The following is a 143,575-nucleotide window of genomic DNA, read 5'->3' on the forward strand; positions in this document are numbered from 1 at the left end:
ATCATTTATCACCATTGATGAACCACAAAGATTATTAAATCATTTTTAAACAGAAGCCTAGTTAGAATAGACCCGTGAGGAACCGTGACATGCACGTAATTGTCAGCAGACATGCACAACTCAGCACAAGACTGGTGAATGGCAGGTGAGCAGAGAGAAAATGGTTAAAAATAATCCTCAGTTCAGCTGTAAATGTACAGTGTACAGTGACAAGTGAATAGAGACTGCAGCTCTGCAGCTTCTCAAGATTATACACACACACGATTCGATGATCAATCGAGTATAGGCCAGATTTGACAATTCTGATTCGACTATGTAAACCTTTTGCACTAGTAAATACAATTGTGCAGAAAATTTCAACTCATACATACATACATACATGTACACATTTACTTACTTCACTCTGCTGGAATAAGGCAGGCCATCTGTTTACGAAATCTTCTATCAGGGGCCTCTGCTCCACAATTTCTAGTCGTCTGTGGGAGAAGGTTTTATCACCACTTCATTGTCACGCTTTTTCAGCTCTGACAATAAAGCAATTCTCTCATTCTCCAAGCTTTCTGTGGTCTCGCCTTTTGGGTGCAGAGGAATATAGTTAACTTCAGCCTTTCTAGGCTTCTTGATGTTGGCTGCAGCTTTGCCTTGACCCTCTCGTTTGTGTTTCAAAGAGTTCAAACGGATTTCGGGATGTCCAAGTCGGCCAAGTTTTGTACGAAATTTTTGCATTTTATACTTAAGCGACTGTTTCCATCCCCAAAATCCTGTCTTGGATCCCAGCTGCCCCAGACATGGATGGGCCCTTGTCAAAGCTGCTGCTACCTTTTCACACTGGTAGTCTTTTGATACTTAGTGTATTTCATCATTTCTTGCGCAAGGCCATCAAGGATGACCCCTTTTAGCTTTGGGCCAGGGTTGAAGTATGTTCCATTTGTCTCAAACTCTGTGTTTTTCTGTTGTAGTTCAAATTCAGCTTCATAGGTGAATTTAGGGATCGTGAAAATCGTGAGGGCCGAGTTTCTGGGGATGAATGTGGTGTTGATGTGTACAGCGTATCGTCACTGCATGATGAGGCTATTGACGAAACAGGGGTTTCAGGCTCTGAGCAAGTGGTAGCCAAGGTCTCACCAAAAGAGTCTATTGTGTACAAAGTGACGCAGGGCTCCACAGGTGACAAGATAGGATTACAGATTATTTTCAGTGTGCTTTTGTTTTGAATGTCAGACACTGAAGTTAGATTCATGAACTCATTAAAATCAGAATCCATGAATTGAATCCGGAAATCCTCTTTCAATTGAAAGAATGTCTTTATTAGCACATGTAGTTCTTCCACTGATGCCGGAATTCCATAAGGTAGGTGCAGTTTTCTAGAGTCAGACGCGTCACCAAAAATGATCCGAAGGACAGCCGGATTTGCCATTTTGGAACACCTTTAATCTAGAGCAGAAAAAAGGGAAGAGGACAAGAAACAATAAATTAGTTATATTTGTGATTTAAAAAAATAAAAAACAGTTTGAGATTATAAGTCTGGCATCAAGAGCTCATACTATTTTTGTTTAACAATGACACTAACCTTTAACGATGATGAATCTTTTCAACATTACCATACGCAAACCCTGAACCATATATTCCACAAGGGGAATATGTCTATGTCTGTGATCATAGATTCTGGCTTCAAGATATGCAAGAGTTTCCTCTGTATGAACAGGAGCCACAACCAACTCAACTATGTCCTTAAGATCTATAATTACCTGCCATGCTGGCTCACCTTCTGGCAAAATGTGTCCAATCAATAAGGGAAGAAATCTGAGCAAGGCCCAATTTTCATGTGCATTGCCACCTATAGTGTTGCTAGTTTTGAATAAGCGTGATATTGGATGGGGCGATTGGTTTTGTCCCCCCATTTGTACAGAAATGTCTGGATCAATTTGTTAAGACCATCAAGAGTAAAGTATTTTTTGGAAATCAACAAACTGATACAGCGTGCTAGTTCAACGGGAACAACACCCTCAAAGAGGTCGTGCACAATATCAGGAGGATAGCCAGTGCTTACATGAAAATGAGAAAGGTGGTCTGTTAAAACACACTGTTTTTTGACACCACAGCAAATAGTTGCATTTTCCTGAGCAGACTGGACATGAACATCATGGAGGTCTCTGGTTCTGAGTGTGAAAGCACCTGATTTGACATCTTTAGTCTGAAACTCTGATTTGTCTCCAGAACAAAACCTGCATATGGACCCACCAGAAAAACTCTCAACAAATCCACCTATTCCGTGGGCTCCAAGATTGTCAGCGCTTAAACACTGAACAGTACCTTTAACAAACTGACCAAGCTGAGAAACAAAGACACCATGCTGTTCTAATGTAACCAAATCTTGCAAGAGAGGCTCTAAAACTTTTTTATAGCCATAGGCCTTCACATCATCCGATTTGCATAAAACAGCCAAATAGATTGAGTTTAGTTTTGAATGGGAACCTGGTGGCAAATTACCTAAAACCCAGTAGACACCACAGAGTTTGTGTTTCTTTCGAGATGTCCCAAGAGGGTTACAAATCTCAAAATCATCCACATAAAGATTTACTGCTATTCTCAAACCTTCATCAGACAGAAAAGGATTTTGTTTATAGTACTCACCATCTCTTATGGTTCTGTACTCTTTTGACCAGATAATAGCTGGTTTTGTTGAGTTTTAAAGTGTTCAAGGACAGCTTGATGAGAGAGCAAATTTTGCAAAGATTGTAATATAGGGATGTATTGAAATGTCCTATTCCTCTGGGCATCTAATATATACTCAATTGGCTCTAAAACCCCAAAATGAGAGGTATAGTACTGTGCACGTTTATACGCTAGTAGCAAGAGGGCCATCCTTTGCAATAGCTATTCCCAAAGGATTGGATTTGCATAGAGCAGTTGAAACCTCATCCACTACTGACTCTTCAACTTGTAATTTATGACTCTGGAATACATCCGAAACAACAGATTTTATGACAGGCAAAGATGCTGTACTTAAAATGTAGTGCAGTTCAGAAAGGACCTCATCAATAACCACCTTTGGAACGTGAACAATATTTTCTAATTTTAATAAAATGCAACCAATTTTCTCGTCAATAAAATTTGGCTGGAACAATTCTGCAGCATCATCACAACTTAATGTTTCATTTTCATTATCTGCATCCACAGACTCTGTAGGCTCATCTGCACAATTGATTGATTGACGAAACTGACTTGTACTGATGACATTGGCTTTAAAATCTTTCAATGAATGTTGGTTATGTTTCCTGTTTTTGTGTGTGTTGAATGTACTATAAACATTACTTTTAAATGTGCATCCTACAAACATACAAGGAACCGTTTCATCATGCCTGAGATGTCCATTTATGTGTTGGAAAAAAGCTCTTTCAAGTTGCTAGTTCTCTGCATGAGCACACGTGACACTGGAACGTAGACCCTTCTACTGGGTTTGGACCTTGTAGGCGGTGGGCCGAGTCCGTCTATCTCGTTAAGTTTTTGATTTGATAGTTAACCAGCAGCTGTCTGGCTCATTTTTTTTATTTGTCTGTATGAATAATTCACAAAAAGATTACCGATTGTTTCCAACGCCAATTGTTGCACATTAAAGTATAAAAATAGATTTAATTTCGCTAGCTGATCACAAACGTTGGCCGGAGTGAGATCCAATCAACGCTTGTGTTGTTACCTTGTTGAATTGATTTGGCCAATCACGTTATTCGTTGAACCGGCGTCGCGTGACTCGCGTCAGTCTGAAGCCAAATGAGTCTAAACAACCCAACCTGGAGAGACCGGTGTGTCTCGGCAAGACAACGTCAAGGTAAGATTTGTTTTACAATGATTATACACCCCTATATCTTAATGCTTTTCATATAAGTTGTATTTAAGACTGCAAGCTATACTTCGTCGTGAATATATGCTTTGTCGTTGATGAGAACAGTAGCCACGAAAGAATGTTGGTAGTGGAGCAGTAAAGCTAGGTCTAACGGTATGTTGCTTAGGCTAATCCAAATCATTCGGTACATACACAATGAACTAAGCAAAGAGTATTCAAATACGGGATAATTACGGGTAAATATTTAAACGGGAAGACAGTAGGAAATAATTGGACAGGTATGTCCAGGTTGGATTGGTTTATAGCAAGCTACCTAGGCTACAAGCAAGCTAGACTAATTATCAGCTAAAAAGAGTGCAAAGCAAAACAAAGATACAACTTTATAGTGGTAGTCATGGAGTTATACAAGCCATTTATGGTTGATTGTCACATTTTATACAATGAGGCAGTGGTTCAGCTACATCTGTCAGTGGTTGGGCTTCACCTACATAACAGAACAGGTATAAGATGGAATATGGTGGAAAAATATTTTATTTAAAGATGGCTGTTTTTGAGCTATTTAACAAAATTATTTGTGGTCAGAATTGCAGTAGTCTTGTCAAGCTCGTTTAAGATGGTTAGCATCTTAATACAAATGTCAAGATGAAAAATGTGATTTAAAATTATCTAGTAATGTGTGCTTTCTGTGTTTATTTATCTGAATATAATTCAGTTGTTTATCTAACACACAGACACGGACAGGACAACATAATATCTCTCCACACCCAAATGACTACAGAGGTGATCGTTGACAATCATCACATCAACAGCACCATGAATGGAGCAGGTCAAGATCACGGAGTCGCTTAGTATCCACATCACAGATGACCCATCTTGACCTATCGACCCCACCAACAGAACCTGGCCAAGAAAGTCCAAAAACCTCTGCACTTCCTCCCACAGTTGAGGAAGGCTCATCTCCCACAAATCCATCCTCTTAACTTTCTATAGGGGAATCATAGAGAGCCTCTTCCTTCCACCCCCACCCTCCAATAACCTAAGGGCAGCTGATTGACTCTTGCACAAATACACTGGTAGTTTACACTATGATGCTGCTACATTGGTTTATTTTTTTTATTTTTAAATTTGCTATGAATATTTGACCCCACTTACACACATATTGCACTGCCTTTTGCTACTTGTCATGTCATCCACTTGCACTGAAATACTATATTAATTAGGGATGAGTCACGATTTTCAAATATTCGATAAGTTTATTTTATTATAGAATATTGAATAGGATGTGCGGGATGATTGTCTGTAAAAAATCCCCATGTTTTAGTTGTGGTTATAAGTTGCAATCCTAAATTCACATAATATTTTTATACATTTTATTAATATATTCTTAATATTTGTTGTTTTTGTTTCTATGTTTGAGCTTACATATCTCAATATTAATAACAGTCTGGTTAATTTTGAGTCTTGAAATGTAAACTCTCAAGGGTTGGCTTTCTAATATGTTGGTTATGTGTATATTCAGAATGACTTCTGAGCAGCAACCTTTTTATTTTGGGGATGTCATGAATGCATCACTTGCCAAAATTGGGGCTGACTAGTAAGGGGTTAAATGTATATAAATGAAACGTTTTATATAAAAATTATACATTTGATACAAACCTTCACTGTTGTTAGCTGCATTTTCTATCTTCTTACGTGCTCTTCTTATGTGTTCTTTGTTGGTGAAGAGCATGTAGCATTCTCTGTGAAATCCAACATTAGCCGGCACATCTTGGAAGTCTTCGGAATTTCAGTTAAATGCCAATACGGCTTTTTCAGCTACTGTACTCTCTGTGGTTTGCAGGTTCACCCATAAATTTGTACATTGAACAATCTTTGCCCAACTTGTCTGGGAAAGGGGGGTTACAGGGCTTTTTACATTTGAGGCTAAATGGATAAAACACCTCAGTATTACTGAACTACAGAACTAAATTTAAATTTTTAATGATTTACATCAAAATTGTAATTTCAAGAACGCAGCTTCCTGCGATCTGTGTTCATTATTTACATTGGTTGTCAAGGAAACGGGAGGTTTTCTAACGTTATGATTAGTACTCCTGCTTATTTGCCGGTTTAAAAAAGTAAGAGTTTGTAAGGACATTTTGCGTCAAATGTGCAAACAACAAAGTTGGAAACAATGTCTGTAGTACTTATACGATTTTATTACATGACCTCAGCAAAAAAAGACTTACACAGCTGTGAGGTAAGTATTAAATTCATAATTTCGAGGTCCGGCCCACCGCCTATTGATGTTTTCCATTACTTTTGTATGTGTGACTTAATAGCTTACTCCATGTATTAAAGGTACAGGGGCAATCGGTGTATGTACATGGATAGCGATAACTGCCCCTTAAGTGCCCATGAACCTGCCTAAAATGTTGCAACAACAAACACCTGCTAGCTAATTGCAAACTGCATTCTTTGCACTGCCACATTCATAATCCTAAAAAGGAGAATAAAGACAATTAGCACATATCACATGACAATGATGCAAATCAGTTTGTGCTAGAACTGAGCAAGTAATGTTAGTCTTATACCTACCATTAATAGGAGGTTGCCGCAAACTGCTTTTCAACTTAAACTGCAAAAGATGAGATGCATATATTAGAGGTGTGAGCAATGGAGGAAATACTCAGGCAATGTAACCAAATAAAAGTAATTATTAATTATAGTCAAACACGTTAATACATTGGTTAATATTGTAGGTTGAATTAGAGCACCTATTAATATGAATGATTTTTAAGTTTTAACATGCAATACAGATACAGATTTAACTACTGTGACTTTAAAAAAATCTTAAAATTAAATAATTAAATAAATTAACCAAAGCAGTCAACGTGACTAACGTTAAAGTACAAAAGTAGCACTAGCTAACCACCATAAGTTAACGTTATCCAGCAACTCCCTTCAACTTTGAAGAGTGAAATTAGGCTCGCTTAACTGTTGTACACATTTCGGTCAATATTACTGTATTAACGATAATTGACAGCAAGATACTTTCTAATCAAGTAAAACAAATGAATACTTACCAAGTAGTGGATATTCGCCTTTTATGTAGTCTCGTCCACCAAACGTTGCCTTGGCGTTGCACAAAGAGGATGGACAGATGGGCGAAAAGAGCGAGCTGTCCCGCACATGCGCAAAGGGCGGTCCCGTATGACACTTTTTTTTTTTTTGGCGATCCAACGTAAATCAATCTCCTAGGTGGAACTATTAATACATTTTCAGTTAAACCACTTAAATATATATACATATGATCTTAAATAGATATATTTAAATAAAGCAAATTATATTTAAATGTGTCACCTCTAAGAAGGGCTTGAATCATTTTTTTGAGTGTAGAAATAGCTTAATAATAAATTTCAAAATCAAAAGAATGCGGCTGTCAACCAAATTTAAATGCAATATAAAAGAAAAAGATTGCAAAACATTTTTTTTATAATATAAGATCTAACCATCTGCCAACTTCTTGGAATATTTGTGTAAATATCTAAATAGTTTAGAATAATGTAATGTAATATTATATAATATAGTGTAAAAAAAATTACAATATAAAATAACATTATATAATTGGATATTTCTCAATGATAAAGTGTTTTTTCTCTAATAAACATGTCAAAAGCTTATAAATGATCAAGCTAAAAAGAGAAAAGTATGACGAGATTACAGGCTTTACATGTTTGACTTTGACAATTGTGAAATCTGAATTGCATAATCTGGATGTTGCACAACCTATAAAGGCAAGTGAATGTCAGTTTATATGTGGTATCCAGGGCAGGACTTTTAGAGTATTGAGCAAATGTTGCCTTTGTATAAATAAACTGAACAGTAAGCCTTTTTCAAACATATTTATTTTAGATATGAGAAAATTCCAGTGCCTCATTTCATTTTTAACTGGCATAGCAGTGAGTGTCATTCTCTCAGTAACTTTTTGTAGCATCCAAAGGAACCTGACTCCATTCGCTGTGACTCCCTGTAATATATCTATTGTACGACTTGGTGTTACTGGTAAGGCAAAGTCTATTTCTCTACTCTTACATTACTCCTTCGTTTAATCAGGCACAACCACAGTAAAAATAAGAACTGGAAAAAAGTTCAAGATGATCAGTTTACCCATATGTAAACGTAATTTACTCCTTCGTAACTTGTGTTGATTTAGAATATGTCATATTGGACATGCTTTAAAAAGTTTTACTTCAAACTGATTCCTCAAACATACAGTATCTAAAGTTGAAGATCTGCTGATTCTACTGTATGCATACATACAATCCACATACTTCTTACAATTACATACAAAAGAAATAGTATAAGTGTAGTATGCTATCACGAACATAGCCATTGATTGACAGTCCTTATTTCAGCACTACACTTTGTGGTTAATCTAAACCTGTTTGCCATGTGATGTAAAAATGAAGATAAAATGATATACTGTATTCTAATGTCCCTAAAGTTGAAAACAGAAGTGTTGCTCTGGAGCTGAGGCATAGGGTAAGAGTGTTATGCTGGGTAATGACACTGCCCCTACACCTGCAATCAAGAACTCAACATGTTCGTGCCACATGGGCCAAACGCTGCAACAAAATTCTCTTCATGAGCTCAAAGGAGACACCCTTCCCAACAGTAGGGCTAAATGTTTCGGAAGGACGGAGTCAGCTCTACTGGAAGACCATACGGGCCTTTCAGTACATTCACAGACACCATCTGGATGATGCTGACTGGTTCCTTAAAGCTGACGATGACACGTTTGTTGTCATTGAGAATTTGCGCTATGGTCTGTCAAAACACAACACTGAGGAGCCACTGTATTTTGGACGGAGGTTCAAGCCATTTGTAGAACAGGGCTACATGAGTGGAGGGGCTGGCTATGTTCTCAGTAAGGAAGCTTTGAGGAGATTCGTGAAGGGTTTTGCTGATGGACTTTGCAAACACAGCACTGAAATTGAGGATATTGGACTAGGACATTGCATGGAGACAATGAAAGTGAGTACTGGTGATTCCAGGGATGTGATGGGGAGACAAACCTTTCACCCGTACCCTCCGGACTATTACCTGCTCAGACAGCTAACCAGACCACTACCTTGGCACCTCATATATGATCATTATAAACCAGTTGAGGTAAGAATGACACATTTGAAGTGCTGTGCATACAGTAGTTACTGTGTTGGGTGAGTCATTAGTGATACCTCAGCAACTAATTTCAAATGACAACAACAGAAATAAATCTGGCAAGGAAATTGATTCCGAATTGAGGTGCTTATAGAGAAACATTTCCTTGGCCAGGTGTCTTCAACCTTTTTCAGGCTAAGGACCCCTTAGTGGATAGACACAAGGAGAAGGGGCCCCTTGTTTCATATTATATAAAACTTGGAGTTGCATTTTAAATCTTGTCTAAAATAAAATACTTATTAATGTAAAGTATAGTAATTTATATAGTATTTACTGAATTGAAGCCACTTGTGTTTACTTAATGTTTTGTGCATCATGTAGAAATGCATGTATCAAATATGAGGCCTTTGAGGTTTAAATTAACTCAATATTAAAGGAATAGATCCCAAATATTCTCTCATTATTTACTCACCCTCATGACATTCCAGGTGTGTATGACTTTCTTCACCAGAACACATTTGCAGAAAAATAGAAATATATCTCAGCTCAGTAGGTCCTAAAAATGCAAGTGAATAGAGATTTCTCTTTTGAAGCTCCAAAAATCACAGACAGTCAACATAAGCGTTATCGATATGACTCCAGCGGTTAAATTAATGTCTAAAGTTTTTTTTAATGGTAAATCATGCTTCTGTTCAGCAGCGGTATGCACATGTGACATAATTGCATCGGCACGTGAGACACGAAAGAACAGCAGTGCTGTTTCCAAGTGAGAAGGAGGAACACTGTACAGTAGCTTGATTGATTTTGGTTTAGATCTGTATTTATCTGTTTCTTTACTCACAATGGTGCATTTGTGTGCTTATTCTGTATGTCTCAACAGAGTGGAGAAAGTGAGATTACGTGTGTATCATGGTAATGCGAATATGTCACACGAGAGACCGCTTGGATTCTACCCACTGGTGAAGCTTACTGGAAGTGTTGAATTATAGCTAAGAAGCTTCAATATTTATATTTTTTTGCACCAAAAGCAATCGTGTCACTTTAGAAGACATTATTTTACCAGCTGGAGTCATATATGAATGACATTTATGCTGACTGTCTGTGATTGAAATGTCTGATCACCATTCACTTGCATTTTAAGGACCTACTGAGCTGAGATGCTTTTCTATAATCTTCTTCAAATGTGTTCTGGTGAATAAAGTCATACACACATGGGATATCATGAGGGTGAGTAAATAATGAGAGAATTAAAATTTTTGTGTGTGCTATCCCTTTAACTAGACAGACAATGTCAAAAGTAGAAGTAGGGATTGTTGTAAAAAAAAGAAAACATCTTAATTCTTGATTTGTTGATATCACATGTTTTAACATGACTGCAAATGACAAAGGTTGTTTGGATGAAACTGTGTACTGTATGCCAGAGACGTTATCCTCTTTATGTTGAACACATTGTTCTGTTCTTATCTTTTTAGGGCCCTGAATGCTGTTCAGATTTAGCTATCTCTTTCCACTACATACATGCAGTGGAAATGTACACATTGGAATACTACACCTATCACTTGCGCCCCTATGGTTATAAATACAGAATTAACCTAGACAAACTGTTAAATAAAATAAATTAGATCATATTTTGGGATACATGACCTTACATGTCATAAATTGAATAGAAGAAAACATTCAAAATGTTATCTTTTTATGTGAAATTTCTTAATACAATGAATACATCACCTCACTTTATAGAACAATACATATATCATGGTCTTAATGCATATTACAAAGATACAGACTAACAACTTTCCCCCCCAAAACATTACTAGCCTTTGAAATTACAGTTTTGCTTCATTACAGACCATACTTAGAGATAATCAGTTGAGAATCTTTGTTAAATTCTGTTTAAATTTAAGCAAGTGACGATGTGGTTAATGCAGACCAACAGTAGTATCTCCTTCAGTATAAATCATCTATAGAAGAAAGGACTTCAACAGGCAGAAAACTGACAAGTTGTCAACGTTTGATTGTCACGTACAGCATTTAAGACATGATGGCAGTCTTTTAAATGAGCAAATCTGAGATCATGGCCACTGCAAAAGCTATATGGTGGTATGTAACATTGACAAACATAAATAAGACTGTAGATGAAAATGCTAATAATCACAAAATCTAAAATAAGACAATTTTAACATACTATAGTTTTAACAGATGTAGTCATAAGAGATTTGGGGGGAATTCACAAAATGCTGTGTTTTTGAAACCTACAATGCCTTTGTTGATAACGGGTTGTATAATGTGTACGATGGTGATTAGAAACTTTGCAGATTCTTTATCTCAGGCTTTTGTATGATAAATACACAACCCTTCTCATGAACTCTGAAAGAGCTGTGACTCTTATGGCCAGTCATGTGAATGTTTTACTATTGTAATGATGGCACAGGTATTCATACAATTTAACAAATATATATTTACAATGTTTTTCATGAAATTTATTTTTAGGGTTGTAACATACAAAACAAATGCACTATTTATGGAAGGAATACAAAATAAAGAAAGCACAAAAACATTTCAGTGCAACTAGTAAAAACAAAACTTGGCACTAAGTACTGTATTTCAATGTTATTTTTAGAAAATAGTGCAGCTAAATCTAGTATATCTAAACTATATATACTGTGTGTGTGTGTGTGTGTGTGTGTGTGTGTATATATATATATATATATATATATATATATATATATATATATTATGTGTTGACTATTATATAAATTGGAAAATCTGATCTCCAGTCAGTGTGGGATCCCTCATTATTCTCACATGAGCAATGTACTAAAATGAAAATGCATCTGTTTAGTGCATGATTGCAATGTCGAACCAACTTGATAAAAAAAAAGCTAATACAATACATGCAACTTTTTTAATCTGACGAGTGAAGTACTGTGTTTCATTTTGAGGGTATGTTATGTCTGCACACAAGTGTTTATACACATCTCTTCCATCTCAAAGCGGTTGCTGTTGCCTTGGCAACCACCGTACCAGAACTGTGCACAGGCGTTGGCCTCCGGGTCATAATACCACCTCACAATGTATGCCCTACATGGTCCAGGGTCCAATTCCTGCAAGCAGCCAACATCTGAAAAACATCAACATCAGCATATACTGTAGGAACATCATATTTGATTTGGTGGTTTGAAATTGTATACATTCTTCAATGATAAAATAAAAACCTACATTTTAATGTAAAAAGTGTAACCTTTTGTAAGTGCAATCAAAACATCACTTATTTTATACATATTATGCATTAAAACATCAATGCACAATTGCATTACTCATAGTAAGTGTTTAAAAGCAGTTTACAAGGTAACATTTTGTACTATAGCACTTAAATCAATTTCAAATGGCACAATTGGGGTGCAAGCCAGTGTGTTTACCTCTCACAGTGATGTCGGGCTGTGGGGGAGGTGGAGGTAGTGTTTGTGGAGGTGGGCTGATATCTGGAAAATTACGCCAGTTTGTGGGGGTCTGGGGTCCAACCACAGAGATCGAGGAACGAGATTTTAGCCTCTCTCCATATGGGGCAGCTGTTACCCTAGGGAGCTCATTGACAGACCCATCAAAAAAGACTCTCCTACTGGTGTCAATGTTGTCTTCATAATCATCTGGTTGAGGTGGAGAAGGGGTCTCAAACTCTGTCGGACGTGCAACCTGTGATAAAGAGAGACATTCAGAACGTGTCAGGCTTTTTTAAGGTTTGCCTATAGGAACATTAAGTACATTTATAGATTTGTCCTTTGTGGGTTATTATTTGGGTCGTTTGAATGCAACTGCATAAATTGGAATTTTCGTATGTTGCAAATTAAAGGTGTGTAACGCAGTTCAATGGAAAGGAGGAGGCGAAAACAGGCTTGGCAATGTAATTAATATTTTAATGAGTAACTTAAACAAAAGACAAACACACACACATGACGGACATGCCCGTAAATGATCTCTCTCTCCCGCACCATCCCCCGCAGTCAACCTTTATCCCTCTCAGACGCTTGATTAGCCTGATAAGGGACCGGGTGTGTAGAATCACGACCCGGCCCCGGCCCTGCCCTCCACCCTGCCACAAGGTGTTTTTGTACTAACCTTATTAATGTTACAAAATAATGAAAATAAATGGTATGCTCTGGTTTAGATTATGCAGAGCAACTGAAGAGTAAATTAATAGTTACTTTTGGTAATTCAAGACAAATTTAAATATATGAATTGTATAACATTTCTTTATCTTGCTTGGTCTTGCATTGTTTCCTAACCAGATGTGATACGATAAAGCAACAAGGCATGTTTTTAGTTGCCTTGTTTTATTTCTTTGACATTACCTCGCTCACATTGATGTGTCAATGGTCCAAAATCCTGCTCCACATGTGTGTATATTGTACATCAAATACTTTATATTCTGATTGGCTGCTATTGTGCCACCTTGTACAGTATTTTTACTTCTTTACAGCATTAGGACATGGTGTTATGCTTTTTTCCCTTCCAAAACCACTGAAAAGTATCTTGAAATCCATATTTTCCTTTTGAATAACATATTTTTGCTCATGAAGATTTTTCTTTTTCTTTTGCTGTTCATTGTGTTATTTTTATCAAACTTTATGCAGTGTATTGTGAGTTGTTCTTGCTGTGTCCAAATGTTTAAGTTTAAAAAAGTACCTCTTTCCCCGCTGTGCTTAAATCATTACTGAAGGGGCTCTCAGTTCTCTCTGGTATGGTTACAGGCACAAATGAGGGGAAGGGATTTCCATTTGGGTTGAATGGCGTTCCATCATCATGCTCGCAGATCTGACTCAGTACTTTACTCTCCAATGCTGAAAAAAAATATAAAGCATAAGAATTCTAGTAAACCACAATTAGGAAACAATGGAAAATAAGCATCTAGCATGGTGTTGAGATTTACAGTAGATGAAGATATAGAATATCTGCTTAAAAGACCAAATCCAGACCATTAATGCAAGATTTAAACTGTTGCAGTATGAATGGATTCAATGGAGTATATTCTGCATAACATCAGAATTACAGTATTACATTAATGTAATATTCCTGATTATTGTTTAAAATGTAATTTAGAGAAAGGAACCTGATATAGATAGTTTATTTTCTGCATAATTGGCTCAATATTCTCCTCATAGATGACATAGAAATAGAATCCAGCATATTTATGAATGTATACGTTTATGCATATAAAACCTTTATATTGAGAAATTTGTTTAACTTATTTTTCTGTTCCCTTTTAATATGATTTTTGTCCTTTTATCATACTTTGTTGTAATTTCAAAATTAAAAATCAATAAAAATATTGCAAAAAATTTATTACATTTGTAAACCATAAATTAAGGAATAGTTCACCCCAAAAATTCTGCCATTATATACTCACCCTCATGTTGTTCCAAACCCGTATGCTGTTATTTAGTTTTTTCATGGAACTGAGAAACACAGCTGTTTTTGCAAACAATGACAGTTCATAGAGTCTACCAAGCTCCAAAAAGGACAAAAAACACCATACAAGTCCATATATTCCTAGTCTTCTGAAGAAGCCATACGTTTGCTTTGTGCGCATTATTTGGCAATTCATTCAGCACTTTTCATTCCTCTGCTGCAGCTCTCAATTCTCCTTGTGTTGCATAGGGAAAACAAATCGTAATAAAAGCAAGCAGGTTTGAAACAACATGAGGGTGAGTAAATAACAACAGAATTTAAATTTTGGGGTGAATTATTCCTTTTAAAGTAGCAAACGATAACAAAGGTTAGCATTTTGTTTTCTCAGTCGGCATTACGTACTAGGCAGTGTCATGATGTCATTGATCAAGTAGACATATTCTGCATCAGGATCAGAGGCTAAAATGTTCATCTCATTCTTAAACTCTGTGTACTGTGAGTCACTGCTGTTCAAGATGCCAATCACAAAGATTTCAATCCCAGCATCATGAGCTTCCTTTGCAGCCTCCTCCAGCTTCACTGCATCCCGTTTGTCTGCTTGTCCATCCGTCAACACGACTGCGACCTTCCTCACACCCGGCCGGGCTGCCTGGAACAGCTGAGTGGCTCGGCGGATAGCACTACCCGTGAAGGTACCCTCGCCCAGGTATGGCATCCTGCGCACAGCAGCTTTGATGTCGGCCTGGTTGGACAGCTGTTGTAGGCTGGCCACCACCAATTCCACATGACTGTAAAGAACCACCCCAACACGAGTGGCCTCTCGGCTCACAGATACACGATCGATCAGGGCATTCACAAAATCCTTTATCACCTCAAAGTTCTCAGGACCAACACTCTCTGAGCTGTCAATGATGAATATCAGCTCCAGAGGACTCGTACGGCATGTGATACCACATCCTGAGACAAGACACAGAGTACAACACAGCCGTCTCCACACATAATTCAGCTTAAATATAAAGTTTTGCACTAGAGTGACAAGGATGGTTACTTACCGCATATTTCCCGTATTATTCTGATCACCTCTTCTCTCTGTTGGGTAAAGTTAAATATGTATTATTTATACAATATTTTTTAAATGTTCTGATGAAGGACAAAAATTGCTGATGTTTAGACTCACCAATAGGCCGGGCTCGCCCTTCTCTCCAGGTTTTCCCTACAATATAAGTTTATATTAGTATAGTAGTGATTGTGATTTGTTGAGATAAAATTTAAAAAATGACCATATGTTCATGGAATAGGTGCTGTGTATTGCAGCTGTTGTCCAGCAGTGGCTTAGCCACAGGTGTGCCAGGGTGTGCAAATGCCACCCAAAATGTAAGCCTGCACACCTAAATGAAATGGCAGTTGTTGTTTTTTTTAATCCTTTACTGTTTGCATCATGTCAGACATGGTGTTATCCTTTATTTACACTGAATTAATAATTAACGTAACAACAGTATTATTTTTCTTTTTTATTATGAACCAAATTATTTAGAGTCCTACAGACACACTAAATTAACCCCTACCCCTAAACCTATCCTTTACCTTACCTTAGAAATAATAACCTTGGTTTTACTACAGTAAAGCCAATACTTTGATCATTTTGTAAATTTACAGTAACCATGGTTACTATATTAGCACCATATTACTATACTAACAACACCATTGTTAATTGCATTAAAACTGATTTCTGCCCCAAAAAACATGGTTACACAATCGATGCCGAGCCACGGGAACGAACGCGATCGACACACCACACCTCCAGATCAAACCCAAATCACTGTGATGAAATCAACATTTATATTAATTTGTATCTATTATTTTTAGTATTAAAGGAAATATAAAGAGTGGAAACAGGAAAACGGATGGGAAAACGAGCGGGACAAAACATTGATTAGAACTGAGGTCACTAGGACAACAGTACACATTCACACACCGTCTTTACACCCCACGCCACTGCAGCGACACCTGTTGTATGGTTTGTTGTATTTCGGTTGTTCCACCAGACTATTCGGGTGCAAATAGCTGCACTGTGTGGCAGATGCTATTTACAGATGCTTTTTTACTTTTTAATATTGCGTTCAGAAGAGAAAGGGCAATAGCGCACAACAGTTGGGTTCTGGAAGTACAAATACCATTTATTTGTTCTCATTGGCAAATAGAATTTTAACAATAACTTACATACAGCAGACAAACCTACTGTGTACTCCGAGGATATTAATCAATAGTATATGCCTCTACTGAAGCCATCAAACTGCTTTATTGCTAGGGATTGTAAATCGGCAGTTTCATTACGACACACTCTTATATCAATTTAATTAATCAGTGATTTGATGTTTGCCAATACCTGAAAATCTGCTGCAATACTATTTCGATTCGATTCAGAGGCCTGCGATCAATATGAAATTATATTATGTGCCTAATTTACACAATCAATTACTTTTATCTCACAAATGCAACCACAACGTAATTTGACCATTGTGGCAGGGCGGAGGGCTGGGCCGGGTCGTGATTCCGCACATCCGGCCCCTAATCAAGCTAATCAAGACTCTGAGAGGGATAAAGGCCAACCGGAGACGGCAGTGCGTCAGAGAGAGAGATTTACCGGCCTGACACCTGTGTTTGTTTGTCTTTTGGTTATGTTTTAGATTAAACTATTATTTATATTATCAAGCCAGTTCTCGACTCCTCCTTTCCCTTTAATCCCTTTACAACCTTTTTATTGATCTCTCGGAAAAGTGCAAATCCAGTATCTACATAGGGAAATCCACAACAATATAAGACACTTATATATACAGAACATTAAGTAATATCAAAAATAAAGTCACACACGTGATCATTGAAGATCACCAATGTTTAAATCTAATAACAGCCAGTTTCGATTGAAGTTATTTTAGAAGCATTACATGACTTTTATTTACATATCCTTTCACAAACAGTACCTATTGCAGTGGTAGAGATGAGGTCTCGCTCTTCCCTTTATCTTCCATGTTCATATTAGATCATACTTGGCCTCATATCTGTCACAGCGACTGCACTTTGGAAATTATTAACAGCTGTTTGCAATCAGAGTTTGAGTGATTCCTTAGTGAAAAGTTCAAATCTACCAACAGCAGTTGCGGGGTGAATGAGCCTAAATAGAGCAGATGTGATAAATTATGTCAAACCTTGATTTAATCCTGATCCACCTATCCTGATGGGGATTTAAAGAAACCCAAACTTCCAATAATCTTTCAGAAACAGGGTGTTTCAACCCCACAAACAACTTCAGTGAAGCGCCCATATACAGCGTGTCCTACAGAAGTCCTTTTCTGCGCTGTCAATAGAACCCAGGAGTGCTGTAGCATTCATTTGTAAAAACTAACTTCATCTATAGGTTTTCCGTGCTTTTTTCTTGGCTGACACTGACAGCTAGGTTGCTGCTTTGCCTGGCACTTGCTTCATAATTTTATAGAAATGCGTACGGATGTGGCTGACATGAGAGTGTCAAAATAAAGGTGTATCTTTAAAAAATACATTGATGTTTATGTGTTACATCGATTAAATTGTATAGTTGGTTATTTGATCAATTCATTGACCCAGATTGATCACTATATCCATATATTGAACCAATTTTTAAAAAAGCGAGAACCACGAATCATGTCCACGTGGAGGTTACCCCATGTGACTCTACCCTCCCTAGCAACCGGGCCAATTTGGTTGCTTAGGAGACCTGGCTGGAGTCATTCAGCGCACCCTGGATTCGAACTCGTGACACCAGGGGTGGTAGTCAGCGCCAATACTCACTGAGCTACCCAGGCCCCTCGCTACACTCTTAAGCTACTTATATATTTGGATTATATATTGTTTCAAAGTTTTGAATTCGAGTACATCATTCGCAATACTTTGTGGGATTGTAGTTTGTGCCCTTGTTGAAGACACTAAGTACACAGTCTTGTACCCTTGTGTTTCTGTCTGATTTTCACAGATTGTTTGCTTCAAATCAAGTTTGCAATGTTGTGATTCACCTTGGAGCTAGTTGGATTGGTTCATGGATTAGAACTCTATTATGAAGGCTTTTATAAAATCCCTATGGAAGAAATGAGTGGGAAAAATACTTTCGGAAGCCAGATGGCTGAAAAAGTGGGCGGCACTGTTGCACTCTATTAGTGGCTCATTTCTGTCAAAAATTCTGATGAATTAAAAGTCTTTTGATCATTACATTTTTCACCTGTTGCCACTTTTATTTAGAGGAGAGTTAAAAGAGCAAGTGGGGGAAATATTGTGAGCTGTAGAACTTACATTGCCTAGTGGATAAGCACTCAGTGTTATTGAGCTTTTCAAAGACTTGATGCTACGAACCATACAAACTCCAGTTGCTGTATTGGTGTTGATAGTGAGTTGACAGTGGAGTGAAGTTCAGAAGCATGTACCATGCAAACCGTACCTTGGGTCCTGTTTGTCCAGGAGCTCCATGTTCTCCTCTATCTCCTTTTCTCCCACGCTCACCCACTGGGCCTCTGCCACCCTGAAAACATCAGACCATCAGTTTATGTCCTTGCATTAAAAAAAGTTATATATTATTATCTATATTAAAATATAATACATTCAGGCAGTATTTGAATGCCTTGTACCTTCTCTCCTGGCTGGCCATCTCCAGGAAGCCCTCGAGGTCCCGGTGCCCCTTGAAACCCAGTCTCTCCCTGTATTGAGAACATGTTTGTTTAGAAATTAAAGCAATGCAAGGTCTAAGATTCAGTTATGTGGTAGTGTTGAATTTTCCTTGCCAGCCAAGTCAGGTTACTAGAGCAATTAATGTCTGCGCCATTCTATGTACAGTTTGATTATTAGGTGTTTTTACCTTGGGACCCTGGATACCCTCTCCAGGAAGGCCTGGAAGACCAGTGGCACCAGGTTGGCCAACCGCACCCTGACAAAATCTCAAATGTATTAATCAATATTGAAAATATTCAGAGCCAATAAACATGTTCTTCTAATTAGATGTGTTTTTAAACCTTTGGTCCCAGCAGTCCGATTCCTGGAGGCCCTGAAGGGCCAGGAACTCCTGGGGAGCCCCTGTCTCCCTGAGAACAACAGTATTCTATTAGTTTAAAATAAAGAATTCCCAGGATTTATGAAAGGTGAAAGGGTGAATCTCAAAAAAACACACCCAAGTCAAATTTCACTCCAAAATTAATGCACAGGTATATGTACTGTACAGTATCTCACCCTGTCACCCTGAATCATGGTACTATAGGTTTTATTTAGTTATAAACACTCCTATTAAACTGTATGCAAGTATGTTTTATGGCTCATATATATATAAATATATACAGTGGACATAAAAAGTCTACAAACTCCTGTTAAAACAGCAGGTTTTTGTGATGTAAGAAATCAAACAAAGATCAATAATATCAGAATTGTGTACCTTTAATGTACAGCCTATGCAATGCTACTGAAAACCAAAGTGACACATATCAGAGAAAATAAATAAATAATGTAAAAAACTTAACTGCATAAGTGTGCACATCATTTTATAATTGGGTATGTGGCTGTGTTCAGAATCAAGCAGTCATCAAGCTCATGTAAAATAGTGCACACACGTCTACACCTGAAGTGACTCTGATTAACTCCAAATACATCTCAGATACATTTACATTTATGCATTTGGCAGACGCTTTTATCCAAGGCGACTTACAGTGCACTTATTACAGGGACAATCCCCCCCCGGAGCAACCTGGAGTTAAGTGCCTTGCTCAAGGGCCCAACAGTGGTATCTTGGTGGTGTTGGGGCTTGAACCCCCCACCTTCTGGTCAGTAACCCTGAGCCTCAACCACTGAGCCACCACTGCCCAGATGCCCTTGTAGTATTTTTCTGACATCTTTGTTGCATGCTACTACTACAAGAGCCATTGGCCACACAGAGCTTACAAAGCATCAACGGGATCTCATTGTTGAATGGTGTCGCTACAAAAGCATTTCCAAGGAATTAGATATACCATGGAACACAGTGAAGACAGTCATCAACAAGTAGAGAAAGTATGACACAACAGTGACATTATCAAGAATAGGACGTCCCTCCTGTTTGATGAAATTGATGAGAAGACAAAGAGAAAACAGGTCAGGGAGGCTGTCAAGAGGCCTACAGCAACATTAAAGGAGCAGCAGCTCTTTCTGGCAAGTACTGGGCTATGGGGCAGGGTGGCAAGACCAAGCCTTTTCTGGGAAAAAAACAAAAAAACACCAAGCCCGGCAAAAACCTATATCCAGTCTCCCAAAAGACTAAAAATTAAACATTTTCCATGTGGAAAATGTGTTATGGTCTGATAAGACCAAGATTGAACTTTTTGCCCAAAATTGAAAAAGGTACGTTTGGCGCAAAAACAACACAGCACATCAGCAAAAGAACACCATTCCCGCGGTGAAGCATGGTGATGGCAGCATCATGCTTTGGGGCTGCTTTTCTTCAGCTGGACTGTGGCTTTAGTGAAGGTTGAGTGAAGCATGAATAGCTCTAAGTACCAATCAATTTTGGCACAGAACCTTCTGACATCTGCTAGAGAGCTGTAAATGAAGCGCTATTTCACCATCAGCATGACAATGATCCAAAGCACACATCTAAATCAACAAAAAAATGGCTTAAGCAAAAAAAGGTTAATGTTTTGGAATGGCCCAGCCAGAGCCCAGACCTGAATCCTATAGAAACTCTGTGGGGGGACCTGAAGAGGGCCGTATACAGGAGATGCCCTCGCAATCTGACAGATCTGGAACGTTTTTGCAAAGAAGAGTGGGCAAATATTCCCAAGTCAAGAAGTGCCAAGCTAATAGACTCTTATCCAAACAGACTGGGTGCTGTAATAAAATCAAAGGGTGCTTCAACAAAGTATTAGTTCAGGGATGTGCACACTTATGCAGTTTGAAATGTTGTTTATTCCCAATATTCATATTTTATTTGTTTTTATAATGTATTACGGGTCAATTTATAATATATATTTTTATTAAATCAGCAGAAATTGAAAGCAGTACATTAAGTATTATTACCATGATGTATAAATACATAATTTAAATTAAACTTAATTTTTATTTATTTTTGACATTTCATATTTGAGAAATCTTAATTGTCCTTAAATTGGCCAATTTTCTTAATATTATTTCTTTCTTTTGACTTTTCGAGTGTAATGTGACCAGAGAATTTCTTAAGCGCATTTATTTATTTAATTTATTTGCGAGTTTCGTCTCAAATTAATATTTTTTTTGATAATTAATGAAGAAATAGACTGTTATGCTTTAATACCTTTGGTCCAGGAACTCCTTGTCCTTCAGGTCCAACTTCACCTGGTGGCCCAGTTAACCCTGGAAGTCCCTGAAACAATATTACATGTGAAGTTTGTTTTTGTTTTTTTTCAAGATCAGATCAAGATTTTGTCTCCATCACACACCTGTGGCCCAGGATAACCCTCGCCCTTCAATCCCTGTGGCCCCATTGGTCCCTGAGTTCCTCTGTCACCCTGAGAACAACAGTATTCTTTTAGTTTAAAATAAAGAATTCCTGGGATTTATGAAAGGTGAAAGGGTGAATCTAAAAAAAACACACCGAAGTCAAATTTCACTCCAAAATTAATGCACAGGTATATGTACTGTACAGTATCTCACCCTGTCACCCTGAATCATGGCAACACAGGCTTTATTTGGTTCTAAACACTCCTATTAAACTGTATGAAAGTATGTTTTATGGCTCATGTTTGTGAGAGTATTACCTTTGGCCCTGCACTCCCGACCCCTGGCTCTCCAACAGGACCTAGGGGACCTGCAGGTCCTGGCTCACCCTAATAACAAACATATAAACGCATACAATGGTAAAGAGAATGTGTGCGGAACATCAAGTGCTTTGTTATGCAGTAGCTTTAAAAGACATCAGTGAAAGAATAGCTTCCTCATAATTGGTTTGAAATGTGAGTCACACGCACCTTTGAACCAGGTAATCCTCGGCCCGGAGGTCCAGGTAACCCCATCATACCTAAACTTCCTGGCTCTCCCTATACATGAAAGAAAATTATCTTATTACTGTACTATAATTAAATCTATTACAACAGACCCATGTGTGTGTTTTATGTTGTATCATGAATTGCAGTGTAATATAGAAGCAGCATTTCTTTTTAAAGGTCACAATGTTTATATACAGTGCCCAGAGGAAATGTTACAGCTCAGAGTTGCTCATTTATAGTTTAGGAGAATTTATGAGTTTTATTTCTCTAATAATTCCCAGAAATCAAAATAGACACAAATGAGACAATTGTTGACATAAAGTAAGCTTATAGAGCAATAAAATGAATGTGGATAGCACAGATCATTTGTTCCAGGAAGTATTTAATGAGAAATGTTGCCATGAACATGTAAAAGAAGAGACCGTGTGATCTCCACCCTCTCCTGAAGCTTAACGGAAGCATGATTTAGAGTTAAAAAGTACTTAAATATTGAAGTGATCGTATCACTTTAGAAGGCATTAATTTAACCACTGGAGTCATATCGATGATGTTTATGCTGCCTGTCTGAGATTTATGGAGCTTTAGACAAGAGATCTCCATTCACTTGCATTTTAAGGACCTGCTGAGATATTTTTCTGTTTTTCTTCAAATGTGTTGGTGAAGAGAAAAAATTTGTACACACCTGGGATATCATGAGGGTAAATAAGAGAGTAAATAATGAGAGAATTTTTATTTTTGGGTGAACTATCCCTTGAAGGGATGCCTCTGTCCCACCCACCTTGGACCCTGGGGGCCCCAATGCTCCAGAGCTTCCCGGTACACCCCGAGGTCCTCTGTCACCACGGTCCCCCTTTGGAGAGATTAAAAAACACAACCTATAGTGACATTTTCCACTTAATACATTTCATAATTGACAGTATTTCATATATTATTCAACTTTTTGTTCATAGACACAATACTTTTATTTTTATTTTTAAATGCAAGCCTAAAGGGTAAGGGTAAATCTCACAAAAACATTTTGTGCATCCAGAAGTTTTCCTTTTGAGGTTTTTCCTATTTTTAATCTAAGTTTTATAGTAATTCCACTTATCATAATAATCAGTATTATATATATATAGAGAGAGAGAGAGAGAGAGAGAGAGAGAGAGAGAGACAGACAGAGACAGACACAGACAGACAGACCGACCGACCGACAGACAGATGGATAGATAGATATTTTTATTATTTATTATTATTTGGTTTGATTTCACCCAGACACACAGGTTTCATACTATTCGCCTGTAAATGAAACATCTAGAACATCTGACTTCAGACACATTTTTAACATCTAAGACTGTTCTGTCCTGTGTTATACATAGTCTTGCATTGTACTAAGAGCATGTTTGTTTGTTGCTGATGTAAAGCTGAATTAAGTGTCCGGAAATCTATTAATCTCATTACAACACAAGTGGGCAAATAATGATTCCTGGAAATTCATATGCGTTATTCAATGTCAGCTAATGTATTAATCACTATTTGACTAAAAGCACTGTATACACATATTTAACTTATAACTAGATCCATCTAATGTGTGACAGATTGTTAGTATATAGAGAGAATGAAACACGATTTCATGGAATGTCATTGTACCTTCTCGCCGGACATTCCTTTCCCTGGCGCACCCTCTGGACCTGGAAAACCAGGTAAACCACTCTCACCCTAAAGTTATGAATAAAATAGGTAAGCCAGTATCAATAAACAGAGGAATATAATGCAGACACAGATGAAACTATGCAGCCTTATTTATATTTAACTTGAATCCTAAGACTTGGGTCCTAAAAAAAAGATTGTTATAAATATAATAGCCACAAAAAGTATTCAGACACTTAAGCCACACTTAAAAATGTAGAGTCATTTCTGTGACAGGGCGGAGGGCAGGGCCGGGTTGTGATTATACACCCGGTCCCTTATCAGGCTAATTAAGCCTCCGAGAGGGATAAAGGCTGATGGCAGACGGTGGTGAGACGAGAGAGAGATAGTTTACGGACATGTCCGTCATGTGTGTTTGTCTTTTGTTTCAGTAAATCATTAAAATATTGTTTATATTGCCAGGCCGGTTCTAGGAGTGTAAAGCAGTTCAATGGAAAGGAGGAGGCGAGAACCGGCCTGGCAATATAAACAATATTTTAATGATTAACTGAAACAAAAGACAAACACACACACACACACACACATGACGGACATGTCCGTAAACGATCTCTCTCTCGTCACAGGGCCCCGCCCTCCGCCCTGTAACAATTTCTTTATGTAACAAAATATCAAACCAAATGGCATTCATTTTAAAGAAAGATAGCACAAGCACACAAAATCAAATCAAATGATTTCACAAAAAAATAAGTTAATATTGTGACACTTTCGGGTTCTCAAATGTTAGCTGAACATGTGCGTAGTAAATGTGATGAATTACATGTTTACTCTGCTAGGACACCTGTGTAAACTTTAGGGGGACTGACTTCATACATATACTAAAATGGACTTATGTTGGGTAAATGTAATTGTAGAAATGGTTTAGTAAAATGAATTTAGCTCTGAGGAAAGCTCTAGTAACATTTGTTTGCACTTACCAGTTGGTTTAATTACTTTATTGTCTATTGAAATGACATTTGGATATTTTAGCTTTGACAAAGACTTTTTGGGGCCACTGTAGAATCAGGATCATGCCTCTTAGTTTCAAAGTGACCAACCTTTTTAAAAGAAAATGTATTACATGGTAATCTGATTTAAATGCACCTGGGATTTATAACCTGTTCTCCTACCTTTTGACCCACAGAGCCATCTTCTCCTGGAATGCCTGGAATACCAGGCGCTCCGTCTAGTCCAGGCTCCCCCTAAAATCACAAAACCAATTAACCGCTACTTCATAAAACATTCTGATACCATATTGGACTTATGTGTATTGAAAATGTCGTAACAGTTGTATGGTACTATTTTGTGTGGACATTTAAAGAAATTTCCGGGTTAAAGTTAAATCTAACCAAAAGCAACTTTGGCATGATGTCAATTAATAAAATGCCAAAATATATGTACAGAAATGCACTTACAATGGAAGTTTATGGTGCAAATGTTGAACACTTGCTGGCCCCATAGACATCCATTGTATGTATACATTTTTGCAAGTTGTTTACAAATTGAGGTACGAGTGAAGGTTGTTCTGTGGTAATCAACAGCTGGCCACCGAGTTTAAAGGAATACTTCACTCAAAAATGAAAATGCTCTCATCATTTACTCACCCTCATGCCATCCCAGATGTGTTTGAATTTGTTTCTTCTGCAAAACCCAAACGAAAATTTTTAGAAGAATATTTCAGCTGTTTTGGTCCATGTAATGCAAGTGAATGGGTGCCAAATTTGTGAAGCTCAAATTACATTAGTCAGTATAAAAGTAAACCATATGACTCCAATGGCTAAATCAATGTCTTCAGAAGCTAAATAAACAGTTAAGTTGAGAACCAGATCACTTTCACATACCTCTTGTTGTGTTTATTGTTATTTAAATTCTTCATGCACAGGGATAAGCATTTAAAGCAAATATTTACTTAAATTTTGATCTGTTTCTCATTCACACCTATCATATCACTTCTGAAGGTGTGGATTTAACCACTCATATGGATTACTTTTATGCTGGCTTTATGTGATTTTTGGAGCTTCAAAGTCTTGGTCACCATTCACTTGAATTGTATGGACCAAAAGAGCTAATATATTTTTCTAAAAATCTTCATTTGTGTTCTGCAGGAGAAAGAAATTCAAACACATCTGAGATAGCATGATCATTTTTGGGTGAACTATCCCTTTAAGTTGCATTTAACACAGAATAATATTGTTCCTACCTTTGGTCCTGGTTCTCCAATCCCTCTCTCACCCTGCTGTCCAGGTTCTCCTGGAAAGCCCTGGTCTCCCTGGGAACAAATGCAGCACCTTATAAGCCCCTTGACATTACTTACTATAATAATCATTGAACACTTGCTAATGATATTTTGAAGTCCAACACAAACCAACTAAATTCATACAACAAAATTTAAATCACACAGTGTACCTTAGGGCCAACCATGCCCACTCCAGGGGGACCTCTTGGACCAGATGGTCCTATAGGCCCCTGGTGTCCCTGTAGTGAGATATGACATAACAAATAGTATTTTCACAATGCATGTGCTGTGATTTTCTTTGAAAATAATACAAGTCTTTGAGTTCAGCCCATGGCTTGTCAAGAACATTGCTTTGCCTTTTCTCCCTGGATCCCGAGTCCTGGAAACCCAGTCAATCCAGGTAAACCGAGTTCCCCTGTGTTACCCTACAGAAAAGAAGAATGAACATTTAGAGCAGTCTGCTTTATCAATGATTTGGATTATATTCAAGAGCAACATGTGTTTTTGGAAAGGTGCCATACCTTGTCACCCTTGATACCTAAGCCTGGAGGACCACGTACACCCTTAGGACCCTCAAAACCTCTGTCACCCTGAAACCATAGCATAATGAACAAATGAGCTGATCATTAAAGGATAAAGGTGACTGTACAACCAATCACATATCAGGAGATGTGGATGGAGGCATCTATTTTCAACTCTTGCCTTTGGTCCTGGTATGCCCTCCCCTGGAAACCCTTGGTTGCCTTGAACTCCTGGAGGTCCCGGTGGGCCCTAACAAACAGATACTAAACATTAGTATATTATACTATTCAAACTCACTGGATAAGATAGCTCCTTTTTGCCTGATTAAGACTTGATTGAGGATGTATAGCTCACTCTAGTGGCGTTAGTGAAGTATCGGTTCAGTTCAATGTAAACAGAAATGACAAACCGTATAAACTTACAGGTGTTCCTGGTTCTCCAAATCCAATGGGTCCAGTAGGTCCAGGTCTGCCTTGGCCTCCTTTCTCGCCCTTAAAATACACAAAGAGTTTTCTTGAACTGACCACTTTTTTTTTTTTTTTTAGGTTTTTCCACCATATTGAGTGTACATTAGATTTACAATAAATATACCATCTTAGCAAGTAAGCAGCATATCCGCCGTCAGAACTTAATTTATTTGTTTGCGTATGTAAACTGTACCTGCAAGGATGAACGTTGGAAGCCTGAAATTTCCCGCCAATTTGAACCAGACAACCCTGACAAATCATTACTGTATGCTTACCATAGTGAATCAGGGTAGAAACGTGGTTTTGAAGACACATAATTTTTAATGTATTGGTTATATCAAAAGAAAAACTAAACAATAAATCTTCCGTAGTGTGGATTTAATCGCATTTTAGCTTTTTTGAAGTTCACTTATATAGTCCTGTAATTTACAAATACGGCATGTGGTATCTTAATGAATATGAGGCAGGCCCTAATAGATAAATATATGATAACAATATGTGGTTTTAGATTAATTATATCATGTCATACAAACAAAACTGCTGTCACGGCTTAAAAATGTCAAAAAATATCTTTGAAATTATATGGAAATCATACTAACTAAAGATTTGTAAAACCTATTTTTTTTTACCTTCACACCAGGAAACCCAACCCCTGGATCCCCTGCAGGTCCTGTAGGTCCACTAGGTCCTCGTTCACCCTGGGAAGGTGGTAAGAATATGGCTTTCATGTTTACCATTCATAATAGCATGTCACATTTCCAAGGCGTCATGTAATGTTCTTACTTTGGGTCCGACAGGGCCTTCAGGCCCAGAGTCACCAGGGCTGCCACTTGGTCCCTAAAACAGACAGATAATAAGGTATTATTCCATATCATATCCTTCAGTTGTCATAGTGATGTATAACTTAGTTTTACTGATGGAATATGTACTTATATCAACTGAATGCAACTGTTAATATTTCAACCAGTTGAATTGAACACTTGAAGGGATAGTTCATCCAAAAATACAAATTCTCTCATCATTTACTCACCCTCATGCCATCTTAGATGTGTATGAGTTTTTTTCTTCTGCAAAATGCAAACACAGATTTTTGGAAGAACATCTCTGCTCTGTTGGTCCTTGCAATACAAGTGAATGGTGACCAGTACTCAGAAGATCCAAAAAGGATATAAAGGCAGCCTAAAAGTAATCATAAGACTCCAGTGGTAAAATTAATATCTTTTGAAGTGATATGATCAGGGCTGGACTGGTAATCTGGCATATCAGGCATTTTCCAAGTGGGCGGACGCACTTTGGAGCCATTCGGGGGCAGAATGGCCTCCGGGAGAACCAAGTGGGCCGGTGGGTCGGCCCCGAAACGTGCTAAATGGGGCACGCAATAAGCTAAAATGAGCCGTCGTGTTATGCAGAACACAAAATGGTGCCGCAATATGCAGAAAAGGACAAGCGAACACCTCCCCCCCTTTCAACAACTTTTGGCTGACCCACCCCCAACTCATGGGCCAGTTGCAATGTAAAATCCCAGGCCGATTTATCTTCCCAGTCCAGCCCTGGATAGGTGTGGGTGAGAAACAGATCAATAATCAAGCCGTCTTTACTAAAAATCTACACTTTCACTTTCACATTGAGCCACCTGGCAGTAAAAAATTACTTATATATTGATCTGTTTCTCACACACACTCATCATATCACTACTGAGATTATAGATTTAACCACTGGAGTTGTGTAGATTAATTTATGCTGCCTTTATTGGACCTTCTGAGTTCTGGTCACCATTTATTTGCATTGTGAGGACCAACAGAGCTGAAAAATAATTTTAAAAATCTTTGTTTTCTGCAGAAGATAAAATCTGGGATGGCATGAGGGTGAGAAAATGATGAAAGAATTTTTATTTTTGGTTGAACTATCCCTTTAAGTTTAATTATTACAAAAGGTGCAACCCGCAACTTGTACAGTGGCCGAGAGGTGCAAAACACAATCAAATTAGCAAAACAAATGAAAGCTAATAACACAATGGAAATAAGCCACAACATAAAGAAATAAAGCAACAACAAAATGAAATGAAGACACAGCACAATGGAAATAAGCCACAGTACAGCAAAATTAAGGTACAACACATTGAAATTTACAGAAAATACAAAAATTTTAAGGACTGTATTTTAAGTCATGTTGACCGGTAAACTGAGCCTTCCCCCTGAACGCTTTGTTGTCTGAGCGGGAAGTACAGCCTGCGTATAGGCCATTTCCGCGGAAACTGTACACATTCTAAGAGTTGAATGTACGCAAGAACAGCTGCAGATACTGTGACGTCATTTTAACATAATAATTTTCACAGCAAGGTGCAGATTCGCGCAAATGTTGATGAAGTTATGTGCATTAGAATTCGAGTAGAGACCGAGAGACAGCACTTAAGAATACATTTCCAAAGAAAAAATAGTACTTTTTACTCCTTACAATTTTATTTAAACTTGAAAAGTACTCAAGACATTTTTGCTGAACGTTTTCTTTCGCCTTTTCACTGCATCCAACAAACGCAAGAAGACAGACCAGAGGTCAGTCATTTCAAATGGAGAGTCGCATGGCGGCTGTGTGGAGTTCTGACCATCTGCAGAGGCAGCTTCGGATATGTTGGAATATTATATTTGTGCCACTAGACCGTATCTGACTGCCTGACTGAATGTGATGTATTCATTCAAATGAAAAGAAAAATGAAAGAGGATGAAAGTCATTGTTGTTTTAGCGCCTCTAGTGTTCATTCCAACAGGAAATCGCCACGTTACGTAAAACAGGCCACAAAAAATGATTTAGCAAAAATGTAGCTATTGTTACATGATTCTTTGACCAGGTTGCGAATGCCACTAGGGGAAGAAATATGACAGTCAGAGACAGTAAAAAGGCGACTTAACAAACCAATTGAATTTAACAACATCCTTTCTCACACAATCTCGCTAAGGAAAAAAGTAACTTTTTACTTTTTTAATGCTTAAGTAGTTTAGTGTGAATACTTTTTGACTTTCACTCAAGTTTTTGGCTAGATACTTGGAGTAAAATGTTCACTTAAGTATAATTTCTGAGTACTTTTTACACCCCTGATTGTAATTTAGACTTAACAGCGCAAATAACTTGAAGGATGATAATATAATAAGTGCTTTAACACATCTTTATACCCATTGTAAGTGTATTAAACACAAGTGTTAACAAACTGAGGGAGGGAGTCCAAATTATTTTCTCAGGCAATCGATAAAGCTGAAATCTTGAAAGCTTTAACACTGACAATGTTAGGGTCAAACGTAAAAAGCAGAGCTGCTTCACAGAAATGTACCCAAGCAAGGATATTAACGCAAGTCATGGCATCAATTAGACAGTGTTTTCACAGGCCACACGACAGACAGACAGATTCCCCGTTACCAGAGTCTAGACTGTGTGGGAAATGGATTCAGGGTCCAGCCTCTCTAAATCTGAATGTGGTCAAAAACGTAGGCTGCTGTCATCACACCAAAACCGCATGGACAGAAATTCAAGGTTGAGGGCTGGCTATAGTAACCCCTGTCCTTAAACTAATCCAGGCAGACAAAGCAAGCCTTCAGAGAGGAACAATGCATTTTAGGGCTGGATTCACTGCTGTAGCTATGCTGTTTTAGTGTAAGGACAGCACTTAATCCCTGAATCACATTCCATAGGTGCAAGGACACGAGAAGCGATCAGACTCTTTGAGCACATCTTTGTGTATACATGATTGTTTCCTCACTGTGATGGGGGTATGGATACTCTCTCATTCATAACAAGGTAGCACTATTGTTTGGAATGTATTGTATATACAGTATGTACTGTACAGTGGCTCCCAAAAGTGTATGGAGACTTAATTCACACTTACAAATGTCTATATGTCATTACATTTTTGAAACAAGTACTAAAAAACTAAAAAATTCAAAAGTTGGTTCTGAGAAAGTCTAGCATAATTGATCTGTTTTTTTGTTGTTGTTTTCTTTTGTCTAAAAATTATATACTTTTTACTTGGATGCTTTTAATGTAGCTATTGTTACACGATTCTTTGACCAGGTTGCGAATGCCACTAGGGGAAGAAATATGACAGTCAGAGACAGTAAAAAGGCGACTTAACAAACCAATTGAATTTAACAACATCCTTTCTCACACAATCTCGCTAAGGAAAAAAGTAACTTTTACTTTTTTAATACTTAAGTAGTTTAGTGTGAATACTTTTTGACTTTCACTCAAGTTTTTGGCTAGATACTTGGAGTAAAATGTTCACTTAAGTATAATTTCTGAGTACTTTTTACACCCCTGATTGTAATTTAGACATAACAGCGCAAATAACTTGAAGGATGATAATATAATAAGTGCTTTAACACATCTTTATTCCCATTGTAAGTGTATTAAACACAAGTGTTAACAAACTGAGGGAGGGAGTCCAAATAATTTTCTCTGGCAATCGATAAAGCTGAAATCCACATATTTTTGAAGCCACCGTATAGTATGATATCTAAAAAACAATTTATTAAGTAAATCTACTCATATTCTATAAATTTGAATGGGCAACCTGATCTCCTCTTGGTCCTTGTGGTCCTGGAGGTCCGTCTGGGCCCTGTGGGAATACAGACGAGCATTATTATGACACACTGTAGGCCACAGACACTAGCACAGATTCAGAGAATAATTTCCTAAAACCTACTTGATCTCCTTTTATCCCTGGGACGCCACACTCTCCTTTCCGCCCCTAGAGAACAGAGAGCGAGACAGTACATTTTCAATTTCATTGGCTTCTGTCTGATATTATCTATAACATTCAACCCTCTGGTGTAATGTGAAATGCTGTACTGATGTTTTGTAAGCAAGTCAGAGGCAAAAGGTTTCCGTCATTTGCTAATGAGCTTTTCAAAAGTTATTTGTGCATAAGCATTTACTTATTTATTTCACCTAAATATTAATTTACTAAATGTAAAATGTACTAGCCTCTGATCCTTTAGATCCTGGTCTTCCCTGTGAAAAGAACAGAGAGACGTAATTGCTCAGAAAACCAATCAGCCAATAAACCTAACATATAATAAATATTTCCATAATGATTTGAGTAGAATAACAAGGAGATTAACAGGATAAAGTACCCTTATACCCTCCAATCCTGGACGTCCATTTAAACCTGGCTTTCCCTATATAAATAAAATAGGGTAAATGTAGAAAAACAAAATCCAAGCAAAATTAGGTTGGGGTTTTGAAAATATGAATAGTTTCTTTATATAGCATAGAATTAGCTCATCGTAATAAGAAGACTTACACTAGATCCTTTTAGACCAGGAGGCCCATCAAATCCTGGATCACCTGGTTTACCCTAATGTATCATCAATAATACATGTTAAAGGACAAGGATGGAGAAATTAAAACTGGTTTAACTGTGACTAGGATCAAAGAGATAAAAACAACAATATACTGTATATATACAGGTATATATACATATTTCATTTAAACATAGATATGAACAGAATAGAAAGGATTTTGAAAAATAATAAAAAGAGGACATTTAAGATTCTGCATTACTTCCAAATCATAGCCCAAATCTAAGCAAATATGTGACACTGACCATGTTAAATCCTTAGTTTGAAAGGTCAGTTTTTCTAGCTTCCATTAAAGCTCACAAGATGCTTTTAAGAACTATCTAAAATCTTGCAGGGATAATGTCATGTTTTTACGCCAGCTCGAGTGCATGGCGTCATTTAGGCAAAAGGGTTGACATACAGTAAGAAACACTAAGAAGTTCTGAAATGCATTTTTTATTTAGTTATTTGTTTATTCAAATCAGCTTTTCTCTCAACTTGTTATGCTGGTAATTGAATTGTTAATCAGAAAGAGAGCAGATAATGCAAAATAGAGGGGTTTTTGACTCCTCTCTACAGCATTTGGCCAAAGCGTATTTATATTCTAAAACACATCTGAGTGTAGGGCCCCTCTCAAATGCTTCTGCACCTGCTACACTTGCAGTGCGGGAAACACTTCCTACTCTTTCATGCACCGCCTCCTGCCCGCCTCTGAATCTACCTGCTCAACTCTGCCTTCGTTTCACAGTGTCAGATCAAACGCAGCTCTGCGAGAGGATTACTGCTGTTTAACAGTTCTTTCTCAAACACTGCACACTGTGTGAATATTTTGTAATCTGAGCGCAAATTTTTTATCATTTGTTTGTTCACGGGCTCAGATCAGGCCAGGCTCCTCTCAATCTTTGAAACAACATTTCTTTTCCCACATTACATGAAATAAAGATCAGTAAGGAGCCAATTATAGTGGCAGCAGGTGTATGTGAGGTCAACCATGGGTGGAACATTTATAGTTTTTGGGTTCTGAAACCTAATGTATATATCCTGATGAAATTTGATCAATTTTATTATTAGACATTACCAAATAATATGCTAACACTTATTGACAGGAAAAAATGTATATTATACTGTTACAGTTTCTGTACAGTGTATAACAGCACATTCATGTTGATGCTTTTGTGAGTATGAATACTGTATTATACTGTATTTACTGTACAAAAATTATATTTAATTATGTTTATTTACCCGACAATGTGTAAGGACATGTAAACACCTTAATCTGTTATAATAATAATAGTTATATTATTGGGAAAATTTTATCAGTGCCCATTACCCCAAAAAAAATTTTGCGTTGCATGTACACGCTACACATTCTGGTAGCTTATACAATTTGCTTATGTGCGTTAAACGTTTGGATGACAAATCAAGAGAAAACTTGTCTGTGTGTTTTTAGAATGAGCTGGGCTGTGATAGTTCTCAGCATACTGATTGAGACAGAGGGATATAAGTTGAATAAAGATATAAACTCACTGGTTTTCCTGGAAGGCCCCTCTCTCCTTTCTCACACAGACATGACTTGGGTTGTGGGCACTGTGACAACAATAAAAAGATAAATAAGCAACAAGATCCCAAAGGTAAAATATGACATTCTGTTTAAGAAAATGTCAAATGCGGTTTTATATACAATAAAGTTTTATGATAATGCATAATGAGTTATACTTACAGCTGTGTTAGCAATTTCACTCTGTAAAGGAGAAAAGACAACATGTAGGCTGATACACAAAGTGCAACTCTTGTATTCACTGATATTTAGCGTTCAAAATATGTGAAAAATAAAGTGGGCCCACAAATATTTACACTTAATTATGAATTTGACTGAGGTAGAATGTCACCATTCACTTTCATTGTATATCTTTCCCACAAAAAAATTAAAAATAAAGCCACACCGGTCTAAAACAACATGAGGATGAGAAGTGATGACAGAAATTGTATATTAATATGATTTTGGAGGCTTTAATTTGATTTCCAAGATGTGGCTCTGTTACGTCAAAGGTAAACACAAACGTTTAAGTATTTTCACTGCACAGGAAGAAGTATGAACAGAGAAGAATTGGTTGTGGAAAAATGGATGCTTAAATGTTTTATTTTATTAAGCTTTTTAATGAGCTACCAGCAAGACTAGCACGCTAATTTGCTGATAGCCAGGTAGCTAGCGATAACATCGATTGGAACACTTTGAATTCGAAAGTGGAGAATTTCAATGCAAGTATTCCTATCACTGACTTGTCTGGAACAAAGAAATAGAGTTGTTCAGGTTGTAGTCCAAAGACCAGGAAAGAATAAGCATTTCCATAGTCTGGATTTTCCTACAGGTTTCTACAATGGCAGTTTTGCATTTCAGTCATGACAACTCTTGGAAAAATGTAGCTTGTTAATTTGTGTATGGCATATTTATAGGATACTGGTCTTGAAGAACTTGATCTTCTATGCTGCTGCTGCAGACTTGCTACTGCCATAGCATACAAAGACATTCTGTGGACATGCTGCTGCTGCTACACAATTAGAAAAACACAAGCCATGCTGCATCAAGCATGTATGACACACGATTGGACAAATAAAATCCCCATGTAGTAGATCTAGACAATTGCAGCTGGGGAGGTGGAGGGTTTCAGAGAAATCTTGCAGGCCTGCAGCTTGCAAACCGAGCAAATTAAATGTTAGGCAAAGAGAGAGTACGCAAGTTGATTGGCTACAAGATTACACGTCAAAGGAACTTTCAGCTTACACCATTAGCCGATTGACTTGAAATCACATGTGAGTGATCTGATTGACTAACAGAACCTATCAGGTTGTGCCATTCAAGGTTGCATGCCTGAAGTTAGTCATTTCAGTCATGACAACTCTCGGAAATGTTTAGCATGTTAATAATTTGGTTAAGACATATTGATTGATCATTGGTCTTGTCGGACTAGATCAGCTACACTGCTTCTGCTGCTACCTGTACCTGCTTGGCAGAATATCTTAATGGAGTGTCTATTTGCTCTCCGGTGTAAGTAGCATCTGCCACATAGTGCATCTATTTGCAGCCCAATAGTGTGGTGGAAGCACAGAAATATACGACAAACCAAACAAAAGGTGTCACTGCAGTGGCACGTGGACTAAAGACTGTGTGTGAATGTGTACTGTTGTCCTAGTGACCGTGGTTTGAATCTGCGTTTTGTCCACTCTTTTTCCCATTTGATTTCCTGTTTCCACTCTTAATATTTTGTTGACTTTAATATTGAAATGACTCTACTAGCCCTGTCTTCTCCATTCTGCTGAAAACTGGCCTTAATCCAAACACTCACCAGTTCCCTGAAGAGCTTATCGTCCAGCTGTGGGTCAGTTAAGTTAAACAGGTGCTGCTGTGGTGGTGCACTGGCGATGGACCTCAGTCTACCATTTCCCTGCTCATAACGCATGGATCCTGACAGCCCAATGGCAAACACACGGATGTTGTGGCTTTTAGCCTCTGCGGCTGCAGTCACAGCACTGGGGCTGCGTGGATGGTCCACCCCACCCGTCAACAGTAGCATGGCTCTTAAGCTGCTGGCGGCCGTCTCACGGGTGAAGAGCTGAGTAGCATTAGAGATGGCGTAGGCCGAGTAGGTGCCTTGGCCGATGTGGGCCATACTGTCCACTCGACTTTGGAACACATCTATATCCTGCCAGTCTCTGAAGTTGTGCTCCACAGAAACAGTGCTGCTGTACTGGAGGATGGCAAGTCTCATGCGCATGTGCCAGCCCGGTACCTGCAGCTGCATCAGCCTGGTGCTGAAACGCAACACAAAGTCCCTCTGCCTCTGAAACAAAAGCATTTTGGCATTCTCTGAACTGTCCACCAAGAAAGCCACCTCCACAGGACAAAAGAGAGCTGAAATGGAAGGAGAATAGAATTTGTACATTAACTGTTTTGGAGAATATTTCTAGCAAGTTTTCTGCTTGGGTCAAAAAAGACCTGGTAGAGCACAGTAGAGAACACCTCTCTTTTGATTATAAACATGGACATTGACATAGGTTTGTTTTTCACTCTGAACATAACCTTTTATAGTAAGATTTTATATGGAAGGAGTGTCACCTATATGTCAGTGGTGGTATGTTTTTTGTTTGTTTGTTGTACAGTAAACCCTTCATTTTGAGTGGAAAATGCTGATAATTGGAATGCTTACTCATTGCATCTGGTAGAAACTAATACAGAATCATGGTTTAAGAACACAGAAGAATCAGTGTTGTATTTCAGGATATAAATGTCCACCAAACACCAAAAATTAACAAAAATCTCATAGGCTTCCCACTGAAAAGGTCCTCACACATATCTAGGGATCAGGAAATCATCGAGACTTGGGAATGGTCTGCATTGTCATTTAAAACAATTATCATAAAAATGTAAAACATTTATTAATTGCAGAGGAGAATCCAAAGTAATTTTGACCAAATGCAAGATTAAGAGAAATTATGTTTTTTGCTGTTTAACTCTTAAATCGGTCAAAAAAGACCCAAACATAACAGGAGGGTTAAAGAAATTGGGAGAAAGTTTGCATACTTTTGACTTCATTTTGGATGCCATTGTTGTCAGGTTTCTGCCTGTTTTTTCTCCTGTTCTGGCTTCTCACTCTACAGGACAGCATCAGTAACACGAGACACAGCATCACACCACACTGCATCCTTAATTATTATTCACACCACCAGCCTACAGACAAAACATGTTATGCACTGTAAAAAAACCCCCAAAAAAACAATGAGCATATACAGTATATTGACAGTTTTTATAAGTAAAAACTAAATATATTTATCATGACAGAATCAACCTGCATACAAGGTTACACCAACAAAAGTACTTTTATAAGGGTCGGTTCTCTTACGAGAGGTTGTCTCGTATTGCATAAGCTAGCTTATGCTACGGGAAAGATTCATCTTTTCTGAGATATTGAAGCCAAAAAATTATCCTTAATTTTGTATCATTTGTCAACGCAGTGCAGCAACTGCAGACCTTGAGCGGGCTAGCTAGCGAGCTCATTGGTTGCTCTGCGGCAACTGCTGCAGCCTATAGACGAACTTGCGTGAACTCGCGCCCAATGAGAGGCGCCAGCGCTCACTGTCCCAAAGCCCGCCAGAATGGGCGTGGCTAGGGTGCATATAAGCGCAGTTCAGTAGGCTGGAACCCTGATTTTCATCTCTTCAGCGAAGCTCTTCGCATCTCTGAAACTGCAAGAAGCCGCGTCGCCGTTCGAGGGGCATCAAGCAAGCTTGGACAGCGCTCGAAGAAGCCGGCCGCCGCCACCTTCAGCCATCCTGCGAGCTACGCCATCCGGCGACATATCCTTTTTAAAGCAAACTAGTTCCTCAGTGAACTTCACAAAAGAGCACAAGCGTCTTTTTAAAGATGCCTCGCACCTGCGGTTCATGCCGCACCCCTCTCAGTGCCGGAGACCGCCACATCATCTGCGCTCTCTGCCTGGGACTGGGGCATGCAGAGCTCGCCTTCGCTGACGGCGGATGCGACCTCTGCGAGGAGCTTCCGATGTCGACCCTGCGGGCTCGACCTGAAGCGCTCAGGACCGAAGCCGCCGCGCCGCCTTCTGTTTCGCCGCGCCGGAAGAAGCGCCGCTACCAAAGGCTGCCGGAACCGTGTTTAGAAGCGACTGTCTCGCCGGAGCCTCTCCCTCGAGCATCGCGTTCACCCTCCCCGCCCCCCCCGGGACGCGCAGTTGCCGCCGAGCAGCCACACTGCTGCCACCTCGGAGAGCGAGGCGGAGGACAAGGGCTGCTGTTCCATCATGGCTTCGGACAGCGAGGAGTGGTCACAAGCCTCCTCATCGGCCCAGGAATCCAGCAGGACCCTCGCCGGAGTCGAAGGGGAACTGATACGCCTCTTCACACAGGCCGTCGACCGCCTCGGGCTCGAGTGGTCACCGCCCCCTGAGCAGGCTCTCAACAGACTCGACGGCTGCTTTCTTCAAAGCCGTCACCGCGCGGCACACGCGGCCCGGGCTGCTCCCTTCCTGCCGGAACTCCACGCCGAGCTCTCTAAATCGTGGAATGCGCCTCTCTCGGCCAGGATTCGATCCCACGTCTCCACCTCTCTCGCTTCAGTGGACGGCGCCGCCGAGAAGGGCTACTCTTCCATCCCCCCGGTCGAGGATTCGGTAGCAGCACACCTTTGCCCGCCCTCCGCGAGATGGCGGTCTAAGCCAGTGCTCCCGTCTAAGGCCTGCAGAACTACTTCCGCCTGTGTTGGCCGTGCCTATTCCGCTGCCGGCCAAGCCGCATCTGCTCTGCATTCCATGGCCGCCTTGCAGATCATCCAAGCGGACCTTCTTCGGGAATGGGATGAGAAAGGCAGGCACCCAGAGTCTGTTACAGATCTAAGGAGCGCGACAGACCTCGCCCTTCGCGCCACCAAAGCTGCTGCTCAAGCCCTAGGGAAGTGCATGGCCTTGCTGACTGTAACCGAGAGACACCTGTGGCTAACGCTAGCCGACATGGGAGAAGCTGAGCGCTCCACGTTCCTCAACGCACCGCTCTCTCCGTCCGGTCTCTTCGGTTCCACGGTAAGTGGCATTGTTGACCGTTTTTCGGAAGTCCAGAAAGCCACCCAAGCCATGAATCTCTTCCTGCCTCGCCGCGCTAGCTCCTCTGCAGGCCGCCCACGTAACCAGCCTCCTGCACGAGCATCTTCACAGCGCCCAGCTCAACAAAGCCAGACTTCCCAGCGTCGACAGGGCGGCCGCCCCAGATCGGCGCTCAGACAGCGCCGCAGACCGCCGCACCCCCGCGGGCCTCGGCCTAAGATTGCGCTGAAACCTGAACAACCGAAGTCCTCCTAGCTTTGTTGAAAAAACGACGGCTCAGTCCCGCCGCGGCCGGACCACCGTCAAAGCTTCGCCCCCTGTCAGTCCCCTTCTCTCAGGCTACTACAGTGGTGAATTCAGCAGTCAACAAGCCGGTGTTACTACCCGCTTGCCTGCACTCAAACGCCATTTTCACGGCGGCACAAAAAGATCTTGTAAAGAGCAAACATGTCTTATGTGTAGAAAATGTGCCCACAATCCAGTGTTCACCCCTACACACAAGCATTACACTTCCTGTGTCCCTATCAGAGAGCAAACATGTCTTATGTGTAGAAAATGTGCCCACAATCCAGTGTTCACCCCTACACACAAGCATTACACTTCCCGTGTTCCTATCAGAGCACACTCACATAAAGCGGGCACAGCCCGCTCGAGTGTTAGTCAATAAACGCGCCCACGAGCCCGCACGCACGTCCCCTCTCTGCCCGCTCTGTCACACGGCCAGCAAACACCTCTCTATGTGTAAGTCCCGTGCCCGTGACTATGCTCGCACATCACTTAACAGATGTGACTCTTTCCCCATTCATCTCAATCGGAAGTCACTCACAGAACAGCATGTCCCTGCTGTCTGCGAGCAGTCATGCATAAGCACAATAAGCGCTCACACATTCTGTTCAGCCCGCTGTGTACGGCAATCAGGGCGACTCGGCCATTCACCCTCTAGCGTTACGCTTCAAAGCGTGGGAAGCTATCCCAGGGATATGCAAATGGGTGTTAAGCACAATAAAACAGGGCTATTTGCTACAGTTTGATTGCCGCCCTCCCGCTTCAGGGCTGGCTCGAAACTACTGTGAACACGGAAGCAGCCTGCATGCTTCGTTCAGAAATAGCAAACCTTCTGTGCAAAAGGGCCATAGAGAGAGTGCCGCCTTCACTGAGCGAGTCGGGGTTTTACAGCCGTTATTTTCTTGTCCCCAAGAAAGACGGCGGCCTCAGACCAATATTAGATCTCAGGGTTTTGAACAAGGTGCTTGCAAAAGACCGTTCAAAATGCTTACAATCAGGAAACTCCTCGCACATGTGCGCCAGGGGACTGGTTTATTTCTCTCGATCTGAAAGATGCCTATTTTCAGATTCAGATAAATCCCCGTCACAGGCCATTTTTGAGATTCGCCTTCGACGGTCAGGTTTATCAATACACCGTCCTTCCGTTCGGCCTGTCCTTAGCACCCCGTACTTTCACGAAGTGCATGGATGCGGCGCTCACACCCCTGTGGAGTCAGGGCTTGCGAATTCTGAACTATTTGGACGATTGGCTGATTTTGGCACAGTCACATACGGAGCTTCTGTCTCACAGGACAGTTCTCCTCAGTCATCTGAACAGTCTGGGTCTTGCAGTCAATTGGACCAAGAGCTCACTACAGCCCAGTCAGGCAATTTCCTTCCTTGGAATTGAACTAGACTCTGTGGCAATGAAGGCTCGCTTATCTACACGGCGCGCGCGTCTTTTCTGATGAACAGCCTCACGCCTCTGAAAAAATTTCAGAGAGTGTTAGGTTACATGGCCTCAGCAGCAGCAGTACTTCAGCTGGGTTTACTGTGCATGCGCCCGCTTCAGCATTGGCTAAACACTCGCGCGTCTCGCCGGGCGTGGGCCACAGGCCGCCAGCCGATCAGAGTGACTCAGACCTGTATATCAGCTCTGCAGCCTTGGACGGTGGCCGAATGGTATCAGCGGGGAGTGACGATGGGAGCTGTATCTCGCCGAAAAGTCATCTCGACAGATGCGTCCAACACGGGTTGGGGCGCGGTCTGCGAGGGCTCGCCGGTTTTCGGCCTATGGTCAGTTCAGGAAAAGCTCCTTCACATAAATTGTCTGGAAATGATAGCGGTCGAGTACGCGCTCGAGCGCTTCCTCCCGGTCATTCAGGGTCACCACGTCCTGGTCCGTTCGGACAACAGATCTGTGGTATCCTATCTAAACCGTCAGGGCGGTGTCAGATCCAGGAACCTCTTCCATCTGACAAAACGCATACTAAGTTGGTCCTAGGGCCACCTGCGCTCGCTGAGGGCGATGCACGTGCCAGGCCACCTGAACGACGGCCCAGACAGACTGTCCAGAGACAATGTTCCCCCAGGGGAATGGTCCCTGCATGCTCAAACAGTCCAGAAATTATGGCAAATATTCGGCAGAGCAGAGATAGACCTCTTCGCGTCAGAAGAGAACTCTCAATGCCCAGTATTTTTCTCGAAGCGAGGACGCAGCTGGCCCAGGACTGGCCCAACCGCCCGCTTTACGCCTTCCCTCCCGTCTCGCTATTGCCACAGGTAATGCAGAGGATCAGGGAAACGCGTCACTCGGTGCTCCTCGTAGCCCCGCGCTGGGAGAATCAGACATGGTTCCCGGAGCTTACGCAGCTGTGACTGACAGCCCCGTGGCCCATCCCAGTGAGATCAGATCTCCTCTCTCAAGCTCGCGGCACGATCTGGCATCCCCACCCAGAGCGCTGGGCGCTGCACGCATGGGTGATCAACGAGTACCCGTCGCTTTGCCAGAAGGAGTAATGAACACTATCATACACGCTAGAGCCCCTTCCACGAGAAGACTCTATGCGTCCAAATGGTCGGTGTTTTCAAAATGGTGCACCGACAGAGAACTGGACCCACGGACATGTGGGGTGTCGTCACTGCTCGTGTTTTTACAAGAGCTGTTGGATAAGGGCAGATCCCCATCTACGCTCAAAGTGTACGTGGCGGCCGTCGCGGTGTTCGCCGAACCCCTGCACGGCCAGTCACGGGGAAAAAACGAGCTGGTCATCCGCTTCCTCAGGGGAGCTAGAAGGATGAACCCCCCGCGCCCCCATCGGTTCCTATCTGGGATCTTTCTGTAGTTCTCGAAGCTATGAAAGCCCCCCCTTTCGAACCGCTTGAATCCGTGGATTTGAAATACCTTTCACTCAAAACCGTTTTTCTGACTGCCCTGTCATCAGTTAAGCGTGTGGGAGACCTTCACGCGCTGTCTGTCAGCCTGCGTGTATGGAGTTTGGACCAAGTGACTCCAAGGTCATTTTAAAGCCTAGACACGGCTATGTCCCCAAGGTGATCGGTACTCCTTTCAGAGCACAGATTATTACCCTATCGGCTCTGCCAGCATCCGATAGCGAACGCGACACAAATCTCCTTTGCCCAGTCAGAGCACTGAGATTGTATACTGCGCGCTCCGCCTCTTTCAGACGCAGCTGAGCAGCTTTTCGTTTCGTTCGAGGGCGCACCAAGGGTCTCGCCACCTCGAAACAGACACTGTCTAGATGGATAGTGGACGCTATTGCTGCCGCGTAGGCGTCGAAAGACCTGCCATGCCCGTTAGGCATTAGGGCTCACTCCACCAGAGGCATGGCCTCCTCGTGGGCATGGTCCAGCGGGATTTCCATTCAGGACATATGTGTGGCAGCGGGCTGGGCTTCCCCCTCCACCTTTGTCAGATTTTACAATCTGGAAGTGCCCGCTCTGCAGGCAAAACTACTAGCGGTTTAATACGCTACAGCTCCCCTGGTGAGCTGCACTAATGGGACACATTCCACACAGACCGGCACCGCCGCTCTGTTTTTCCCTTCCCACTATGTGCTTATGTATCACACACACACTGACCCGCACTCTTGCTGGCCAAATATTATTTCCCCACTCACAAGGGCTCCCCCGGGTCCCCCCACCCCCCTAGGCTCATGCAGTGGATGCTTGGCGCGCACGGCGTTGACGGGTTCCCGTAGCGTAAGCTAGCTTACGCAATACGAGAGAACCTCTCGTAAGAGAACGTCTCGGTTACCTAACGTAACCTCGGTTCTCTCTAGATGAGGGAACGAGTATTGCGTAGCTGGCCGTGTAGGCGTCGAAAGACCTGCCATGCCCGCGTAGCCCTGCTTTTCGCTTCATTCAATGAAAACCAGGGTTCCAGCCTACGAACTGCGCTTATATGCACCCTAGCCACGCCCATTCTGGCGAGCTTTGGGACAGTGAGCGCGCGGGCGCCTCTCATTGGGCGCGAGTTCACGCAAGTTCGTCTATAGGCTGCAGCAGTTGCCGCAGAGCAACCAATGAGCTCGCTAGCTAGCCCGCTCAAGGTCTGCAGTTGCTGCACTGCGTTCACAAATGATACAAAATTAAGGATAATTTTTTGGCTTCAATATCTCAGAAAAGATTAATCTTTCCTGTAGCATAAGCTAGCTTATACTCGTTCCCTCATCTAGAGAGAACCGAGGTTACGTAGGTAACCGAGACGATTGCGTGGTAGAAACTGATCATTAAGGTAACAGCTGGGCATTTACATTTTTTACAGTGTTCTTTTCATTGTTCTCCATAAAACATCTGGAAAATTTGCCAAAAATAATGCATTGGTTTTCAAGCCCTATTAGGAAGAACATGTAAGTTCATTCTGACAGACAGCTTCGCTATTATAGCATTGCAAAAACATCATAAATGCAGCTCTCGAAATAAAATCAGTACTCCTGCGCAAATCATAGATGTGTTTTCATCCACACCATCTCCACTACTGTTTGGACTATTATCCTCCACCAATTTTCTGAATATTTTGAGTCATTTAGATTTTAATTGAAGTCATTAATTATGCAGTTAGTTTTTCCATCAACCAATTATACTGATTGTTACAATTCAGTTAAAATTGGCCGAAGGTTCTACATCTAATAATCTACATCGTAACTCCAGAAATGATGAGGGACAAGTCAAGAGGGATATTTCCTGTGAGCTGCCCTGAGGCAGTTTCGTTTCAACCCTGAACCTGCTCTAGAATGATTTTACCCTTTTATTTTACAATGTTAAACTTCTTTATACTTAAATTTGATACTTTTTGTATCTTGCTGCTGCAAATTTCAATGCATCCATTTACAAAATTTTACCATGGTAACCATACAGATATACCATAAATACCATGGTTCCAACAGTTCTTGTTTCTATAATAAAACAGTGGAAAAAGTGGTATTAGCTAACACCATCAGATTCTAAAAGCTTCAAACATAGGTAAAAGGAGATCCCATATTGATTTGTAATTTCACAGCAGTAAGTATAATTGTTATTTAATAAATAATAGAAGAAGAAAAAGAAAAGTATCATTGAAACTTTATACACAGCACCATATTAGCATTAAAATATTCTAATAAAAACAGGAGGGGGTCCACATTAAATTCTATCTGACTCTGTGTCAACATTCTGAACATATTTTGGTAACACCTTAGAATGCAGATTCATACTTAATAGGTAACTATGCAGGAACTAATGCAGGACAAATGAGTAGCAGTAGTGTACTTTAACAACTGTTTTTCACTATGAGTTAAGGATGTCAACATGCTATTTACAAATCAAAGCCACAAGTCAAACATATTATCAAAAATGAACATTTTCTGGTGGTCACTTAAGCCTTACCAAATTATTCAGCTATTCTGTCTCCTCAATAATCCACTCATCAATAATCCAGACCAATCACTGCAGTCCAGTTACACCCTCATCGTGTGTGATATCTCAGTTGAGAGGGCTAGAGGCCAAATAAGCAAAGTTTCATTGAATCCAGGCATATAGTCTCTGAAAATGAAGAAATATTCTCTCTCTACTCCCTCGGTGCTCAATGTGGCAGTGTCCCTGGCAGTCCTGGGAATTATAGAGTTAAACCCCCTTTTGTCTGAAGACAGGGAGGGCAAGTATTTTGACAGGGATGATTCCTGGGTTGATTCCCATATCCCTAAAACTCACACCTCTCTTATCAACTCACAGACACAGTGGCGTATATGAACAAAATGAATAAATGTGTCTTAAATGACAGTATATTACAGATATAGTAATTGCTGTATTACTTACATTTATAAGACTTTATCAAGGGCAGATGGCAGAGGAACATCCTCAGAGAAATCTGCAGGTCGAAACTGGATTTTTCTGTGTCCTCAAGCTATAAAACGTATGCCCCTTTTACAAACAGAAGCCTTCTCTCAACTAAAAGAATTATTACTATTTTAACAGGATTACCTTATTTTTATACTGCATGTTTTGTTTCCATATTTCCATAGAGATATGTTCTTTTTTTTAAAAAAAGTCAATATTAATACATTTACAAAAACACAGAATGTTGTTTATGTTTTTGTTTCTATATGGATGAGTTGGATCGGATTTATTTACTTATTTATTTATAGATTTTGGTCACTACATACAGTAATTCCTATCCATCCATTTGTGCAATTTCATGGTTTTAATGTCTTCACTATAAAATGTAGAATATAGAAATCATAAACTTTTGACTAAGGTCACCTCACACCCTGTTTCCATCCTTCGTCCTCTTTTGAATGTATGCAAATGAACACACAATCCTTGACCCATCTGATCAAATTTAGCTCAGTTCTCAATAATAATAATAATAATAATAATAATACAAATATGGAAACCATCAAGTCCTCTTGATGGCCCAATTAGTGGTATACCTCTCTGCCTGACAACTTACAAACATTTTTTTCACCAGTTAAAGGTGAAAGTTTGACTCCAGTCATACAATTGACAATTGGTTACTAAATCAACTTAAATCATTACTCTAAACTGTCACTGGATTTGAAATCTGATCATATTGACCAATGCACTTGTTTTTCTAAATTTGGATATTAATTCTGGATAATACTGTAGAATGGAATTATAGTTCCTCAAAAGGTATATTTACTGTTTCATACACAAATTGAGTTTGACAAGTTGAAAAGTACTTGATAGTTTCTCTTTGCTGTTTAAGATTAATTCTTATTTTAATGCTCTTATCTCTGTTTTGAAGGCACCAAATGTAAGTTAATTCCAGGGCAATCTTCTGCCCAGGGCACATCAATGAGTCATGAGGAAAAACATGATGGAGAGTCTTCTTTAATTACTCTGTGCCCCTAAGCATGTTCACAAGAACCAACCGCAGAATGAGCTTCAAGCCATTAAACTTTACTCATTCAAGTGTTCAGCATATAAAAAAACATGCACAATGATATGTGACTAAAGTGCTGTGCTAAAAGACAGTTTAATGGGCCTGGGAACTTACATTCACGACAACAGTGTATGAAAAGTTTCTTGAACCCATTGTGTTTGGGTAATTTGTTAAACATGTCAGAAGGTAATATGGAGAACCCTTCCTGAGGCAATGAGTACATCCGAAGAGCTGGAATATCTGATGCTGCAGGAAAATAATTAGTGCAAACTGCTTGTAGATCAACCAGTATTGTGATAGTGTTCCTTCATCATCAGCAATAAGTTAAGTTGATGTCTTCATTGGCGCTTGGCAGCTATGCAGATTATTTGAACTCTAGAAGGTCATGAACTTCAGATGACCTTGTAATGTAAACAAGCATATATATATATATATATATATATATATATATATATATATATATATATACACACTGTATATTCATGTTCAGATTTCTCACAGAATATACATGCAACATCCATGAAAGTGCATGTCTAGTATACATCTGTATGTTTCCAGTACTGATCAAATAAATGGCAGCTGCTTGACCTTGGGCAACTCCTCACAAATATATTGTACTGAATGGAGACCACCTATTGCTCATTATATTAAATACATCTGAACACCTTACTCGAACGGCAGAAAAATACTAAAACAAAATTTGATCTCGAATACAATTGTAAAAATAAACATAATAATTGAAAAATAAACCATGAACTATATATAGTTTAACACAAATCTTATGCATTTGTTTAATAAAACAGTAATAGTGATTGTCATTGACATAATTTGATGTTCCACTATATTTTCAAAGTTTGGACTTAATTACTACCTGCTCTTTGAATCTCCAAACTGCAAATACAGGAACCGAATTTAAACTTTGTGCTGAGATAGGTGGTTTCAAAAACCGTCTTAGCACAATGACCTACAGTTTTTCTCAGGAAAACAGCACATTTCACACACCAGTTTGTGCACATACACCCACAATAGTGCAAACACTCCCACCCACGGATAGGACGTAGTGCGTAGTGAACTCATAGTGAAATAAGAGCCCTAGAACTCTAAAAATAAATGTAAATGTTGAGCTTTTTGTTTGACATTTGGTGTTGTCATTTTGTGTAACACATTAAAATGAAAAAATAAACCAGCAATCACTGCCTAAACTCCTCCCAAAAGCTATACTATTAGTCGAAGGTTCATTGCAATGTAAAAATGCGTAAATATCTCTAATATGTCTTAACAATTGATTATAAATGGTTCTCAGTTTGCTAGACATTTACTAATGTGTGGATGTCCAATGCATAATAAAGTAGTATTTAATTTGTTTGTGACAGGACTACATTTCTTGTTTTTTACAGTGGCTTCAATGAAAATAATTTCTTGTTATATAATTTTGTTTTTTTCTGCAAATCTCAGGAAACCATCAGGAGTTCCTTTATGTTTTTTTTTGTTGTTTATAACAACACTGTAGCAGACAAGATATCCTAGATGCTGTTAATGAAGCAAACTGTCTTCCACCATTTTCTTTAGTTATTCTAAACAACTTAAAGAACAAAACTGAAGAAAATCAGGTTTTCTGTTTGTTAAATAACAACAATGAAATAAAAATAGTGGGTGGGGGGAAATAAGAATCTTGTAATATAAATAATGAGAGATTTAACAAGTTTTATTTCAAGTAACAAAAACAAAATCGTTTACATATTTTACAAATAGCAAATATCTAATTATACAAGAAAAAAGGCAAATAAAAGAAAGCTGCATGGACCGTTTTAACTGCTTACAGGAACCTCGAAAGGGTAATGCTGTGGATAATCATGTAGGACTTTAAGAGCTTCATTGTACAGCTCCAAATCTGGAAAACAAGAGAAAATGTTTTAATAAAAATCGCAACATACTTGGACATAGACGGTAGCCACTTTCACACATGTAACCTAGTAAAATTGCAGAAAAATAGTTAACTTTTGCTGGTTAATGTACACACATCTGCTATTCGTACCACACGCCTTTTTCCGTTTTGTGAAAATCTTTAAAATCTTTGATGGCATCTTTAAAATGCCATTAAACTCTGAGATGTATTTCATTATTTTATCAGTCGACAAATGTCTCATCCGCTCGGATGGAGAGAAGCGCTTTTAGGCTGGATTAAACACTACACCACTTCTAGAATATAAAAATACTAGATATCACACACTTACCGACAAGGTTAAAGGCTACAGACAAAAACTGGGCATCACACACTAATCGACAGAGCATCGCTGCGTCTGTCGAGTTGATCAGACCACAAACTCAAATGGAAACACACGGCTCACTCTAGGAGATGCATGACAGACAGGGCTGGGTATTGATGCAGATTTGTCAATTAGATTCTGATTCACAAGCTCTCGATTCAATTAGACATCAATTCATCTGGGTGTCTTTCAGCTCTAACGTCCCTTTTGCTTACATATTAAATAAATCATCTCCCAAATAATGTTGTTAATTATACAGGGGAATATTTTCACTAGGTAGATTATGAAAATATTGATTTTACTAACTATATTTTATTAGTTCTTAATCATTTATCTTTTTTTTTTTTTTAAAAGAAAAAATAATACATTTGTATTCCATCAATAAATATTACATTATATTGTATATATACCATTTTATTACATTTATTGTTTAAATGCATAATTCATACTATTTTCATACTATGTGCATGAGTACTCATTCTGCACCAGCTACTTTAGTAAAAACAACTAGAATATCGCAAATTAATTTCCCTTTCCACATATCCCTGCCGTGAGCAGCAGTACGCAGTTTACCCTCAGAATCTTTAATCAAATCACAGTTACAATTGAGTCCACTGGGGGGCACTGTGGATCCATGTTGTTGAGGTGCTGGATGAGAGAAGACAACCATGGCGTCTGAGCTTCTAAGCCAAAGCTAAGCTAAATTACAAGGCAATACTTGTAATATTTTGTTTCTTAATGAAATCTACTCTGTTTTTGGTTCTTGTTAGACTCATGCAAAACTCAATATCTGATCAGACCAATATGTGTGTATGAGGGTAAATCTCTTAACACAGGCATTTTATAAAAAACAAACTTTAACCACTTTTTCCTCTTCTAAATAATAACATGCGAAATGATTAAATGTGATGGCCTTTATATAGACTCAAGAGTTTATATAAACTCACTGAGCACTTTATTAGAAACACCAGCACACATACTTATTCATGTGATTATCTAATCAGCCAATAACGTGGCAGCAGTGTAATGTATAAAATCATTCAGATACGGGTCAGGAGCTTCAGTTTATGTTCACATCAACCATCGGAACGGGGAAAAAGTGTGATCTGAGTGATTTGAACCATTATGTTGTAAAAAACTAGATTTGTTTTTCAATTGAGACATTAAACTAAAGTCAAGCCTTTCTTGTCATTAAAGGACCTTGAAAAGGTCATTTTTGCCTGTCTGGATTACTGTAACTGCCTTTATAAGTATTAGCCATGCTTTTCTATCAAGATTACAAATGGTCCAAAATGCAGCAGCAAGAATTCTGATGGGTGATCGCAAGCAAGTTAATATCACTCAGATTTTACATTCTCTTCACTGGCTCCATGTTCAATACAGAATTGTTTATAAATTACTGATTTCTGTTTTTAAAGCACCCTCATACCTTGCTGATAGGCTACATAAACATAACACTCATAGCTCGTCAGATCAGAAGCTTTTGACAGTTTCTAGACCTAGAGTAAAGACGAGAGGTGACCGCGTCTTTGCGGTAGCGGCCTCTAAACTTTGGAACAACTTAATTATATTAGAACTGCTTTAAAAATATCAGATTTTAGAACCAAGTTGAAAACATATTTGTTTACCCTGACTTTTAACCAACATTAGAGGCTGTAAAAAAGGCATTTTGTATTTTTGTGCGTTTCTGAATGGGTATGTATAGGTTTCCAATTTGGAATGCCCAATTCCCACAACTTAGTAGGTCCTTGTGGTGGCACGGTTACTCTCCTCAATCCGGGTGGCAGAGGACAAGTCTCAGTTGCCTCCATTTCTGAGATTGTCAATCCACGCATCTTATCACGTGGCTTGTTGTGCATGATGCCGCGGAGAATCACAGCATGTGGAGGCTTATGCTAATCTCCGTGATCCACGCAAACTTACCACAAACCCCATTGAGAGCTAGAACCACTAATCGCAGACACAAGGAGGTTACCCCATGCTACTCTACACTCCCTAGAAACCGGATCAATTTGGTTGCTTTGGAGACCTGGCTGGAGTCACCCACACCCTGGATTGGAACTAAGGACTCAGGGGTGCTAGTCAGCATCAATACTCGCTGAGCTACCCAGGCCTCCTAACATCTGTTGTTTTAAACTGTGCTCTATAAATACAATTTTATTGAATTAAATGGAATAATTTTACTATCTGTCCAATTTGATTCCTTTTTTTTGGACTCCAGAGTAACTAAATCAACTCCTGCATGAGTCCGCGCATCCTGAACTTGTACGTGCTTTAACCATTAATCTTACGACTCCATTCACACGAAGCATCAAAATGAAACTTTTCAGGTAATGTTACTTCTCATTCAGGGAAATATACAGTGCTAAATATACTGGTAATTTAGAACGGGTTGAATTTTCTGTTGAAGGTTGTATTAGGGATGTTAAAGATTATCCGATAATTTATTGATTTCCATTAAGAATTTGATCAACTAAGCTTATTGATCATCGATAAATTAATTTGAGGACAAATGCAGTGATCAGCAGACGTTGATAAGGCTGTATATAGTTACACGCCACTAGAGGGCGCTTATACTCTGCACTTTAAAAATACAACATGACAACAAGCACTGTTGATCTGGTTTCATCCCAACCAACAATTACATCAGCAATCGCCGGGAAAGCATGAAGGCACATTCTGCTAACATCACACTATCACCAGAGAAGCGGTAGCTTATGTTATGTGTTTACGCACCATATTAAGATTTAACTTAATTTCCAATAAAAAATATAAGCCCAAAGATCCAAAATATCCCACAACGTGAAGTTTTAATGAACTCAAATATGTAACAAGTTATTATTCTTAAGTATCTTAAGATACATGTAACAACTAACATTATTTCATTAACAGTAATTAAACTATTTCCAAATTTGAACTAAACACTGCCTAACTAAGAATACTTTCAGGAAAATACTTGCATTTTGTAAATGTAATAATTGAAAATATATTTAAACAATAGGCTACATGCATAAATTATTTAGTCATCCTTAACGTTAACGATTAATAGATCGTTATTTTCCACGATGATCAATTATGAAAATGTCTGAAAATTGACATCCCTTGGCTGTATGTGTGAAAGCAACTTGTAAAAGGCAAATCAGAAAAATAACAACCAACAATACCAAAAGGGATTTTGTCTTCTCGATACGGATTATATGAAACAGCCATGATTGTTCCTTTGTTGGACACCATGCCAATAATCTCCACAATCCCACTCAGCTCTTCATCCAACTAGAAGGGGGGAGGGGGGGAAGAACACCTTTTATTAAAGTCAACATCATCTACTGAAGTGTAGCACACTGAACTGATCACTCACAGGATCATTGAGCTCCACTGATGCCATCTTCCCTTCTCCATCTGACAGGGTAAGAGCCTTTCCTGATGGATGGACCTGCCAAAACACCATCATTCCGTCACAATTACGTACTGGATATACTGGTGTGCAATAAGCACACCAAATTTGCCTGAACAGGCTTGTTTTTATGTAAAGGATGTACACGTATATGGTACAGTTCATCAGGTAAATAAAAGAAAAAGTTATGTTAGTGAATAGTTCATGCTAATGTATTTTCCTATATACAGTTAATGTGTAAATTAATTAATGCATGCGCATTATTAATGCATGCTTTAATTAATGCATGCTACCAATCTGTAGCCGTGTAAAAACGAATACCTTTTCCAAGCGTCCAACGAAGCAGACTGCTCGACTAATGTACTGCGACAACATCGATGCATTGATTCTGTGTTTTGGAGATTCGTAAACGCCTGTCATTGTGGAATTGAATGGTTAAACACGAGTCTCGAACGGTCAACTCTCAACAGAGCTCTTCACACAGTCAGAACCGCGGGAAAACTGACGCCAAGTGACGTAATTCCGGAGTGATAAGTTCCGGTGTGTCATAGAAAACGTTAGAAACAAATTCCTTCTTAATATTAGTTCCTAGAATCCGTCACTATTCTTTAAAATCCAAATTTGATAACGACGCCATATAATTACATCCATATTGTTTCAATCTTTTTTTTAGCAATAAAAAACTAATTATTTACACGATTAATTAAGCAACATTTTATTAGTTTTCTAACCATAATACATTCACATGTGCTTGTTTGACGCAGCAGTTAAAAGGGCATATTGTAAAACAACATGCAAAAGTTATAGTTGGTGACTACCTATATGGGTTTAGGATAGTAAATGGTATTATTATTGATCACAACGCATTTATAAGAAATGCATTTTCAAAAGAGAAACACAAATCTTCTGCTTTTGTTTCTACACGAACAGGATGCGTGAAGGACTTGTAAACAAAACTTCAGTCGGTCAGCTCGATTTTTAACACGGTCTCACAGAAATATTGTTTACAGATGATTTAAAGGAAGAGATGACCTATTTTTAACTCTTGAAGCATCTCATCTTTTTGTTTATATTATTCAATGAGAAATATAATATAGGAATATATCTTGTGTATGTTACAAAAGTAACGCATGCTATCGTGTCCCTTGAGCTGTCAAAGAAAAGAAAAACAACAGCTGTATAGCAGCTCAGTTTTATTGGACTTCGTTTTTGAAGGCTAGTGACGTCATATTCTTTTCTGAATCCACAAAGTAAAATTAAATTGGTTACACCTAATTTAATGTGTAGATCTGCTGCGCATGTTTACTTTTGGTACTGACTCTCACTTTCAACAGACCCACTAAAATGTTGAGTTTTTTCGGATTCAAGAAGGATGCAGCCAAAAAATCTTCATCCGAGAAAGAAACGGATGGATTCGTCATTATTGGTGAGTCATATGAGAAACCTAGAACTTGTTTTATTTTCATTCTATAGATTGTCTTGTTTGACAAGGATAGCTACAGTGTGGCTTAAATATTAATTAGATTTTTAAAATGTATACATCTATGCTATATAGAATAGTCCAGTGTTTTCCAACCACACTAGTGTGCCGTGAAATGATTGTCAGATGTGCCGTGATAATAAATAAATGTATGAAGAAAAAATATACTCACCTTTCGGATAAATTCGCTCATTTGTCGCCACCTTTGACATTTCCAGAAGGGTTCACTGAAATAATCAGTTAATAAAATGTAACTAATTCTGCACAGTTGTAAACTTGAATAAACTTGAATCATTAAAATAGCTGGAATTGGTGCTTTTAGCTTATTCTTTAAAAAAAATATCCCCAGTAAAAAAATGTTGTGGACCAGTGATTGTCTTAAATGTTTCGCCCCTCATGAGTTTGCATCCCTGTGATCTGTTGTGGTATTGCAAGAACAAATCTACAAATTAGAAAAGAAGCACATTGTTTGTTTTTTCATTTCCCATTTTGTGCTCTTGCCACATGCGACCTCACACAGCGTGTGACAAATATGTTTTCATGTGACTTGTTTTTGTTTTTTTTACATAGTAGAATTTCAGGCATTACAATTAAACGTGCTACTAAGACGGACCGAAAACATGGACAAGTTCTTGAAAAGAAAAAATATTGACGATGGTTAGCCTATGTGGGATAGTGGTGTGCCATAGAATTTTTTAATCATAAAAAGTGTGCCATGGCAGAAAAAAGGTTGGGAAACACTGGAATGGTTAACTGTGTTTGGTTAGTACTGCTTTACTACCAGAAGAGGGCAGCATCATAATACAGTCTTCAACATTCAGTGTGACATGCCTTTATGGAGTCTTTCTAGCAAGTCAGTCCACTGTCATTCATGTTTGGAACGCTCTCTGGAAGCTATTTCCTGTCACGCCAGTGCAGCTTCAATCTACTTGAATGGGGGAACAAAGAAATCTCAAAAACAGTTGGTCAAGATGACAACCAAAGAACATATTTCAAATCAGCAATAAAATCTGACAATACTGGGATCATAAGTTGTGATTCTTTACCTTACATTACGCAAAAAAACGCAATTTTCCAAGCTTGTATAGCTAATGTGCATGCACGTTATCGAGTTGATTGACAGGTGATGTCCGTATCTTAAAGGTGATTGGTTCTTTTACCTGTAAGGCAGGACTTTCTTTCTACATCCGTTGACCGTTGGGTGCTAGAGCTGCTTGATTGAGCGTTCCAATTTCTCCCATTCATTTAAATAGGTGGCCCGTCTCTGCTAAATAATCTCTGCTGTATGTTCAATGGGAAAAGCTAGAGCTATTCTAGACTTATTGACTTTATATAAACACTTTTTTTTTCAGAGAAGTGATCAGGGCATATTGCTTGTGTACTATCTGTGATTGGGGTTCTCTGTAGATGTTTTGTATGTCATTTCAGTGTGTGAAAGTATAGAGTAAAGTAAACCCACCTCATCACAATGCACACTTATTTTGAGTAGAAAGACAGTCAGTTCTTATGCAAGGATTGGATACCGCTGATGGCCATGGTTCAGTGTTTGTCAGATGCTTCAGATTCATAACCATGACAGTTGATACAAAGAAATAGACAATGCCATCTTTTCCATCATTTTGACTGCTAGTGGCAGTAATAAGGTGTATATTATATGTTTCCTGCTTGCCAGGTAGCTCCATGTTGTCGTTTATTTGCACATTTGAAAGAAACAGAAACCATATTAACCATAATATAACTTTAATAGAGGTAGAGTAGATGATTTTGGTATAAAAGGGGCCCTGCGCTTCAAAAAATGCAAGATTTGTTGACTGAAGACTTGAGACTTGTTTGAATAGCACATACCATGTGTCCATGTAGTTTAAGAAAAATGGGAACCAAGGAATGGAAAATTACTGCAGAATATTTGCGGATAGATGGATGCTTGGCAAGCTATCCTCTAATGGTTCTCCTGCTTTAGGCTAGGCATGCTGTGAAAATGTTTTTGGAAATGGACAGAGAAAAGAAAAGGGGGACACACAGATAACCATAAGACTCCATAAGATAGGGGTCATGATTGCAGGTTTTTTATTATTATTATTTGAAGAAGTTGACGTTTCTTCTAAGCCCCCTATTTTAGATGGTCAGTAATGTTAGGAATGGGTTTGATGCCAAAAAGGTATTTTCCATTGTGTGGTTTTGTGAAAACAGGAGGTAATTTAAGAGTCTCATGGTCCCTGTTTACACCTGGTAGGAAGATGTGTCTCAGGCGATCTGATCACATGTGGTCAGGTGAGACACATTGCTGTTTACACCTGGTCGCTGAAATACATCTCGTGGCCACTTGTGTTTGGATTTTGTGGGGAGGGTCTCGGATTTCATGTATCAACAAAGTAAGAAAAGACTAAATAGTTGTGCTATTTCTCCCAGATGCGACACACTCAAGATGATCCGTGAAATTCTTGTATATGTATCTGCTTTTAAAAAATTTCCAATCGGATGGTTATTTCCATTTTAAAGCCGCTTGTAACCGGCAAAGTTTAAACTTTTGTTTTAGTGCAGCGGTTAATTGGCAGGTGAGGGGTGTCACTTCATTGCTGACCAGGATGCATTCAGGAAGGATTCACTTTTACACCTCAAATGCGATGTGGTCAAATGCGTTTTGACTACCTCTGTATATCTAATCACAAAATGTTTTAGAGCCCGTTTACACCTGTATTTAACACTGACAACTAACGTATCTTAATTCCAGGTGTAAATTGGGTCTTACAGTCTTGTTTTGGTGCTGGGAAACCCTTATGATGTCATTATCTCTCTTGACTTCTTCACAATGTCTTTTTCCCACTTCTGCCCTCTTTGAATTTTCTTCAGATTGATTATTTTTGCTTGGTATGGCCACCACTACCGTGTTATGTGATGCACTGTACTCTATCCATTAACCCCAATTTTTACCTCAACCTGGCTGGTTAAAATAGGCTTTAGCTCTTTCATTCACTCTTCTTCAAGGGTTTAAGCAGCATGCTTGAGAGCTGGAACACAAACAGTACGTGATGTAACATTGTGTAATTAAAATGGTCCAGAGTGCAGCTTGCTTCGTGTACTTCAAGTACTTCACATGCTGCCATTATGGGCAGAATTCAGCTCAAGACCTAAGCCTGACCCTTGCACTACATTGACGCTGCTCTGGGTTTAGAGGAAATAGAAGATATGGGTAACAGGTGAGGTTATTCTGGTAATGGAGCACATTTAAAAGAATAAAGACCAATTTTGTATTTTAAATGCTAGAATTTAGCTCCACAACATCAACCACTTGTGCTATAGTTTTTGTGTATCGGTTAGGCTATCCTTATCACTGTTGGAGAATTTTACATCCTCTACCTAACAAGTAGATAGAGGATCAACTCTTGCACACCAGAGCGAGACCATGGTGTCTACGTTTGTGCGGTTCAGCTTGGGTGACAGGCCTGCGGTGATTGAGACAGCACATAAGGTAGAGAATATAGGTTTACTTTACATTGCATTATTTATCTGCGTCACAGACCCGCTTCTCTTGGAGAAAGAACGTTGCTTGGTTTTGACTTTGTTGCCTAAATTAAATTGGCCATTTACGATTGTGAATTGCAAAGCATACAGCGTCCCCTTGGAGAAATGTTGCATTAATCAATTGTTCACCCTAAAATGAGAGTTAATTCATTATTTACTAAAAATCACTCCAAACCTGTATGCTGGTATATATTTCTTTAGACCACTATAGGAGAATTTTGAAGAATCTTCACAGAGCACTTGTTCCTACAACAATAGTTCACAGTGACCACAACCATAAGGGGACGTTCACATCAAATGCATTCTTGCACTGAAAAAAGGTAGACGCAGCATCACGAATAGCCTGAGCCTGATGTTCTGGTGCTCAGAGCTCTGACATGTCAGCCAGAAGGCAACAGTTCAAAGAGGTAGTGGGCTGGGTGAGTGGGGTCCAGAGTTATTTTTCCAGCCTTTTTCCTCACGCTGGAAGTGTACAGTTCTTGAAGGGAGGGCAGGGGGCAACCAATAATCCTCTCAGCTGTCCAAACTGTCCTTTGTAGTCTTCTAGTATCCAATTTCATAGCTGCACCAAACCAGACAGTTACTGAAGTGCAGAGGACTGTACTACAGTTCAGTACAGAACTGTATCAGCAGCGCCTGTGGCAGGTTGAACTTCCTTAACTGGTGAATGAAGTACAACCTCTATATGTCTCTCTATAAGTCCTCAATCATCTCCCCTGTTTTGAGTGTGTTCAGCTACAGGTTGTTTTGACTACACCAGTGAGCCAGTCGTTCAAACTCACTTCTGTATACAGACTCAATATTGGATGAGGCCGATGACAGTAGTGTCATCTGCAGACTTCAGGAGCTTGACAGAAGGTTCCTTGGCAGTGCAGTCATTTGTATACAGGAAGAAGAGTAGTGGGGAGAGCACACATCCCTGGGGAGCACCTGTGCTGATTGTATATGTGCTGGAAGTGAATTTCCCCTGTCTCACTAGCTGCTGTCTGTCAGAAAGCTGGTGATCCACTGACAGATAGACGTGAGAACAGAGAGTTGGTGTAGTTTAGTCTGGAGGATAACTGGGATGATGGTGTTGAAAGCCGAACTGAATTCCACAAAAAGGATCCATGCATATGTCCCTGGTCTGTCCAGATGTTGCAGGATATGATGCAATCCCATGTTGACTGCATCATCCACAGACCTGTTTGCTCGATATGCAAATTGAAGGGGATCTAGAAAGGGTCCATTAATGTCCTTAAGGTGGGCCAACACCAGTCTCTCAAATTATTTCATGACTACAGACGTCAGAGTGTCGGGTTTGTAGTCATTAAGTTCTGTGATTTTGGAGATGTGTTATAACAATTGAAGTTCTTTGTAACTTGACACGACAGCTAAAAATGCTGCACTCTTGCACAAGATGCTGGGAAAAAAAACAGTGAGATGCAGCGCAACTGTCAAAGGCTTCCGTTTAGCACATGTTTACATAAAACAATTAAAAAACAGCATGGAAGGACGCAAATTTGTGTTTGGTGTGAATGGCCTCTTATGCTCCAAAAAGGACAAAAAAAAAACACCTAAAAACACCATTAAACCAGACCATTTGTCTCATGTGCTATATTCTGAAGCCATATGATAGTTTTGTGTGGAAAACAGAACAAAATTGTGTCTGTTGATTTGAGAGACGGTACTTCAGAATTATTCTTGTGTTTCACAGAAACAATAGCTGCAAACGGATTTGGAATAACATGAGAATGAGTCAATATCAATAATAATCCATTTAATTTTTGGGTGTATTTATCTGTGTAAAGTTATACAATATATCCAATAATAACTTTGTTGCCATGACAAAGTAACACCGGTAAACCCTCTAATCAATTTTATTACTGTATTATCACTGAGCCTGTTACTGGTGGAGCATGGCACTTGCAATGCCAGGGTCATGGGTTCAATTCCCAAGAACACACAAACTGATAAAAGAGAATACCTTGAGAGTCACTGTAGATAGAAGCGTCTGACAAATGCGTAAATGTAATGTAAATCACAATAACCCATGTTGATTTTAAGACACATCAGACTCTGTCACACTAAAATGTGTCTTGTGGTTATACTTCTGAAAAATATGGTGATTTAAGGCACCATGAGTGATAAAGACCTTTGACAATATGACAAGTTTGAGCAGAGTTCAACTTAATGCAAATATGTCGCTGCAGTGGAAGTGTAGACTGTGAAGAACAAGTGATCCATCTCTTAAAGGGATAGTGAAAATTCTCTCATAATTTACTCACCTTCCTGCCATCCCAGATGTGTATGACTTTCTTTCTTCTGCAAAACACAAACAGACATTTTTAGAAGGATATTTCTGCTCTTTTGGTCATACAATGCCAGTGAATGGTGACCAGAATTTAGAAGGTCCAAAAATTACATAAAAGAGGCATACAAGTAATTAATACGACTGCAGTTGTTAAATCCATGTCTTCTGAAGCAATATGATAGTTATGGGCGAGAAAAGATCAATATTTAAATCCTTTTTTACAATAAATCGTGACCAGCCATGACCAGTAGGTGGCTGAATGTGAAAGTCACTTCAACACCAAAATGTGGAAGTGAAAGTGTAGATTTACAGTTCAAAATGTACTTAAAGATTGATCTGTTTCTCACCTACACCTATCATATCATTTCAGAAGATTTGGATTTAAACTCTGGAGTCTTATGGACTACGTTTATACTGCCTTTTGGGCCTTCAAATTTCTGGTCACCAATCACTTGTATTGTATAGATCAACAGAGCTGAAATATATCTACATATAGATATATAAAATACTTAATTGTGTTTTGCAGAAGAAAGAAAGTCATAAACATCTGGGATGGCATGATAGTGAGTATATAATGAAATAATTAAAATTATTTTGGGTGAAATATTAAAAAATGAAAATGACAGCCTCGGTCACCATTCACTTTCATGATACGGAAAACAGATGCAGTGGAAGTGAATGGAAACATTCTGTCTAACATCTCCTTTTGTATTCCATGGAAGTAAGAAAGTGATATTGGTTTGGGTCAACACAAGGGTCAGTAAATGATGACAGAATTTTCATTTTTGGGTGAACTAACCTTTTAATACATTTGGATGCTGCCAAAGGGGAATGACCATTGGTAACCAACATCACAATGACCGGCCGACCTCCAGCGGTTTAACCACTTTCAGTGTGGACGCCCCTTTAGACACAAGTCACACAAACACCTTTGAGCTTTTTCCCAGAACATAAACAATGGGAACCATCCCAGAGGGAGTTCATTGTGGAGAGGTGTTGTGAAGTGAACATAAGCATTCATCTCTGTAGTTATAACAGGGAGGAGATTTGGTGTGTGTGAAGGTCCCAGAGGTGAGCAGATGATCGGGAGCTCTGTGGAAACCAAGATATTCATCTGTGTGATGCCGAGGAGCAACAGGGAGAGGCTGGGTTTACATTTCAAGAAGGAATTACACCATCTGTGACTTCAGACAGAAGAGGGATATGTTTCAGAGCTATAGAGGAACAAAAACATTCTCAAACTACATTTTTATTAATCTGCTAGATGACTGCTGGAGTATGTCTATATTTGGAGCATGGCGTCATTTAGCAGAATTAAGATTGTGTTAATTTCTAGTTATGATTTCAAGGTGTTGCAGTTTTCTGTCAAGTAACCATGTAAATAGTGGATGTAAGTACCTAGGAGAATTCATGCTTTGTAATATTTTAATGTAGGCATACCACTTGTTTAACATGGGATATCTATGCTATTGTTCTCGTAGTGAAGGAAAATCAGTAACTCTCATTGTGAAGGCTTTGGGAGGACCACGCACTCCTTATGTGGTGAACAAAAGATGCTTTTTTTCTGATTGATTTTAAAACATTAATTCTTCAAACTTTTTGCTTTTCAGGTGAAACTGTGGAGGAGCAGCGACAAAAACAGTCCTTGGACGTTGTGCAGCTGACAACAAATGTAGTTGTACAGCCATCTAAAGTGAGTTTATGGTCGTAAAGTCTCCCTACAAAAGCTTTAACTTAAATGTGTGATAGAGTGATACATCGTTGCTTGTCACAACTAGCCACTTCATATGCTTCCAGTTCTCTGATTTACTTCTGTAGTAGCCCCACTTTTTTCTTTGCAAATACTCTTAAAATTCATGGAATGCTGCTGATGTTTCTTTGGGGTCTTTTAGCACTGTGGACTTCTGTAAAGTGTAGTCTCGATTCAAACATTTTTCACACTCTCACAATTTTTTTATTTACATTTCTTTCAACCAACAATGTCCAACAGTACATATACTTGCACCACTGGATATCTATGTCATTCTTTTTTCTTTTTCTGAATGTCATGAAAATTCCCACAAAAGGGTTGTTTCCAGCACATCTCGAATTTTGTATTGTGCCTAATACAATTCGGTGGTTCTGGAAATTACATTTCTAATGTTTTTTAATCAAAATTGCTGACTCCTTTGCTTTGCTAAAGATTATTTCATTGTGAACACTATGTTTGCACTAAAAAAAAATCAAAATAAATAAACCTTGATTTAATCAAGTGATTGTTCACCCAAAAATGATAATGTATCTAATTTACTCACCCTTATGCCATCCCAGATGTGTATGACTTTCTTTCATCTGCTGAACACAAATGAAGATTTTTAGAAGAATTTCTCAGCTCTTTTGGTCCATACAATACAAGTGAATGGGTGCCAACATTTTGAAGCTCCAGAAATCACACAAATGCAGCATAAAAGTAATCCATTAGACTCCAGTGGTTAAATCAATTATCTTCTCAAGCGTCATGATAGGGGTGGGTGGGAAACAGATCACTTTGTCATTCTTCTTCTTTTGTTTTTGATGACTCACATTGTCATGCATACCATAAAAGTATTTTTAGCAAGTCAGTTCACTGTAGGCCATGTTTGGAACGCTCTCAGTAGGCTATTTCCACTCATGCAGTGCAGCTTCAAACTACTTGAATGTGGTAACACTGAAATTTCAACTGCTAGCCAAGCTTATGTTTAAACGACATATTTCAAATCAGCAGTAAAATCTGACAACACCTGCTGACAACACCTGATTCTTTACCTCATGTTATGCTAAAAAGTGCAGTTTTCCCAGCTTGTATAACACATGCGTGTTCTCGAGTTGATTGACAGGTGATGTCTGTATCTAAAAGGTGATTGGCTCTTTTACCTGTAAGGTGGGACTTCCTTTCTACATCCATTGACCGTTGGGTGCTAGACCTCCTTGGTAGGGCGTTCCAATTTGTAATAGAAGTGGCCCATCTCTCATAAATAAATAGTCTCTGGTACCACCCCCTACTGGGCAGGGAGAAGATTTTCATGTAAAAAGGACTTAAATATTGATCTGTTTCTCACCTAAACGTATCATATCACTTCTGAAAATATGGATTAAACTTCTCACTTCTGAGAATATGGATCATCCTTGACCTAACCATTATCTCCACTCTTCTCCACAATGGTAAACTCCAAAGTATTCAACATGACAGAAACTCCTCCAAATCCCAACATAACAGAATATTACTATTAAGTCTGCTACTTGTCTCGTTTTGTGTAAAAATGCATTAAAATATTGCTTAATTTAAAAATGTACTCTCCCAATTTAGTCCCATGCATGCATGCTGGGAAATGTAAATCCCCTGCTCTGTTTCAGTAATACAATGATGCAACAAATATTATTCACATAGTACCAACACATCCATCCATCCATCCATCCATCCAGTCAACCGCTTATCCTGTGTACAGGGTCGCGGGGGAGTACCAACACAATATGATTAAATTAACATAGATGATTGTACGCAATGAAATTAAGTTGAGACCAAATGCTAAAGAATTGTGTTGCATTAACGTATTTGGATTAAGTTTATCTATTAAATGTAATCTGTTAAAATCATGTGAAGTGAACACCATCCATTAGAAATCTGAATCCATTTGAACATTTCATAGCAATGTATTCATATAACTTTTTGATGATTGTGTTGAATTTCACTTGGACTTTACGTAATATAATTTGGTGCTTTACTCAGGACAAGTTTTTGCTAAATTACATAAATTGTGTGACTTGTTTGGGAGACGTGTTCTGTTACATTGTTACCATTTTTGCCTGGTGGATGACAAAATGGCCAAAAAAAATCCCATGAACTTACACTGGAGGAGGAACCCATCTTATATATAAGGACCAGAAAGTAATAAAATACTTGGTGGTGGGCTTTTCTAACTTAGAACAGTATGCAACCACCAAGCAACATCCTACTAACCATAACACCACTTTATACCACATGCACAAAACACCACTCAGAACATCTTAGCAACCACTTAGCTACACCCTGGCAACCACCCACAGCCTTTTAGCTTAGTGTTGGCAAATTTTGCGGGGGGCAAGCAGCACATTTTCTCTCAGAAAATGTAAAAAATTAATTATGTAATGCATTATATGAGCTTTTCCTTCAGCAGGTCTCCACAGCATGCTGTTTTCATTCTTATGCTGAACAGCCAGTAAGAAATGAAATCTTCGTATTGCTTGTAGGTCATCCATATCGCAAGGCCAGTATGATTTCCATATGCTGTGTGCTGGATGCACAACAGCACTGAAGAGAGAGAAAGAGCCCCTTGAGCTGCTGCTGGCGTAGCAGCTGAGGTGCTAGGTGGCAGGACTGAACCGGGCCAACATGTGCTACTGCCATTCAGCAATCTGTTCCACAGCACTGCCTGGAGCCATATGGCTAATGAAAGAGGCTCAGTCTAACATTTTCTCTTTAAATATTTGGTGCTTTCTCAAAATCCCAAAGCATGGAGTCAGTTATTGATGGTGGTTACTTGTGTACAATATAGTGTGAGACAGATCAAAACGTACAAAAATTAGCAGTAGCTGAAATAATTGCAAATGCTTGTCACATTAGTGTCATTTTGCAGGCACATCTATCACTAGAACTGTACCTTGCTTTAGTGTGCCAGGGGGAACCATCTAAAAAACTAACATCATATGCCAAACATGTACAAACTGGAAAGACCAGCTGTGGTTGCGAGCTGCATTACATTGATATAGGGGTGGGCGATATACCGGTATACACGATAAACCGGTAGAAATTTGTCAACCAGAATACATTTTGGATTATCATCAGTATAATGGTTACAAAACACCGCCACCATGTGGCTTGAAATGTGCACCTCATTCTATTCACATAACACGGGGAAATGGAGACGCTTGTTTAGCGGCTTTACGTGAGACTGAGGGAACTGAAGATACAGGGTTTTTCAGATACTGAAAATTTTTCGGTGGCCCGAAACTTAGCTTGAAGCAAATTCAATGCCACTATTCTCACATTCTGAATATACTTTTCATCACACTCACACAGCTGTGTGTCACGTGATTTTCGTGCGCTCCATATCTTAAGCATGAAAGTGCGTGCAAGTCCAGCAGGCTTCAAGATAGAGCTCCACAGACACTTAAGCTGCTCAACCCGGTTTCTCTCTATGACGGCGCAAACTTCAAAACTTGCGAGATTTGAGTTTTAGACCGATAAGCCCTATGGAGGAAGTCAGACATCTTAAATGGCGAGAGAGCCTGACATTCTAACCAACAATGACGAGGAAAACAGCTAAAACAATGTGTCATGCGGCAACAATTATGTGTCATCTGTCATGCGGATTTTATAAACTACAAATCATCACCCTGAATAAAATTCAGTTCAAATGATGTTAGATATTATAAAACAAACCAGCTTTGCTTTTAGATATTCAGAAATTGTCTACACAGATTACTTAAACCATTAAGAGCCTAATGAAGTGATTTATAATAATAATACTAGTCCACAAAAGTTTTTTTTCTCCCCAATTTGGAATGCCCATTTCCCAATGCGCTCTATATCCTCGAAATGGCGTTGTGACTCGCCTCAATCCGGAGGGTGGAGGACGAAACTTAGTTGCCTCCACATCTGAGACCGTCAATCCACGCACCTTATCACTTGGCTTGTTGAGCACATTACTGCGGAGACATGTGGATGCTTCATGCTATTCTCCACGGCATCCACGCACAACTCACCACGCGACCCACCGAGAGCGAGAAGCACATTATTGCGACCATGTGGAGGTTACCCCAACGTGACTCTACCCACTCTAGCAACCGGGCAAATTGGTTGCTTAGGAAGCCTGACTGGAGTCACTCGGCACACCCTGGATTTGAACTTACAGCTCCAGGTGTGGTAGTCATCTTTACTTGCTGAGCTACCCAAGCCCCTCTAGTCAACAACATTAGACTGAAATGTGAAATTTAGATTACAATATGGTTATTTAATGTATAAACCAATTTTTATAGTTTTTTTTTATTTTGTATTATTTAACTATAGCGTGATTGTCAGTGTTTAAACAAAGACTTTGTATGAACTGTAAGATTAATGATTAATACCTCTGAAGTCCATCATAATAGACTGAAGTGATGTTTGGCTGGCACCGGATGCTATTAGTCATCATCACTCAGCAACATATAGCAGTGGAGTCCAACACGAAGCATGAATGGAACTGGATCCAGATGGTTCTGGTGACCACAGGATAAGACTCTCGAGGTTGAGTCAGGGAAACAAGTAAAATAATATTAGCGTAGATGCCATTCATTTTATTGCAGAGTTATAGATCACGATATAATATAAAAATATTGTGAAAAATATTATTTTTCTGGTTTCTGGTTCGGCAGACCCAACTAAAGCAGCCTAATTAGGAGCAGACTAATACTTATCCACAAATGAACTCTAAAAGGCTACAATGCAACATCCTAATGTATTAGTTTTCTTTACACACCATGACTGTGATAGCGCTGCTAGTGGCAACAATAAAAGGAGGAGGGAATTATTCTGTTCTAAATAGCGATGGTGATTATTGATTAATACATATTTGATCTTTTATGAGTAGTTCAAGAGATCAGATATGAAGCAGAGTTATGCCTTCTTCAGTTCAGTTAGTTGTTTTTGTTATTTGCGTTACCCCCTATATACTGTACCAGTCTCGTGTTACAGCACTGAGATTAATAGATTATTCTTTCCTGTCTAACATGTGCCTGGCACTTATTGAAGACAAACAGGAAAGTTAAGCGTAAAACCACCTCCACCACTATGAAAACTTGATTCTGTTTAACTGCAGCACAAAACCCAGCTGATTCTCCGAGAGTGTATGAACGAGGTACAAATCTTACATGAGGGAAATCAGTAATGCTCATTATAAGTGGTGTTTGCTAAGGTAAGCATCACTATTACTGCTGCACATATTTAGGGTTAGGGTAGGTCATTTTAAAGGTTGAACAAAACTTTAACCCTAAAGGCTGAAACTCTACTTAAGTTCTGAATGTGAACTCAGACGCTTCTAGCTACGCAAACTCTATTTCGTGCATTGCCTTCTAAATATATGTCATTTCACAAGTTCACTTTGCATTCTCAACATTGCCACAAGGGGCAACATTAGTGTGAACTGTCTAAACATTAAAATCACCATTGTCATGGCTAAGCAACAGATTGAAAAGAGTTTTGTTGAGCATGTAAGTTAAAACCAGTATATTTATAGCAAATTACATGAATAATAATGCATTCAGTTTAAGGTTACAGACTTCTGAAGGTAACTCTATCACCCCCCAGTACTGCGGTGTATCATCGCCACAGTAATGCAAGAATGGATGTTAAGCATGTTCAACCAGATTGTGTCAGCCAAGCGCTTGCATCTGCGCAAGTGTACTTAATTACTTAAGCATTAAGTTCTTACGTACTTAAGCTTATGTAATGTTGCTCATATTAAAGAAATGTTCTGGGTTCAATAAAAGTTAAGTTCATTCAACAGCATTTGTGACATAATGTTACCACAAAAAACTGCTATATTAATATAAATTCTTCTGTTAAAACTTGTCTATTATTTGAGGTGTAAAGTTGTTTAAATCATTTTAGGTGTTTAGGGTTCATGCCGTTACATTGTTATGGCAATGAAGTTGTAAAATTGTACAACCCATTTGAATTGAACTTATTGAGTATTTTCTACTATAAAGCTCTATGCAGGAAGTCGAACCTCTCAGTTAGACAGTTAGACAACCCCAACATTCTAAACAGCCCTGAAGATTAAGACACTAAAACACTGTGCCATGCACCAACATATGTTTGCCGCTTTTTAAACTGCACTTTACCACTCTTACGCCATGTTCACACCGCTGGCGGCATTGGGCACCAAAGCAATGACAGCAGAGCAACTTCCGTTGATACAAGCTGCATGACCGTTGGCGACAGAGATCGCCATGGCAAGCGACAAGACAAAGTTGATTTTTTTTTTTACTTTATGCAAATGACGAGCGACATTCATGAGCGATAACCAATGAGAATGATAGTGGAGCTCACGTCAATCGTCTCCAGGTAATGAGGGCTAGTGTGCAAGATTGAAGTCGAGTGCAGACAAGATGGAGAAGTTAAACGTTTATGTGAGCGATTTAACTGTTCTATTATTTGTTTGTAACCACATAAACCTCATAAAAATAATGCTTGGAAAACAGTGTCGGCATTTAGAGTGAGTTTGATTCATACATTGATAGATCATTCATCTTGTTCATGATATGATGCATTGAGCACTGCTGCAGGTTACTCTCTCGTGCAAAATGTTCATTTTTAGAAGCAATAGAACTGATTCCTTGTCAGATTAGAATGATATCTTAGTTTTACCAGCAGTATAATTTGTAATCAGAATTTCCAAAGCTGCTACGGCCAGATGTGCAGTCCGCCAATAACATTAAAGCAACATCAGTAGGAATGCCCACCAGCAACACAGATCACAGAGTCTAGCGAAATATTAATAATGGAAATTTTATTGAATAAGTTCTGATTAAAGGTGCTGTAAACGATTTACCCATTCTGGAACTTCCACCAGACTAGCCATTGAATTAGCCACACCCCTCTTTCCAAAACCCACACTCCAAAAACACGTGCACACACAGTCACACTTGGAGACTGTTGTATTAAGAGCTGATGGATGGGGCAGGGTCCACCGTGAGTTTTTCGCTGTCTGACCCTGAGCGTTTCACGTGAGCAGGACACAATACTGGCACTTATACAAGCATATATAAGTTGTCATGTGAACGTGCACAATGAATTGACAAGCAGAAAAAATGGATCTGACTGCGGCACATGGACATCTTTTTCCCTGCAGTTTAGGGCTGTTACAGAGACAGGTGTGATATTTCATGGCACCTATTTCAATGATATATGACAGGTAATAGGAGTGTTGACAAACGTGTGAACCTTAGTAAAACTTGCTCTTAGCATTTGAATGAATAGGTTTTAAGCAAAAACACTTTGAGAGAACTCCTAGTGGTAAGAAAAATATCTTTGTGAAAATAGTATCTGCTGGAGTAAGGAACAAACTTTTTACAAAACTTCCCAACACAGTCCCAACTCAGTAAAGTGGGTGTATTCATGGATACAGGCAGAATGTAATAAATTAAGTGAGTTTAGTTTATTTTCCCTCAGCACCTTGAAGAAAAAACACTGTCCATTTCAAAAGGTTCCAGATGCTTAGATGATCAAAAATAACCCATATATTTAATGTAAACATTATATACATTATATTGTAACTTTTATATTTTAAATCTTTTTTAATACACAATGCACTGTATAGCATTATAGCATATATATATATATATATATATATATATATATATATATATATATATATATATATATATATATATATATATATCTGGAGTGGTGGTGGTGTAGTGGGCTAAAGCACTGAACTGGTAAGCGGAAGTTTGTTGGTTCGATCCCCACAGCTACCACCATTGTGTCCATGAGCAAGGCACTTAACTCCAGGTTGCTCCGGGGATTGTTCCTGTAATAAGTGTCTGCCAAATGCATAAATGTAAAATATATATATATATATATATATATATATATATATATATATATATATATATATATATACATACTGTATGTAGTATCGTTGCAGTAAATCCAACTGACAACAATACTAAAGACACTTTATCTGTAGCATATCCTATCACCTGACCTTCATGATAGTAATAAGGAAAAGCTGAAATTGTTCAGGATTAAAGATATTTTAAAGTGCTAAACACTTACTCACAATGGCATTTTGGAAAATGGTACACTAGTTGAGTCACACATGCTGTGAGGCACTCGCTTCAGTTTAATTACAGTGCTGCTCCTCAACAAATCCGGTTTGAGTTCTCAATTTTCAGTGTGGATTCTCTTCTTTCTTTTTGTTCAGCCATCCATCGCTGGGATCAGAGGAATTACAGAGAGGGCTCAGCCTTCTTCCCAGGCCACATCGTCTATGACATCCACAGAAACACACAACACAGACGTTACCCTTGCACTCCCTGAACTTCTAGGAGACATACCCTTCACCCTAGCACCACACATCCTCGCCATGCAGGCGGGCCTACCCCTTGTTCCAGATATCATCTTGCCTCACAACATCAATGACAAGCTAGACAACTTTTGTTATGACTTCACCTTGGAAAACTCAGTGCTTTGTGAGCCGTGACTCTCTATCTTTAACATGCGATGAACTATGGTTGACATGATACTCCTTGTCCGTTTGCCTTTTCTTAAGAACATTTCTTAGTTTCAGTCAGCTGGCCTAAAAATTAGTTACTAACCATAATGTGGTGGGCTCGCTCTGACACATCGTCCAATCAGAAAAAAGATAGTGAAGTTAGCGTCAAGATGGTTTACAGTCTCTCAGGATGTTACAACATTTGCTTGTGTGAAATGAGTGTTACTGCCTCATTTTTAAATGACTAGTTTACATAAAAATGAAAATTCTGTCATTTACTCACTGTTGCTGTACCAATGCCGTAACACTTTTTTCGATATAACATAAAAGGTGGATATTTAAAGAAAGTCCTGGCCACTATTTTTCATAGTGGCTTTCAAGCTCCAAAATGACAAAAAAAAAAAAGCATCAATGAAGAATCATAAGTGGTCCATATGACTTCTGAATTAATAACATTTTTGTGTGAGGAAAATACTAAAATCTAAGTTGTTCGTTCTGCAAAAAAGAAAGTTAAGTTTGGAACGAAATGAAGGTAAGTAGATAGTGAATCTTATATATTTTTTAATTGTCAGGTAGACGAGTGTTTGGAAGATTTATTCTGGCTTTAATTTTTTTTAAATGTAGCTTTTGACTGTTGGGTGCAGAACCATAAGAAGATATGCTGAAATGAAATGAGTTTTGATTATTGTTTTGAAGCTACTGAATTCTTTATCAGTTTAATTCGACTGTTTGACGTTTCAGAAATCACATTCTGTGTTGGCATTTCCTCAATTTTTACAAAGCTAATTCAAGACTCTATAGACTTTACTTGCCGATGAGTCACTAAAATCGTTCATGATGCACAGAAAAAAATTTTTTCAGTAATATAACTGTAACAGGTAATGGAGTTCTGAGAAATGTTTAATCAATCATAATGGCCTTTTGGCTTGTCCACTGTTTGATGTATGCAATAAGAAACCTTAGTAATTCACTTATGTTAGGATTGCACTTACATTGCAGTTTGGGACTTAGGAATAATCATTATAAAAAGGCTAACATTATAGCTCAAATTTTTAAATGTGTATTTGAAATCATTGATTTGTTTTCCTTTTTTTGTACATATCCTATCATATTTTTTTGTGTGTGTGTGCACGTTGAATACATCAGCTGATGTTTGATTTAATGCATGACATTTTGAGGTTCTGCCATCAACATAACACCCTATTTTGGAGGGCAGACATGTATTATAGCATTTACTATTCTGTTGAAATAGGACACTGTTTATCTTTCTTTCATCTGAATATTGGTTATTGAATGGGTTTATCATGTGTGCTGCTATTTACACATTGCACTCAGGAGTCAGAAGTCTCTTCACTTCCTCTGTACCTTATTCTTGTTGTTGGAACTTAGTAATAGTTTAGTTTATTTAATTGATATCCCGCATCCATTTTTACATTTGATTATTTATCTTTGTATTGGTTTGTCTCAATTGACGTCAGCATCATCCTTGTAATTTATTTCTGATCTAACCTTTTTAAAACACTGAAACAACTGTACTGTTCAAATAAAATGGGGCTGTGTTTGCATTGTAGATTGTTTGCCCTTTAAAAAAATCTGTTAAATAATTGAATGGCACTTCAGGTAATTGTTATGTGGTCACCTCTTCAATGGACTGTCCTTTCCTATCTGTTCATGACTGAGACAGTCCCACAGACACAAATCCCAAATTATGTTTATGCTACATGTCTGAAATGAAGGACAAAATTTAATGAAATATTGGTTAATAAAAATTTTGTTTGATTAAAATGGTTTGTTTCTATTTGTTTTTAAGTCGTCAAATGTATTTGCATAGCGCTCTCTATAGCATATCTCTATGTAAGCTAATAAAATACTTTTATTTATTATTAACAAATTATGTTCATACAAATGTATAAATACATTGCAAAATGTTACATTACAATGATTATTTTACAAAAGTATTATATTATTTTTTCACAAAAATAATCACAAATTAAACACACACACACATACAGGTGAATCTCGAAAAATTAGAATATCGTGCAAAAGTTAATTAATTTCAGTAATTCAACTTAAAAGGTGAAACTAATATATTATATAGACTCATTACAAGCAAAGTAAGATATTTCAAGCCTTTATTTGATATAATTTTGATGATTATGGCTTACAGCTTATGAAAACCCCAAATTCAGAATCTCAGAAAATTAGAATATTACATGAAATCAATAAAAAAAGGATTTTAAATACAGAAATGTCGGCCCTCTGAAAAGTATAATCATGCATATGTACTCAGTACTTGGTTTGGGCCCCTTTTGCATTAATTACTGCCTCAATGCGGTGTGGCATGGATGCTATCAGCCTGTGGCACTGCTGAGGTGTTATGGAAGACCAAGATGCTTCAATAGTGGCCTTCAGCTCTTCTGCATTGTTTGGTCTCATGTCTCTCATCTTTCTCTTGGCAATGCCCCATAGATTCTCTATGGGGTTCAGGTCAGGCGAGTTTGCTGGCCAATCAAGCACAGTAATACCATGGTCATTGAACCAGGTTTTGGTACTTTTGGCAGTGTGGGCAGGTGCCAAGTCCTGCTGGAATATGAAGTCAGAATCTCCATAAAGCTTGTCTGCTGAAGGAAGCATGAAGTGCTCTAAAATGTCCCGTTAGACGGCTGCGTTGACTCTGGACTTAATAAAGCACAGTGGACCAACACCAGCCGATGACATGGCTCCCCAAACCAACACAGACTGTGGAAACTTCACACTGGACTTCAAGCATCTTGGATTGTGTGCCTCTCCATTCTTCCTCCAGACTCTGGGACCTTGGTTTCCAAATGAGATGCAAAATTTGCTCTCATCAGAAAAGAGGACTTTGGACCACTGAGCAACAGACCAGTTCTTCTTTTCTTTAGCCCAGGTAAGACGCTTGACATTTGAAGCCCATGTCCAGGACCCGCCTGTGTGTGGTGGCTCTTGATGCAGTAACTCCAGCCTCAGTCCACTCCTTGTGAAGCTCCCCACACATTTGAATGGCCTTTTCCTGACAATCCTCTCCAGGATACGGTCATCCCTGCTGCTTGTGCACCTTTTTCTTCCACACTTTTCCCTTCCACTTAACTTTCTATTAATGTGCTTTGATACAGCACTTTGAGAACATCCAACTTCTTTTGCAATTACCTTTTGAGGCTTTCCCTCCTTGTGGAGGGTGTCAATGATGGTTTTCTGCACAACTGTCAGGTCAGCAGTCTTCCCCATGATTGTGAATTCAACTGAACCAGACTGAGAGACCATTTAAAGGCTCAGGAACCCTTTGCAGGTGTTTAGCTGATTAGAGTGTGACACTTTGAGCCTACAATACTGAACCTTTTCACAATATTCTAATTTTCTGAGATTCTGAATTTGGGGTTTTCATAAGCTGTAAGCCATAATCATCAAAATTATATCAAATAAAGGCTTGAAATATCTTATTTTGCTTGTAATGAGTCTATATAATATATTAGTTTCACCTTTTAAGTTGAATTACTGAAATTAATGAACTTTTGCACGATATTCTAATTTTTTGAGTTTCACCTGTATATATTAGCCCATGCCTTTGTAATCCATTCAGTTCTTTTCAGGCATTTGTAATTACAACTTTTCTCTAAAAACCTGATGCCAGAAATTGTCAGCTGTATCAACCTTGGTATCACAGGTGAGTTACTGGACCATCTGTGTTGTCTAGTAATAATGTGTATGTCTTCTCAGATAAGTCTGTTAGTTCATATCTCAACCAATAGCAAGGCAGAATCAGAATCGTTCTAAACCGCAATGAATCAATCGGCTCTTTTTGTGTCAATCATTTTTCACCAACCAATCAGATTATATTTGTATCACACAATGTACCAATGAAATGATGCCTTGGCACCGGATGTTCCCGCCCACTCTTCTCAGTAGCTGAATCGTTGGAGTACCTGCTTTCAGTTCAGTTGGAGGGCAATAAGGGGTTCAGAGACACAAGACTGTAAGGGATAACATTCCTTAATCGTCAACTTTTTTTGCGTTTCAAGTCTCGTATATACTTCTGACCCATTTTAATGACATAATATTTAGAAGTTAGATTCAACTATCCGTCTGCATGACTAATTGCAGACAGAAAAAGGACTAAAACTTAGTTCAGTGAAGCGACATTGCTACAGATGTGTCGTACTAACCCACAAGCTGAAGCTGCGCGATAAAATTAACTAATCTTGTTATTTTAAACTGATAAAAAAAAAAAATATGAATGTGCATTATATGTACATGCTGTCTGGGGAGGAATATATTCGGTTATTTTTCAAGTAGTATCAGATAGTTTAGTTTAGTCATGTCAGCATCCCCTGTGAAATCAACCCGGGTCAGGCGCAGCAATGACGGGTCCCCCAACAACACCTCCTCCTCCTCAGCGGCATCATCATCCTCCGCCGGTAACGGCATTGGTAACACGGGCCGGTTGCAGCCCATTCGCTCAATGGTGCCCTACCAGCTCCTGCGTGGAAATCAGCTGCACAGCCCGACCCGCCCTCCCGCTCCGTCATCCTCTTCCTACTCCTCCATCTCAGTCGGGAGCAACACAGAACCGACAGCAGTATCACCAGCCCAGCACAGCGGCTCCTCCAGTCCCGGTAGCCCGACGCTCGTCAGCCCGGCAGGAAGCGGCTCGCTGGACGGTTGGCTGATCCCGCGGCAGAGGCGCTCTCCGCCGGTGCACAGGAGCTCACCCGAGCGCTGTCCTCATTCACCTGCCCTCAGAGGTAAACAACAGGCCCAAATCCCATTCACAGCCATTCATTTCAATGCATCCAAGCATCATTTCATTGCACTTCCCATACGCTTAATTGGGTCAAGATGTTTTAATATGGACCTTTTGTGCATTATACAGAATATAAGATGCATTCGCTGTTTTAAATAGTTATTGTAGCACTTTAAATCAGAAACGTTTGTTTCTGCACGACACAGATGTTTATATTGGTCTTAGTGATATACTGTAAATAAATTAGAGCAGCCTACGTTGCATTTCTAGGGATCTGCGTTAATAGTCAAATGCGTTTTATGTGGAAGCGTGTATTAAACAGAATTACATATGAGTGAATGTAAATAATCGAAAATGTAGCGAGCTTAGACAGTATTTCTGAGCATCATATGGGGGCGTTCAAACAGTACGCGTTTGCATTGTTTTTGTATTATCATTATTACTAATTGACGTTTTTGCTGGCTGCATCGCGCTTTGTAAAACGTTAACTAGTTCTAATTTAAAACATGTCTCGAGACCTCTGCATTCTGTATCATTCCGCAAAAACCGCGTTCTGTGTGAACGCCCCCATTATGATAGCCGAAAATGCTGTCTGGCAGCCCGTTTGGTTTTGAGACGCGGCCCGCGTTGATTCGGCTAAAGCTAGCGCCCTGTAGCTTCACAAACATGTCTAGCATTTCTGTGTCCTCTCTCAGAGTGCTAACTGAGATTATATGTGTTTCTCAGGGTTGTATGCGCTGTTGTTTACAGGGGTGAAAAGAATTACGAGGGTAATCATTGGATGTTGGAGTGTATTAAGGCCACACGAGAGACATAATCACAAACACACAACATTAGCCCTGCAGCTCTGCTCCGATATTATGAGATATTATACATAATGAAATTTGAGCGCCTGAAGCTTTGTTTGAGGACGTCAACGTTAATGTGGTCAAATATTGTATTGTCTGCATCTTTAGGATAAAATAAAAGAGGTTAGCAAACATGCAAGAGGCTCTTTCATTCATATTCAGGACTGCAGTATACTCATGTTCAAGCCATTTTTACAAAATTATTGAAGGAATAATCTGGGTCTGAGACAAGTTAGTTACACTGAAGTGCCTTGACAAGTGCTGTTCCATTTGCTGTTTCACCATATTTCCTTCCGAAACAGGAAGTGGGGGCGGCACATGTCAAACAACTCCTCCCATTTAAAAAAAAATAGCCAATAGGTTTTTGTTTACAGCCACACATTAACACACATGCACACACATATCTCTTCCCACCACACTGCACATGCTAGAGCCGCTATACGGGAAAACTTGAGAAGCAATCTCAATACCAGCCAGCTTTTCAAAAGTTTTGAGAACCGACTGATCATCTAACTATGGAATGATATTCCGGACATTATTCAAAAGGAATTGCAAATTGTATTTGCAATTGCGTTTTCAATTTGTGGACGCATAAAATGTGACATAATCCAAACGCAATTGCAAATTGCGCATTACAGTTTGCATTTTCGCTTAGCTTAACGCACAGTGACTGCCAGATTTCAAATGGAAAAGCAAAGTCCGCTTTGCAACTGTGTTTCCCATATCTTACGAGTTTTGGCCCTGTGATATTTAAATAGCAATTTCAATTACCACGTCTGCTTTTTCACTTTCTCAGCGTCGCGTATGTAGCCAGCCAAAACTCAAATGGAATACTAATTCCCTTAGTATTTCCATTTCCAATGCCTTACACGGAAACCTGTCAATCAGGGTCAAGGGTGGGATTATGCTATGGGGCTGTTTGTCTTGGGAAGTGACATCACTCACAGTCTATCAGGATCAATAATTAGCACTGCACTTTATTCATCTATAATCTCACACTGGACTGTCAACATATTCTCCTCAATATACTACTATCATATATATATATATATATATATATATATATATATATATATATATATATTTCATATACTCCTACTTATTGTATTGTATATTGTGTGTATTGTTTACTGTACATTGTATATAATTATTGTGTTGTGTAAGTATGTGAACATTTGATTTGTAAATTGTGTTGTGTAAGTATGCTGTTTACTGTAATTGGTATATGTCTCGTCACTGTCATGACTGCTATGTTGCTCGGAACTGCACACAAGAATTTCACCTACTGTTGCACTTGTGTACATGGTAATGTGACAATAAAGTGATTTGATTTGATTTGATAAACCGGCGTCTGTTCAGGGCATCACCTCTTGACCGTCGACTGTGAGTGATGTCACTTCCCAAGACAAACACGCCCCATAGCATAATCCCACCCTTGACCCTGATTGACAGGTTTCTGTGTAAGGCATCGGAAATGTAAATACTAAGGGAATTAGTATTCCATTTGAGTATTAGAAAATCAGTTATACTTATAATAAATTTCATTGATTTTGATTCTCTTAACAATACCTTAAAAATGAATTGGCTGAAACGTTTCCTTCACAATCAATCTTCTATTTGGAGTATAATCCCAAGATATATTTTTTCTCAATTAGGAGGTATACATTTTCTTTTAATGTGCATTTATTCAATTAGTAAACTTCCTGTCAAACTTTCCAATTATCATCAGCAGATGCTTATGGCTTGGAAACTTATTTACAAGCATAATTTCTTGCCACACAATTTTTTAATTTGGAACAACTGTAATATTCTTCATAAGAGGAAATCTTTATTTCTTGAAAACTGGTTCAATAATGGGGTGATATTAGTAAACCAGCTATTTGATAGTGAAGGTAATTTATTTAATTATTCGATTTTGTTTCAGGATACCAATTCCCAGTATCTAGTAAAGAATTTAATATAGTTTTCAAGGCCATCTCTTTGGAAATCTGTATGCTGTTTAGAAACAATAATAGTGCTACAGTGACTTCTGTTTCTCCCCTAGCCCTGAATCTACTGTGGTTGGTTCTAATTTGTTTTTCAATACATAAATCCAATTATAAAATTAGGTCATTATTTTTGGACCCTGTTACTTCAATTCCTTCCTCCATTTCTTATTGGAATAACCTTTTTGGTGATATTAAATGGTCATATGTTTGGTCACTTCCTCAGAAATTCTTTCTAACTAATAAAGTTAAAGAAATATCCTATAAAATTATTCATAGATTTTATCCAGTTAAATACTTTTTAAAGAAATTTAGAAATGATATTGATACTTCCTGCTCTTTTGTGAAGCCTCCTCTGAAACTGTTGATCAATTGTTTTGGGAATGTCTTTTTACTCGGTCTTTCTGGAACAATATTGATGCTCTGATTGTCCAAAAGGTTTTATGTAACTTTTCTTTATCATATAGACACATTCTTTTTGGATTTTATGTTAAAGACAAGAATCTAATTAATGCATGTTTTTGTATAAACCTTCTTTTATATATTGGAAAGTTTCATATCCATAAATGTAAATATATGAAAAGTAAACCCCACTTTAGCTTTTTCAAAGAAGAATTGAAGATGTATTTAAATACAATTTCAACTTCTGTTAACAAGAAAGCAATGAAAACATCCAGAATTAGTGCCATGTTTAATATTCCCTCTTAATGTTTTTTTCTTTTGTGCCCTCTTCTTCTTTTTTTATTCTTTCTTCTCTTACTCTCTTTTCTTTTTTGACTATTGTTGAATATATTTAAATTTCTTTCACATTTCCTCTCTTAACTTTTCCTTTCTGAACCATAATTTCTCTTTTGTTTTGAAAGATTGTTTATATTTCTTGTATGTATCGTCTTGTTCTGTTTGTTAATATTGCAATAAAAAAATAAATAAAAAAAAATTAGTATTCCATTTGAGTTTTGGCTGGCTACATACGCGACGCTGAGAAAGTGAAAAAGCAGACGTGGTAATTGAAATTGCTATTTAAATATCACAGGACCAAAACTCGTAAGATATGGGAAACACAGTTGCAAACGGACTTTGCTTTTCCATTTGAAATCTGGCAGTCACTGTGCGTTCGCTTAAACGAAAATGCAAACGGTAATGCGCGATTTGCAATTGCGTTTGGATTATGTCACATTTTATGCGTCCACAAATTGAAAACGCAATTGCAAATACAATTTGCAATTCCTTTTGAATAATGTCCGGAATATCATTCCATAATCTAACGGTCAACACATAACAAGTAGGGATGGGCACGAGTGCTTGGACGTGGCAGCAATGATCGATCATGAAAACGATGATCGATAGTGATCATGCATGATGTGACATTTCACTTAATTCGAAATTCAGTGACAATTTCCTGACAACTAAACGCAAACGTGTCAAAGAGGGAGCTTATTTTTCATTTTGAGATTGATTACGTTGTGACTTTGAGGGATACACTGATTATCAGAGACTTCTCATAGCAAACAATCCAATACGATGCTGCAATGCTATTGTTTCGATAATCAAAAGAGATTGTAATTAACCGTGTTTTGAACACCTGTCTCTGTAAAACGTTTACTTAACATGTTTTGTTATAATTTAAATGTAAGAACTTTGACTCGTTAGTGGATATTATTTAATAAAAGTGAATGTTTGTCACTGACTAAACCTCCCTGCCCTGGGTGATGAAATCGCGCATATTAAAAACGTGATGGTTATGGCGTCTCCTGTTTAGCCAACTGTGTAGACAGTTGCTAAAAAAACTGGTGCATGCTTACTAAGATTACTATGGTAACCAGAAGGAACAACAGACAGAAGTGCTTTGTACATATTCTTTCAGAGTTGGGCAGCGAATCTTCACATAATGACAAAATATGATGCATTATATTTTGATTATGCAATCTTTTGTACTACATTTTGTAACCGATTATTTCATAACAGCCTATAATAATGAGTAGACGATACACTGGAACAACAAGATGCAATGCAGCAGCCAAAGACGTTTGTCAGACATGTTATTATATATACAGTTATGTACATGTCATTCCCCCTCAAGTAGACAAAATTACCAAAATGACCATCCCTTATAAACAGCCCACAAACGCACGAAGCACATCTCAGTATTTGCTTACAATGAGGCGGGGCGGTAGTGCCAGAGGAAATGAATGAGTAAAAAGTGGGTAAAAAGCAATATATCCATTTTTGGAATCACAATAAACCTAATGAATGAAGAACACTTACTCAAACTGTACATCCCAAGAAATCTCTGGCTGCACAAAAAAATATAAATAAACTCCAGCCAATTGTCCTGGCATCCCATCCCTATGCCCTATTCCCTTCAAGTTATTGTGTTTGATTAAAGAGTAAGAGGGCAAACCTTTTTTTAAATAACATGCTCAGATAAATAATTTATAGTAAAAACCACAACATCCAATGAGAAAATAAGAGTTGCCCATTTTGATTTCATGCAGACTTAAAGCTTAACTGACAGCATTTGTGGCACAATGTTGATTACCACAAAAAACAAACAAACAAAAATCTTCTCATCCCTCCTTTTTCTTTAAAAAAATAAATAAAAAAAAGCAAAAATGGAGGTTATAGTGAGACACATTTACAATGGAAGTGAATAGGGCCAATCTTTGAAGGTTTTAAAGGCAGAAATGTGAAATTTACAATTACATTAAAGCACTTACATGAATTCTTCTGTTAAAATGTGTTTGTTATTTGAGCTGTAAAGTTGTTTAAAGCAATATTTTTAAGGTTTTAGGGTTTTACAATGTTTTGTCATCATGGCAGTGAAGTTGTAAGTGCATACAACGTTACACAGAAGAGATTAGTGAGTGATTTTATTACACTTAAATCATGTTATCATGTACATTGTTTACGTCTTGTGGCTAAACTTTTGAAACAGTGAGTATTTTAACGTTTAATAATTGGCCCCCATTCAATTCCATTAGGCAGGATGAATAAAAATACATTTCAGTGGTAATCAACATTATGCCACAAATGCTGTCCATTCAGCTTAACTTGTATTGGACCTGAAATATTCCTTTCAACTGTTTGCAAGTTAAAGGTATGGTCAGAAAATTGTCAAAAATCCCCATAATGGTAATTTCTTTTGAACTTTGCATTGTCACAAATTTCTAGACATGATTTTGCTTGTTGGTTATGAATGGATGTTTGTGGTAAGGCATTGCTGATGTTAAGGCATTGTAGCAGAGATGCAGGTTAGTGGTTGATGTCCAGCTATTTTGATTATATGACATGAAGCGAGGCAATGTCACTGAACGCTTGTAAGAACTGTAAGTCTGTCTCATCTAATGTTATTGTGTAGCATGAACAGCAGAAACTTTCTATACATTGATATGCAATTGAGCAATTGATATGAGGTCACAAAACTCCTTGGTAATAATTAAAAAGAGCTGCATCTTACGATTATTTTGATCATTAATTAATCTTCGATTAATCAGATAAAACCACATTTTATTTCCTGTAGTTTATTAAAATATAAATTATTGTATGGTATACATTATTTAAAAAGGTTTACAATATAAATGTTGTTATTAATATAAATTGCATTCATTTTCATTATTGTTTTTATTGATTTAGTTGTTGTACACTAATAATAATTGTACAAGAATTATAAAAGTGTAGTTATAAATGTACAATACTATGCCACACTGCCAGCCCAGTCCCGTAGAAAGAATGTCACTATAACGAAATATTTGTGATTAGTTTCTGCGGTACTTCACCACATATAGTGTAGCACTTTGGACTCTGAAGTACGTGGTTCGAACACAGCCATGCATGCAAGCTGACACATGAGACGAAATTGTCATAGAAGCACAAAATTATGTGGTTGCTTTAGAAAACCATAGGTGATATTTAGCCGTTTTCTAAGGGTAAATGTCTGTTTTGTTCATCTCTCATGCTTTTAGGACACTATCAGTGTCAGGTTTATCAGGTTTAGTTTAGGGCTGGAACTAATTATTATTTTGATAATCGACTAATCTAATGATTATTAAAACCATTATTTGACTATTCGGTTGATTATTGCAAATATTCAGCTTCTTCCCAACATAAAAGGTTATATTAAACGTGCTTAATAACAATAAAGAGGACAAATTCATCTTATAAAAATATCTCTAAATGATATTCACTGAATTCCAAGGAAAAAAAAAAAATGTTTTTATTAAGCTTAATTCAGTAAAAATCATCACTGCAAAAAATCCTATTGTAATCAATAGTTTTTGTCTTGTTTCCCACATCTTCTCTAAAAACAAGTCAAAATTTCTTATATGTTGCTTCCCAGGTAAATGTATCTAGTTTTAAGTAGGCTATTTTTAGATATTTTAAATATTTAAATATTAAATATTGTTTTCAACATTCTCCAATAATATTTTTTTATTCTGGAGTATAGCTACTAATGTAAATGTACGAGTTTTAGATAATATTTTTGGAAAATAAGCCAAAAAAGGATGATAAAAGACTGATCAAAACTTTGTTGCAGCGTATAATGGGCTAAGACTGCACTCCCTCACCTTTATTTTCTCTTTGATCCATCTTTAACTCACAAAAACAAACTTTATCTTCTTAATAGAGCTGCGTATTGCCCAGTATTGGGTATTACTTCCCAATAAGATACACACGTGACACATAGGCTACAGTACATTATGATTAAATACGTCGCAATCCATCATGTTATTAATCTAGCTACAGCAAACGCGCACGAGTTACGTGTGTCCCCGTGCCAGAGGGTGCCTCGGTCGGGTGCAGTTTCAATCTCTCCCCCTTCACACGACTCATAGACGTGGTGTTGACCACACAGAGAAATGCCATTTTTGTAGTTAATGATGCACTTCCTTATTATTTTACCTTTAATAAAAGATGCATTAAAGATATAATGCCAGGTTGTTTGCTTTTAGATGCTCTGACATGCAGGTTTTGCTTAAGTGGAATGCCAGATCCGGCTTATTTCACCATGACAGTGCTTCTGTATTTCCTTATTTAGCATTTTTCCATTATATTTCCGTTATATATTATCACCTGAAGTTGTTTGGAAAGTTCAGAGTGCATCTGGACATGTTGTCTTCCTCTCCTCAGTCTGGAACGAACTGCTGTGCTCCTCTCTCACGTCATCATTAGAGTTTCATATGATCTCATGTTACGTTAAATTAGATCAAACGACTATACGACAATGAAAATTTGTCAACAATTTGTTGTTGTCGATAATGTCGACTAATCGTTTCAGTCCTAGTTTAGTTTAAAGTTTTAGATTAGGGAGGAACGTTTTACTCATTAAAACTTCATCTAATATTTACCTTAACTTTTTTTGATTACAACAACATTTCACTCACTTTTGGTGTCCCCTGCTGGGCATTTAACAGGGAAACTGCAGCCAAATTTGTAATGAAGTGCAAAATTTTGTTTTACATGACCGTGACAAGATTTTTGCAATGTTCATGAGATCAGGCTGCACACTGCTGGATACTGCTGGCTTGAAATTATAATTAATGTTTTAACTTCCCACAAACAGAAATGGACTTGTAAATTACAGTCACTGAAATCATCTGATTCTGTTGCCCTGAATGTTTTCAACATGCAAATACTAATTATCCTTTTGCCATACTCTTTTTAAACGTTGCTTTATTCTAACTTCAGACATGCTGTCTGTTAGCTCTCTTACTTCTGTGCCATGTTTTTACTTATTTATTTTTATGTCACCAGCCAGCATCCACAGAGTGACCAGACTCCACTTTATCAGAGAAATGTTGTAGATTTCTATTGCACTTAGCAAGGTTTTGTTTTGCTCTCTAAGTCAGCATCATTTTTTATTTATGCATGTGTAATTCTGATAGTGTATGTGTGAGCATTGGGGAGCTCAGATAGGACTCCCATCTGAATGCTAAGTGTTGTTTTCCCAGTGTAGCTGACCAGTCGAAGCACACTGACTCAGGACTGAACTGTTATCACACACACCCCAGGAGGTGAGAGTGAGATTATGACATAACACTAATTTACAGGGCACACGCTGTCTTGCATGCTCTGTGGCTTTCTGTAAAACAAGATATTCTAGGCTTATTTAAAGTGGATCAATGAACAGTGCTTGAAGATGACAACAGCTGAGAAATGTTTTCTTTATGTATCAATCCCCTGGTTGATTGACAAAAGGCCTGTTTCCTACTTAAAGCATGATTCCACATTGTTTCTGCCATATTGTAAAGTAATAGCTGATTTAAACTGGCTGTCCTTTTGTGCAATATTTAGTCTCATTTTATTGAATTATCAATCCTGCACTGAACTTTTATTATGTGATATTTGTATTTGAAGGCATTGCAACTTATTAAAATGAATTATTTAAACGCTACATTGATTCACGTTTGAGAATGTTTTTAAACAAAAAGTTGAAACCTGAAATAATTGAAATAAAGATGTTAAAGGAATAGTTCACACAAAAATGAGAATTATGTCATCATTTGCTCACACTTATGTTGTTCCAAACCCATATGACTTTCTTTCATCTACGGAACACCGAAGGAGATATTTGAATGAATATCCTGATCTGTCTCGTCAATACAATGGCAGCTGATAGTAATAGTCACTTTAAAGTATAATAAAAGTAATCCATATGACTCATGTGCCATATTCCAAGTCTTCTGAAGGCATATGATAAGTTTTGGTGAGAACCAACCTGAAATATAAGACATTCATCACTGAAAATGTTGACATAATTTATGCATTCATGAGCGTTATGAGGATTACTTTTATGACACTTTTGGACCTTTTTTTAAGCTTTAAAGTGAGACATTATCCACTGTAATTATATTGAACCAATTTATTTTAAAGAAAGATAGAATCACATTTTTCAAAATATTTGAATATCAAGATAAACAAAATCTTAAAGAATAAAAAAAGGTTTGTTAAATTTGTGTTACATTTTAGATTATAAAACAATAGATATACTGTTCAAAGTTAAGATAAAAGGAACTTTCTTACACTTTCTGGTTGTCAATCAAGAGTTGAACATGTCCATACTTAATGTGATAAGGTACACCTGCTAGAACTCTGCTGGAACACCTGTGTGATCTGGAGGGGAACTGACTTAATACATCCACTACAGCTTACATTGAGCTTGGTTTCACACCAATATGCTCTTAACTCCCAAAATCAGCTTATTTAAAAAATCCAACAAAGCAAGAAAACCTTGTTTCCAAGAGATTTTATATAATCACGTTATTCTCTGATTTTGACGTCAAAATGTAAATAAGCATGTGCACAACACTTACGTACATTGGGTAAGCTGACACATATTGTTGACTTATTAAGCATAACCGGTGTAAGAACGTGCATATAAATGCACTCATTGACATCAGTTTGTTTAAAAGTGAGCTGTCCAAAAGGGGCAGCTGTGGCTCTGGTGGTAGAGCGGGTCGGCTGCTAATCGCAGTGTTGGCAGTTCGATTCCCGGCCCACATGACTCCACATGCCAAAGTGTCCTTGGGCAAGACACTGAACCCCAAGTTGCTCCCAATGGCAGGCTAGCACCTTGCATGGCAGCTCTGCCGCCATTGGTGTGTGAATGTGAGTGGGTGAATGGGTGATTAGGACACAGTGTAAAGCGCTTTGGTTAAAAAAGCACTATATAAGTGCAGACCATTTACTGTTTAAAAGGGAGCACATTTACATGCACAATCTGATTATGCTTAATAAGGTAGTAATAAGGTGTTATTTCTGGTAGTTTTCATCATATTGGGGATTAGTGCAAAAAAGTCTAAGAACTTGGTTCTAAGAAAAGATTCTGTTTGATTTGATATTTGATGTTCATATATCTTAAGTGTTTAAAGATTGAGGCCACTGTAGGCTTATGTTCTTCCTAGATGTGCTTGCCTTTTTAAAACAACATGTTCTTGTTTTTATTAATTTATACCTCAACCGCTACAAACCCTGACATCTAGTCTTCGTGTTGCCTAATGACTATAATCTTGTTTTTTTGCAAATGCAGTACCACACATTGTGTTTCAATGCCTTAATTGCCATCCAAACTTAAAAAAAGCAATTGCAAGCTAAAAGCTTTGTCCATTGCAGGCCTTACATTATGAACAGTATTAAGCGGTAGCTTAATGAAAAATGTCAAATTCCATTTTTGTTGGTTAGTATTTTAAAGATGTGTTGATCTTTTCGTATCATAACAATAGGCTTCAGATAGCCTTAATTAAAAGAGGATTTTCTGAATATTCTGGTGATTTTTCTGCGGTGAATCATAATGGGACATGCACGGCTGTGTTCTTTGGAGGGTGATGAACACTTTTATGGGTTCGGAGGGGAAAAATTCACATTTGCATGTCCTCCTGCCTCGTGGTTAGTTTTTGTTTCCTTGCGTGAAGCACTCAACCCGACCCAACAGAACTCTTGCTGTGCTGATGGATGTCGTACAATAGCAGCTGTGTTTTCTGCAATGTAAATTAACCCCCAGACAGAGACTGTATTTACCTCTGAAAGCCTTCAACTTCCACATACCCAGCATTGATGATTTTATTGCACTGCCTTTTCCTTGGCTGTCATACTAATGCATTATATCTAGGATCAAACGTAGTCTGCGGCTGCAGAACTAAGTAGATAGCTCTGCAGATTTCTGTAGAACTGGAAAGCCGGTCATTCACAAAGTTCTACATATTCTCTTGCCCCTTTTGTTTGTTTATTGCATATTGTGGCAAATATGATAAGGCTACTATAATCTACCAATTAAGGGTATTGCTCTCAGCTCTGTTTAACAAGATGCCATGGTCAAATCCTTTCTGCAGAATTCCATAGATTTTGACTAGTAATTCCAGTGTCAACTAGCAGACTCAGAACAGTTTAGTCAACTAGTTGACTAGTCTCGCACATTCTTACCAGGAACAACTCTAGACACCATTGCGTGAAGCTTCAGGACGTAAAACAAAAAAACAGATACTACAATAATTAACACGTTAAACAAAAAATATTAATGACCAAAATGAATGCGTTAAATTTCCCAGCTCTATAATAAAATATTTGAAAACGACAAACTGACGACTTCTGATAATCGGCCAAGTGGGCACAGTTTTCCGCCAATAATCTCAAAATGGCCAAATATCGGTTGATTAATCGGCCTGGTCAAAACTTTTGTCTATCACTACCACTAAGTTTGCCCGACCACTTTACCTACTTATTACTGTAACTGGGTCAAAGAGTGGAATCCAGGCACACGTTCGTCTTTTCCCATTAAATCAAATGAATGCCATAAAAGAATTCCAAACATGTGAAGCTATCATAACCTACAGGCTACAGTTCTGCAGCAGAGCAATTACTCTGTTTTATTCCCCTGTCGTGCAGCAAAAACCACCTGTCCCACTAATTCACATCTCAGAGTGAAACCGGCAGAATTGCGATTGATGTTTGTCAAGTCTGATTGTGTGAATAACAACAGAAGGTCTTTCACTGATCCATCAACCCACGCACTTTCTGTTTGCCAGCACAGTATTTTACTGAATGTCACCTTTCACACATTTACTAACGGCATTCACGCTGTACTGCCTATTTAAATTCACAGCTTACAGACAGCTAAAGCGAAAGGTGAAATGAAAACATTTCTCTTAGCATCGTTCAGTCTGTTGGCCTTGCCCTGCTCTGGGGGTATCAGTATGCTCTCCTGAAACTGGTTTTGGCGTCAGTCTGCACTGCCTCTTTCCATCTGCTCTCAGGAAACTGTAAAACAAGCCGTGAGGAAGGTGGTCAGTGCCAGGGCTCAATGAGCATATGCCTTCCAAGCTAACTAAACAACATTTTGGCTTGTCGAACCATGCGGCAAATCAACCTCAGCCACCTTATGCTTAACAGTATTGACTTGATCTGCAAATAAGCATGGCTTTTAGTGCCACAAAGCTAATGTGTGTTAAGAATAGGCTTTTTTTTATTAACGTTGAGTGTCTTTGCTTGGGTGTAGAATTTGTAAATTAAGCTAAAATTGTTTGTTTGTAATGCACTTACAGTGGAAATCGATAGGGCAAGATATTGCACTGTAATAAACGTTTGCATATCGTTTGTGCAAAATATATCTAATCGTTCAACTGTTGTCATGACCACGTAAAGCCAATAAACCTGGGAACGTGTACATGATGCATGCCAGGGGCTGTTAACATAGGGACTAATAGACCAACAGGAATTATTTTGGGAACCAATCATAAGTTAATTTGCTGAAAGTGGGATTTAAACTTCACAGCTTTAATACAAAAAAAATGTGCATGGAAGGATTTGCCTAATATAATAGTTTCAACATAAATAGGAGCTGCTCATTTCTACTGATCCTAATTACATTCTTTTTGGATCTAAAACCGATCTCTTGAATGACCTGTGTCTGGCATAAGTCCAGGCATCAGAGCCAAAATCTGAAACTCTGCACAAGCCTGTTTTCACAGCATCTTACTGCTGTCTGTCATTCACTACACACTCTTCAGCATGTCCATCTATCACCTTCTCTGAATGGAAAGACTTTTAGGCAGTGGCTAAAATGAATGTTTGAAATGCAAGCCGTAAAAATCCCATAATATGTCTTGAATTCCAAAAAGGAAAAAAAAGATTGTTTCTAATAACTATCATTACAGTTAAAATGCATTAAAATAGTTAAAATATCATGAACGTTTGAGCCATATATTTTCATAAACATTTTTAAATGCACATGGACTATTGATCCGAAAGCAATTTTATTACATTTATTAATGGGTTATTTATGAAAGTTATTATAAAGTGTTAACAGATGATTTCTGGATATCAAAAGGAGTTAACTTACATTCTCTAGTGACCCAGTTACTTGTTAGGGTCTTCCTAAAAGCACACAGTGAGATAAGGGCCAGGTCTAAATATGGTCTTCTTGAATGGACTGTAATCCATTAGCTTTGCACTGAATGACCCTGTTTATTATCATAGTAACGGTACACACTGTGTGTCCATGCCATCTGTAGTACACAAATTTGCGTTTTAGCCTTAATCTCATACTCTGCATCCTACTTGAAGCCTTGGAGCTAATTATTTACACCACATATCCGAGAACTTATGGCTTGTGTTTAGCATACTTGCTCTGACATTTACTCGTCACCAAAAGGTGCTTGCTTTTCTCGTCTAATGTGGGCTTCACAGTATTCAAGTATAGAACACGGCAAAGATAATTGGTGTGAATACCTTTTGGCAACCTGTGACAAAGAGACGTATTTGTACCAACATCAAATCTTCATGTAAATGATGGTGTTGAACAGAAGCACAGCAAGTGATAAAATGACCAAAAAAAATGCTCTTTTGAGATCAGTCACCAGCCTTGAGGTTGATGGCCAATAGGTCAATCATCAGTTAGTCTGGATTCATGCTTAATATCTGTTTTGGTCCAGGACTGTTTTGCAGGTTAGGACTGTTTTGGTGCTGGTGAATCAGCATTGCCATATTGTTTACCAGCAAAACTTTGAGCTGGTTAATAGGAAGGGGAGGTTCACTAGTGAGTTTTTAGCTTTAATGTTTTTTGCATCAGTGTTTTAAAGCTGGTGTTTTAATTTAGAGAGGTTTTAAGTGTGCTGACAAAATGTGCTTTAGCTTGCTCTCCAGTGCTACAATTAAAATTTGGCTGTTGATTAATTGTCAAATGACTCGGGCTAATGGGAGGACTGGCTGATTTTGGCTGATGGACTTCTGGTGGCAAAGACATTTCCCTTCACAAATTTTGCATTGAGTTAAAATTTGGCCAACGTTTATGTGCAAATTTCCACTGTTGATCAATAGCAAGTTGTTTGGTTTGGCTGTATCCTCTTTGTGGCTGTTTTTTCATATATAGTGCTTGCAAATTTTACATTCGCTTCACATGTGCCCATGCCTTTTTTTGTCTGTGAAATTGCACCTAACAAGGGTGAATGTGACCGAGCATAAAAAAAAGTAAACCTTGAAGTGCCTTACTTCTAGGCATAGTTCATGTGTGTTAAAGTCATGCAGTGTAATCCAGCCTTAAAGGGATATTTCACCCAAAAGCAAAAATGCTCTGATCATTTACTCACCCTCATGCCATCCCAGATGTATTAATTTCTTTCTTCTACAGAGCACAAATATTTTTGGCCAGAACTCAAATGTCTAAATAGAAAGACAAAGGCATTTTAAAAGTAAGACTCCAGTGGTTTAATCCTTGTCTTCTGAAGCAATCCAATCAGTTTTGGGTGAGAACTAGGGATGACGTCGACGCAAAATATGCGCGTCGATTCGTCAGACCCAAAACCAAGATGGCGGCGCCCGAGAGTAGTAGCAACACGAGTGGCTCCTCAGACTATCAGAAGTGCAAGGCACTCGTTCCTCTAAAGAATGGGAATTCTGTTACATTAAAGGAAACAATGTCGTGATATGTCGTCTTTGCAAAATGGAGATGGCCTTCCATTCTAGCACCACGGCAATGCACCAGCACCTGAAGAGGCGCCGCGCTCGCACGCACGCACAGTATTCTTAAGGTGAAAGGAAAGTGTCAGAGTGTAAGTTGTTATTTGCATGTGAACGAAGCTGCTTTTTTTCAGTATTTTCAACATAAATGTTGAATTCTGAATGTTTATTTTCATTATTTATTTTTTGTTGGAAAAGCACTTTCTGTATTAGCTTAAAGCCCCCAAGTTTACAATAGTTACTGTATTCTTTCAATAGCTCTAAGAAAGGGTGGCTGGGTGACCTTTTTATTTTTTTTATTGAATGCTAGGCATCAGAATGCATTATTTAGCATTATTTGTACACTTTTACTTGAATTTTATTTTTGAGTTTATGAAAAAGGTGAGTGGCAGTGTATTACTACTATATGTTGTTGTTATTTTTATGTGAATGAAGAATTAAAAGATGCACTTTTTTCAGTAAGCTAGGACTATGTGTTTTCAACATAAATGTTCAATTCTGTTGGTTCAGGAAGGACGCCATGACAGGCTGCTGGCTCCCACTGTCGCTGTTACATTTACATTGGTTACTGTATTCTTTCAATTGCTCTAAACAAGTATTTTGGGTGACGTTTTTATTTTTTTATTGAATGCTAGACATCAAGTTGTTAATCTGAAAGAAGAATTACAAGATGCACTTTTTTCAGTAAGCTAGGCCTATGTGTTTTCAAGGCTTCAAGGTTTTATTGAATGCTATCTCTGACTAAGAATGCATTACTTTGCACTTGTATATTCTTTTATTTTGGAATTTTAAGAGCAATAAACATATATTCCAATGTTAAGGAATGCATTTTTTTTCCATTGAGATATGTAAATCAACATGTATAAATTGCTATTAATCAATTAATGGGGAGATAATCGAATCGAAATCGAATCGGACTGGAAAAATGAATCGTTAGATTAATCGATGCATCGAAAAAATAATCGCTGGATTAATCGTTTAAAAAATAATAGTTTATCCCAGCCCTAGTGAGAACAGACCAAATTATAATTATTTTTACGCTATAAAGCTTGACTGCAGTGATCCTTGGCAATCATGATTTCAAGCTTGATTACACTTCCTATAGTGACATCTAGCGCTCTGCGCATCGGTCAAGCACTAGGAAGTGTAATTGATCTTGAAATCATGATCGTACCTAGTGACAGCAATGGCAAGATGTACAGTGAAAAGGAGTTAAAGTATATACTCGCTGACCATTTTATTAGGTACACCTGTACACCTACATATTCATGCGATTATCTAATCCTCCAATCGTGTGGCAGCAGTGCAATGCATAAAATCATGCCGATACAGACCAGGAGCTTTAGTTAATATTTGCATCAACCATCAGAAGGGGGAAAATTTTTGATCTGAGTGATTTAGACCATGACATGTTTTTTGGTGCCAGATGGGCTGGTTTGAGTATTTCTGTAACTGCTGATCTCTTGGGATTTTCATGCACAACGGCCTCTAGATTGTAAAGAGAATGGTGCCAAAAACAAAAATCATTCAGTAAGTTTCAGTTCTGTGGATGGAAACAACTTGTAGATGAGAGAGGTCAACGGAGAATGGCCAGACTAGTTTGAGCTTCAGTAACTCAGATAACCCCTCTGTACAATTGTAGTGAGCAGAATAGCATCTCAGAGTGCACAACCTGTCGAACATTGAGGCGGATGTGCTACAAAAGCTGAAGACTATGTCAGGTTCCACTTCTGTCAGCCAAGAACAGAAAGCTAAAGCTGCAATGGGTGCAGGCTCACCAAAACTGGACTGTTAACGACTGGAAAAACAGCCTGATCTGATGAATCTCTATTTCTGCTGAGGTTCACAGATGGTAGGCCCACTGCAGCCTCAGCTTTCCTTTACCTTTCAGTTTATGTGATATTTGGACATTCAGAGTTCTGGCCACCATTCATTTGCATTGTGAGGACAAGCAGTGATGAGATATTATTCTAAACATTTTCTGCAAGAAGTAAAAAAGTCATACACATCTGGGATGGCATGAGGGTGAGTAGAGTATGAGAGAATTACATTTTTGGGTGAACAATCCCATTAAGACATCATTGAAGGGCTCCCGACATGGCAGCTTTTTCAAAAGGTAGGCTGAATAATTCTACTGCCTTCTAAAGCTGCGTTCACACTGCCACTAGTGGGCGTTCCCACTACTGGTTGACTAGTAACGTTTATAAATGACATTCACGGATGGCATTCCATTGCTGTTGTGAGCGAATCAGTTTTCTTGCTGCTAAAAACAAACATTTTGGAGGGAAAAGACTAAATATAAATGGAATCAGTACATAAAATGCTTCATATCAAAGATGAACGAGAAACAAGGCGTGCTCTTTGCCATAGCGGCTTTTTATCTGTGGCGAAAACGCAAACGCCGATCTGTCTGGGTACTCAAAACCATTAATTCTCGGATTCAGCACGGTGAGTACCACCGGCTGGTGCAGGAGCTACGGCTGGAAGAAGTCTGGTTCCAGCAGTACTACAGGCTTGACAGGACCCAGTTAGATGAGCTGCTGCAGGGGGTGGGTCCCCTGATCTTTCCATTACTGCAGGAGCTGAGAGAGATCATGTGAGCTCTTCCATCTTCTCTCGTATTGGCTGCCGCTCCCGTAAGTCGCTCTTCATTTGAATTAAGTTAAACTTGTCTCAACTTTGTCGTGTCGCTGGACACACCCACATCTGTTCGTCAACGGTCGCGACAGCTCATGTCGCCGGAAGTCGCTGTGCTCTCATTGAAAATGAATGGGATGGTGTCGCTGTCTCGTGCAATGTCGCTGGCAGTGTGTGCGCAGATTTAGACACCTTTGATTGGATGGAGTCATTGCTTGCATTCATGATTAGGACAATGCTAGAATGCATTACTTGATGAAAAAACTATCCAAGATAGCAGATGATTCAAAAGAAATGTTGACTATAAATATTTATTTGTGTTTAAATCCTGAAAAAGTATCTATCAAATCAGAAGTACACTATTTAAGGCAATATGTGTTTGTACCATGTATCTTTATGCTTATTAGATTATTGCATACATTGAAATAGGAAAGAGCATTAGCAAGAAGCAAACATTCACAAGTGCATTGCCATATGGTATTGCTCTCCTCAGCAATGGACCAGATGGAGCAATCACAATCTGGTGTGATTAAAGGATAGGGTATTTTATTTAACAATTTTTATATTTAAGATTGCAGGTGTGGATTCTGAAATTAATACATTTTAAAAGCATGCTTTTTTGCATACAAATGTCCCCAGTTATAAGCCAAAAAAAGTCTCCAAATTTGAATGTGGTCCAATAAAGGTTCCAGTTTTTGGACAGGTAAATGCCTCTTTGAAGAAGAGCCAGTTGTTTTAAATAAAACACAGTTAGTTATTAGTTGACCGCATTTGCTGGCCAGTGATCGTGAGCGCCGTTAGCTTAGCAAGATTTTAATGACAAACTTATTTAAAATCAAGAGCTGAGACACCTGTTTGCTTCATAGTTTTGTGTTTTGCCAAAGTCCCGTTAAGGCAAGTCAGGTCACTCAGCAGACATGTTCGAACACCTCCGGGCAGCCTGTAGGAAGCTATTTTTTATGGACACAAGTACAGCTCATATTTACTTGAATGGGGAAAGACTGGAATCACCAAAACAGCTGGTGAAGATTATGATCAAATTACAAAAATTAAATCTGACATCAATCCAATCTAAAATTGTGCTTATTTAACTCAAATCACACAAAAATAAAACCCAGTCATTTTCATACTGGTCCAGCTAATGCAAATGTGCATTGTCAATGAAAACTAACAGGTGTTGACTGTATCAAAAAGGTCATTGGCTCTTTTTATGAAGAGTGTTCCAAGTCAATCAAGGTTCCGTTTCATTTAGCGTGGTGCTTATAAGTTGGTAGCTGCCTACGAAGACAGTATACACCAAGGCAGCTCTCTAAGTTTTGTGACAAAGCTTATGTGTCATTTACATTAAAGATCCAAATAAATAGCTTTTAGTCTAGCTTTTTTTGGTGGATACAAACATCTTGGCATACTTTGGAATGGGTGACCTTTATGAGCTCAACAGTTCATGCTGCTTGATATAGAAACTTAAGCTGTAGTTTGAAGGTGGCTCAATCATTTACCATCCCACATAAGACTTTTATTGATGCAAAATCAACCATGCACCAACTGAGTTATTATATAACTGCAAAAACGAACCAATATGGTAATATATTTTTATTATATGTACTGTATGTGTGCATCAATAAACTGCTGTGGTTAACAGATTGAGAAATAACTTTAGGGCCGTCACCACCCCAGAACTTCTGCTCACCACCCACCTGTTCTTCTCTTTCTCTTTCTGTTTGTTTCATGTGGCAGTTGAGAAGTCAAAGTCGCAACAGGTGCGGAGCACAAGTGCTATCCGACGGACTTCCTCTCTGGGTGCTATCACCGGGCCCTACTTGATAGGGCAGTGGCCACGTGAATCCCACCTGCACAACATCTTGTGCATGAAAGACAAGTCCACACAGGTAGGCACTTTCACTGGCTGTCTTGCTTCTGGCATTAAAGCTGAAGTATGTAACTTTTTCTGTGTTAAAATGCCTTTATATCCCAGCTTAATATGCAGAGAAATTTTTTTCCAAACATTTTAAATTCTGTTGTGTGCTGCTAGTGGCACAGAAATGACATACTTCAGCTTTAAAGTCTATTCAGGTGTGTTTGCAAACCTTACACTGAAATGTGTTTTTGTCACGTGACCCCAAAAATGTGCTTCATCTGGTAACATCTATATTAACTGGTTTTATTCAAGTAAAAATATTATTTAACATACCTGAATCAACCAGATTAAGTACAAATAACTCTTTAAGGTAAAATTGCATGGTGCCACTTTTTACAGTGAAGGTTGAATACAATAAAAGGTACCATCATTCTTTCTTCTAGATTTGTGCATGTTTGCTGTGTGCACTGAGTTTTGTCCTTCACACTCCGTATGTTCACATGTACTTTAAAAGTTTGATTTCAGTCTGACTTTTTATTTGTCATGTAAACTATTTTGTCCAACTAAAATCAGACCAGTCCGTTTTTTGCGAAGTCAGTATGCCATAAACTACATGTTGTGCATACAATAATCTTACAGTTATTCAGTTCTGAAGCGACTCCAAGCACTCCAGTTACTGTACATTTGAAGTGCATTTTGTACCTTTTATTTATTTATTGTGTATTTAGCAGTTTTACTTTTGTATGGCTGTGCTTAGAGTCCATATATCCCTAAGAAATGCCTCCACTTACACAATTGTGAAATGAAATGTCTTTTTTGTCTACAAATTACATTTACACCGGTTTTTAGCATAGTCCACTTGGGAAAACTGAGACAAGTGAAGTCTGAGTGAAGTCCTGTCGTTCATACATTGATCTGTCTTGAGACAATCCACATTTGGCCGGGCAATCAGAACACTTCGAGGCCACTTCTCAGTTTCACTTTTGAGGTAGTTACTTCATTTTGGCATTAAAGAGCAGAGTTATGCTCTAGCTAAAAACACTAAGTTCCCATTCATGTTTTCCTATGTGCATAGGTGGTATTTGTCATTGTACCACAGGCAAAATGAAATCAATTTGGGAAGTTTAAGCAGTATTTTACCAATCAAGTATACAGAACAAGTTCTTGCTCATTTCTCGTGCATGTCCCTTCTTAATTAGCATTCCTCATGCATACCCGGCCTATAGTGAGGTACTGATTTACCCTCAAATGTCAGCAGGTGTGTCAGCCTGAACACAATCACCAACATGCCACAATCCTACCCACCATCTGCCTCTCCAGTGAAGGTGAGATTTGGCACCTGCAGGAGTGCAGTGTTTATGAAGTTAATGATTCAGCCAAACCTTTTATTGTGTGCCTCTGCATGCACCGAGTGTCATATTAACCACTCAGAAAGATGAGATCCCACAGGAATGTTGTTCGCTGTGTTTTGTGGCCTCCTTTGTTACCCCTCGATTTTGAAAGACAACTACATTGCACATCTGTTTGTGTCTGAATTTGTTTGTATTTACAATAATATGTTACAATATTTAACACATAATCATTCAAGGGGATTATGTCTGCATGTAATTCTGTTGGAAATCCACTTTTTAAATAAGGCTGCCCACATTTACATATTAACAATGTTATAGTGCAACGTCTGGTCCAGGAAGTAAAAATCCTATTTATTTTCTCCACAGGGGAATTGATTTTTAATGCTGAAATTTAAACCTTTGAAAACAGACCTACCAAAGATTCCCAGGTTGTTATTTGATGGTACTTTGTTGAAGCCATCAGTTGCTGTTTAATAGCAGTATTCTTAGTGAAGAACTACACTACCCATAATCCTGAAGAGAGATCAACCAATCAGAGTACCTTTGACTTTTGGCCCTATTTTTCAGTACTTTTTTGTTTCAAATTAAAGTTTGTGATGTTGTGATTCACCTGGGAGCTGGTTGGTTTGATTCATGGCTCTATTAAATCTCTATGGAAAAGTATTTGTTGTAAAAATACTTCCAGAACCAACAAGGCTGAAAAGTGGGTATGCACTGTTGTTCTCTATTCAGCATTTCTTAACTTGGATGGGGCATTGATACTCATTTCATATGCAAAGATGTTAGTCAGCCATACTTATATTCAAAAATACATATATTCAGACATGTATATTCAAGTCTTAAATGTCTATAATAATTACAATAGAAGTGTTGTATGTGGCCCCTTTAACACATGCACTCAGTGAATAAATGGTCAATGGTTTTGTGTTGTAGCCCAACTGGACTTGTAGGTCATGAGAGCAATAAGACAGTTACAGCATGTCACATGACCTCTAGCATCCTGTTTTCACTGCTACTTGGGAATGGAGGCCTCAGACTCTCTGCGGCTCTGCTTATCAACACTGAGATACTGTAAAGATGCTAAAGGCTTTTTGTGCGTACTGTATGCCCATCTATGGTGTGACATTTTCATGACATTTTTCTGCATGATAAAAGTGAATGTGTACTGGGGTTGTCAAATGACAAAATTATGTTATTTGAAAATGTATCTTTGTTGTTCCATGGAAGACAGAAAGTCTTATAGGTTTGAAACTGGTTTGAGGGTGAGTAAATAATTACAGTATTTTCATTTTTGGGTGAATTAGTCCTTTAATATACTTCTTAAAGCCTGGGTGTTACCAGGACAGGCTGTCTCAAGTCTCAAAAATGTATTACTCACTGGCCTCAAATAAATACAAATGACTGTAATTTTAACCTGTCTTCAAAATATTAGTGCAACAGCTCTATTGGGCTTGAGATTTTTTCCACTTCCTTTGTGTCAGTGATTCATTCCTGCTGTATCTGCTGAAACAGTCTGGTAACCATCTGTGACTTTGGGATGTTCTACTATCAGAAGAGCTGTACATCTCTATATGTTTATCACTTTTTTAAATTAAGTAATAGTTCACCCAAAAAATTGTATTATGTCCCTCGTGTCATTCCAAACCTGCATTGGCTGTCTTTCTTTCGTGGCACCTAAAATGAGAAATGAATGAATGTTTGAGGGTGATTGTCACAAAAAGGTTTTTGCATTGTGACATTATTTTCAGGACACACAAGCACGTTACCCTCCAATTGTCATTACCATAATATGTCCGAACGTTTTTATCTTTACTTTTTCCATTGTTTTCAGTGATGATCTTCATTACAACTATTACAGCACCAAAAAATGCTGTTGTACAATGGTTTATTTATTTAATTAAAATCTGCGAATATGTAAAGAAATGCCAACAAAAGGGAAGAGTGGAAGCAGCCTAGTGACATTTTCTGCTACACTTATCCTTTCAATCAACATTACGAGTCATGAGAACTGATTTCGTTTTAATTGTTAAACTGCAGATTCAGGTATTTACATTGTGCCTTTTACTTTGTACGATTTTATTGTGGTAATACACAACCCCCTTGTATGGTGCTCACAGCCTTTGAGAAGAGGCATGAAGCTTTCAGTGTGTTATTCTTCATTGATACAGAGACTTGGTGATGTTGCGTTGGGGATTGGGAGGGTGTTAGATTTCACAAGAATCATCCTCATGTTGCTCTTTTCCACAAAATAAAAGAATGGGTTAAGGAGCTGTCAAGATCTGAAAATTACGAAATGTTAAAAAATATCTTAAAAGTTGTCATCATGCATTCAAATATGGCACGTGACAATGACAATGGTTATTGTGTTTGTTGTAACCGTGTTTGTCAAAATGTGTCGCACCAAATTATTTTGTTAGTGGAATTTTTGGTCGTTTTTCAGTGAATAACGTCTTTGCTCTATTTCTCACACAAAGCTATGGTATAACTTCAGAAGACTTGGAATATTGCACAAAAGTCATATGGACAACTTTTTAGGTGTTTTATATCATTTTTGGAGCTTGACAGCCTATGGTCATGATAAACTATCATTGTCTGGTATACACAACACTTGTATTGTAATGCTGCTCACTAGAGACAATGAGAGGGCACAATCGTCGTCATGAATTCTGGACCCGGGCCACGGTGACGGCATACTATAGCCTAATCTAGCATGGCAGCTAATGTTAGCAACTTCATACAGTCTGGGAATGTCGAATTGCTTGCATTTGTAACAACACGCATCTGGTCGTCTAACTGTAGAACATAGGGTAAATATCGAAAATGACTCAAGCTTATCATCGATATTGTGGATTTTTTTATTTGCAATAACTATCGAGATCGTTTTATCACCTAGCCCTACAGAAGTGTCATTTTTGTGTGAACTACCTTTTTAAAAGTGTTTGAATTGCAGAAAGAAAGAGAATACAAAAATAGGCCTTCAAAGCCTTTGTCTATTCCCTTGGCCTTCTAATGTCGATCTGTTTCCAAAGGCCAGACTTTGAAGTGTGACGGCTATCTGGCTGATGAATGGAGGGGTTTCTCTGTTTCACAGGCCCTAAATCTGCCTCTGGCCACATCAGCAGCTGCAGGCAGTCCCACAGTGTCTCCATAAACTCAAAAAAGCCATGTGATACTATAAAGCATTCAAATGTTTATGATTTTGTTTTTCTACGTAAACATGCTCTAGATGGACGTCTTTGTCCTTTGCATTGCGTTTTGCTGTTTTACCAGCATTTTGTGCGCGAGTGCTATGTTGCCATGTGAAGGTAAAAGAAGTTGCTTCTCGAGACATCTACTTTCCGTTTTTTCCGTTACATCTAGATTTTTTAACACTATGTAACAGTGTTCGTATTTCAGGGCAAATGGAGGAGTCAGGAGGCAGCGGAAACACTCAACATGAGTACTTTTATTACTCCCTTTAGCATCGGCAAAAAGGGCTCATTGTGGCCAAATATACACGTAAGGTCACACGTGGATCGGAATTGTTGGTCCAGAACATCCCATAGATGCTCAATTGGATTGAGATCTGGGTAATTTGTAGGCCAAGTCAACACCTTGAACTCATTGTCATGTTCCTCAAACCATTACTGAAATTTGTGGCAGGGCGCATTATCCTGCTGAAAGAGGCCACTGCCATCAGATAATACCGCTGACATGAAGGGGTGTATGTGGTCTGCAACAATCTTTAGGTAGATAGTACATGTCAAATTAACATCCACATGAATGCAAGTTTCCCAGCAGAACATTGCCCACAGCCTCCGCCGGCCTGCCTTCTTCCCATAGTGCATCCTGCTGCCATCTCTACCCCAGGTAAACAATGCATTCAGCCATCCACATGATCAAAAAGAAAAGGTGATTCATCAGACCAGGCACCCTTCTTCCATTGCTCCATGGTCACTCTGACTGGTCTGTGGCTACGCAGACCCATATGCAGCAAGCTGTGATGCACTGTGTGTTCTGACACCTTTCTATCATGGCCAGCATTTAGTTTTTCAGCAATTTGTGCTACAGTAGCTCTTCTGTGGGATCAGACCAGACGGGCTAGCCTTCGCTCCCCAGGCAGATTAATGAGCCTTGGGCGCCCATGACCCTGTTGCTGATTCAGCGGTTGTCCATCCTTGGACCACTTTTGGTATGTACTAACCACAGCATATCGCAATTTGGCCCTTGTCGAAGTCGCTCCGATCCTTATGCTTGCCCATTTTTCCTGCTTCCAACACATGGAATTCAAGAACTGACTGTTCACTTGCTGACTAATATATCCCACCCCTTGACAGGTGCCATTGCATCGATTCACTTCACCTATCAGTGGTTTTAATGTTGTGACTGATCAGTGTATACTGTATAGCTGCCTTTACAAAGACAGTGTCACATTATGTGTTCATTCTTATACAGTACACAGCCGACAGAAAACAAGTTTGCTGAGTATCATGATAAAATGGTTCTGATGCCATTCACTGTAACTAACCTAAAATTAACACTATTCTGTTACTGCCTTATAAGAACCGTTATTTCCTTTAACAAATGCAAATCAAGCCTATTTTTGCTTGTTCTCAAACTGCTAAACAGACAAGGACAAACAGGAAGTTACTGGGGCATTCTCCTCTTCTTTTACATAATATACTGTACTATTAATCACACTGGCTGATGACATTTCAGGGCCTCACCTAAACACACTTTAGTGTGTGTGTGTGTGTGTGTGTGTGTGTGTGTGTGTGTGTGTGTGTGTGTGTGTGTGTGGTGTCAGCGTATATGCCTGCATCACATCCACATGTGCCCACAGACTTTCCTATAGCATGTTAGGTGACCGTTTATTTAAATGTATAAGGAACCTATGCAGGAACAATGCAGTCTTTGTGATGAGAAATAGTGGGTCAGGAGGATGAAGCATGAGAATGTAATGTATTGAGGTGTGTGTTTGTTTTCAGACTCCTGGATGTTGGAGTGACGAAACCGAAGAGAATAGGAACACACACCAGGGCTCGCCGTCCTGGGGCAGCACTGACCAGCTTAGAGAGGTACACACACTTACACACAGTATTAATTAATGAACTGGGGGCAGGTGGAATAAATTCTGTCTGCACTGTTTTTATTGTTATTATTATTTTTGGGATATTGTTAGATATATTTAAATGTGTCAGATTGACAACAGTCTTTGGTTGTTTTTGAATTGTGTCTCATGACATGATCTCCAAAACTGTTGACTAAGATAACATTTTAATGGCATTTCAAATCACCAATAATATCTGACAAATGTTATCATACATTTTGCTTATTTAGTTAAAATCAGGCTAAACAACCAGCCAATATGCATTCATATTTTACAGAAACAAGATGAGTCGCTGCTTTTACCAATATACTGATTGGCTCTTTTAACTGAAATGAAAATGACTTTATTCCCATTCTTCCAACTGATAATTTGCTAACTGTCTACCTGTTTTTGTTTATCATGAGAATGTGTCACATGTGTACTCCCTCTTGTCTCCTCCATAAAGTGTTAAATGCTGTTGCTGTCTTACAATGTTTTTCCCTGACATGTTTTCCACACCATTTTTTGTTAAATGAATATTAATTCAATGGATCATTGAACGAGAGCTTTGAATTGATTCTTTAAGGCAAACAGTTTGAACTGATTCACAAAATAAATAAACCTTGGCAGTGCTAAAGCCATTTTTGCTACTGAAATCAGAGACTCTGTTAAAACCATTAGTGTTAATTACGGGTAGGACGAGTTGGACATGTCCCCACTTTTTTGCCTTTGCTGATTTTGTCCCCTGCACTTTAAACAAAAAAAAAAGCTTTTGTCAGGTATGTGTCTACAGGAATCATCTCTAGTACTTGATCAGGAGTTTCCATTTCAGTCATTGTGTTATAATGAATGGTTATCTGGTGCTAAAATGTGTTAATGTTACAATGAGTGCTTGTATCAGTGGCGTTGACTGACTGTAGCAATGTTCACTCTCTCCTCCAGAGCTGGCGGTCCTTTCCATCAGAATCAAACTCTCACAATATATATTCAGCCACGTACAGATGCAATCTTTTATTAAAATAAAAAGTTTCAGATAACAACCCGGAACCCCTTGTACTAGAGGCAAAAATGCTACCTCTTGACCTATCAGTTATGCTTTCTAAAGTCGTGCTAGTCCATTTATTTCTCTAGAATACAATGGAAAATTTAAGGATAAAGTTAACTATTTATGAGAATAAATGGGTCATCAAGAATTACTATTTATCAGGGGCCTGGGTAGCTCAGAAAGTAAAGACGCTGACTACCACACCTGGAGTCGAAAGTTGGTTTCCAGGGCGTGCTATTTATCAAAACAGTAAAAGAAAATTTGGAATAATCTATGCATATCCTAATTCATATTCAAAAGCTTCACCATTTCGTGACATCATCACCCCACCCCCGGCCCCAAAACTGTCCCCATATTTTTTAACACCAAATGACTCTTGAAATTAAAGCTGTAATACACAAGTCATGATTGAGCATGAAATTAGTCTTCATTTTATATCGCCAGCAAAACAATTGCCAATTTATCGTGAATCTATGCAAATGTATGGCCCAACCCTATTTGTTGAAATTCTTCAATTGTTTTGAAATGTTGAAAAAGTTTCCCAGTCGTAATTACGACTTGAGGCGTCATTCATTTGCAACTTCCAAGTGGGATACTCATATTTACGCTAATTCCTATAGCACATAAAGGCAGCATTATTCTGACTCGCTGCACAGTGAGCACGGAGAGGATAAAGAGACCGCAAACGGGCATAAACATTCATTCAACTTCAAATAAACATGCAAATACAAATCTGAGTATACGTGATGTAGCGCGAGTCATGACAATCAGATGGTGTGTGGAGCGATTGAGACGGTTTGAGCGATCATGAGCACTATTAGCTTCTCCCTCTTCAACATGAGCGCTCTTCGGTGTCAATCAAACAAGCGTGCTTTTCAGGTGCTCTCAATATTTCATCAGTCACTCATCTCAGCACTATTCCCAATTTAATTGAGGATCCCAATTTAAATCAGACTGATGTTGGTCGCAATGCCAGTAATAACATATGTTTATTATTATAAATGTTTAACCTTAAATAACGGCACCGTGTCTTCATGCATTTGCTTAATATTTAGTGATTTGTATTCCAACATAATGCCAAAACGCAGTAAACAAATCATAAATACTAATGATTCTTCACTGGAGCAGTTTTGGAGCTAGTAATAGACAACTTTCATATGTTTGTACATATCTCTGCTATGTGTGATGCCCTCATTGTTTTTACTGGTTGCCATGTTACAATGACATATGAAATTGACAACAGAACTATTCATAACTGTTTCAAAACAACTAAATGTTAGCATCTCCATCCATTATCCTCCTCTGCCCTATTTATAGTTTTCCCAATGCCTCCAAGCTCTGGAACAATACTCATGTTTGTTTCACAGCAAGTAATATACGTTAAGTCATGTCTTGTGTTTGTCCACATTCTTATCAGATGGACTTTATATGTTGCTGGAAACCCTTGATCTTTGAGGTTGATTTAGGTAGGGCCCGTTGTCGCCTCTTGCATTTGTTAGATTTGACACCAGCTGCGTGCAGATGCAGAGTAATACATTTCCTGTGTAAACCCTCACACTCGCAACATTTTGTGCTGTATCGGAAGCATGGCTTCTCAGAATTGTTGCTACTTGCATCAGTTTTCAGCCAGAAAATAATGATGACATTGAGCAGTCTGGAAGTTAAATCAGTTAAAGAGACCGTTTAACCCAAAATGGAAATTTCTGTCATCATTTACTCTCTCTCATGTCTTTCCAAACCATTTCATCAAAACATGTACTAACAAAGACATTGAATGCATCTCAAATGATGCACCATACACTGTGCACTTACAATATACACCAGTGTTTTGATTGCAGAATGAAATAGTATGACCTGATTGAATTAGGGTAATGTTAAACGATCATTTTTAAATTAAATTGAACACATACCGGTACATTTATACTAAATATGAACTAATAAAACTAGATAGGCCAAATATTATATAGCAGAGTTGAAATATAGTGTAACTAAAGGGCGATTTCATTAAACTAAATTAGTCATTGTTAGTCCTTTCCATGCAAACACTTATTATAGATTGCACTTCATTCTCAAAAATTGGCTACTGCAATTTGGATTGCGATGTTAACACCATATTACAGCATCGGTAACACTGTCACGATTATAAAATCATCATCTGATCACGGTTATTTGATCTAACCACAGTTATTGTGCACTTCAAATTCCAATCACATTTTAATGCCCAAATAAAGGAATTTTAAGCGAATATATTAATGCCACTAACGGCGCGTTTGTGTCATTCAGTTGAACTTTGAGCTTCACTGAGCTGCAACGCACCGTCAACCAGTGCAGCTCCTGTTCGGAAGAACACGTGAAGCATTCTCAAGTGCTCTGATGTGCATGCCATAAGCAGAGGCTCACGCAAAACTTGCGCTAAAATATTAATAAACAAATAAAATCTCTGACAGTGAACTGAAAGTGCTGCGTCTTCAGGTTAAATGATTGTGTAATGGCAAATGTTTCTAGTCATGGTGGATTCATACAGGCAGTGTTAATGACACGCAGTGACACAGTGGAGGAGAGAAACTAATTCTGTGGAGTGAAAGAATAATGTTTTGCTTCATGAGAAATAAGGGCTAGTGGGTGTAATTTTCTTCTTTCGGCTGCTCCCGTTAGGGGTCGCCACAGCGGACCATCCGTGATCAGCATATTTGACTTGGCACAGGTTTTAAGCCAGATGCCCTTCCTGACGCAACCCCAGTGGCTGGGGGACTCTCACTCACACCTATGGGGCAATTTAGAGTCTCCGATTCACTTAACCTGCAGTGCTAATAGTGGGTGTAATCAGAGCATTAAAATAACATGAGAAAGTAGGACAGAAATATTTTAGTATTGTGTGTGTATATATAATATATATAATAAGAAATATATATTTGATGTAATATTTTTTTTATAAAAAATGATTTATAAAACAAATTTTTTAAACTTTAGTATATTTTAAGTACTTGGAAATATTTGGATATTTAAATAATTATTTTTCATGTCATTCATAAGTTTTAGAAGCCTTAAAAGGAAATCATGTATACCTATTTTATTATTTGAATATATACACACTACCTGTCAAAAGTTTTGAAACAGTTACTCAATCTTTATTATAATTTTCTTCACATTTTAGTATAGTAGTAAAGTCATCAAAACTATGGAACAACATAAATTGAAATATATTGGAATTATGTTGTGACAAAAATAAATCAAAACTGTACATCTTCAAAGTAGTCACACTTTGCCTAGAATTTGCAGACATAAACACTTGACATTTTCTCAACCAACTTCTTGATGAATCACACTGTGATGCTTTTTAAACAGTACTGAAGGAGTTCCCATCTATGTTGGGCACTTATTGGCTGCTTTTCTCTATTATTTGGTCCAAGTCATAAATGTTTTATTACATTTTAGTTTTATAATGAAATAAATTAATATGGTGGCACAATTATATTTTTGTCTATAAAACTAATTTCAAACATTTAAGCATATGCCTTCAGATCAAAATATTTTTAAGCTCATGAGAAACATTTCAGTCAAGTGTTTCAAAACTTTTGACCGTAGTGTGTGTGTGTGTGTGTGTGTGTGTGTGTGTGTATATATATATATATATATATATATATATATATATATGTATATGTATATGTATATGTATATATATATATATATATATATATATATATATATATAAATATATATATATATATAATATTTATTATTTATTATTTTGAAGTTAAATATGTAAAATTACTTCTTAAAGTACACATGCACCATACGAAATCATGACATCAATGACAATTAATCGTGAAAGCCCTAAAACAGACAAGTAATTTTCATAATAGCAATTATTTGTTTGACAATTAATCTTAAACCAAATTTCATAATTGTGACGGCTCAATTTATAAGAGATGTTTTTATACATTTTCTGTTGGTCATATCAGCAGTAATTCATCAAATAATGATCAAATTATGAAGATGTTGATTATAACCTGGCATAAATCCAGATGCAGAGTGTAGTCAAGTGCACTTTCAGCAGCTTAAAGAGATGATTCTGGTGTCTGGATCACAGTAGTCATTCCCCAGCTTTTCAGATAAGCGATAGTGGATGGTTTAGGTGAGCGTTCACCATACATTGTGAGCAATGAAACTTTTTGTGGCACTTTTGAGTAGCTCTTTCCTGGAAAAGCAACGCTATTGTTAATTAGCTGCACTTTCGTTCAGGGTTCCCGTGGGTCCTTAAAGTATTCAAATGTCTTAAGATTTTAGTTTTCCAAAATGTAAGCTCATAAACTATCTTAAATATCTTAAATGATAGCAAATGTCTTAATTATCATTTTAAGAGATCTTAAATTTGGGGGCGGAAAGACGGCAATCTTGATATGTCCTAATGTGTTTATCAAACTTCAAAAGAATATGATTTAATTAAATAAATGCATGCGCTGCATCCTTCAGAGTGAGACGTGGCACTGTTGTATTTTTTTGTAATATGTTGTAAATTATTGTAGGAGTGCACATTTGATTGAACAGCTGGAAGCAGTGCAGCACATACAATTCAAAATAAGAGTCCCGTGCGTATTTCAGTCTTTAAAGTTAAATGTTCTGCGCTATGAATCAAATTTCCCCAATAAATCAGCAAAATCCAATATTGATCGACCTCTAATTTGTATTTAATTATAAAATGGGACATAAACCAATTTTAATGTGTGCGCCTCTGCCAGTTTAATAAGAGTCTGTGATGCATCATTTATGTTGAGATTGTGTGGGTTTGTTTTGGTATGGAAATACGGTACTAATTTTATTTGTTCAGGGCTTGATAAAAGTCTTAAGTCTTAAATTAGATTTTTAAAACCTGTTGTCATACTATCGAAAATGTTAAGTTAGTATCGTCACTACTTTTAGTTATTCCCTAACACCGCTGTAGTACTCATGAAGTGTATGTATTTTCAAAGTGAAGGACAGTCTGAAATGGAACACTAACGTGATTTTATTTTTAACAGCTGACATTTCAAATGCACTCGATGCATTGCCGCTAACTTTAGCACGTTAGCCAAATTCAGTTTAGCACTTTCATCTCAAATAATGTACATATTCACACAGCGTGGGGTTATGGTCAGGTATTCAACTCACAATTGTAAGGTGTTGTCTTCACAGAAGTTTCGCCAGTTGCCACATTCACCATTCATTTCAAGTGTTTTGTTAAACCAGTATCACGATCAGGTAACCTCGCCACTACAGCTATTTAGAACAAGCGTTGAGACATGAAGTGTCTAACATTGCAAACTCTGTTTTTGGCTGAAGAAGTACATCATTCAGGTACTCGTTGTACTACTCTACGTTTCATTGCATTTTCCAGTGAGAACACACTACTCAAACTACAAAAGGAAAATAGTGCAGAAGAATGCAATTTGAGTTGCAGCTTTTCTATCTTCTATGGAATACAAATGAGCTGTTTTTAAAAATGGTCATTTCTTCAAATATAAAGCATTTTCTTCACACTGTTCTTTTGCATTCAGTGAATAATGGTATACATTTAGTCATTTAAATTTCAATGTAAGTTCCCACCATACCTCTTTAATCTTATTCATGCTTATGTACATTCAAATATGGCATATTAAAAGAATATTACAGGTTCAATACAGGTTAAGCTCAGTCGACAGCATTTGTGGCATAATATTGATTTACAACAAAAATCAGTTTTGGCTGGCACCTCTTATTTTCGTTCTTTTTTTTTTTTTCTCCCCAATTTGGAATGCCCAATTCACAATGCGCTCTTCAGACCTCATTTGACCTTGACCATATTTAATTGTACATGAATGTGATTATAAATCTAGACCATAGGGGAAGATTTTCAGTGAACTACAACATAAAATTTACTCCATTTCTCACACAGCAGTGTACAAGTATATTCATTGTAAAAAAAAAAACATAATTCTTTTTATTTGTGGTGCTTGGCAGCCCTAGTCTCCATGACCATAGTCTTTTCCAAGAAAGGCGCATGTTTAAGCCACTTTTCCTTCCACACATATAGGAAGTTCATGTCCTCGGTTTCAAAATTTTTATCCCGGTTCACGTCAAGTGCTTCCACTTAGTGGCTTGTAACTCTTTACTCCCCTTAAGTGGATTTAGTTAATGTATATTGACTTACTTACGAGGGCTTTACACAAGAGCATATTCAGGATTTCCCTTAGTTACAGCTGAGCTTATCTTTATCTAGTGTTGGCACCAGGAAACATCTTTCTCTCACTGTAATTCTCAAGCACAGAATTTGTTTCTTGTTTGCTGCTGGAATGTGGAAAAACATGTTCCTCAATGTTCAGTACAGAAGACAAGATGCAGCAAGTCATTTGCAACAAATTTGCTTCCTCTAATCTTTAACAAACAGAGGTGGCTTGAAACTGCCTTCTGTTGAGGTGTGGTGCTGGCTGTAGTTTTATATTTATAATGATTTATGAAGACAAACGCCCATGGCAAGAAAGAACCATTAACCAATTGTGTGATCAGCACAAACACACAAGGTTAGACTTGTTTGATTGTTCTCATATATACAGTCAGTAAACACTGCAAGTAAACAGTTTTTGATCAAGTAAGTTTTAGAGGGTAGAGCGGCCCACTTGGTGAACCCTGAGGAACACCTCCAGCTGTAGTTGTTGAAGCTAAGAGGTTTTTGTAGTAGATCAATTAAAGTCTATAAAGGGGATTCTCTGCTGTATTTTCTACTATAGTCAACCAAACTTAATACGTGCTGAAATATACTGTATATGGCTTTTATTACATTTTTTTCATACGTTATGATGGACTTCAGAAATTAACTGTTTTGTAGTGACCCCTTGTGGTCATTTCTGCTGTAAATGCATTACAAGAGATGCATCTAATTCAAGCTACTTGCTAAAGGACGTTTCTGTAGATACAAGCAGCCATGTGAAGTGCATTAGGCAAATTATATGGCATTGATGGCTGTTCAGTTGGTTGAATTTGGCTGCATTGCCAAAAATACTTATTTGTTGTCTCTGTTCTGACACATATATAACATTTTCTATCACTTTCAGATCGCTAAGCTCAGGTTGCAGCTGCAGCGCAGTAAGCAGGGCGCAGGCCGACAGTGTAAGGACAGTAAAGATTGTCTGTCACCCCTCCAGTGCTGTACCAGCAGCACCATCACCATCATTACTGCCACTAGCATCAGCACAGCCAGCCAAGCTCCGGTCCGCACACAGATAATTAATATCATTGTGTTCTATAGTAACATCTAGAACGTGCTATATGTTTAGTCAGATGTGAACTTGAATTGTCTCCTCCTGCAGTCCATGTCGAAGTCAGCACAGATGCCACTGTCTAACATCACAGTGCCAAAGCCTTCCATCTCCAGAGTGCCCAGCAGCATGGAGGGCATCAACCACGAGCTGGAGAAAGTCTTCATCAAAGACAATGGAGAAAAAGAGGAGCTGAAGGTACACACACACTGAGGAGAAAAAATTGTAAAAATATCTAAACAAAATACTTAAACTTGAGAAACAAAATGACAGAAGATACAGTATTAAGTCTTGCTTTTAGAGAAATCTAACAACATTTAATAATGTTAATGTTTTAGTTACGTTTATGTAAAATTTGCCAATGGAGTTCAAAAAACACAGCCCACTGGCAAATTGTTTTTTCTTGTTTTATCTGAACCCCGCCAAATTGTGTTATATTTCTCTGAAATCAAGACTTGATATCTAATGCCCTTTTGCTTTGAGTAATTTTTTCTTGTTTTGAGGATGTTAATAGATTTTAATAGAAGACATACAGTCAGGTCCATAAATATTGGGACATCGACACAATTCTAATCTTTTTGGCTCTATACACCACAATGGATTTGAAATGAAACGAACAAGATGTGCTTTAACTGCAGACTTTCAGCTTTAATTTGAGGGTATTTACATCCAAATCAGGTGAACGGTGTAGGAATTACAACAGTTTGTATATGTGCCTCCCACTTTTTAAGGGACCGAAATCTGTAATGGGACAGATTAACAATCATAAATCAAACTTTCACTTTTTAATACTTGGTTGCAAATCCTTTGCAGTCAATTACAGCCTGAAGTCTGGAACGCATAGACATCACCAGACGCTGGGTTTCATCTTGCTCTTTTCATTTCAAAGCCATTGTGGTGGTGTATAGAGCCAAAAAGATTAGAATTGTGCCGATGTCCCAATATTTTTGGACCTGACTGTAAATATTCTTAAGAAAATTATTTTTGCAGTACAGAGTTAAATTCCAAATTTTAGTCATGAAAAAAATGCACATCAAGATGTCAGTAGTGCATCTCTCTGCATTGAAATATTGTATTGCATACACTATCGGTCAAAAGTTGGGACACATTGGACTGAAATTGTTTGTGATAAGGGATGGAAATAGTACGAAGTTTTGTGATTTAACGTTTCCGGTTCCTTAATTGTTCTGTTCTTTTAGGACTTTTGCGGTAAATTCTAATTGGAATCGGCAGCCTTTTACCAATTGAAGAGATGATTTTATATTTTAACAGAAATATTCTTACAAAAGATGTTTACGTTTTTATATATATATACACACACACACACACACACACACACACCTATACTGCAATTAATGCAGTATCTGCTTTCTTTTTTTTTACTTCCTGAAAGTTCTCGCGATAGGAGAAAGTTGTCCCGAGTTGTTCCTGGCAGGCCACTCAGCCTTAAAGGCTCTGATTAGGATGGGGGTGGGGTAGGGCATCTGCTACCTGCCAGGAACCTATCCTGGCACATTTGTATTTGTACATTTCATGAAGACTTCACCCTCAAGCGGCGAACCAGGCCTGCGAGAGATACAGGCAAGCTGCTGTACCTCTTTGTATCGCATGAAAATGCTCACTTTCATCTGAACCACTGTCAAAATGTAATCTGTCCGGGAGACTTAGTGTGTGAGCGGATTAGACTGCAGGGCCTGGCCGTTCAGCAAGCTGCACTCAGGTATACTTGTAGAGACATTGTGTGTGTATATATATATATATATATATATATTTATATATCAGTACTGTATATATACTTTTGTGTAATAATTGGTATTTTATATATATTTATAAAATACCAATTATTACACAAGTTCTGAAATGTCTAATTACAGTAATGGTTCATTTTGTCGAAAGGAATGACTTGCGGTTCAGTAATTTTTTCATTCACTAACAGGAACCGGGAACAGGAACTTCTTTGAGAGGTAGCACTGTATGTTTTGCAATGTAGATTCAAAAGAACCAGCTCATGAGAATGAGTGGTAGCTGGAAACGCTTTCAGAGTACAGTATTGTAGCGTGGTGTTCTGTCCACATCATCGACGTATGAATATGCGTTTGAAAACCATTTACTAGAGGTCTTTAAGATCATTCCGATATTATTTATTTTATTTTATTTTGAACCAGTTCTGAAATACAACCTGTATTTAATTCCCAACCTTACAATGTTTAACAAGTATAAGGGGCTATTTACACGTGCATTAAAAAGAAAGACGAAAAAAAAAGCTAGATAAAGCCCAGTGAATGAAAAGTTGATCTTTTCATTTGACAGCATCTTATAAGTACTCTGCTCATGGCATGACATTCTGACAAAGCAGTGAGATGCATCACAATGGGTAAAGACAAAAGGTTTGTCCTGTATGAACAGCCCCCTACTGATTCTATTGTTGCGTGCTAGAATGTTCACGTAGCATAATTTTCTGAGTCTCTCTCTCTCTCTGTGACTGGCTCTCAGGCGCTGGAGGTTCCTGATGGACGCAGGGCTCCGTTTCGTCCCCAGCAGCGCAGCGGCAGTAGTCGTGGAATTGACACTCAGACGCCCTCAGTGCTTGGACGCTCCAGTAGCTGCTCCAGTCTGTCACCCTGTCCCTCACCCGCATGCCCACCCCGCTCACACGATGGCAGCCCTTACTCCAATGACGAGATGCTTGATGACAGAGACAAAGGTCAGACCTACAGACTACTCTCACATTGGGGCTGCAACTAACAATAATTTTTATAATTGTTTAATCTAACGATGATTAGAATTGGTTATTTGGTGATTATTGCAATGATTAATCATTAGCTCTTAACCGATTATTCAGCCTGTGCCCGACTTAAAAGGTTGTATTAAATGTGCTTACTAACAATAAAGAGGACAAAATCATCTTTTAAAAATACCTCTAAATGACCTTCACTGAATTAAAGGGAAAATTACTTTTTATTAAGTTTAATTCAGTAAAGAAATTCACTGCAAAAAACCTATTTCTATCGAGTGTTTTTGTCTTGTTTTCTGTTTAAAATGGTCTAAAAATCCTTAAAATAAAATACATTTAATTGAGAATCAACATATAAGATATTTAGACTTGCTTTGAGAGGATGTATCTTAAACATAAGTGTATTTTTCACTTGGTTAAACTTCTGAGAGTGTCGTGAAGACAAAATATATTCAAGCTCTATTCTCTAAAGGCAAATCTAAATATCTCATGTGCTGCTTCTCAGGTCAATGCATATTTTTTAAAGGATTTTTAGATATTTAAAAATATTTAAATAAAAAATATCTTATTCAACATTCTCCAATAACAGTTATTTCTTCTGCAGTATAGCTGCTAAAGTAAATGTACATTGTTTTAAAGGAGTTTTACATATTTATATTGGAAAACAATAAAAATAAATAAATAAATGTATTTTGTTGCTGTGTATAATGGGGCGAAGACTTCAATCCATCTTTAAATAAAACAAACTCTCTCTTATTAATAAAGCTGCGTATTGTCAACTTTCTTCACAATAAGAAATGAACAGTGACACATATATTATGATTTAATAAGTCACGAGCCATCACAGTATAATTTAGCTGCATTAAGCTTGAGGGATGAGTGTCCCTGCGACAGAGAATGACTCCTACGGTGCATTTTGTTATTATTATTTATTTATTTTGGTGGTGCAATCTTTACAGAGAGACTAAAAAGAGGGCAATGTAAAGGTTAAGACAGTTGATAGTCACAAAATGATCATATTGAAGTTGGTCAAGGAGCAATTTGTAGGCTTCTTTGTACCAAAACCACCAGAACATAATTTTAACAGTGGATTAAATGTTATAATATGAAAAATTGATGGTCACCAATTCTCTGCTCTGTGTAGAGTAATTTCTATGTTCTGACTGCAGATAGCGGCAGCAGTTCTCCTCTGCCCAAGTTCGCCTCATCTCCAAAGCCCAACAACAGCTACATGTTTAAACGAGAGCCTCCAGAGGGCTGTGAGAAGATTAAAGTGTTTGAGGAAATGACGTAAGTTGAGCTTTTTTCTGTGGATAACTTTGCTTCTAGCAAAATTCCCTAGAGCACACGGAGTGAAATACTGTATCCCACAAAGCAATGTCCTCAAATTAATCTTCCTTTTTGAGAATGACAAATAATCTGAAAGCAATAATAATTGTGATCTCCTTTCTGAATCTTTATTTGATTGGACTGCCAAACGTTGGGCCATTTTTAAACAAAATTGGATTGAAAAATTCCAAATTAACATATTATTTCCAAGATTGTAACTGGACGCCTTTTGCTGTTGTAAGCATCCAACCGATGTTACATTGCACTGTTTCAAATGTTTAGAGTTGCATATTGCACATTACATGTTGTGTAATGTTATGCAGTCATTTTGAACATTCCTTTGTCTAGAGGAGGAGTTTTTAACAGAACCAGGTTCCCTGATATAAAAAAAGCATTATTAAACATCTATAACTACTATAGTAGGTTCATATGCACAAAATAATAATAATAATAATAATAATAACTAGATAGGTAACTGGATAGATGGGGATATATATATATATATATATATATATATATATATATATATATATATATATATATATATATATAAAGATAGATTGATAGATAGATAGATAGATAGAAAAGAAAGATATATAGACGGACAGATAGATAGATAGCTAGAAAATAAACATACTGATGGATGGACTGATGGATGAATGAATAGATGGATGGATGGATGAATAGAAAAGATAGATTGATTGATAGAAAAGAAAGATATATTGACAGACGGATGGATAGATAGCTAGAAAATAAACATATACAGATGATTGATGGATGGATAGATAGATAGAAAAGAAAGATATATTGACGGACAGATGGTCAGATAGCTAGAAAATAAACATATACAGACAGATAGATAGATAGACAGACAGACAGACGGATGGACAGACAGATAGATAGCTAGAAAATAAACATATACAGATAGATAGATAGAAAAGAAAGATATATTGATGGACTGATGGATAGACAGCTAGAAAATAAACATATACGGATGGATGGATGGATTTATTGATTGATAGAAAATAAATATAGATAGATAGATAGATAGATAGATAGATAGATAGATAGATAGATAGATAGATAGAAAAGAAAGATATTTTGACGGACAGATGGTTAGATAGACGGACGGACGGATGGATAGCTAGAAAATAAACATATACAGATAGATAGATAGATAGATAGATAGATAGATAGATAGATAGATAGATAGATAGAAAATAAATATGGATGGATGGATAGATAGATAGAAAAGAAAGATATATTGATGGACAGATGGTTAGCTAGAAAATAAAGATAGATAGATGGATAGATAGATGGATGGATAGAGTTATCTCAAGACTGTGCTGATGAGAGAAACTACAGTGGAGAGAGAGAATGGAATATAATAAAGACACATACTTCTGAAAATGTGATTTACACCAGGAGAAGACGGACACATCTCACACGAGCTGTAGATAAACAACTAGTTCAGTTTGGTTCCTTACACACTACTTGGAATTTATGAAAAGCAATTACCTGAACTTTTCGAGAGTTCATTTGGTTGTAGAATGCGGTTGTCACTCCCATAAATTACTGAACGTGTGTGTACAGAACAGGATTAAACACTAAGAGGTGAACTGAAAAATGTATTTAACTGCAGTGTGTGTGGCCTTTAAATAAGTCTGTCAATCAGAAAACTTTCAGAAAAGTATTTGTCAAGTCAACATCAAAGTTAATCTTGACAAATTTAACTTATGTAGTTACATAATATAATGCTTCAATGATTATTAAAACTGCACTGCTCATACCCAACACTGAAAGCTGCAGCTCTGAAGAACCCAGAATTGCGGTTGCATTTGTCCACGGACCTCCACAACCCTTGTGCCATAGTCCCCTGGTTGAAAATTCTAAGACTAGGACTTGAGTCATTTTCTTCTCTAATTAGTTTTCCCCCCCTCTTTCTCAGGTCCAGACAGTCTGCTACCGTCCCCCTGTTCTCCTGCCCTGATAAAAACAAAGTGAACTTCATCTCCACTGGCTCAGCGTTCTGTCCGGTCAGGCTCCCTGGCTCCCTGCTCCAGCACTCCAGCTCACAGCAGGAGGACGAGGCGTCCCAGGACCCCCAGGCCGGTGCCAGCTCATCATGCCCCCTTGCCCCTCACTATCACATGCCCACTCAGGTCTCCACCAGCACCAGCACAGATGACCCCCCGGAATCACTTGCCATTTCTCCCTCCCAACAGCAGGAGGCGGCGTCAGAATCGCCCTCGCAGCCGCAGAACTTTGAAGTCAGCTAAACTTGCACAGAGCTGGTCTCTGTCGCAACCCCGCCTGTCCCAGGCTGTGTAGAGGACCGTTACGCACCCAAATTTCCTTCTATTTCTCTGATGGACCCCACCTTTGTGCTGAATCTTTACTGTCTGCATGGCATAACAGCTGTGGCCCAAATAAATATCACCAATGTGTTCAGAGCAAGAGTTTTGAAGTGCTGGTAATTGCAGCCGAACGGTAGAATATGTGGCAATGCCACTCTTTTATGTTTTGACAGGAACAACGTCTGGAAAGCTGAATGGAACTGTGCATTATGGGAAAAGGCTCCATGGACCTTAGAATATGCAAATCTAAAGTTAAAATGGCTTCACTGTTATCTTAAATAATATAAAGATATGAGTGAGCTATACTGCCCTACAAAGACAAAATGCAGTAACTACGCTATTGCTATTGATGAAACTGGAGAAAATGGCTCCACAGAAGGTATTGTGGTTTTGTAGTTTCTGCAATTTGAACACATTTGCTCTGAATCTGAGCATAGTTGAGTCAACCCCGTCTCAGTACAGATCATAGTCTTGAGACCTGATTTCAGTCGCAACTCATTTTTGACTAAATGTGTACTTATTAAGTTTTGCCTTTGTATGGCAGGATAAGAGTCCAATCACCGAAATGTTATTTATTACATATTCCTTTTAATAAGTTAATTTACATTCCAGATATTTCCATTGTGCTTTTTTTTTGTGTCATGTATACAGATGTGGATGCGTTTGCCTTTACATTATTCATTTGATCCTTGATTCAACCCGAGCAACTGAACAGCTGTTTTTCAACGCAGCTTTGTTTTCCTGTGTGCTTAAAATTTAAGCAAAATGGCTTTTGTATGAGCATTATAATCACACAGCGCATAGTTTAATACACCATTGATTTATAAGGGAAAAAAAGATTAAAGCTTTAATGAAGGTCTTGACAGCATCAGGGGCATGCATTTGAAACTGATGGTATGTTTATCATTTAAATTATGTGTTGTGTTCTCTTTCAACATTCACAGTATTAATAAGCTCTCTCTATCAATATATCTATATACAAAAAAAAAATCTATATATAAAAAAAGCTTGTTTGAAGTTAAAACCATGCATTGCTGTGTTATGTACATTATGAAAAATTAGCTATACTCCACAGGTTTACGTTTACACTATCCAGGTTTCCTACCTTCTCAGTATATTGCAGAAATATAGAAAAATGGAAATGACAAAAGTTTTTTTTTTTTTCAATTTGTTGCACAGTGTCAGCCTATGGCCTCGCTTCAGGTGTATGACTTGGTGTTTAAACTCAGGTAATTTGAAATGTACGTCCCCAATCTGATCTGTTTCAGCATCTTTCACTGTTCCTATCCAATCATTTCCTGCATTCCATGACACTCCTCATTGGGACGTGCTATCTGGATAATATCTGACGATTGACTGTGTGAAAAACTGATGTAGCTGAGAGGCTAAAGGTTTTAATCAAACGCATTGTGTGTGCTGCAAACATTAGAAAGGCCATGTGACCCCCCCCCCCATACATGTGCTCAGAGGCAAATATAATATTACTATCTAATCTTTAAAACACTATAGTTCAAAACTATATTTGGAAAGACAATACATGCCATATTAAAGTGTTTGATTGCGGGATAAACAGCTGTTAACTGTTCTTAAATCAAAACAAAGTTATTAAAAATCAAATTTGCATAAAAAAATGAAACGTATTTTATTGATCTGTAATTGTTTTTCATCATGACATCATTTTCATAATAGGTAAGCTAAGATTCTCTCCTCATTTACTCATCTTTATGCCATCACCATGCAAGTTAATGGTGACCAGACCTTTTAAGCACCTAAAAGCACATAAAGACAGCATAAAATAACCCATATGACTCCAGTTGTTTAATCCATGTCTTCAGAAGTGATTTGATAGGTGGGGGTGGGACACATACCAATGTTTAAGTCCTTTTTTACTATAGGCTCAATCTCCACTTTCACTTTACTTCCACATTCTTCTTTTGTTTTTTGCTGATTCACTTTTTTCATGCATATCGCGACCTACTAGTCAAAGGTGCAGAGTTATAGCAAAAAGGACTTGAATAGGAATCCTTTTCTCACCAACACATCATATTGCTTCTGAAGACATGGATTAAACCACTGGAGTCTTATGGCTGCCCTTATGTGTTTTTTGGAGCTTCAAAGTTTTATTGACCATTCACTTCAATGGACCTACATTGTATGGACCTACAGAGCTGAAATATTCTTCTAAAACTCTGTGTTCTGCTGAAGAAAGAAAGCCATACACATCTGGGATAGCAGGGTCAGTGAATGATGACATCATTTTCTGAATTTTGAGGAGAACTAACCCTTTAAATCATTCAAAACACATTATACAAAAATAACTACTTTCTCATACCCCAGCTTAATATGCAGAGACAACTAGAAGTACGCCAATTGTACGTTTATCTTCTCGAAAACTGAAAATGCTGTGTGTCTGTGGTGCTATTCAAATTCCTCTTTATTTTCAGCAGCCCATCAAGCCTGACACAACAACACTGACTCAACCTTTTAAAGCCTTTTTTTAAATACTTGTTTTTTTATTATTACATCAACATCTAATCAACACAAATTACATTTCTATAAACCTTGTATCACCTCGGACTTATTTGTCAATGACTCATAAACAATTTACAGCTGAAATAATAATAATGAAAAAAACATTCTCACTACAGTAATGGTAATTGGGGGTTATAAAAGCATCTTAATGTAAGATAGGCTTCATTTTCTTTATGTGGAGATGAATTTGTAAATTAGTTGAATATGTTAAGCTGACTGTCTGTTCACACTCATCAATGGCAATAAATTATTTTGCTGTCTTGACAACAAATCAGGCCTATAGTGTGTGTGTGTGTGTTTGTGTGAGCGTGTATTTATCACTTTGTGGGTATCAAATGTCCCCATAAGGATAGTAAAACCTGAAATGTTTGACCTTGTGGGGACATTTTGTCGGTCCCCATGAAGAAAACAGCTTATAAATCATACTAATTTATGTTTTTTGAAAATGTAAAAATGCAGAATGTTTTCTGTGAGGGTTAGGTTTAGGGGTAGGGTTAGGTTTAGGGGATAGAATATAAAGTTTGTACAGTATAAAAACCATTATGTCTATGGAAAGTCCCCATAAAACATGGAAACACAACGTGTGTGTGTGTGTGTGTGTGTGTGTGTGAGATGGATGGCATAATGTTGATTAACACAACAATTAATTTTGACATCTCCTTTTCTTAATAAAAATAAAAAAGCAGAAATCTGTATTAATGTGAGGGATTTACAATGTTTGGTGAATGAGGTCAATCCATAAACATTAAAACACTCACCGTTTCAAATGTATAGACACAAGATGTTGACAATATAGATGTTAACATGATGTTAGTGTAAAATAATAGCTTGCTAACCTTTTCTGTGCATAGTTACCGAATATCTCATTTTACCGTTGACATGACAACATAACATCGGTGACATATACAATACAGTAACTATGTTCTTCCGCATAGAACAGCAGTCTGCTGCAAAAACGAACGTTTTCCACCTTTTTTCTTATTTTTAGAGCTGCGGGGTGTCGGACAGGCAGGGTTGGGAGGTTACTTTTTAAACGTATTCCACTACAGATTATAGAATATATGCTGTAGGCCTACAGTGTAACTTGTAATGTATTTCATTATATTACTCAATGTCAGTAATGTATTCTAAATACTTTGGATTACTTCTTCAGCACTTGTAGATTTTTTTCACTTGTTTTGACTATAAAAACAAAATACACATGTTAAAAATACATTCTTTGTAAAACTGAAATATTATATGCAGTGTTGGCTTAAAACGAGATAAATCAAATCGATCTTGTTTTAAGGATTTTTATATATTTTTAAGGAAAACAATTATTATCAAGAATATGATTTTTGCCCTAATATCAAAGATCTTACTAGAATAAAATAAATTCTGTTCCAACATGAATTTTCTTGATAAAAATATGATCGTGTCTGGTAGCATGTGCATGTAAAATGGCTAGAAATAACATTTTATCTTAGCATAAAGCTAACAATTTACACAAGATTTATTTCTATTTCTTCTGCTCCAAACTTACTTAAAGCGTACTTCTCTGTCTGCTCGTATGAATGTAACACATCATAAGAAAGTGTTTCACTGCTGTTCAAATGCACTTTGGATCGCATCATTTATATGTATAAATGTTTTCCATCTTAAAGGACTAAATATTAAATTAAACAAATGACAATAAAATGCAAAGTAATCTCTTCAGTAATCAAAATATTTTTTGAATGTAACTGTATTCTAAATACAAAGTATTTAAATTGTAAATAAAAGTTGTCAAGGCAATCGTAGGAGCTTTGAGGGAACGTAGCGGTATTGCCTCAGGAAACCTGGTCGACGCACACATTAGCGTTAAAAGATAAGCGTTTCCAGACTTCGTTCTGGGCAATGGACCAACACAGTCAATCAAAATTCGCTCAAATGGTTCACCCAGCACTGGTATTGGCTTTAGTGGGGCTGGGGGAATCACTTGATTTGGTTTGCCCGCCATTTGACAAGCGTGGCAGGATTTACAAAATTTGACTACATCTGACTTCATCGAAGGCCAAAAGAAATGCTTCAATAAATAATCGTAAGTTTTCCGAATACCAACATGACCAGAAAGTTCATGATCGTGCGCAACACTCATTACCTGCTCCCTGTAAGGTTTCGGGACAACAACTTGAAAGACAGTGCTCCAGTCATTATCTGCGTGCCTTGGAGTCCACTTACGCATCAGTACACCATCTTCAAGGTAGTACGCCACAAAATGCTCTGACAGCACAGATGGGTCAACAATAACTGCAATACAGTGACTCAAAGTTTGATCAACACGTTGTGCTTCAATTAACTGTGGCTTACCAAAGGATAAATCCACATTAGGAAGTGCACACACATCTATCTCAACTGCCTCAGCTTCCTTCTCTGACTGGACAAAATCATCAGCACACATAAAGGAATTAGAAAGATCTACCATTTCCTTAAATTTACAAGCTTGAGCTCGTGTCACCACACACGTACCAAACACATCAGGAAATTCATCCTTCAACACATCTTCCTCGTTCACATTAGGAACATCTATTACCTCAGGTAGACAGAAGACTTTTTACCAGCCAAATCGTTCCCCAGAATGAGCTGATACACCCTTCACAGGTAGTTCAGCTCGGACTGCCAGCTTAACGCTTCCTGAAATGATTCCAGATCGCAAGAACACATTGTGCAAAGGAACTTTAACTACTGCAAGATCAATGCCTTGCACTAGCACATCGGAATCACAACTTGATTGTTTAGAGAATGATAACACACTTTCTAAAATAAATGATTGTGCAGCGCCGGTATCCCTTAGGATGCGGATACGCTTCGTTTCAGACTCATCTTCGCTCAATGATACAACTCCATCACAAATAAATGGTTCAAAAGTAGACTCAATCACTGTATCCAAAGATACATCGTACCAAACACATCAGGAGGGGTCTAGGGGTATGATTCTTGCTTCGGGTGCGAGAGGTCCCGGGTTGAAATCCCGGACGAGCCCCCAATTTCTGTTACGACCACTAGGGGTCGGCCGTAACAGGAAAAGGAATAAGTCAAACTACCAGAGAGATATCAAAAATAACATGCGTTTATTTCCAAAAGGGTTTTTAGCGTCAGGGGCAGACAAGGCCAAAATAACAAACAAAACAATCTTTTGTTAAACCTCTACAATTCCTAAAACAAAAGAAAACAAAATACAATTTAAACTTACCTACCTCCCTATCCCAAAACAATGTGAAAAGATATACAAAATAAAATGGCGTCAAACCCCCTACCTCCCTTATTTAGACAAAAATATTTACAGTACCTAAATGTACAAGTCCAGTAGCAAACAGAACAATCCGAATCCAAAATCGTAGTCAAACAGGCATGGGTCAGTTAACAAGGATAAAAAGGTTCAAAATCACAATCTCCTAATATCACTCACTGCACAATTCCAAATAAACACTCGCAAACTCTCTGATACACTCTAGAATAGACAATAAAACAATAGCAAAGTGGTAACAATCAACAATGGCACAATAGTGGGGCCTCCTGTTGAGTGTTTGGGGCGGTTCTTATATGTGGATCAGGTGTGGAGGAGAACCAATCGGAGCCTCCAACAAATTATCACCAGATCTGCCCACCTGTAACACAAATAAGCACATGCACCTACACAGACAATACACAGGACAGAATGGAATCAGTGAGTAAACATCAAAATGACTCAGGCTCATAACACCCCTACCCACAAAATAAAACATACACTGTTTTACTGATTGACCCGGGAGAGTGAATCAGCAGTGACATTGTCGATACCCTTTTTATGACATATCTTCAAGTTGTAACTTTGGCAGATTAGTGACCATCTCATAAGACGATGATTAGAATTTGACATGCGTTGAAGAAATATAAGAGGGTTATGGTCAGTGTAAACAGTAACAGGCTGTGCACTCGAACCAATGTAGACTTCAAAATGTTGGACAGCGAGAATTAAGGCAAGAGCTTCTTTTTCGATGGTACTGTAGTTAAGCTGATGCTTATGGAATTTTTTGGAAAAGAAACTAATTGGATGACTTAAACCAGCAGCATCTGTCTGAAGTAGGACGGCCCCCGCACCGGTACCACTAGCATCTACTTCTAAGAAGAAAGGCCGTTCAAAACAGGGGGCAGCAAGAACAGGGGCACTACAAAGCAAAGTTTTCAAAGCTTCAAAAGCGAATTGACATTCCAAAGACCACTTAAATGGGACTGCCTTACGTAGCAATCCGGTGAGAGGACAAGCAACGTCAGAAAAATTCTTGCAAAAACAGCGGTAATATCCAGTCATCCCAAGGAATCGACGGAGCTCTTTCTTAGTCTTAGGAACTGGGAAATCAAGAATGGCTTGTATTTTTGAGTTACGTGGACAAACCTGACCATTACCAACCTCCTTTCCTAGGTACGTAACAGTGGCACAACCAAATTCGCGATTTTGACAAGTTCACTGTGAGATTAGCATCTCTCAGATGTTTGAAGACATCATCCAAGGTTCTGCGATGGTCTTCCCACGTATCTGAGTAGCACACAACATCATCAAGATAAGCTTCACAATTAGACACGTCAGACAACACTATGGACATTAAACGCTGAAAGGTTGCTCCAGCATTGCGAAGGCCAAAAGGCATTACTCGGTACTGTAGAAACACATCAGGGGTGGCAAAAGCAGAGATTTCAGATGCTCGCTCTGTTAGTGGCACCTGCCAATACCCTTTAAGCAGATCCAGTTTAGTCATAAATTTAGCGTTACCTACACGATCAATGCAATCTTCCATGCGAGGCAGCGGGAAGGAATCAGCTTTGGTTAAAGCATTAACTCTCCTATAGTCGGTACAAAACCTTGAGCTACCATCTGACTTAGGGATCAGTAGACATGGTGAACACCATGGACTGGCACTAGGAACTGCTAAATTATGTTCTAGCAAGTACTGAGTTTCTTGCTTCATTAGTTCTTTTTAACTGGGTTGACACGGTAAGCATTCTGTTTCACAGGGACGTGCAGACCAACATCTATATCGTGTTTTATTACATGGGTAGTTGAGGGAAAATCATTAAACAAGGTCGGATACCTACCAATAAGTTTGGTAATATCAGCCTGGGCAGATAAAGATAAGTGTGACAATTTTTTGATAAGTTTGCCAAAGTTTCAGAATTTGGTAAACGAGCAGACAAGAACGAGGCACTATTCATTCTCAAATCATCACTTTCAGGTGAATATTCAGACAAGGGCACAGTAACTGGTACAACGGTAGCAACAGGTATGTTAACCTCCTTAGAATCGAACGCGACACGTATGCCTTAAGCATATTAACGTGACAAACTCGTGACTTCCTTTTACGGTCAGGGGTATTAACAACATAGTCAGTATCTCCTAGCTTCTCCTTAATTTCATAAGGGCCAGCAAATTTAGCTTGGAGTGCTGAACCTGGCACTGGAAGTAAAATGAGAACTTTGTCTCCAGTCTGAAAAGAACGCTGTACAGCCTTTTGATCATAGCGAGTTTTCATTTGGGTTTGGACTGAACCGAGTGAGCTTTTTGCCAACTCCCTCACAGTGTGTAGTCGCTCACGGAATGCCCTGACATAATCTAGGACACTGGCAGTTTGAGATGGATGTCTAGAAGAAAGAATTTGCTCTTGCAAAATTTTCAATGGACCACGAACAGTGTGTCCAAAGATTAACTCAGAGGGACTGTACCCGAGTGACGCTTGGGTAGTATTTCGAACTGCAAATAACAAGAGTGGGATCTCCTCATCCCATTCTTTTTCATGGTCAACACAGAAGGTTCGAAGCATTGATTTTAATGTTTGATGAAAGCGTTCTATAGCACCTTGTGACTGAGGGTGGTACGCACTTGATACCTGATGTTTGATATTTAACTGTCTCATTACCTTCGTGAACACTCTGGACATAAAATTGGAGCCTTGATCAGACTGAATGTATTTTGGCATTCCAAATGTAGTGCAGAACTTAACAATTGCCTTGACAATCGTAGGAGCTTTGAGGGAACGTAGCGGTATTGCCTCAGGAAACCTGGTCGACGCACACATTAGCGTTAAAAGATAAGCGTTTCCAGACTTCGTTCTGGGCAATGGACCAACACAGTCAATCAAAATTCGCTCAAATGGTTCACCCAGCACTGGTATTGGCTTTAGTGGGGCTGGGGGAATCACTTGATTTGGTTTGCCCGCCATTTGACAAGCGTGGCAGGATTTACAAAATTTGACTACATCTGACTTCATCGAAGGCCAAAAGAAATGCTTCAATAAATAATCGTAAGTTTTCCGAATACCAACATGACCAGAAAGTTCATGATCGTGCGCAACACTCATTACCTGCTCCCTGTAAGGTTTCGGGACAACAACTTGAAAGACAGTGCTCCAGTCATTATCTGCGTGCCTTGGAGTCCACTTACGCATCAGTACACCATCTTCAAGGTAGTACGCCACAAAATGCTCTGACAGCACAGATGGGTCAACAATAACTGCAATACAGTGACTCAAAGTTTGATCAACACGTTGTGCTTCAATTAACTGTGGCTTACCAAAGGATAAATCCACATTAGGAAGTGCACACACATCTATCTCAACTGCCTCAGCTTCCTTCTCTGACTGGACAAAATCATCAGCACACATAAAGGAATTAGAAAGATCTACCATTTCCTTAAATTTACAAGCTTGAGCTCGTGTCACCACACACGTACCAAACACATCAGGAAATTCATCCTTCAACACATCTTCCTCGTTCACATTAGGAACATCTATTACCTCAGGTAGACAGAAGACTTTTTACCAGCCAAATCGTTCCCCAGAATGAGCGATACACCCTTCACAGGTAGTTCAGCTCGGACTGCCAGCTTAACGCTTCCTGAAATGATTCCAGATCGCAAGAACACATTGTGCAAAGGAACTTTAACTACTGCAAGATCAATGCCTTGCACTAGCACATCGGAATCACAACTTGATTGTTTAGAGAATGATAACACACTTTCTAAAATAAATGATTGTGCAGCCGGTATCCCTTAGGATGCGGATACGCTTCGCTTCAGACTCATCTTCGCTCAATGATACAACTCCATCACAAATAAATGGTTCAAAAGTAGACTCAATCACTGTATCCAAAGATACATGCTCGGGTGCCAAAACCTGTCGTTCAACCAATGAAACACTTCTCGAAGGATTTGCTTTCCTAATACCTTTGCGTTTCAAAACAGGACAAGTAGCAATGAGGTGACCGACTTCATGGCAATAAAAACATTCACGGCTTTCACTATCGACTACGGTAGAAACGTTCTTAGGTACCGTGGCGGTATCCTTAGAACTGCGAGCCCGATCAGGGAAATTACGCTTTGAAGACGAAAACACTACTCTATGAGTAAGCACAAACTCATCAGAAAAAACAGCAGCCTCAGAAAGAGAGGAAACTTTCTGCTCATTTAAGTACACCACGATTTTCTCTGGTAAACAATTCTTAAACTCCTCCAACAGTATTAGCTCTTTAAGCTGCTCAAACGTGACCACCTTATTAGCAGCGCACCATTTTTCAAACAAATTTGCTTTGTCTCTAAAAGTAGAATACAGTTACTTATATTTTGTATTTTAAATACGTAATCCCATTACATGTATTCTGTTACTCCCCAACCCTGCAGACAGGGACTAACTGTTGAATGTTTGAGTGTTGTATGGTCAGACAAGTCAGTAGTTTGGTCAGTAAAGAAAAAGATTACAAAACACAAAAAGGATGTACATGAAAAACACTAATGAAATATTTTCAAATAAACCCCTAGAACTTGGAAAAGATTGAACTCCACACTCCATTTTTAACATGGTAATACAGCTATGGTTAATCAGTTTTTCACACCCACAATACACACAAATGAACAATTTATATATTCATAAGGCCAAAAAACAAAAAAAAACAAACAAATAATCAGGTCAGTAAAAAAATGCAAAGTTAAAATGTATTCAAAAAGTCAATCCACAGTTCAGTATATACTCTATGCAGTAAAGAAAACGCCAAACAAAGCAGAAGTAAGTAGTTAGTTAGTGAGTCGTTTACTCACAATAACAGCTGTCTTTACTTTCAGGCTTTGTGACTAAAGCAAAAGAGGTTAGTTGAAGCTGTACTGCACATTCCAAAACTCAGCTCGAGTTTGTTCGTGTACCAGAGTCACACACCACACACTTCAATTTAATGCACTGTGAGCCCCATTTCATCAACAGCAGCTTCAGTGCAAAGAGAGGTTAATGGATTATATCTTCTGGTTATTCAACGACAGAAAATTCTTGGTTGGAAAAGTGGGGGAAAAAAATTTGCTTCTTTGGCACACGGAATTCCTGGTCCTTGACGGCTTTAATTTGGTTGGGGTTTACCTTGATTACTGCAGCGGTCACAATGTGGCCAAGAAACTTTAAAGATGTATGGAAGAAATAGATTTTCTTCATATTCACAGTAATTTTGGCTTCTTTTAACTTGTCCAAAACAGCCAGGATGACCTGGAAGAGCTATTCCCAAGATGAAGAGTAGATGATTATGTCGTCCAAAAAGACGACACCTGGAAGGTGGCTGAAACATTTTAAGACCAAATGGCATGACTTAAACAGAACAATCCCTGACTGCATATGAAGGCAGTTTTTTCTTGATTGACGGAATCCATTAGCCAATAGCCACTGAAGATACAAGGTGGAAAACACTGCAGTGCCACTGAGGGATCCCAAAGAAACAGTAACCACAAGTTTTATTTAGAATTACTACCACTGGGGAGTCTCATGCCTGAGTGGAAGGCTCAATGAGATCAGCAGATGTGTTGATTAATAACCTTCTTTTTTGTAGAAGATCACATCTTGGGTGACATAAATCTTGTGTTCAACACTTGTTAGATCCAAACATCTGTGCAGATATGATGTTTGAGTTGTATTTAAATTAATTACTTTCCACTCTTATCTAGGCAGGTGTTTTGGCATGCTGATTGCAGATGGTCTGGTTCTTCCTCTATTGTATCAGGAGTAACAGCAGAAAAGAGAACAAGAGGTGGGGAATGACTCCAGTCATGGATTTTAACACTACTCTTGAGGAAAGAATATCTTTGATCATTTTAACACCAGTAAATGAAAGCACAGCGTAGTTCTAGCGGGAAGACTAGCAGCTGTACATCATCACATCATTAGCTGGGTAATTCCTAGCCAATTGCATGTAAGCCATTGCTTTATAAGTCCGCTCACAATCAATCATATTGCTGCTTCGGTGTGCTAACACTGCAACCTCCACCACCCCACCACCACCAGTTGAGCCCTGTCCCGCACAGGGGTAGGCTCCTCGCCCCTTCCTCCTATCTCTGGCAGGACATGACGGTTCTGGGTACAACTCCCTCGGACCGCCGGACGGGGCCTACGCCAAAGAGAGAGACATTACTTTCTGTTTTACATCTATCAAATAAATGGCATCTTAAACTTCACTCAAGCCTGCGTGTCTTCCCGATAGAAACATTGTTCCCGATATCCATTTGAAGGCTACTGAAGAAAATAGAACATCTGTGGGGTGAGAACTGCCACAGGGATGGTGATTTTTAGAGTTTGTAGTATAATTTTTCTTCACCCCATCACAGTGGTTTCAAGGCACCTCCATTGGCCAAATAAATGGGTCCATCAGTCCAGAATTTAAACTTTTCTGGATAATTAGCCTAAATTTCTCAATCAGCAGGGTACGTATATGAGGATTCTGTGTCTACCAGGGCCTAGCCTTTCCAGGAGCCAATGTTTACAGGAACAATCAACTGCTGAGAAAGACATGGAGAGAAAGGATGAGTAAGAAAACACATGGAATTCATATTAGTGACAGTATAGTGAAAGGATGATTGCCTTTAGAAGACTTTGAACTTTGTTGGCATTGTGAGGATTTGTAGTTTTTGTTCTTACCAGAACCATTCTGAGGACAAGTGGCTGGAGAACGAGGACCCTTACACCACCAACAGTTTTATAGGAATTTAGGGGTAACTGTGGTGGCACTGGATTATTCAACTAAATGGATCAGAGTTAGTCATTTTGGGATCAGATAGTGTTTCAGTTGTTCATATTGTAACTGCTTTTCCCTGAACTTTTCCAGTTGTTGTCCAAGACAGACTAAACCATCCAAAGTTGTTAATCCATTGTTCCGAAGCTGACTTGTCAGCTGAGGATTGATGTTTTTCAAGATCAGCTTAATGACTTCATCCTCTTCAATGTCTGGATTCCAGCGTTTGCAAAGAGCTCGGTACATATAAGCAAAATCTCTTATGCTTTTTCCTTCCTGCTGTACACAGATTCTAACTCTCTCTGTCAGCTCATCATCATAGACCTCAGACAGGAAAGCAGCAAGAAACTTCCATTTAAACACCTAGCAATTGGTTATTTTCAAGCGAGCAACACCCCACCGGTCTCTAGCTGTTCCATGGAGCACATTTCTGAGAGTGGCTATTATTTCATCACCAGGGAGAGGATGGGGAGCATTCATTCAAAGCACGAGTACTGGATTTGAATGGGCTTTTAATGGGCCAAAATATCATCCTCTACTTTTATAAGGGATGACTGATTAAATTGTTGGAGTAAGCTCGTGTTCAGTCATTTCACACTGAAATGTAGAATAAAGTTGTTGTAATCACACAGTAACCACTGGAGCTTCCACAGCAGTAGGAGAGGTGATAGTTTGCATGGAGACATTTGCTTTAATTGAGCTGTGATGTGATGGCTTAAGAACTTGCATATGCAAAACTAGTTGATGAAGATGCTGAGCGCACTGGTGGAGTTCCTCCTGTAGATGGCCCTTAGAGCTTGCCTCTACTGTTAGGGCATTTATCTGCTGAGTACATTGATCAGTAGCATTTAGATTGAGCTCCAGAATAGCAGCCATTGGTGCCGTGGCAGCACTGAAATCTTTAAGTACCTCTGTGTGATTATTTTTAATTGCCAATGCAACATTTTATTGAACTCTTTCATAAAGTAATGAAACTGATCATTTATAATCTGCTTAATTTCTGTTGTTTGTTTTCCATATTTGGCATTTACATTTAAAATTAAAAGTTTTAATTCTCCCAGTTCATCTTTCAGACTGACAATTTCACTTAATTGGTGAACAGTAAGATTGTCCATGAATCTGGGTATCAGAGGGGGTATTTACACTTGGTCACTTCATGTGTTTTTACTGATTGGATTTCTATCCAATTGAAAAAGCACATTCCATGTGGACCACCCACTTGATGGCCAGACACTATACAGCCAGGACTGGCATTCTTAAGCCTGTAGCAAATTCTCCTGTAGTATTTGCCCCTGTGTGTGAAGTTTTGCTCTCAGGTCAAGAACGTATTGAATTTAATTTTTGCTGTTTGAATGTCCCTCCTCCCAATTTTCCCTCATGACATCTAAAAAAACAGCGAGGCTTATGCCCATACAGTAATTAAAATGGGGAAGACTCCGTGGAGGCTTGCGGGATATCTTGCACTGAAAATAACAGGTTTAAGCAACCTTTTCCAATTCGAGCATCTTCGTACACGAACTTACGAAACATGTTTTTCAGGGTTTTACTAAACCGCTGTCCGCTCAAAGAGCTCCAAGAAGGCCTCCGGATCGCCTAGGGGACCCATCTTGACTAGCAGAACCTGGGATGGGGCTGTCACGGGGCCCAAGGTCACGGAAGCAGCACTCTCCTGGTGCAGCAAGCTTCGGAACATCTGCAGGTCCTCCGCTTGGGCCTGGAGGAGCGCAATAAATCGCTGTTCGGTGTGCAGCTCAAGGAGGGCCTGATGTTGTGTCTGGTGGATGCTGGCGTGGGTCTTGACCACATCCTCCAAAGGTGAGGGATCCATGGCAGTATTCTTCCTCCCTTAATCCCTGGTTTCGGCACCAGTGTAACAATCACAGTTAGGGGAAAGGAGGAAGCATGAGACGGCGAATCCAACTCAAAAGGTCTGCTTATTGTGACTTGTGTCTCATAACTCTCGCTCCCCTCACTGGCATCTGGCTCGCCTTAAAGCCCATCTCCACACTGCAATGAAAAAACAGCTGTTAGAGACAATCATTTATAGGTGATGATCCTTACCATTTTCATCTCCTGATCTCGCTCTCCATTCACAAGCCACACCCCTACCACCACACTGTGCTAAATGCAAATAAAACAGAGTTCACTTCCATGATTATGCTATTGCAAGGCAACAAATTTAAAAAAGCAAATTTATTATTTGATTCCAAATTACTTTGCCCCGCGCACACGTATCTGTATGTGTGTGCACTGTATTTTTGCCCTCTGGGCTTGTCGTAGGAAAGATGCGTCATGCAAGTCCGAGTTGAATATGTGGCTTGAACAGCCAGATGCATTTACACTTGGTCGAACCCATAAAACATGGAAAAGATTACACTCCACACAGAACTTTTGAACCTGGTAATCTTTACAATAAGTATACAGTTTTGGCAAACTAGTGACAAACTTGCCACAAATTTGCCATTCATTATTTTCGCATATGTTTGCCAGAAGGTTGCATATCTTTACCAGTAGTGGTAAACCTGCAGCAAAGCTCTTTTGTGTGTGAAAATGTTCAGTGACAAATTTGCCTTTAACTCTCAGTTTTTGGAAGGGAATGCAGTATTGGTTAATGTAATAATGTAATATAGCATCTAGTTAGGGCTGCACAATTAATCGTATTTTACGATTTCTCACGGTGAATTAAGCATAATCGTCTACAATATAGATCTATATAGATATATAGCTAACAGAACAAAAACACAAGAAACATACAACGATAAGGGAAAGTGCAAAAAGATTACATGCAGAGAGAGAGAATACAAAATAAATATGCAAAGAGAAAAGTACACATACAGGGGAGGAGTCAATAACTTAACATGAGGAGAAATAAAACATAAATATACAGAGACAAATAAAAGTCTTAAATAACAGAGGGATGGGGTCACAGTACATCACAAGTTAGATAAAGATATCAAAATTCAAACATACTGTACATTCCAAGTTTTGATGGACTTTTTTTGTTGAAAGAGGTGGACAGAGTTTTAATGTAAATTCCTACATCTCTTTGGAAATAAGAAAAAATAGGTTTGATTTTATATACTTAACACTTTTGAATTAAGTACTTGGCGAAAAAAACAAATAGGTTACATAAAAAAATACACATCTTCATATTGTTTATCAAAAACCATAAACCCAAATAGCACAATCTCAAAATAAAGTTAAACGTCTTTATGGATAGAATCTATAGTGAATTGAGATATACACATGCCAAAATTTCTTTGTGTCATCACAATACCGAAACAGACGGAAAAGAGTCTCAGGCTGTGAATCACAAAAAGTACAAGTCACATCAATGTTCATTGTTAATCTTGACACAGTAAAAGGTTTAACTGGATAGGACCGGTGAATAAGTTTATAAGAGACCTCCTTTATTTACTAACAGATATTTACATGTCCAAACCTTTTTACACATAATATTTTTTACAGATCTATTCCAAGTTACAATTACATACAATCATTTTGAAAAAAAGTCACAGATATGTCTATTATTTTTCATATTGGGAGGTTTAAAACAAATGTTACCTACTGGTGTGTCAGCTAGATCTGGAGGAGTTATATTTGAACAAGATGAATAGAAGGGCGCATGACCTTTAAATAACATTAGCACCCCAGTTGGAATGGCATCAAACACAATAGAAAACTCTAACTTGTGACATATATCCTTATATTCCAAATTAAGATTTTATTTTTAATCTAATGCATCTTATTTTTCCAAACAAAATTGTAAAGTCATTTGTCAATATCCTTACAGATTGTTTTATCAAGGTCTAAAGAGATGGCAGCATATGCAAGCCTTGAAATTCCAAATGGTTTTGAAAGGAGAATCCGTCCCTTTAAAGTAAAATCCCTTTGAAGCCATTGATTGAGTTTTCTACTGTTTTTTTTTTTTTTCTATAATTGGCAAAAACTTTAAAACACATCTAGATTTCAGATTTTTTGGTAATAACTATTCTGAGGTAGGTCACTTTTACTGGAATATTTTTTGAGTTGCTTAACTGACATTAATTCACATTTGTGTTAAGATGGAGCACAGAAGCAGCATTGGAAAACAATTTAATGACATCAAGTGCTAGGGGAATCCGAGCAGCTCTAGCACCTCTCAAATCACTGTTTAATGTGAGTAGCTATCAATTGAGCAGTTAAAAGGAACAAATAGTGCAAAATACTGCAACCCTGATATATTCCTTGCTTTAGTTCGAATCTTGGGGAGGTGCCATTTTTAAGCTAAAAAGATGCAGTGCCATTAGCATACAAAGACTTAATTGCAATAATAAAAAAGTTCCCAAACACACATTTTTCCAAACTTTGAAATATAAAACCATGCTCTACTGAGTCGAAGGCTTTGTAAAAACTAAAATGTAACTCTCATTACTTACTAACTCTGGGTAATCCAATAGATCAAGTACCAACCAAATATTGTTTGAAATTTGCCTATCCTTCATGAATCCTGACTAAACTGAAAATTAAATTTTTTAGAACTGATTTTAATACTTTTTGCAAAAATAATAGCCATAATTGTATAATCACAATTTAAGAGACTAATAGGGCGTCAGTTGTCAATTAGTAATAAGTCTTTTTTGTGTTTGTGAATAAGAGTTATTAAGCTTTGTGGGAGGAAGAGTACCTTTATGAATACTTTAACAAATGACTTCTAAAAAGAATGGTGCTAAATCTTTTGCAAAAATCTGATCAAATTAAGATGTAATCCCATCTACTCCTGGTAATTTGTTACATTTGAGACTTTTCACTGAATCAAAAACCTCTTTCAATATAATGAGGTGATCACAAAATTATTTGTCAAGTGTACTAATCGAGATGATGTTACCTAAAGACTTCATGAAGGATGTAGTGCTATCAGAAGAAAAGAGAACGCTATAAAGGTTCTTCTTAAACTCAGAGCAACAATTTGCAATCTGACGTGGATCATCAGAAATAGAATGACCTATTTTCAGTTGTTGAATAGTATTTTTGGATAAAGATGCCTCCAATCTAAAAAAAATATGCAGAATTCTGTTCTTCTTCTTCTAGCCAACGTCTCCTAGACCTAACAAATTCACCCTCTACTTTGGAATGATAAAGTTTGTCCAGTGTATGCTGATTCTCAAATAGACTACAATTTTGTTCATTAGATAAATCGTCTGGATGTTTAAATCACAGTAATGCAATAGTAGAGATAACATCATCTTGTGCACCCTTAAGTTTGGCTAAATTACTAAAATAGATTCTAAAACATTTGGCTATTTCATATTTAAGCAGCTCCCATTTTTTACCATAATCCTGATCTGCTTTGGCTTTGGTCCAAAATAGTTCTATCAACTTTTTTATTTCTGAAATAACAGTGTTGTGTTTCAGCATGGAACGGTTTAGTTTCCAATATGAATGATGCAATTTACCATAGATGGTTGTAACATTATATTGATTTGTATCACTTTGTAATCGGACAATGGGGTAGATAAAATACTAGCATTTAAGCTGCCTTCAAGGGATTGCGAAACTATCCAGAAATCTATCATAGACTGTTTAGACCTTGATTTATTACACCATACGTATAAGCTCTGTCATGAGGTTGTTTATGTCTCCAAGCGTCTATAAGACCATATCTTTGTATTAAATCTTTCAATTGTGCACCTGCACTAGAACAAGACCTTGGAGGCCATCTATCCATTGTATCATCTAAGGTTATGTTTAAGTCACCTCCTATGATTATATAGGCATAATGAAATCTTGCATACCAGAACAGGGTTCGTTCTTCCACACAGTCTAAGAAATTGTCATTCTCAACCTTTGTGTTGTACCATACATGTTAACAAAAATGAAATCAAAATTATTAATTTGAATGGGCTTACAGATATATTGACCATTATTACGATTCTACCTGTATAAAGGTTTTTAAGAGTGCAAACCCCAGCAGAGTGCTGCGAAGAATGAGAACAATAAACATCACTCTCCCATTGAGACTTCCAAAAAGGTAAATCTTCAGTAATACTGAGAGTTTCCTGTTGAAAACAAGTCTTGCATTGTTTGGCAAATAAAAAAAAAATAGCTGTCCACTTCAAATTGTCCCTTAATCCCCTGGAGTTGAGAGAAACTATTGACAATGACATTATATTAACAATTAAACGTAGAATAAATAAAAGATATAAGCCACTATATAAATCATTCTAGAAACTCAGAAAAAAACACTGCACGTGATGAGAACAGCACCACATAAACTTAGCTATGCAGGGTACATCTTGATCAGTCTTCTTAAAATTTATGATCAACAGTCTAGTCCCGTCGAACAGACACTGAGTGTACCACGAGAGAACATCGTGGTCATATTAATATTAGATCAATGTTCAAACATAAGAGACAAACAGACATTTTTACCTTTCGTCCCTGTAGATCTAATTAGCTGAATACATTGGTCAAGCTACAATTTAACCTGGGGGAAATGCCTCTTTTTTTTTCTCTCAATAAATGAACGACCACTGACAAAGTGGGCAATCTTCCCAGCCTTTCGAGCCTCGTCTACCAGCGGCCACAACTTCATGCTGCTCTCTCTGTCAGCTTTGCAGGGATCCTCTCTGAAGCACAGACTGCAGTCCCTGAGAAATGGGGAATTCTTCGCTGCGTTGGGTCTCTTCACACCGACAGTGGTACATACAGTATCAAACACCATCGAAAGCCGCTCTGCAAGCTCTGGCAGTAGACTCTATTCACTGGCATACACAATTCACTTCTTCCCTCACACATTTGTAATCTATATATTCAGGAAGCCCATGTAGTTTTAAGTTCCAGCATCTAGAATAGTGCTCTATTTCAGTTATGCGAGATTCCATTACATTAACTCGTTTTTTTTTTTCTTCTCAATGATCATTGACTCAACTTGAGAAACTTCACAACTTCAATTCATTCATCTCCTCATACAGTGAGTTAATTTGCTCTCTCAAGCCAGTGATGTGGGTGGTATTCACTTGAATCATGGAGTCCAGTTTATCCAACCTCGTGTTGAGTAGGTTAGAGAGCTTTGTTACGATGTTCACCTTTTCCTTTTTTTAACAGAGCTTTTTCAGGTGGGATTGGCAATGAAGGGAAGTCTTCTACAGACAACATTGAAAATCTCAGATGTTCGGCAGACTTTGAATAGACATGACAACAGTCAATGAGAGCATTTCAGGAAGGACTAGTCGTGCACATGGATGTTGCATCGCTGGCCGTGATGCTTTTTTCTTTCCCTCTGTAGTCTACGATTTTTACATACCTTTCAGAGATGAACTGATTGAAAACAGTTACATTAAGTTTTCCAGATTTGAAGCACAGATAGCGATCAGACTGAAAATAAAATGAGTCTGTTTTATAGCTTATTACTTAACTTATTAACAGGTGCTTTCTCCAACACGTGTGTTCAGAATGCCATCTTGGCCAGACCCCCCCTCCCCTCGTTAACTTCCCTTCAGAGTTGAAATGGATTGGCCTAATCCATTGATAGCTTGCCATTTGGGGAATTATTTCATGATTTTTGCACCTGATAAAATAAAATCTTTAGAGGTTGATGCGAAATTGCACAGATTGAGATAAAGTTTAGTTGCGATTTCAGAGGTTTATGTATAAAACTTGTCATGTATAAATTAACTTTATATCAGAATTAATTGTTATAAAGGATTACGTTTTACACAAATTAAAATGGAAACATTGTAAGAAACACATTGACTGTGTCAGTTTAAGGTAAGGTAAAGTTTTATGCAGTTAAATGTCAATATAACTCTTCTATACTGATTATTTGACCCTACTTCACATACAGCAGTAAACAGCTTTCTGTAATATCATTCACTGTACTTGTGTGGGTGGGGGTTGATGAAGCGCAATCAGCTGTGATGTCACAATCGAGTTTCATTGTGGGATATGGAGCTGCCTGAAGCATACATCTGTGTATTCTCGCTCTCTCTGTCAAAACCAAGGGACTGAAGGCACCCAAAACGTAAGCTTGCACACCTAAATGAAATGGCAGTTTTTTTTAATACACTTTACTGTTTGCAAAATGTCAGACAACAGTATTCTTTTCCTCTTGAGTATGAACCAAACCTCCCTGCACTCCATAAATACAAAGAATGTTCAATAAAGGTTTTGAATCTTCTTAGTTGTGCATTCTTCTGTTCAACACAATGCATCGCTGATTTATTTCTTGTGATTAATTACATTTTTAAACCAATTAATGTAACTAAAACATGGTGGATTGTTATTATTTTTTTCTGTATAGTTCAAATTGTACCATCATTATATTTGTGTCTTTAGCATATTTTGGAAAATAATGTCATTATTATTAAGCCAAATTAAGAAATTATTTGATATATTAACAGGGCTACTTACTCTATCATTTTTTATTAAAGTCATTTAAACTACACAGAGTTGTTGCACACCCAGTTTTCTCGTGGCACACCCATGGTATTTTTTCTGGTTACACCACTGGCAGGGGGTCTGGCAGCAGAAACTTCCCTTGTACACTTAACAAAGTGGAACTGACTTCCTAAATGTTGGCGGGGATTCTCCCGGTAGTAGTGCTGGTGGAAGTTAGCGAGTGGATGTTTAAAGTGAAGTGGAACAAAGCCCTAGTTTAAGGTGAGTTTGGGGCGGAGCCAATATCTACTCCATATTTGTTCTAAAAAAAACTGAAGATTTCATACAAATGTGTACACTACAGTCTTCAAAGACAAAGAACAACTGGCTCTAACAAGGACAGAAAGAGATGTGGAATGCCAGATGTACAACTAAACAAGAGGATAAGTACATCAGAGTCTCTAGTTTGAGAAATAGACCCCTCACATGTCCTCAGCTGACAGCTTCATTGAATTCTACCCGCTCAACACCAGTTTCCTGTACAACAGTAAAGAGAAGACTCAGCGGTGCAGGCCTTATGGGAAGAATTGCAAAGAAAAAGTGACTTTTGAAACAGAAAAATAAAAAGAAAAGGTACTTTTCCACTGAACGTTACGGTTCGACTCGTCTCAACTCTACTCGCTTTACTTTTCTGAGCTTGCATTTCCACTGCAGTTTAGTGTCCGTCAACGTGGGTGGGATTATAGGATGATTGTTATAGTTGCACCGCCTCTACTGCCATGACATCATCTTAAACACAACACAAACTGACCAAAACAATAACACGACGCTAGCTGTTAGCTACTAGCTCATTTTACTGCACAAAGCAGTTGTTGCATGGTGATTTTTCACAAGTGTAACAGTTAAATTGGCCTGGTTGTTTTAGAAGCAAGCTTCCAGTAGCTGGTCAACTAAATAAAGTGAAGCTTTCAAGCAAAGTATAGAGTTAACGTAACAAAATGTACCATCCTCCATCGTGGCTGAGTCCAGGGCACTCTCCCTCCCATTGCTCACCGGTTTAAATAGCGTCCATTTGCTCAAACCACTTCCACTTTTCCTAGATGGTTCTGTAGACACTTTTAAGTTTTTTTTTACTTTTCCCTACACTGTTGATGGGTCTGGTGGTAGCCGTATATAGCCAACAGCTGATATACTTCCTGATAGACTTTTTGTTTCACTCATCGCTAACAAGAGAACCATCTGCACCTCGTTTATTGACCAAGGGTGTGGTTTTGCGCACAGCCATTTCTTTTTTCACAAAATCGCTGTTGCTAACTTTAAAACTTTTTTTTGACATCACATTTAGTATCGGCTCTGCTCACTTGGAACCTCGACCACAAGGAGGTTACCCCATGTAATCCTACCCTCCCTAGCAACCGGGCCAATTTGGTTGCATAGGAGACCTGACTGGAGTCACTCAGCCTGCCCTCGATTCGGCACCTTATGTTACAGATGACACCAGTTACACTGTAAGTGTAATTAGCGAGGTGACGTGTCACAGATGCGGCAGTGAGCGGATAGTTTCCGCATTGAGCCTATTTTTGCCACGCAGCTCAACTGAGGTCAGCGGCTCTGGGTGCAGAACAACACTAAAATAATCAAGAGATTCAAGAAAAGATGCAAAATTATTCAAACCGAATCTATAGTAGGCTACACTACAATTGACATGCCTGCATGCAAGTAAACTCAATAAAATCAAGTAAAGAAAATAAACTACCAGACCTTTTGCCATTCTGTGTATATAGTTGCACAGTATAACATTAACCAATCACAACCAAGTGTGCTGATAAAGAAGAAGTGCACGTGAGCAATTTGGGACGCAGCTCTTGCGTGCTACATTGGTTAAATTGCTTATTGTAAATGCGTAAAAAGGCCTATTTTCTACCATTAAAAGTATAACTTTTTATCACTATCTGGCAATAGCTGTACACTTATTGTTTTTTAACAAATTTAAGAAAGTTACTGGTTCAATAAATCTGTGTTGCCATTATGAAATTAATAGCATATGCCTTTTCGTTAAGACTTGTTTTGGATAGCAACAGCTACTGATTCATAATGGTGTATGTACAGCAGGGGACGCTGTTTGACGAACACTAGACTGAGTACAATTGAAAGAGATACCTCAGTCTTGGTGAAGAATGTGCTGAATCAGTGCAGGGAGATTGTTGACACAGACACAGTATATATTGAATCTGGTCCTGTCATCTTATAATTGCTTTATTGATTGTGTGTAGGAGGTCTATTTGTTGTCCTCCTCAGAGATCTCACTTTTGCACTGCAGTTTAAGATGAACTGCTGCTGAATGAGGGTGAAATTTAGCTGACCTTAGGTTTAAGCTGCAGATGCTACCGGCAGGTCTATTTATGATGCTGATATTCAGCAAAATTCACTGCTAATATAAATAAGGGGCAGTGGTGGCTCAGCGGTTAAGGCTCTAGGGTACTGACCAGAAGGTCAGGGGTTCAAGTTCCAACACTGCCAAGATGCCACTTGAGCAAGGCCCTTGACCCTATCTGCTCCAGGGGTGCCGTACCCTGCACTCTGACCCCAGCTTAGTTGGGATATGTGAAAACACACGCAAAAATGTATGTATAATGTGTGACAAATATAAAGACTTCTATTCTAAATAATACTGTATCTAGTCAGTGTTGGGTGTGATGCATTACTAAGTAATTAATTGCTGTAATTAAAATAATTTTTCATTGAAAACAGTACTAAAAATATTTACTTAAAATGTATACTTTTTAATTAAAAAAGTGAACTCTTAATGTTTTAGTCATTTAAAACTGATGAAATTGCATTATATGTGCATAATATATATTATTATACTGTATAGAATATAGAACAATTCTATATGAAACAATCAAAATTTAACATCTAATGTTTTCTAATTTAACGCTGCCCCTTAAATTATTTGGCCAGTTCATGAATAATTAATGTGATTTATTTGAATGAATGAAAAGAAGAGATTCACGTCTATCGTTGTATTTTTCATCTAGTCAAGGTTGATAAATGTTTAAGAAAGTATTTAGTAATAAGTCATGCAATTACTTTTCAGACAGAGTAATTAGTACATTCATCTAATTACACTGTATAAGATGTAATTAGTAGTTAGTAATGAATTACTTTATAGAGTAACTTACCCAACACTGTCTATAGTGTAGGCCTACAGCACAGTGAAATCATCAGTTTAAACATAGAGCGAAACATTCTTTTTCTTCCCAAACTGCTGATATTATTTGAATTATTTGAACCACTCAAGGAAATTGTTTCTGAATCATTGTCACGGATCTGTCGCTTTGTCAGGTTGGGTTTTTGTCTGACGGAACCATAACATCATAGCCCCATGTTCTGTCTTGTGTTTCATGTCCTGTCTTCTTGTTGAGCGTACAGGTCCAGGTGTGAGTTACCGCCATGCGCTCTTCGGTCGGTCTTGTTTCATATCCGGAGCATGGATTCCTCATAACTCTGCTGAAGTTATTATTTTGAACTGTAAATAAATCCTTTGAACTGTTCCTCTGCTCTTGGGTCTCTGTCTCGCTCTGTGACAATCATATGGCAAGATATGCAAACACACTAGAATTGAAGCTTTTATTTGATTATCTGATGCATTGCAGTCTTTATTTGATTCGGAGTGCTTTCAATATGTGAAAACAAAAACATTATGATGAAAAAAAAAAAACATTACCATAATGAGACATTAGGCAGCCACCATGAACATCTCTGGTTGCAGAAACATTATGTTTTGTGTTTCACTGTACAGTCTGTTCATAACAAGCACATATGACTCCATTAGGGCCACAAGAGACCTTTTTATTGTTTAAAATCTGATTTTGATTGCATTCAACTCTGGTTAGTACTCAAGTGAATAATAATAATAATAATAATAATAAAATAATAACACAGAATGTGAGAAACAGACCTGCAGTTGACCTGAAAACATCATCAGGGATCATTAATAAAGAAGGATATATGTAAACTATTTGTCCTCTTTGTTTTATTCCCCTAGATTTAACATAAAACAATACATTTGTGTTTCACTATATTTACTGCTATATTTACACTACTGTATATTGACACCTATACTGAAGCAATACATGTATGGCCAACTTATAATAAGAACAAACTTATGAAACACCTTACAAAAATTATTTGAACTTCTAATATATAAATATGTACAATACCAGTTAAAAGATTGAAAACATGAACATTAATTTCTTTGCCAAGCTCTTATTATTATTATTATTTAAATAAATGATTATTAAGTAGTTTATTTATTAATTTAAAACTAAAAGTAATGGATAAATTGAGCCTAAAAAGTGAAGGGAAAGTGCTCAGCATATACTGTATGTGAACTAAAAAATACAATTTCTGAAAATGCACCTCATGAATTTGCTTGTAAATATGCTGAGTGTGTAGAGCTGGAATATAAAGAAATAGTGTTTACTTAAGAAACTAAAATAAGACACATTTTATATGTTTTCCCCATACACATCCATATGTGTTATTTCATGTGCCTTAACTATTATTCATAAAGGTGGAATGTGGTAATAAAGAATGAGGAGTGTCCAAACTATTTACTGGTAGAGTATGTTAATATTTGTACCTCGATTGCTTGTAAAACAATTCGACTGGTAGTCTAATGCCATAACATATTTCTCATGCTCAGAGTCACAAAGTACAGGTTTTTCTTTCTGCTTTAGACTTCAGAAACACTTTGTCCATTATGAAATGCATTACAGTTGCTGGGAAGAAGCTTTCTTGGGAACTGTGGCACTGGGAATTCTCAACTACATCTTCATATAAGGATTTATTCTTTCTTTTTTGTACAGTCACCATGACTGATTGTATACAAAATAATTAAAAAGGAAAAAGAAAAGACAGATTGCAGGCAGAATTCTCAAATGTACTTAAGCAATGGTGAAAGGCTGGGGTGGTAGTCTTTGAGTGGGTGAAAGGTCAATTTATGTGACACCTACAGACAGGATAAGCATTTGAAATTCTTCCCCGCACAACATGGATAACACCACCATCAGGAAGGATTTCACAAACATGTTCAGGAGCAAAAACAAACATGGTTGAACCTCAGCCGAGTGGCTGTTGCTTCAATTCGGTCTGTTAGGTTAGAGCCTGGGGCACCAGTAATCCAATAGTACTCACTTTCCAGGTGAGTATCCCTTCCTTGTCAGCCTATTTAGATCTGCATAATCCATAAACCTCTTAACCCAATTGTGTAGTAGCATCATGACATATTCTACACTGCAGTGTGCACTCTGCACAGAGTGGGTGTAAGAGAGCCCTCGAGATAACAGCCTAGCTCTAAATGACATGAACATTTGGAATAATTCCAAATATAAAATAAATAGTTTTTTAAGACACTACCAGTGAAAGTTTGGACACACTTATTCCTTCTTTATCATACTATTTTCCACATTTTAGAATAATAGTGAAGTTCCCATGTTAGCTGGATACTTGTTGACTGCTATTCATTCTGGTCCAACTAATCCATTAATAATAATAATAATAATAATAATAATAATAATAATAATACATTTAAATTTTAAAATAAAAATACATACATTTCCCGGCAACGGTTTATATAGAACTAATCGCTGTTTGCCGGTAAACAGTATCCTGTGAATGAGCACAAAGACCTCAAAAGTGTTTTTGTAGAGGGCTTTAGGTAACTATGACTAGGAAAGCTGGGACAGCTCTCGGAGTAGAACCATTCTTTAGACATCAACGTGACAAAGAAAGTCACAACACAAGTGAGTCAAGAAAATACATTAATATTTGAACACAGAGCACTGTAGCAAAATGACATAATACCTCATTTTAATCTCACTATAATATCATTTTTATGCACTATGGCATTGTACATGTTCCACACAACACATGACAGGTTCCTCTTGTACTACTACTAATAATAAAATAAAATAAGAGAAAGAGGACAATAAACAAGTGAAGTCTAATTATGTGTGCCTGGTCAGGATACGGGTGCATGATGATATGAATTAACTCCATAAAGGGCCCTAATATGGAAGCCCATAAGTTCCATTTACAAAAAAATGAAGAAATAAATGATCTATCTATTAATTTGAAAAAATAAACCAATTTAAAAATGGACAAATAAATAGACACATTTAAATGTGTTTTTTTTTATTATTCATGTTTTATAATGTACAATATTTAGCAATAAAACTGCACATCAATAAGTCATTTTTAAATGGACCTTTAAAATGCCATTTTAAAAAATTTGGCCATTGCTTTTCTTCATCCATTTACTAGTTCCTTTTCTTTATTGTTTGAATTTTCCTTTTCTTTTACCATTTGTCAATCCATACCAGCTGAAGCCCAGGAGTGCCAATTAAAAAGAATGAAGGAATAAATTATCAGTAATTTGAAAATAAAAACTTGAATAAATAAATCAATTTATAAATGGACAAATAAAAATACACATTTAAATGTGTTTATTGAATGAATGTTTAAAAATGTCATTATATTTAACAATAAAATTGTGCATAAATATAATCGTATTTATTTAATCTTTAAAATATCATTAAATGTAGAAATAAATGAGTACATTAATACGTCTTTAAATGCACTTTTTAATGCCCTTTAAAAGCAACTATTAAATTGCAACTTAAAAAGATATTTGCCAATTTATTTTCATAATATTTATTTATTTTTTATAAAATGTTTTTAAAAAAAGATTATTTAAAAAATTTAATATTTGAGTTTTATTTTTTTTAGTTTGATTTGTTTAAGATTCTCTTATGGATTTCACCATTTGAATTTGAATTTTGAATGAATTTACATTTTAATTGTACCTTAATCGATTATGTTATAGGCAAATTGTAATTGACACAGATAATGGCAATTAACATGTCAAATATGTTTTTAGGCCAGGAATTTTTTGAGAAAGAAAAAGAAATAACCAAAAAGCATTTATCCGCTTCACTGCTAGAATTGTGGGAAATTAAACAGTCACTTAACATACATTTTTCTGGAAGAAGAAAAAAGACCCTCTGGTTGTGTAAACAAAAGATAACAATTTATTAAGCTTTATTAACAGAAACAGTTTAGCTTCTGTTTCTTAGATCCAATAATATCATATATACTGCTCATACCATTGTCCAATGACAGGTTGTCTTACATCCTCTTCAAGTGACACATGGGTGACGGTGTGTGTCTTATAACTGAGTCGAAAGTTCATTGGTTGCTCTTGAGTCAACAGTCCAATTGCATTTTTTAATGCGATTCTCACTTGGTTAAACCAAAGGAAAAGAAAAAAGAAAAAGAAAAGGAAAAGCCATTGACAAATACCTTTTTA

General features: G+C 38.0%; 5 protein-coding genes across 5 annotated transcripts; 3 read left to right on the forward strand and 2 right to left on the reverse strand.

The window, feature by feature from the left end:
* The first annotated feature begins 7,663 nt into the window (after positions 1 to 7,663).
* Positions 7,664 to 10,646, forward strand: c1galt1a (core 1 synthase, glycoprotein-N-acetylgalactosamine 3-beta-galactosyltransferase 1a). The gene is made up of 3 exons (XM_052136293.1): positions 7,664 to 7,888; positions 8,331 to 8,995; positions 10,459 to 10,646. Exons 1-3 carry the CDS (start codon positions 7,741 to 7,743, stop codon positions 10,606 to 10,608), a joined length of 963 nt encoding a protein of 320 aa, XP_051992253.1. The 5' UTR covers positions 7,664 to 7,740; the 3' UTR covers positions 10,609 to 10,646.
* Positions 10,647 to 11,672: 1,026 nt separating this feature from the next.
* col28a1a (collagen, type XXVIII, alpha 1a) lies at positions 11,673 to 45,068 on the reverse strand. The gene is made up of 35 exons (XM_052136286.1): positions 44,873 to 45,068; positions 37,192 to 37,338; positions 35,957 to 36,522; positions 34,333 to 34,353; positions 34,140 to 34,199; positions 32,576 to 32,629; positions 32,406 to 32,450; positions 32,257 to 32,283; positions 31,976 to 32,020; positions 31,844 to 31,888; positions 28,069 to 28,122; positions 27,915 to 27,983; positions 27,241 to 27,309; positions 26,999 to 27,067; positions 26,818 to 26,886; positions 26,653 to 26,721; positions 26,467 to 26,535; positions 26,261 to 26,329; positions 25,191 to 25,262; positions 24,025 to 24,093; positions 23,174 to 23,245; positions 22,378 to 22,446; positions 22,168 to 22,236; positions 21,850 to 21,918; positions 21,705 to 21,773; positions 19,426 to 19,494; positions 19,272 to 19,340; positions 19,045 to 19,113; positions 18,858 to 18,938; positions 15,570 to 15,605; positions 15,445 to 15,481; positions 14,795 to 15,349; positions 13,670 to 13,824; positions 12,406 to 12,679; positions 11,673 to 12,107 (listed from the first exon to the last, which is right to left on the reverse strand). The coding sequence occupies exons 2-35, from the start codon at positions 37,310 to 37,312 to the stop codon at positions 11,935 to 11,937; spliced, it is 3,528 nt and encodes a 1,175-aa protein (XP_051992246.1). The 5' UTR covers positions 37,313 to 37,338; positions 44,873 to 45,068; the 3' UTR covers positions 11,673 to 11,934.
* A 3,014-nt stretch (positions 45,069 to 48,082) lies between these two features.
* On the reverse strand, positions 48,083 to 52,571 carry LOC127650705 (replication protein A 14 kDa subunit-like). The gene is made up of 4 exons (XM_052136302.1): positions 52,371 to 52,571; positions 52,014 to 52,088; positions 51,820 to 51,928; positions 48,083 to 48,279 (listed from the first exon to the last, which is right to left on the reverse strand). Exons 1-4 carry the CDS (start codon positions 52,467 to 52,469, stop codon positions 48,197 to 48,199), a joined length of 366 nt encoding a protein of 121 aa, XP_051992262.1. The 5' UTR covers positions 52,470 to 52,571; the 3' UTR covers positions 48,083 to 48,196.
* Positions 52,572 to 53,006: 435 nt separating this feature from the next.
* On the forward strand, positions 53,007 to 71,420 carry LOC127650703 (UBAP1-MVB12-associated (UMA)-domain containing protein 1-like). Its single transcript, XM_052136300.1, has 4 exons — positions 53,007 to 53,264; positions 53,384 to 53,475; positions 60,955 to 61,037; positions 69,307 to 71,420. The coding sequence occupies exons 2-4, from the start codon at positions 53,394 to 53,396 to the stop codon at positions 69,583 to 69,585; spliced, it is 444 nt and encodes a 147-aa protein (XP_051992260.1). The 5' UTR covers positions 53,007 to 53,264; positions 53,384 to 53,393; the 3' UTR covers positions 69,586 to 71,420.
* Positions 71,421 to 73,554: 2,134 nt separating this feature from the next.
* Positions 73,555 to 118,082, forward strand: LOC127650695 (glucocorticoid-induced transcript 1 protein-like). Its single transcript, XM_052136290.1, has 8 exons — positions 73,555 to 74,357; positions 94,011 to 94,162; positions 100,451 to 100,540; positions 108,664 to 108,819; positions 108,919 to 109,065; positions 111,361 to 111,571; positions 112,771 to 112,891; positions 114,879 to 118,082. The coding sequence occupies exons 1-8, from the start codon at positions 73,931 to 73,933 to the stop codon at positions 115,207 to 115,209; spliced, it is 1,635 nt and encodes a 544-aa protein (XP_051992250.1). The 5' UTR covers positions 73,555 to 73,930; the 3' UTR covers positions 115,210 to 118,082.
* The last annotated feature ends 25,493 nt before the right edge of the window (positions 118,083 to 143,575 follow it).

This window comes from Xyrauchen texanus, chromosome 10, assembly GCF_025860055.1.
Source record: "Xyrauchen texanus isolate HMW12.3.18 chromosome 10, RBS_HiC_50CHRs, whole genome shotgun sequence".
Lineage (NCBI taxonomy): Eukaryota > Metazoa > Chordata > Actinopteri > Cypriniformes > Catostomidae > Xyrauchen > Xyrauchen texanus.

What these genes read in the sequence shown, in the direction of transcription:
- c1galt1a (XM_052136293.1), top strand. Translation starts at nt 7,741, where the DNA reads ATGAGAAAATTCCAGTGCCTCATTTCATTTTTAACTGGCATAGCAGTG. An exon ending in TGTACGACTTGGTGTTACTG is followed by an intron (nt 7,889 to 8,330) that starts GTAAGGCAAAGT and finishes ATGTCCCTAAAG; the next exon opens with TTGAAAACAGAAGTGTTGCT. An exon ending in ATCATTATAAACCAGTTGAG is followed by an intron (nt 8,996 to 10,458) that starts GTAAGAATGACA and finishes TTATCTTTTTAG; the next exon opens with GGCCCTGAATGCTGTTCAGA.
- LOC127650703 (XM_052136300.1), top strand. Translation starts at nt 53,394, where the DNA reads ATGTTGAGTTTTTTCGGATTCAAGAAGGATGCAGCCAAAAAATCTTCA. An exon ending in GGATGGATTCGTCATTATTG is followed by an intron (nt 53,476 to 60,954) that starts GTGAGTCATATG and finishes TTTGCTTTTCAG; the next exon opens with GTGAAACTGTGGAGGAGCAG. An exon ending in TAGTTGTACAGCCATCTAAA is followed by an intron (nt 61,038 to 69,306) that starts GTGAGTTTATGG and finishes CTTTTTGTTCAG; the next exon opens with CCATCCATCGCTGGGATCAG.
- LOC127650705 (XM_052136302.1), bottom strand. Translation starts at nt 52,469, where the DNA reads ATGACAGGCGTTTACGAATCTCCAAAACACAGAATCAATGCATCGATG. An exon ending in TCGTTGGACGCTTGGAAAAG is followed by an intron (nt 52,089 to 52,370) that starts GTATTCGTTTTT and finishes GTGTTTTGGCAG; the next exon opens with GTCCATCCATCAGGAAAGGC. An exon ending in CAGTGGAGCTCAATGATCCT is followed by an intron (nt 51,929 to 52,013) that starts GTGAGTGATCAG and finishes CCCCCCTTCTAG; the next exon opens with TTGGATGAAGAGCTGAGTGG.
- col28a1a (XM_052136286.1), bottom strand. Translation starts at nt 37,312, where the DNA reads ATGCAGTGTGGTGTGATGCTGTGTCTCGTGTTACTGATGCTGTCCTGT. An exon ending in CAGGGATAAAAGGAGATCAA is followed by an intron (nt 31,889 to 31,975) that starts GTAGGTTTTAGG and finishes GTATTCCCACAG; the next exon opens with GGCCCAGACGGACCTCCAGG. An exon ending in GAGGATTACCTGGTTCAAAG is followed by an intron (nt 22,237 to 22,377) that starts GTGCGTGTGACT and finishes GTTTGTTATTAG; the next exon opens with GGTGAGCCAGGACCTGCAGG.
- LOC127650695 (XM_052136290.1), top strand. Translation starts at nt 73,931, where the DNA reads ATGTCAGCATCCCCTGTGAAATCAACCCGGGTCAGGCGCAGCAATGAC. An exon ending in GCACTGACCAGCTTAGAGAG is followed by an intron (nt 100,541 to 108,663) that starts GTACACACACTT and finishes TATCACTTTCAG; the next exon opens with ATCGCTAAGCTCAGGTTGCA. An exon ending in GCTTGATGACAGAGACAAAG is followed by an intron (nt 111,572 to 112,770) that starts GTCAGACCTACA and finishes TTCTGACTGCAG; the next exon opens with ATAGCGGCAGCAGTTCTCCT.